Raw genomic sequence first — 144,179 nt, forward strand, 5'->3', positions numbered from 1 at the left:
TGAATTTTCGAACTATACTTTCATAATATTTTACTGCTGTGAATTAGTGCTCAGGTTGCATTGTGTATGTTGTTTCATCTCTTCAATAATGAGCATAGGTTCTGTGGTAGATGAAAATGTATAATTTACATTGACATTGTGAATGTTATTGTTTTGATTCTAATAAAGTGCTACAACCAGCATTTATTGTATCATTTGAAGTTTTAAGAATTTGTAATGCATTCAAACAAAAAAGTCCTTGTACATGTAAAAGAAATTGTTCAGGCTCTGATATATAGGTCGTGGTTCTCAGCCATGGATGTTTTGGAGACCCCTTGTGGACTGGTGGAAGTGATGAGGGACCCCTTGCAGTGAGAAGTAAGGAGGGGGGGTGAGGGCTTATAAATTAGCACAACATGCAGCGTGAAAGAGGTGCCTTGCGTTTCTCCGTGGCAAAGAATGGTCAAACTAAAGTGCCACGCCAATTCAATCTCAACAGCTTGTCACTAAGTTGTGCGATCTGCCGCCACATTTCAGCTGTTTCGCGCTACGCTTTCTCTTCAAATATGCAAGCCTGGAAAAGCACATGTGGTAGAAAATTGCAGTAAAAGCTTTACAGCCATCTCATGGAAAGCATAAGTCAGCTCCGCCGCAATGCATAACCGTTATGCGGTGAAGCAAAACAAAAAATAGTGGGGGCCGCTGTCATTGGACATATTGTTTCTTCAAAAAAGGCGTATTTTCTTTTTTGTTCGAAGATGCGTTTCGCGGACCCCCAGAAATGGCTTCGCTGTACCCCCCCCCCCCCCCCCCGCTTTAGAACCACTGCATGCTATAGATAATGCTTGCGTTACCAGATGGGTTTAATGATTCTTACAAAACATCGTGCAAATAAGCGACAGGCAGTAAACGGAAACAGATCAACCGTGATCGAACATTGATGGGTTGATCATTTATCAATGGTCGCATAATTTGTAGATTTGGAATCAACTACAGGTACACGAGGTAGTAGGAGTGCACATGGCACCCACTTTTTTCAGTTTTTATTTATCTGCTGCACTCATGTTCGTGCTATATGTAATCCTGAATCACGAAAAAGTCAAGTTGTGTCCTGCCGTGACAAAAATATCCTAATTAAAATGACACCTTATTTTCTGAAGAACAGCTGTTTCACTGAGGCATACAATAATGCCTTTTTTTTTAATAGGTACTGCACAATCTCTTCAGGAGTAGTGCCAACTACACGCGGACGTTCGCAATACAGAGGCGCAACAGTATTATCTTTTCTATTTTAAGGGAGACATGTCACTCGCGAATTAATGGACATCGTGCTTAACCTTGGTGGACACCTTCGACATACATTTGAACGACGGCGTGATACGGAAGAGTAAGGGTTACTTAGTAAAAGGTAGCTAGTCTCCGAGTATAAAAGCAAATAAATACTGACTATGACTAATTCAGAAGCACTGTATGTCGTGCTTCAACGCGCGTAAGTGCTCATCACGCAAATATTCGTCTAACTGCTCAGAGGTGCCGCTGACCCTGCGTGCAGATCGCAACAGCACCTACACGCGCAATAAATGCACATGCTTGTATAGGTGTACGCTAAAATACCCTTGGAACTCTGACATCGACGTATGTAACAAAAATATGCGACATATGATGGTCTTCGAACAGCTGAGACGCACTGCCGACACTTGCAGCTCGCGGCAAAAATAACTAAAACTGCTCCAACAGCACACGCTCGTAGAATACACATACGTGAGTTTCGCTATCTAAAGGTACTTTTCACGCCGGTATGGGCAAATTTTTGGGCGAGCGAGACATCCACGATGTATGGTGAACACACAAAAAACACACGTTTATCATTTCTCTTGCGGCACGACAAACGACGAACAGAAGTCGGAGCTGAAGGTGCTAACGGTGGCCTTCGTGAGTTCATGGCGCCGCGCTAACTATTTACTAACCTAATCCACGCGCAAACACACGCCGATGATGCAAAAAAAAAAAAGAAGTAGCAAGCTCCGCCCTCTCGTTGCAAACCACTTGGTAAATATATAAGGCCGTGAAAAGTCAACGAAGCACGCGGCGGCTCTGTGGCGTAGTAGTTAGTGTCTGCTTTCGGTGCTTGTGGTCATGAGTTCGATTCCTGTGTCGTGTGCGATTTGTATGTGTTGTCATATGTGCGTGTTTACATTGATGTCCATGTTCTAATTACCCCTAGAGATAAGCATTGCAGAAATTATTCCGTGAAACGCTGTTCGAGTGCCAAAATTTTTCTTTTCCGCAGCCGCTTTGTGTGCCGTAGCTGCCGCCACGTCAAGTTGCGCCATCTATGGAGGATAAAAACAACTAACCGATACATAATGTATGACCTTCGAGATTCCGGGATTGTCGCTCGCTAAGCCTGCATCGTTGATTATTTGAGTATGGCTCTCGAAAACGGTGCCGAATCGACACGAATACCTTGCTGTCGAAGCTTCAGGACGTGAACCTAAAGCAAATAAAAGCATCAGTTCGGAGATAACGAGCGACAGAGCGCGCGACGACCACTTGATAGATTCGAGGTGGACGGCAATCGCTTTCAGCGGCGCGGCCATGTTTACCGGGCGTGCGTATGCGCAGTTCACACCCGGTATTCCGGTGCCGGACAGACTAAAATCCTCTAATGTATGCGTTTCGGTTGCGAGCGCTCTACGTGTTTTGGTTGCGTGAATGTGTGCGCGTATGAATGTGCCATTTTCTGTGCTCGATTAATTTTATTTCAAAGCTGTTTCAACGTGATAGCTTTACTCCCTCGGAGGAGTGCTTTCACTCTATCGCAGACGGAGTGCTGTACTCCATGAGGAGGCGTTGAATCACTCCCTGTCTACAGGGAGTTGTTTCACCCCGGAAAAGGGAGTGCCCAGCGGGACAAGCCAAAACTCTCACAAAGGGAGTGCCCCGATGCCCTTTCTTCTAAGAGTGTGTCCTTCCGCCGTCTTGTAGGATGGCATCATCTGTATAGACTTTGCAGATGTTAGCGCATGGTGCTTCGTTGATAGAGCGTTCTTCAATAATACCTGATGTATCGCTGCGCCGTAACTTGGTTGTCTTATTAGATATGATGGTGGTGAATTCCCAGGGAGGCATTGTATCGGACTGGTTGTCAATGCGAGACCGGCGTTGAAAGCGAGCATGCAACGCAGCAACAACCGGAACAAGTTGCTTTTTTATTTCACGCGCTTTTTCCTTTTGCCAAATCAGCTCTGCAGTTGTGTTAAGCTCGGCGTGCTCCTCGGGGTGATGCGGGGTAACGCTGTTATTGTGCGCATGGCATCACGGTTAATAGTCTCCAACTGCACCAGCTGTGCCAAAGTTAAACATTGAAATTGCGCCTAGTATACAATTCTTGGATGTAGAACTGTGCGTACGAGCTCCGGCTGCTTTTGATGCAATGCGGCGAATCAGATGAAGCGTTTTTGTGGAACTCTGCGTTACTCTGCGGAGCCAATGCTCACCACTGCCGGACCGGTGGATGTCAAGTCCGAGTATGCGGACCTCCGAAGCCCCAGGAATTGCCACTGTACGAAGTGTAAATGTAAAGGGGCACTGCGTGATCTTTCTGCGTCCTGCCTTGTTAGCCACGACAACATAGCTTGATTTTTTGGCGGAAATGTCGAGCCCTGCGTTCCGAGTGTAGTTCTCAATTACATCAAGGACTTGCTGAAGCTGTTGAGCTTGTCTTGAGACGTCTTTACGCACTGACCACAAAGTCACATCATGAGCATATATTAGAAAGTTCACGTCAGGAATCCGGTGTAGTTGCCAAGCTAGAGGTATTAGCGCAACGTTGAACAGAAGAGGAGCCAAAACGGAGCCTTGTGGGACACCTATAAGGTTGCTTCAATTCGCGGTTACTGTGCTGATTCAGATTGTTGCTTCACGTCGCGTTTACTGTGTTCATTCAGATTGTGAATCAGCTGTGGCACATACCTACATAACATGAACTGCGGTCTGTAGCTATGCGCCACACGTGACTGAGAGAAATGGTTTCAAGACGTACGCGACATGCGTTTTCGTTATTCATATCATGACCAGTGAATCGTGTTCGTCATACACTGATCCCCTGCTATGCCAATTCTGGTATATTACAAGTTATTGAGACGACCAGGAGAGCGCCCAGACGTAGGCGGCTAGATAGATAGATAGATAGATAGATAGATAGATAGATAGATAGATAGATAGATAGATAGATAGATAGATAGATAGATAGATAGATAGATAGATAGATAGATAGATAGATAGATAGATAGATAGATAGATAGATAGATAGATAGATAGATAGATAGAAACGGTCAAAGTGCCTGACGTTCGCTCAGAAATGCTTCGTATTTAAAAATAGTCTGCTGAAATTCGAACATTGGAGCCCATTTCGGGCAGCTTCACCCGCCAGCATGGCACAGTGTTTAATGGAACGAGATGCAACGCCCAGCAATCTTGGTCTTGTGGTGAAGGTAAGCGATACAGATGCAGCAGGTTGGTGACCACTTCGCTTATACCCGTTTCACATAGCTTGTAGGGCTGCTTTAGAATCTGTAGATATCATCCATGTATGCTGTTGAAATATAAACATAAGAGCCTCATTAATGCCGTATAACTGAGCTGACATAGACGACGAAAACGAGAATTTTTTTCCTGTGGAGGGCACAAAAATTCCGCACGATGATCGATGTTGAGTTGCACAGCCATCTGTGAATATGTGCGTTTCGGATGCGCATTCTTCGTGCACATTTCTTTTTTTTTATTTGCGACATAGATTTGCCCTTAAGGCATAATATTTGTTTTGTATATTTGTGTTAAATGTGCGCCGTTAGGCCGGTGTTGTGTATGAAGTGAAGAAGTGCCTTGTGGAATGTGTTGTCATGTATCCATCGGTCATAACTGTTTGTGTCACTGTTGCGAAGACCAACTTGCAGGAGATGACGGGAGCGTTCCGACTGTAATCCTTGGCATGTCCATATAAGGTGGTATGCATCTGCTTGTATCACCGGAACAGAACAGTACGGGCATGTAGAACCAACTGGTAAATGCGACCAGTTTCATGTTGAAATAACAGCCGGTGTAAGGGCCACCCCTGCCCGAAGCCTCCTAAGCACAACTTCCTCCGCCCTAGTAAAGTGAAGGGGGAGAGAGCAGACACACGGTGGGATAAGAGCGCGTGTATCCTGCCGGAGAACATTTTTACGGGCACGGAGTGTATTTAGGGGTTGAGGCGGAAGGGGAATAGATGGGAGGTCTGTATTAGGAGGGCAGTGTGCCTGTTGGTCAGCAGCAATATTGTGAGGGTTCGCAGCATGGCCTTGAATCCAGTGTACCCTGATGCAAGTGGCTGTATTGCGGTTCATATTATGTATCGCCTCGCAGATTTCCATCACCTTGTGAACTTTCTTGAGTTCCTGGATAGCCGCTAAAGAATCGGTGAATACGTCAAGTTGCCTAATTGTAGACAGCTTAGAGGTGACGTCCCGCACTGCGTCATGAATGGCTTGAAGTTTCATTACAAGAGGACTGGCTTCCGTAGATAGATAATGCTGGTGACCACTGATGAAATTATGCGTGGTGCTTAGGAATGATGTCCTTCCGCCGTCTTGTAGGATGGCAGCATCTGTATAGACTTTGCAGATGTTAGCGCATGGTGCATCGATGATAGAGCGTTCGTCAATAATGCCTGATGTATCGCTACGCCGTAACTTGGTTGTTTTATTAGATGTGATGGTGGTGAATTCCCAGGGAGGCAGTGTATCGGACTGATTGTCAATACGAGACCCGCGTTGAAAGTGAGCATGCAATGCAGCAACAACCGGAGCAAGTTGCTTTTAATTTCACGCGCTTTTTCCCTTTGCGAAATTAGCTCTGCAATGGTGTTAAGCTGGGCGTGCTCCACTAAAGAGATTGTATCGGGGTGATGCGGGGTAACGCTGTTATTGTGCGCATGGCATCACGGTTAATAGTCTCCAACTGTGCCAGCTGTGCCAAAGTTAAACGTTGAAATTGCGCCTGGTATACAATTCTTGGATGTAGAACTGTGCGTACGAGCCGTCGAGCTACATCAGTACGAGCTCCAGCTGCTTTTGATGCAATTCGGCGAATCAGATGAAGCGCTTTTGTGGAACTCTGCCTGACTTTTCGGAGCCAGTGCGCACCACTGCGGGACCGGTGAATGTCAAGACCCAGTATGCGGACTTCCGAAGCCTCAGGAATTGTCACTGTACCAAGTGTAAACGTAAAGGGGCACTGCGTGATCTTTCTGCGTCCTGCCTTGTTAGCCACCACAACATAGCTTGATTTCTGAGCGGAAATGTCCAACCCTGCGTTCCGAGTGTAGTTATCAAGTACATCAAGGGCTTGCTGAAGCTGTTGAGCTTGTCTTGAGACGTCTTTATGCAAACCACAAAGTCACATCATCAGCATATATTACAAACTTCACGTCTGGAATCCGGTGTAGTTGCCAAGCTAGAGGTATTGCCCAACGTTGAACAGAAGAGGAGCCAAAACGGAACCTTGTGGGACACCTCTGTTGGACGTGAAGCAACCTTCTGGCTTTCCATCTGCTCTTATAGCAAATGTGCGGTTGTGAAGAAAAGAGTAAATAAATCTTACGACCCGCGGCGGAAGTCCCAGCTCGATGAGGTTGGAAATAATGACTTCATGGTCTATATTGTCATAAGCTTTCGTTATGTCGATGGCTACAACCGTGCGTACTGCGTGGCTGTGTGGTGAAACCTGTAAAATGTCGCCTGACAAGATAGAAAGTCCATCTTCAGTTCCCAAATGAGAACGGAATCCAATTTGAGCCGGATGGTATTTATTCTCTCGTTCAAGCCACCAGGAAATACGTGTGGAGAGCATCTTTTCAGCGAGCTTGCAGACGGTCGCAGTCAGTGAAATAGGGCGTAAAGCTTGTAGGTTATTTGGAGACTTTCCTGGTTTTGGAATCGGGACAACAACTGAGTGTTTCCAATCAGATGGGACGTCCCCAGTCTCCCATACTTTATTAAGAGCCTGTAGAAGTGCGCCAAGAGCTTCACCTTCCATGTTCTTGAAAACTTCGTAAGGAATACCGTCGGGACCAGGTGTTGTTCCTTTGTGCGAAGTTTCAATCGCTGCTATTAGGTCAGCCATGCTGAAAGGACTGGATATATGATCAGACTTGTCGATTTCGGAGCAGTTTATAGATGATGCGCTGTCATACTTCGGGAAGAATGCTCTTGCAGCCTGTTCTACAAATTCTTGTGGCGTACTTTGCATCGCTAACCGAACGCTTGCTGCAGGGTCAGGTTGCTTGGGACCAGGTTCCATCGACCGGAACGTACGCCACAGTGCTCTGTTTCCCATACCAGATCCAAGTTTCTCACACCACTCATGCCACCGTCGTCGCGAAAGCTGCGTTTCGTGCCGACGCGCCTTTGCTGCTATATGGTTAGCACGAGCACGGCTACCTGGTACATCTGGATTCCTCGACGCATACACTTCTGCCTGACGTCGCTTTGCCCAAAGTTGCAAAAGAGTGAGGTCCGGTTGGGGTTGTCCTTCGTCAACGGTAGTCATGATTGTGTTACTGCGGAGCAGTTCTTGTAAAGCGGGAAGAATTTTCGAGGGCTCTGTGGGTACTTTATCAATCGATGATTCCCGAAATTTATCCCAATGCGTGATTGCTACACGTCGTCGAATTTTCTTTATGCATCTTCTTTGTAAACCAATTATGATTGGCATATGGTCACTGCCCCATGTATCCGGCTCCAAGCGCCACTGCGGCGTCCCAGGACCCAACCACCACGTGAGATCTGGAGCGTTCGTTCTAGATACTGTGCGCACAGAACAGGTAGACACAGCGTGATAGTTCAACCGTGTAAACGTAGCGTCAGTCATTATGTTTTTTACTTGGCATCCTCTTCGAGAGTTGTACTTGTATCCCCAATCTGTATGTGGAGCATTGAAATCTCCACTTACGAGAATAGGAATGCCCGGGTACTTGGAACGTAGGTGTGCTATCCATCCCAAGTTCAAACGTGTGCGCTGTGGTCTGGCATAGAAAGACACTAGAATGACAGGAGTCTTCAATGGTCGTGTCAGGACACCGACAACTTCTTCATTATCGCTACACCATGGTTCCATAATAATCACTGTATGAGGAATATGCGATGACACATATACTGCGGCTTTTCCCGGGGCTGAAGCCATTGTCGTTGCACGTCTATCTCTAATAGACGGGCAATGATAACCATTAAAGTTATGTAGGGAGCAGAGCTTATTATGCTCTTGAATAAGCAGTGCCCATACATGTAGCTTGTTGTATTGAAGCCTGGTTTGAATTTCTCCTAACTTGGAGCTTAAGCCTCGACAATTCCACTGTAGAATTCCATCCTGTGTCAGCTGCTGCAGAGAGTTAGCCATGATGCAGGCAATCCTGTATGAGTAACGTTAGTTGAGCAAGTTGATCTAAAACTGCTGTCCAAACAGCTTGGTTGACCTGTTGTGCCGGGCGGGTTGCTGGCGTAACTGGGGAATTCGCACCCAGGGATTCGTTGCGTGTAGGTCCTGTTTTCTGACGCCGTAGAATTACTAATTCTTTATGTTTGCGTAGTCTCTCTATCTCTCTGGCCAGTGCGTCAATCCGAGCGTCAATGTCATCATGGCCATCATCCGATTCAAGCGATGGTGCAGCTAACTTTTGCTGCTTAGTCTGGGACTGTTTGCCACGTTTAAGCACAGAAGAGTACAGTTGTGTCTCTGGGCCTTGTGTATCTTCTGCCGTGAGCACCTCCGGCTCTTCAGCAAGAACTTCAAAGCGATTGTTAGTTCTTATTATATTGTTTTTCGGTATAGCCTTTCGTAGTCTCGCTGTGGCCTTCTGTTTAGTCGGACAGTTTATGCTTGTCATGTCGTGCTCATCAGGTTTACATAGGCCACATCGATATCGTGGTTCGCCCTCTGGTGTGAGCCTTTCTGGGTCAATAGTACGCTGTGGGCAACATGCCTGCATGTGCCCACGTTGAAAGCAACGGTAACAGAAAATTGCCCGAGGGAGATAGGGTTTAGTAAACCTAGTAAACACCCGTAGTAGTAAAATTTGTCCGGGATACAGTGGGGGCCCTGTACCGTTACTAAGCAAGTGCGACTTTTGCCCATGAATCTGGCCGCGAGAACCCTGTGCGTGCACATTTCCAACGCTACCCGAATCGTTGCTGCTTGCGCCATTTTTTTCGCACTGATTACAGGAATATATGGCACGATTTCTAGTGGTTACGGTGTCCAGAGTCAATTGTTCCATGGCGTAATATGAGACACCTGAGCAAGGATCGAATACGTGTACATGGGCTTCCGACGGCTTGTCTGAAATTATATGTTGCACTGCCTTTCGAAGGCCAAGATATATTCGGGGGTTGCTGCGTGCTGACAATCCTTTAACATTCATCATCGCAAAGTGCGGTCCCGCTACGTCTGAAAATGTTTGACCAAAATCGTATCCTCATATTTCTTTTACACAAAAATACTGCACAAAATAGCGTCGATCTACACAAAAGCCCGCAGCATTGCTCCCCAACGTTTCTTGAAAACAGGCCAACTAATTGGAATTTCTACATTTCTCGGATATATCCGTAACGTTTCAGGAAGAAAAGGCGACACTATGCTCTTCAGTTGCGATAACCGTGGAGAATAGAAGCAACGAGATAGTGTGCGTGTACTTATATTAATTTTCGTACCTATTGATCCTATTTTGCTTTTGTGTACAGGGGTAGTCTCCACACTCTTAACATTGCCGGCTGGCGACGAGAAATTGACGACAACTTCTTTTCCATAACGCGTTAGCGTAGAATGAAAGCGTTCCACTTTCGCCCAAACGGTCGATGGAGCGTTGCAAGGGACAAGAAGGTTGTGGCCTTGCAATTGAAGTGCTCTGGCGGTGTTCAATTCATGTACGCGGCTGCGAAATATTACAGCTACGCGTTGCAAAAAGCAAGTTCTATGCTTCCAAGAAAAAAATAGCGCCCTGAAACTCATCGGCGCCTTACAATGCTGCTGTTATGAGGAGCACTTGTTCTCTCTACGTCCCTTTCTGGTGCCTCCGTTTTTTACGCGATTGTCATTTTTAGGAGTCCAGCAGTGCTCCTGACATCGCACCTTCCTGATGCATGTTACAAGAGCATATAAAACCATTCAGAATGAAAGAACAACACGTAAAACATTGGAGGGATCTCTTGAAATCTGCTGTGCTTTTTTTCATTTCACAGAAACATGCTGTACGTAAATGGCAGTTAGGCATGAATGGTAGTCAGGTTGTAATATGCTTGGATATTACGTTTATATCAGCAACAGTGATTAGAAAGCTGCGTATGCACCACCGTAGTCTTTATTATATCCGAGGCTTAGCAAGCATAAAGCGTCACGGTTCTTTGCTTCGTTTCCGCGAAACTCACTCCACGCTAATGGAGACCCTGCAAGAACCACGAGAAGCCACCTATTCATCACCAGTACTATGAAAACGCGATAACGGTTACGTCACAACCGCGGATGGAATACGCCTCAGTGATTCGCATTATAGATGTCGTTGTTTATGCAGGGAATAATGGTAATCAAAGCACTAAATGATGTGGTGCGCCAGCCGGAATACAGGAGGGATTAATTATGTAATTTTAACTTCTCTGAACTATAGGTTTCGCCGTTATTGAGGATGCTGCACTGACGTTAATGGAATATGTTCCACCACCAGCAGTCACTCAAACAAACATCGCGGTACCTCGGTATTTCCTAAGAACAGTTGCGGAAAAACTCTAAACCATTCGTCAAAAAGATTTTGTTTCGAGGCAGTGGGGCATCTTGGTAAATCATCAGTCATCGTCTGAATCATCAGTCACCTTGATGATTCAGACTCTAACAAACTATTTTCATGTCGTTTCGCAGTGCAGTTGTGCTTTCCAAACGCTGCGTCGTCTGTTCAAAGTATTCCTGCCACGATGCCACCCATACAATAAACTGATCAGCTTTTCTATGTCTTCAGGCAGCTTTCACTGTTATCTTTGGGGACAATGTAAAAAAAAAATCAGGTCTGTGGGCTTGGATGCAGAGAGTGCGAACTTGCTAACAGTACATAGTTGCGGCGTGCGTTCTTCTCCAAGCGCATAGAATGATAAAACATGTGTTAGAAACGCTTCCGCCAAACTCGAGTCATAGATTGCATGCGTTAAAGGCTTAAATAAACATTTCTCTAATTTTGCTTTAATACCAGGACACCGTGGATGTTCTGAAAATATTTCATGATCAGCAAAACGAAAAGGTATCAATGGTTGCACGCATATCCCCGTAATCAGAAAAATGTTCCCCTTTTTAAAAATGGCACGCTTGAAGTGCCTATTTGCAACAGCGAAAACATCGGTTAGTGTTTGTTCTTAACAATACGCTGGGTTTCAAAGCGTTATAGTGTTTGCGTGAAGCCCGACGTGCCGGACGCAGATGTTGGCTATGAAAAGAATTGTCATACGAATAGCAGGGACACTTTTGAACTAAAGCAATGGTATCTTTGTCATCTGGTTAGAGGTGAAAAATGTCCATCCAAATTCAAGTGCACAGTAGCTTTTTCTGTTACAATTCAACGTCCACACAATTACAGCTTACAATATGACTCAGATAATGGTTTTAGCCTACAATTGTCCCAGAAATCTCAATTGGTTGTTAGATGCGAAGAATTTCTTGCGAACCAAAGTCACTTTTACCTTTTTAACGCGAAAGTGTTTTATGCCGGGGTCTACCAAGACTTCAGTGACGTATTTCCGTCACGGAAATGACGTCAAAAAATTTACACGATCAGCTGGCTAAGAAAAAAAAGTTCCGCCAACGAGCATCGAACCCACGCCCACTCGGTCCGCATCAACAGATGCCGGGCATGCTATCCACTGCGCCACTGTCACAGACTCTAGAGGCTTTACAAACGCGTCTTTTATATGTACCACTCTCCCGGTCGGCGGGGTGGTGTTGCCCTCTGGGAGCGGTAAGGTAAAGGAATTCGTCATTACTGTGGCCTCCGCCATAGGTGTGCGCACAGTGGGGGCAGGGGGGCGGCCGCCCCTCCTAATCACTTAAGAGGGGGGCGCAAAATCTGCCCCGTACATTGACCCTTCGAGTCACCTAGGAGGGGGGGGGGGCAAAATCTGCCCCATAAACTGACTTAATAGGGTGGGGGGGCGCTGCGATGAACCTTTGTCCCCCTAATGGGGAACCCTGCGCACGCCTATGGCCTCCGCGATTAGCACCTGCAACGCGTTACACGTCCGTCCCATTCGGCGCGTTTTCAATAGAAGTTCAATTTTGTTAATGCCCTAACACACCGCGAGGTGGCGATCTTAGCCCAAGCGTCGTAAAAGCGTCGGCCTCGCTCATACCATCACGTTAATCCAAACCAAAAAAATTGGCCGCGTATCTGTGTGCTTCGCCGCAAATGTCGTCGAAAGACGACAGTCGTCTGCCGGCCGTACCACATGAGTCCTCCTCCTCTATGTTGAATCGCCGCATCTAGCTCATAGCGCCGCATTTGCAGCGCAGTACAAAAAAAAAAAAAAACACTAGCATTTTCCGCGCAGCCTAAGATACTTATGTATTGATGTTACGCCTCAGATATGCATAACATTTGTTTTTTTATCGAGAATGTTCACAAGTATGAACGGCGGTACCAGTTCAAGATGGCCGGGCGTTCCGCAAGTGGTTAAACATTAGCCGGGTGCACGGTGGAAGGAAAGAACAGAGGAGGGGCCCTGACGTCACTCTCGGTGAAGCCGGAAGTCGGCCATATTGACCGGGCAAATCCTCCTCTCTTGTTAACGTGCGAACAGCGCAGTGGAAGGCACGTCGCCCTATGCCACTCGAAAAGCACGTGGGCCGCGCGGCGCGCGCGCGGGAGCTATCCGAAACCAACGGCACCGATTTCAACACGCTGTACCGCCGCGATACGTTTAGCGAAATCTCTTCGTCCGAATATTCTACCCTTGCACAGCCAGCAGTTTACAATAAACACCGCATGTTACGTCTTGAGTTTTTTATTTCAATAGCTTTTGTGTGAAAATAAAGGATTTTTTCGGTCACGTTTTTCGGACTGTGACGTCCCAGGCGCCGCAATTTGAACAGGTTCTTTCAGATCGCTTTCTTTTTACGCTTATCTATGGACTTTATGGGGCTTTCAGCCTGGCTGTGAGCTAGACACGGCGATACAAAAACATGTGCGCGTTCTCTCTGCAATTAACCCGGAGGCCCGTAGCCGTGCTTTGCCACAGTAAAATCGGCGTCGCGAAGGAGCATGTGTGACACCCCTTGAGTTCGCGCCGGCCTCGCTTATTCGCTCACTCTTTCCCCGAAGCGTGCTGGTTCCTACGGAGGTCACAAAGACGAGGATCCCGATAGGACGAAAGCCGGGAAAGCCAGTCGAAGAAATGCGTGGGAGAATGTCTCTGGGATGGTTCATGCGTGGACACGGCCGCCATTGATGGCACACCTGTGCAGAGTTCGTGTGATCAATGTCATAGGCGGCGAGTTTTCATTTTACCGGAGGGGGCGGGGGCCCGACTTGCTCTTCCACATTTCTCCCTCCCTTCCTCCCTCCCTCCCTTCCTCCCTCCCGCCCTCGCTCTCTCTCTCTCTCTCTCTCTCTCTCTCTCTATATATATATATATATATATATATATATGAGAGAGAGAGATGGAGTCCAACTTCTAAATTAAAGAATTTAATAGAACTTTAGTCTCTTAGGTGCCAACACCGTGATATCATTATGAAGATCTGTTAAGTGAGAGACTCCAGATTTAGTTTTAATTTACACAAGGACATCGATCCACCTCGTAACTCTTGGCTCAAAGCGAAAAAGGCCGCATAGGCTGCTACTCGTCAACTGCATCGCATAAGATCGATTCCCACAATGCGCAGAATCTGCCAAATTTTTTTGTTTATTAACAGGCTTTCCTTTGTTAAAACATGCACCAGACAGGAAAGAGGCTAACGCTGGCACGGGAAGCTTTAATTATGTCAGTGAATTCAATTCAAGATAGCCGTAATTCTCAGGTGGTAGCAAATACCATTTGCTACTACTACACCTTGTGCGAAGCTGCGGTTACGAATTTTTCCGCTAAAGGTTGTTTTCTGGACGAGCAATGCAGTTGCTAATTGGTGGCCGAACTTGTAGTAAAACACTTTACTGATAAATAAAAAATGCGTATCATCTTTTCTCGGCACTTTTATAGGCAGGCATGTCAAAGGGTACCCAATTGTAGACAACCAAGAAATTACCCGTTTTTTTATGGCGAGTAAGTTTGTGCGAAAGCATTCACTGACTGTGTCGGGATTGCTTTGTACTCTCAGTAGCGCTTTTGTTTTCTCAAAACCAGTCTCTACGCGTGGTTCAAGACCTTTAGAGAGCAGCTCATAGGCGTGCATTCCTGCGTTCAGTGGCGTCGCCGTTGGCGTCGGCGGCGTAACCGATAGCCCGAATGAGGACGAAAGAGAGAGAACGCGGAGTCTGTCGATATCGCGAGCCACAGGCCTCTAACCTCGCTTTCTTCCTCCGTCATGCGCGCTGGCCCCTTGGTCGGAGCTCGTGCGCATGCAGGACTGGCACGTGCACTGCGGCTGGCTTCGCTTGTCGTAACGGGGCTGTCGGCGTTTCGCTTGGTTCGCGCCGCCTGCAATGCACAGAGTAGTGTGCGTAGCACTAGAGCTTGAGCGCTGGCAGTTTCTGTGGCAATATGTAACGAATGTTACATTGCTACAACTGCGGATAGTCAAAACTTCAAACACAGTTGGCGTTGCCCGAACACAAAGCTGCGCTCAGAATTCGCATTAGGCAGTATCGTAATCGTCGGTGAATTTTTTAACGTGTCATAGCTTAAGCAGTCGCTTCAGTTGTTTATCAACGTATTCTGCATGCACGTACAGATCCGTTTGAGGGGCATTTTCCACTGAATGTTTGACTTGTCACTGGTTCATGAGCCGAACGTTAAAAGCCTGAAATAAAAAAGAAGCGGGCATGAACCTGTCAAATAGCTTAGTCAAGAGTTCGACGAAAGTTCGTCTAGTCAGGCATTGGATGAGAAGATTCACAGTCACTAATCAAGTCGGGTGAGATGATCTGACGTTTCGGAACCGCATACGGGTTCCTTGTTTACTTGGTCAGTGACCATGAATCTTCTTTGTCGAACAGCTGCCAGACAGGACGGCCACAGTGTGTTGTCAATGGGCGGGGACCTAAGACAAACTCTTAGAAAATATCCTGGGCCGACGCCAGCCAGAAGGCGCTCTGCCCCCCATGAGGCAGTCCGGGGGGGGGGGGGGGCAAGCCTCCCAGCCCCCCCGTACTCTCCGCCTATGATCAGTGTTGTCATTTCGCTCGCCCTGTATGCGGCAGCACTAACGTATTAAAGTAAGTATACAAGGTACTTCTGAGTTTATAATGAGTAATGGACTACAATGCACATTATTGAAACGAGAGAAATTCAGGGAGGGGGGAGAGGGGGCAGCCGGAGTGAGCCGGGGACAGCCGCGACGCAGAAGCAGACGATGCCGTCGTCGTCTGCTAGCATCGTCTGTTATGCGGAAGGCCACAAGTTTTTTCGAGAAATGCTCGCCCGGTCACAACAGTGCCCTTAAACAAACACAGCACTCCTCCTCTCTTAAAGAAAGCAGGTTGTGATTGTATATGTCGGATGATTTCGGATAGTTTGAGCGGCATGACTTCTGCTATAATTGGCACTATCCCTCGAGGCTCCACTGCGAGCATTGCGTGGTCACAGCCACAATGCTCCGTTGTTGTGTGCTAGGGTGCAAGTCGCGCAGGTCCCGAGGTGTACCAGCTACCTACCACTTGTAAGTAAACATACTTGTTCGGTGGAAGCGTTAGAGCACAGGCCAAAGTTGAATTTACGCGCGTTCACATAGTGGCTATTGTTATGTAGATTTAAAACACAAAATATTACAATTACGCTGTATGTGTCCATTACTCTCCAATACATGTGGTGCAATTGTCCATTATCAGGTTTCCCAAAGACACCGTTCGTCGAAGAAAGTGGATACAAGCAATTTTGCCCACGAATATTTACTGGAAACCTGCAAAGGAGACTGTTTGTTCCAAGCATTTTCTAGAGGAGCATTTTGATCGCACGTCCGCGTTCAAAGTCCACCTACGAGATCACGCATATCCTACTCTTTTGGTGAGAATGAATACACTTTGGAACCTATTTCCCTTCCCCTTATAGCATGGTTCTCGATATATGTTTTTCTCTATCTTGTAAGCAATCTTGATACTTGTATGTCACCAGCGTTGTAGTGGCAAATGATATTAAGGAAGAATTGACTTACAATAAATATTGCAATGCAAAATAAATAAATAAACAAATAAATAAATGAATTATTATCCACCCGTTCATATCTATTCAGCCTTCCTTGTTTTGACATCATTGAACAAATTATATTTTCCTGTTGAAATATAACAGCACACATATATTCATACCTGTTCGTACTCTGTGCATGAATTGGTGGGGCGAGAAAAAACTTAAAGTTCGTAGCTTCCACTGCATCCAGAAATTTAGATGTAAATGCGGTCATCAAAAGAAAAAGTTTTGCAAGTGCCTCGTGTATTATGTATGCACGCTTAATTTACATTTATATGAAGTGATGCAGCCATTGCGTCACAGCGATGTTTTTCCTTGTACTATGTTTTGCGTCCAGCTTGTAACATTTGCAATACTACAAGTTTTTAATCCCCCAGCTACCTCATCCTGTACATCAAGGTGATAGCGCACCCGATGCTGCAAGCACACATTCCCCCTCTTCATCCCGTCAGCTCATACAAGGTTGTGCTGAAGGCTTGGTGTTGCTTGCACAGGTAAACATTTCACTTGATCATCATAATACGCTTACTGGCAAAGTGATACTTTACTTAAAACATCCACTTGACAATAAAATATTGTACTCGCACTTGGTGCATAAGACTATAATGTGTCTTTGTACAATGCAATGTGGATAAATCAATACGCAAAAACTATGCGAATGAGTGCCGTTATAACACACTCATCCCTCTAGTATCTACGTCTTACTTCATCTGTGTTGCTCTGTACAGTTTGTCATGAAGCCGTTTTTCACTGGAAGTGCCACATTACTATCAGGTTGCCGCAAGTTCTCATTAAGGCCCCCAAGCCAGCCTCTCCACACCTGGTTCGCCTGACTTAGCCGCAGGCCTCTACGGGCATTCCACATTCCAACAGGTGCACATTACTTTTCCCCTGTTGCCTTTTTTTATTCAGCATATTAGCTCACTACTTGCTGAAGTGCAAACAGCTGATTAGCACAGGTATTCTTGGTTTCAGGAAGCCATGGATATAGAGCATGAAAGTGCGGATCCAATCAGCTTATTTTATTTATTTATTTATTTATTTATTTATTTATTTATTTATTTATTTATTTATTTATTTATTTAAAAATACCGTACAGGCCTCTGTTGAGGCATTGTGTAAGGGGGCAGTACAAAAAAGTGAACTTCCATAGTACTTACATAACACAAAACTTATGAACAGCGGCCATGCAGATCACATATTAAGAAGTGCCGTACAAATAATTAATTAGATAATCAGCAATGCTAACAAAAAATCAACAACACTAGTAAAGATAAAACATATAATAAGGAAATATTCATCTAGTCAAGCACAATTGAAATCTTACAGTACTAGGCTTCGAATAGAAAAAAAGAAATAGAGAACAAAAATGCGACACTAAGGTGCTGTACAATAGGAAATTGCAAAAAAAGTCACAACACAGAGAGCACACTACGATAATGGCAAACATGCCTACACCGCATTGGCCAGACAATAGGTCGGAGGATTGGTGGAGTGAGCTGGTCCCAGTTCTCTCCAATCTAAGCGCCAGTCAAATCATCGAGTGTACACTTGTACAGGTGAAAATTCACCTCTGTTTTACTCATCTAACGCACTTGTCCTCTGTTATAAATAAAGTGATGTTACAGTTGATGTTAAAGTAAAAATGTCTAACACGTGCTTATTCTAAACGTCTCCCATGGATATTTGTGAGGAGATTGAAGCGCAGGCCAGCATCATTACACCAGGTCCATCCGGCCAAGCTGCTGGTCTTCGATGGGAGTTAGCACAAGAGCAGGTAAAAACACACCTCCACTGACATAAATGTTTAATAATACACCCAGCAATATCTTCTAGATAAGGGGGGCTAGTACATGCACCATTTCTCATCAGGACATTGCAACCACATAACTAAAGGGAAAGGCCTTATTAGGAACCTAATAAGCACTCTCCTCTTAGTTATGTGGTCGCAATGTCCTGATGAAAAGCGGTGCATGTACTAGCCCCCCTTAATTCTTCCAGAAATAGTACAGTTTAATAATTTGGAAGTTTTACTGTCCTGTTCTGGCTTGGCCGTAATCACAATAGAAATGAAGGCTCCAGAAATGTGTAGCAGACACATGGGTCACTTGAATTGAAGTAGAGCAAATACCTATTAAAATAGGTATGATTGATCTTATTTTTGCGAAACTGAGTAAATCTAGCATGTTCAAGTGGGCATATAAACATATAAACAGGCATTCAGCATATAAACAAGCGTTCAGAGCTATATGAAATCTATGATTGCTTTCTGCCTCTGTTTTGCTCGCACTTCAGTATTTTACAAGAACTAAATACAATAAATGGAGCATTCATCTTAATTCCATAATGTTTTCTCAGGTTAAGAGACGTTGAAATGTTGTAATTTAATGTTTACAAAATACGTCAGTGCACTCTTCGTACCAAGGTACTACTTTGAGGCATGCATGGTATTACCTCGAGGTGTGTGGTCTGGTTTACGACTAGTGTTTTGCAATTATTGGGCAAATAGTAGTAATTCTGCCATTTGTAATGTGATGTGTTAGCTCTGAGCATTGTTTAGAATATACTGGCATGTATAATTAGTGCATGTACAGTGAACTATCTAGCTCAGTCCCAGACACTTGTGAGTTAGTCAAAATACTATTAAGAGTGCTGCATTGGCTCTTAAAACTGCAATCACCTGTGAATGTTATTAGCATTGTGAGAATTGAAAATAACCATTTTTTTATTGCGATAGTATCATCTGCTTGCACAGGAATCAGAAAGGCGAGAGGGCACGCTGGCACCATTTAAAACACCAAGAAAAAGAAAGCAGGTAAAGGTAAAGAAGATCGACAAATGCAAGCTATCAGACCAAAGCCATGCACAAGAATACACCTAGAATAGCACAACCTCTCCCGATATGCAGTTCAGTATATAGTAAAATAACAAGAAAAGTCTGTTAAAGTCATAGTTTGATCAAAGCAATGCATGCAAACTACACATACTGTGTTTATCTGCATGATGTACCAATGAATTTATGACTGCAATATTAAATGATTAATGACCTGTGCTCCCAGTTATAGAAAATGGTTGGCTAATATCAGTAAGGTCTTCTTTGAGCTGACCAAAATATGTTAGTAGGAGGCTGTCGTACATTTGAAAGTTTTAAGTACCATAAGTACGAATCTGTACAGAAGGAGCAAAAATAAGGAACAATTACGGCTCAATGTCCATCCCATGGGTTATTCAAATTGTTATTAGCAGTGCTTCAGCCTTTCACAAGTGTAACAACATACTACCTCACAAGTTCGTGTTTTGTTCCATATGGGTTTGCATTGCAGGCTGACACCCCTGAGACGGCTTTTTTGAAAGCCCGCGCAGCAAGGCTTGCCTCAGAGACCGTATATATACGCGCACACATACAAAGGCACGCATGAACATACATGAAGTATGGTTGAATTCCACCCCCCCCCCCCCGAAAAAAATTTCTCGCTACGCCCCTGGTCACCATCGTGCTAACAGCTTTGTCAGCTTATGAATACGCAAGCGTGTAAATAATGGCTGAAATGCACCACAGGTGGCTAAGAAGGCATGGAGGAATTGTTGAAATGGTGATTAAGGACAGTAGAATGAACCACACGTTGTGCGAAAAGACCGTACCGGCATTAAATGAGGTGCACCTGGTGACTTGGTACAGGTGTGTGACATTTTAACGCGTTATGCTACAATTCCGTGAGCATTGCAAGGAGCGAGCATCTTAAGTGAAGAAGAAAAGGTACTTCACTGCGCACAAACAAGTTGTTACTGTAACGGAACATGAAACACTAGACTAGATTACAGTCTTGAATAACCTCAATGCGCACAAACAAGTTGTTACTGTAACGGATGAAACACTAGACTAGAATACAGTCTTGAATAACCTAAATGCGCACAAACAAGTTGTTAATGTAACGGAACATGAAACACTAGACTAGATTACAGTCTTGCATAACCTCAATGCGCACAAACAAGTTGTTACTGTAACGGAACATGAAACACTAGACTAGATTACAGTCTTGAATAACCTCAATGTGCACAAACAAGTTGTTACTGTAACGGAACATGAAACACTAGACTAGACTACAGTCTCGAATAACCTCAATGCGCACAAACAAGTTGTTACTGTAACGGAACATGAAACATAGACTAGATTACAGTCTTGAATAACCTCAATGCGCACAAGCAAGTTGTTACTGTAACGGAACATGAAACAGTAGACTAGATTACAGTCTTGAATAACCTCAATGCGCACAAACAAGTTGTTACTGTAACGGAACATGAAACACTAGACTAGATTACAGTCTTGAATAACCTCAATGCGCACAAACAAGTTGTTACTGTAACGGAACATGAAACGCTAGACTAGATTACAGTCTTGAATAACCTCATTGCGCACAAACAAGTTGTTACTGTAACGGAAAATGAAACACTAGACTAGATTACAGTCTTGAATAACCTCAATGCGCACAAACAAGTTGTTATTGTAACGGAACATGAAACACTAGACTAGACTACAGTCTTGAATAACCTCAATGCGCACAAACAAGTTGTTACTGTAACGGAACATGAAACACTAGACTAGATTACAGTCTTGAATAACCTCAATGCGCATAAACAAGTTGTTACTGTAACGGAACATGAAACACTAGACTAGACTACAGTCTTGAATAACCTCAATGCGCACAAACAAGTTGTTACTGCAACGGAACATGAAACACTAGACTAGATTACAGTCTTGAATAACCTCAATGCGCACAAACAAGTTGTTACTGTAACGGAACAAGAAACACTAGACTAGATTACAGACTTGAACAACCTCAATGCGCACAAACAAGTTGTTACTGTAACGGAACACGAAACACTAGACTAGATTACAGTCTTGAATAACCTCAATGCGCACAAACAAGTTGTTACTGTAACGGAACATGAAACACTAGACTAGATTACAGTCTTGAATAACCTCAATGTGCACAAACAACCTCAATGCGCACAAACAACCTCAATGCGCACAAACAAGTTGTTACTGTAACAGAACATGAAACACTACACTAGATTACAGTCTTGAATAACCTCAATGCGCACAAACAAGTTGTTACTGTAACGGAACACGAAACACTAGACTAGATTACAGTCTTGAATAACCTCAATGCGCACAAACAAGTTGTTACTGTAACGGAACATGAAACACTAGACTAGATTACAGTCTTGAATAACCTCAATGTGCACAAACAACCTCAATGCGCACAAACAACCTCAATGCGCACAAACAAGTTGTTACTGTAACAGAACATGAAACACTACACTAGATTACAGTCTTGAATAACCTCAATGCGCACAAACAAGTTGTTACTGTAATGGAAGATGAAACACTAGACTAGATTACAGACTTGAATAACCTCAATGCGCACAAACAACCTCAATGCGCACAAACAAGTTGTTACTGTAACGGAACATGAAACACTACACTAGATTACAGTCTTGAATAGCCTCAATGCGCACAAACAACCTCAATGCGCACAAACAAGTTGTTACTGTAACGGGACATGAAACACTAGGCTAGATCACAGACTTGAATAATCTCAATGCGCACAAACAACCTCAATGCGCACAAACAAGTTGTTACTGTAACGGAACATGAAACACTACACTAGATTACAGTCTTGAATAACCTCAATGCGCACAAACAAGTTGTTACTGTAACGGAACATGAAACACTAGACTAGATTACAGTCTTGAATAATCTCAATGCGAACAAACAAGTTGTTACTGTAACGGAACATGAAACACCAGACTAGATTACAGTCTTGAATAACCTCAATGCGCACAAACAAGTTGTTACTGTAACGGAACATGAAAGACTAGACTAGATTACAGACTTGAATAACCACAATGCACACAAACAAGTTGTTACTGTAACGGAACATGAAACACTAGACTAGATTACAGTCTTGAATAACCTCAATGCGCACAAACAACCTCAATGCGCACAAACAAGTTGTTACTGTAACGGAACATGAAACACTAGACTAGATTACAGTCTTGAATAACCTCAATGCGCACAAACAAGTTGTTACTGTAACGGAACATGAAACACTACACTAGATTACAGTCTTGAATAACCTCAATGCGCACAAACAAGTTGTTACTGTAACGGAACATGAAACACTAGACTAGATTAGTCTTGAATAACCTCAATGCGCACAAACAACCTCAATGCGCACAAAGAAGTTGTTACTGTAACGGAACATGAAACACTAGACTAGATTACAGACTTGAATAACCACAATGCGCACAAACAAGTTGTTACTGTAAGGGAACATGAAACACTAGACTACATTACAGTCTTGAATAACCTCAATGCGCGCAAAGAACCTCAATGCACACAAGCAAGTTGTTACTGTAAGGGAACATGAAACACTAGACTACATTACGGTCTTTTATAACCTCAATGCGCACAAACAACCTCAATGCACACAAGCAAGTTGTTACTGTAACGGAACATGAAACACTAGACTAGATTACAGTCTTGATTAAGGTCCTGGGGGTCCTGGGGTCCTGGGGGCCGTAAATGCATCGTCCGCTGTCATAAACAGGAACACTGCACAACTGTCACTGAACACTGCAAACTGATGAACACTTCGATGAACGCTGCAAATCCTTCATCAGTTGCAGAGTACGTATATGCACGCTCGTTTCACGCTTTGTAGTTCAACTCCTGGTTACAAAAACCACCGAGAGAACACCGCGCAACTAACAATTCGGCACAAAACAATTGCGAAGCTTGCCACTAAGCCGCGTGAGGCTTGAAACAACGAAACTGGATTATTCTCAAGGCTAATCTGGTTGTTTCTAGGCCTTTGCTAGGTGATGAAGATTCTTTCTAGGTTACCGGGTTGCTTCTAGGTTGTGCCTAGGCCTTTGCTAGGTGATGCAGGTTGTTTCTAGGTCGTTGCTAGGCTGTTTCTACGTTGATTCTCAGCGTAGAGAGATTCGAGGTAAACCTCAGACAGTCACAGACACGACACTGATGTATAAATTCCAGAGATAGAAACTAGCACCGAAACCGTGCATTCGCACGTCCCATAGATCTACGGGCACGTCGTCGTCCACATAGGGCTTCCATCGCTAGCGGTCTTCTCGCAGCCGCCATTGCCTTTCCCGTTGCCCAGTGTACGTACTCAGGGTCTTCGTCTCGCCGCCGTCGCTTCGCAGCCATTTGTTGGGCTAACTGTTGCCTTCTTCATTTTTAGTGGACCAGTGGTGAGTAGTGCGGTTTGCCCAATTTCTGTGGCAGATACCCGTTTACGGTGATGAAGTGGTGAGTAGTAGAATTTGCCCAATTTCTGTGGCACGTACTGGCTTATGGTGATGATAGCTTCTTGTTCGCCGGACAAGAAACGATTTGCTAAACAGCTTTGCTGATAAAATGGATATTGTTGAACGCCTGCACTACGATACGGTTAAGTACGAGGCCCACGGAACCGCACACGCCGCCGCTGAACCCATGCCGCACCGCACGACATAAACCATAAAACGCCGCCATTGTGCCCTGTGGGTATGGCCGCCATGACCTCATTTCCTCCACATTTTTCTGCCAGCGCGCCGGCTGGGCATGCCCTCTCCTCTGCTCTTTCCTTCCTCCGTGGCCGTGCGGCTGAATCGGGTGACAGACAGACAAACAGAAAGACAGACAGACCAGAATTTCTGCGTTGAAGTTGTGGGGGAGCACGTGCGCCCATTTCCTTTCCTTAAGGCTGGCGCGATAGCGAACTGACGGCGGGAGCCGGGGGACCACTAGGAGAGGAGCACCGTCGCCCTTTCCGGACAACCCCTTCTTTCCCGCCACTCCGCGCGCCAATCCTCGCATCCCGGCTCGCGGGAAAGGGAACTCGCCCTGCGAGGGAATCAACCCTCGCGGTGAGGAAGGACACGGGAGGTGAACAAAACTGCCGACCAGGCAGAGAGACGGTATCTCGTGCCCTGCTGACCTGCGAAGTAACACCTCACCGCCCCAAGTTCCGCGAGCCGAACATCGACCGAAGGTGTAAGCCATACCCTTTGTTTTCTACTAGAGCGGACTATCCCTCTACGTGACATTTACGCGTTATTGCTAGCGTAGCAATAAAGTGTTGTTTGTTGTGCTAGCCTGTTGCCTTATTCGCCCGAACCCGTCGTAGCTGCGATGACGCGCGCTACGGGAAGGGGACGTTGACACGGTACGACTATTTGCGGCTGGGACCGGAGCTAGGCTTCTGCACCAGCCGTGCATAGAGTGGACCCCGTCATCTGGCGCCCAACGTTAACGAATTTGGCAAAGCGGCTAGTTTTGTGGACGCGCGCGACTACCGACGCTCCGTAAACGTAGGACAACGGGCATGTCTGAATTCCAGGATTTGTTCATGTTGTCTGATGTCGCGTCGCAGAATGTCGATCCTGCCGCCACATGAATGCCGCCACATGTTGCTTCGGCACAAGCCGCAGATGTGGTCGCGTCTTCGGGCAATAGTGTGCCCTCGAGCGAGGTACTCTTGCAGAATGCGCTGTCAGTTATGCAGAGCTTAGCCAGCGCATTGCAAAACACAGCGAAGCCTCCTTCGCAAAGTGCGGGACCACGTGTCAAGGTAGACATGCCTACCTACAGTGGCTACCACGACTGCAGGAGCGCAAATGAGTATCTCGACCGATTGCTCTACTATCAGCAAGCAATGGGGCTTCCCGACTCCGAACTTCTCGCGCGTGTGGTCCCGGTGTCGCTGACAGAGCAAGCGGCCCGATGGTTCCGACTGACCGGATATCACGCCCGCACGGTAGAAGAGTTCCGCGAGAGCTTCCGCGACGAATTCCTTCCGGCGAATTACGAGTGGCGTTTGAGGAGGGAGTTGGAGCTACGCACCCAGCATCCGGACGAATCCTTGCTGGAGTACGTACGGGCGATGGACGAACTTTATTGCCTCGCTAACCCTCTCGCCACCAACGCGGAGAAAGTCGAGCGCGTTACACGGCAAGTGCACCCGACTTTTGCGGCGCACTTCAGGGGATGCAAGTTCGCAGACCTAGAAGAGCTCGCCGCCGAGGCGAAGCGCATACAAGGGGACATCCTCGCGGCGCGAGCGTATCGCCCGCCTCCACCCGCAGCGCAGTCACTCGAGCCTCGCTGCGCGTGGAACGGTGGCGCGGTCAGTTAAGAGGCGTTTAGGAACCCGTCAGCATCGTTCGCTGATGAGCACGTACCGCGCGGTTGGGAACTGTCAGACCGCGCTTTGGACCCCTACGCTTACGCGCTTCGTACGGCCCGTGCTGCGCCTGCACGTGACGTTCCGCGGCAGGAGCACGTGGTTGAGACGAGCCCAGACGAGCGGCGCAACGCGGAGCGAGGCCCGCCGGATCGCGGCGACGAGCGCCCGGGCCGGCGTGGTTTCCGCGGTCCTTGCTACCGGTGCGGCGCACCGGGGCACATCGCCCGCGAATGCGGCCGCACGCCGGATCAGGAGCGAACACGCGGTTCGGGAAACGGACGACGCCGCCGGTGAACCACGTCGGGCACCGCGCGGCTATCAGTAGTCCTACCGATGTGCTCGGATCACTAGCACCTACAGTCTGTCGCGCAGGTGATGCCGTAGACTCGCCTGCACCGTTAATCGAGTTAACGATAGCTCGAAAGAAGTTTGTAGCACTTTTGGATACTGGGGCAAGCGCTTCATTATTTGGGGACGAGGTGTTGCACCATCTCTGAGAAAACAATATCCGCTTGAGACAAAGCAACACCACGTTCCGCCTTGCTTCGGGCACAGCGCAATCGAGCGGTGCGGCTAGATTTGTGATCCGCTGGGAAAGACGCGTGAGGCGACAACGCTTTGTTCATCTTCCCGGTTTGTCAATGCCTCTAATCCTGGGTCGAGACTTTCTCGCCAAGTCAGGGATTGTCATTGACATTGCAAAAGGGGGTTACCGAGAGCGCGACGGAGACGCGCTAAAGCTTTTCTCGAAAGCACCCGCATTGACAACAGCATGCCAATCGCAGGGAGCAGCGCGAGTGAGAGAGGAGGGAAGCGCGCGGAGTAAGCGAGTAACCCCGCCAGAACAATGTGCCGCGGTACAGGGAAGATCAGTGCACCCGCTTTTGGCAGAAGCACACAGCATGCCAGAAAGGGAAAAGGTGCAGCTGTCGTCGCTGTTGTACGAGTACGACGCGATTTTCACTGACCGCCCGGGCTGCACTACGCTGGTCAAGCACACAATTGATACGGGTGACGCACGACCTTGGAAATGCAATCCCCGACTGATTAGCTTGGCCAAGCGGAAGGCACTTGACGCCGCCTTGGACGAACTCATCGACACAGGCGTGGTCGAAAGGTCGAACAGCCCATGGGGTTTCCCGGTTGTTCTAGTTCCAAAGGAGGATGATACATATCGCCTTTGTGTAGACTACCGCAGGCTGAATGAGGTTACGAAGAAGGACGAATACCCTCTTCCATCCATTTCGTCGTTAGTTTCCAACCTAGGCGGGGTGAAGTACTTTACGACACTCGATGCTAGTCGTGGATATTTTCAGGTCGACATGGACGAGCGGGACAGAGAGAAGTCAGCTTTCACATGCCACAGGGGACTTTTCCAATTCAGGAGAATGTCTTTTGGCTTCGTGGGAGCTCCCGCTACTTATCAGAGGCTAATGGACCAAGTTCTGGGAAATGCAAAGTGGCAGCACGCCCTCGCATATCTAGACGACATAGTGGTTTACTCGAAAACGTTCGATGAGCACTTGCGCCACTTAAGAGACGTCCTAGATAGGCTGAGGTCTGCGGGCATCACTCTGAACCCGAACAAAGCTCAGATAGCGGCGACCCGAATAACATTGTTGGGATTCACGCTTGACGAGGGTCGCATTTTGCCGAATAAGGGTAAGCTTGAAGCGATAGTCAGCTATCCGTTGCCGAAAGAGATCGGCGAGCTGAGGCGCTTTCTGGGGATGGCGAACTTCTATCGCCAATTGATTGCAGACTGCGCGGCAATGCAGGCGCCTTTGACAAAGCTCTTGAGGAAAGGCGAGCGTTGGGCTTGGGGTCAAGAGCAGGAGGCCGCACTGCGTCGCCTCACTAAGTTGCTGGCTAACACGGCTGAGCTGCAGCTACCCGATTTGAACAGGGAGTTTGTGGTTCAAACAGAGGCAAGCGACCTGGGGTTAGGAGCAATTTTGCTTCAGGAGCATGGAGGTGCCCTCCGACCGATTGCGTTCGCGAGCCGTTCGTTAACGCCGGAGGAGAGGAACTACTCGGTAACAGAGAAAGAGTGTCTCGCGATAGTTTTCGCTCTCCGTAAGTTTGACTATTACATCGACGGAGTGGCGTTTGTTATTGAGACGGACCACATGGCGCTCACGTGATTGAGGCGCTTGACCGAACCAAGTGGCCGTCTGGCTCGTTGGGCATTGCTTCTGCAGCGTTACGACTTCACCGTACACTACCGCAAGGGCAAGAACAATGCCGCGGCCGACGCACTATCGCGTGCTCCAGTCCGTCACGAGACTGACCCGGAACGGACTGAGAGCGAGACACTCGAGGTAGCGCTAACGGAAACAGTAGAACAAACGTCACTTCAAGGCACAAGCGTGAACCACGTAGAGGCTGTTGTTAGCGCGGGGATTGTTTTCAGCAGAAGGGAGCTGTTAGAAGCTCAGCAGAAAGATCCGTTTTGTCGAAAGGTGTTCGACGGGCTCTGGGAGCCGGGTGGCGAGGCCACCGCGCACACGGGGGCAGCTGGTATTGCTGTCGGTGCTGAGCGCTCGGCAACAGCTGGTAATGCTGTGAGCGCGCTGGATTCTTATCTGCTGGATTCTGATGGCGTCCTGCTGAGGTACATCCCATCCGACGATGACACAAGTGAGTCATTCAAGGTCGTTATTCCGCGCAAGTTGAGAGGAGCACTGCTTCGCTACTTTCATGACTCATGCATTGCTGGGCATGCGAGCGGCCCTAAGACTTATGCTAAGTTGTGTCGCCTCGCTACCTGGCCAGGCATGAAGCGGGATGTGATTCGTTACGCCCGTTCATGCCACGTGTGCCAAAGCGTCAATCCCCGAGGCGGACGACCGCCCGGCCTCATGCAGCCGATCAACAGCCAGACCCCCTGGAAAATCGCGGCATGTGACGTAATGGGACCGTACCCCACAACTCCTAGCAGAAACAAATTCTTGCTGGTGGTCACGGATCACTTCACTAAGTGGGTAGAACTTTTCCCCCTTAGAAAGCTGACGGCTCGAGTGATCTTGGATAAGTTGATGGAGGTTTTCACCAGGTTTGGTTTCCCTGAGCAGTTGATAACAGACAACGCGTCTTATTTTACTGCGAAGGTGTTTGTTGACACGTGCGCCGCGCTTGGCATTAAGCACAAGAAAACAACCACCTACCATGCTCAGTCGAACCCCACGGAACGAGTCAATCGCAACATCAAGCACATGCTTGTCGCGTTCTCTGAAAGGCACAAGGACTGGGATACCTACCTTCCAGAGATCGGGTTTGCGTTGCGATCGACTGTGAACCGCTCGACTGGGTATGCGCCTTCTTTTCTAAACCTGGGGAGAGAACTGCCGAATCCGATGGAGGCTGTACTCGCAGATCGCAGTGGAGTGCCAGTGGCGTCATCAGCACGAGCTGAATACGCAGCGCAGTTGCGCGAGAAGCTAGCGGAAGTTTTACGTAAAGCACGCAGTAATCTCGGCACTGCTAGGGCACAACAGAAGGCGCATTACGACAGCTCGCATCGGAACGTACACTACGAAGTGGGCGATCTGGTGCTGCGACGCCATCATGTTCTTAGCGACGCTAGCAAACAGTTTGCAGCCTCGCTGGCACCGAAATGGTCCGGGCCGTACAGAGTGCGAGAGAAGCTTTCCTCGCTTGTTTATCGGCTCGCGAACATGAAAGGCAAACCGAGCGGCGGACCAGTGCACGTATGCGACTTGAAACGCTACGTGTCACGGGAGGAGCATGGGGACGACTATCAGTCCCCCTCCGAGTCGCAGGCGGCGGCTGAGAACGCTCGAAACCGAGTGAAGAGCCCTGAGCCGCGGTACTTTTTGCGAAACAGGCGGAGACAACTCTGCATGTTGGATAAGCAAAAGGGAAATAGGTGCCGCCGGGATGGCTCGGAGAGGAGACCGCCTCCTTACGGCGAGCCCACACCCACATTCCATCGTCGTTGTTGCAGCCCCACCAACACCGGCAAACATCGCCATGGACGCCTGACTGGAGGTCGACTGGTACATTCCACCGCCACTTCCACGCTACCCCATCACTCCACCGCCCGGCCTCCACACAAGAGGCCCGAAGACCAATGCCAACCCAACTGGGAGAGCCAGCTGCCTCGGGGCCCCAGTCACCGGGACGTGCCAGGGTTGTGTGGACACCCCGATGGCCTATGCTCCCTCAAGGCCATGGCGCAGCATGCCGAAAACCCCGAGCCTCGCCAGACCGGAGGAGCCCGAACCATGCTGGAGAGGCCGCCTGGAAGGAAACACTTCGCGGACTCGCTCCTTTCAGTCGCCACCCATGACCATAGAGGCGGGGCTCAAGGAGGCGCGGTCCGGACCACGGGGCTGCAGGTGCAGGCCAGAACTACTGCAGCAGTGACGGCGGAGGCGACGACTGGGGAAGCCATGACGCAAGTGGGCACGACAGCGAAGACCGCAACGAGGCCGGTGGTGGCTACTTCGGAGGCAGCGGCGACGCCAGTGGGGTCACCGGCGACACCCACGGCAGAGGGCCGACCGCAGGAGGGCACGGACCTGGACCGATCCATCCTAGCCTTCTCGATGAGGAATAACAAAATATTACCTCATGGTTCAGTCTCTGTCGTCCGAGGGCTTTCTTAAGGGGAGGATGTGGGGGAGCACGTGCGCCCATTTCCTTTCCTTAAGGCTGGCGCGATAGCGAACTGACGGCGGGAGCCGGGGGACCACTAGGAGAGGAGCACCGTCGCCCTTTCCGGACAACCCCTTCTTTCCCGCCACTCCGCGCGCCAATCCTCGCTTCCCGGCTCGCGGGAAAGGGAACTCGCCCTGCGAGGGAATCAACCCTCGCGGTGGGGAAGGACACGGGAGGTGAACAAAACTGCCGACCAGGCAGAGAGACGGTCTCTCGTGCCCTGCTGACCTGCGAAGTAACACCTCACCGCCCCGAGACCCGCCAGCCGATCATCGACCGAAGGTGTAAGCGTTACCCTTTGTTTTCTACGAGAGCGGACTATCCCTCTACGCGACATTTACGCGTTATTGCTACCGTAGGAATAAAGTGTTGTTTGTTGTTCTAGCCTGTTGCATTATTCGCCCGAACCCGTCGTAGCTGCGATGACGCGCGCTACGGGAAGGGGACGTTGACACGGTGCGACTATTTGCGGCTGGGACCGGAGCTAGGCTTCTGCACCAGCCGTACATAGAGCGGACCCCCTCAAAGTTCGCCAAGAAAGACTATCGCCATTAAAATAGCTCTGCGACGCGCGCCTTCCTCACATGGCTGTAACAGCGCGTTCCCCGCTCACGCGCTCGCCCCGAGAAAAATCGCGGCCGGGCTATCGGGGAGGCACGACGCGCTTTGCGTTTCCCTCTAGTCCAGCCATGGTGTTCAATCCCATTTTAACATGCGTCTATCTATCTATCTATCTATCTATCTATCTATCTATCTATCTATCTATCTATCTATCTATCTATCTATCTATCTATCTATCTATCTATCTATCTATCTATCTATCTATCTATCTATCTATCTATCTATAGCAAGGGAGGGTAGACGTGAGAGACGTGACGGCAGCCAACGTGGCCGTGTCGTTCTCGCTGCTTTACTAGAAGGCCATGGTAGAAGCAGAGCGGCAGCGGCTGCCGGCGTCCAAACCGCCAGGAGCGTGAGCTCGTTCTCTACTGCTCACGCCTCGAGCTCTGAGCATCAGGTGCGCAAGAGGCGCGGCGCGTAAGTGGTAAAACGATGATGATGATTGTGAGAGATGATGATGCTGCTACAGATTAATCCCCCCCGCAGAAATGAAGCCGAAATGAAAAACGATGGGGGCGGGTATACAAGAAGGTTCGTGACGCGAGACAAAGTGTCACTGGGCAGTCCAGATCGTCAACGTGAGATGACCATCGGAGACCAGTGGGTCTCTGGCGGGCGGCTCTGGGAGTTGCGTAGCGGGCGGGGGTTGCGACGAATGGACGCTGTAGGCAGGAGCAAGAGCGCCCGACTCTCTGCATGTTGGAACCAATCCCAGAAAGTCGGGTGGGCACGAGGAGAGGCGTTGCACAGGCAACAACAATGCCGGTGACTGCTGGGCGCACTCCGCGCACGTTGTCTGCGGCGCGAGACGAAATACCGGCGGGTACGGTGGCCGGCCGACGTGGCAGGCGTCATATGTGTGGCTTGCTATGCCATTGGCGAACCAGCAGGCATGTCGTCCTCAGGCGCTTCCGTCATAGTAGCAGCGTCCTGCAAGTGCGGCCGAAGTTGGTAAGGGGCACGAACTTCTGCTGCGGTAGACGTCAAGGGCGACGCTGGTCACTGCTGGCAAGAGGCGCACAGCTTAGAGGTCGGTGAAAGGTCGTGCTCGGGTACCGTCGACGGCGGAACCTCCGCGAGCGAGGGGCGAACAGCGGGCGAGAGGTTGTCCGTGTCAGCTTCCAGGTCGGGCGGCAAGGTAGCCAGCGTGGAAGCCAAGGTCATGGACGTGTCGTCAGCCGGCGAGGACAGGGACGACGGGCGGATGGCGGGCATGCCTGATGGACCGTCGGCCGAGGGCGTTGAAGAAACGCACCTCGTGGCGGACTGGTCGATGGCAGCAGCAACGTCGTCGGGCGCGGGAACCTCGGGCGCGGGATCCTGAACATCGTCGGGCAGGTCGTCCGGCGCGGGAACCACTGCGCTGGTGGCCGGACGAGAGGTGGAAAGAGACGTAGCCGGGGAAGGTAGGTCGCGGTCATGGGCAGGGTTGCCACTGACTTTCCAGTCAATGTCGCCAAACGACGAGCAAAAGTCGGCAAAAGTAGTGGGTTCCTCGCAAGTGCACTTGAATCTTGAATTGGTTGCCAAGGAAGCCCATAAGCGCATGATCCATTTCCTCGTGGTCTCAGTAAAGTTACATTGATTTATAGCGTAGTGGGTTCCTCGCAATTGCACTTGTATTGGTTGCCAAGGAAGCCCATAAGCGCATGATCCATTTCCTCGGGGTCTCAGTAAAGTTTCCCCCCCTCCACCGTCTCTCTCCCACGTCAACGTATGTTATACAGCATGACGGGAGAGGGAAATAGCGACAGGGCGTCACCCAATGCAAATTACATAACTGGTGGGTCGTTTAAAGCTTCCAACCCATTACAAAGGGCTGAGCCATAATTCTTGATAGCAGACGACGGCTTGGCAGAGGCGCAGCATGTGACTGGTTGGGAAGCGGTACTCTCTACATCAGGTCATCTTATGACGTTGACAAAACACTTCTTTCATCGCGCGCTCCTGTCGTGTTCGTCATATCTTCCCCCTCGCGCATAAAATAAATTTTTATCTCGCCGCCAAAAACGTGCAAGAGCTTCTTGTGAGCTTTCTTAGCGCTGGCCCCTGCTGCGCATCGCGAAAACAACATGGCGTCGTAAACTGTATGTGTCGGTGCCGATTATCGCAAACGCTTCTCGCTTGAGTTCCTTCAGCGTTCGACTGTATGTGCTGTGAATACCGCTGCTTTTTCGGTGCGCGCAAGCCCTGTGAAGACCGATGGCAGTGTCTCTTGGTGTGCGGTGAAGCGTAGCGAAGCCCGTGCCTCGGTGTGTTTATGAAGCGGCCACTGGCGCCTGTGTACCGACCGTAACTAGCACTCGAGGTGCCTACGATGCGTGTTTGACTGTCGGTAACAGTTCGTTTGCTTCGCTTTCCAGTGTCTGTGTAAGGTGCATTGCGGCATTTCGAATTCACAGTATTTTGGCACGTTAGTTGAGTGACTCCGTGCTCATACGGTAACGCTTGAATTACGCTCTGTATTTGGTTCTTGCTTCGCCACTGGATTTTCTTGTGAGCAGTCCAGGCAAGTGCAGTGTTCATGAGTGAAACGATGCGGCGTTGTGAACAGTGGTGCCGTGTTGACATTTCCAAGAATTGTGAAGAGGCTGTGCCCGTGTGACAGAAGATCAAAAGTGTTGATAACGGTGTTTCGCCCTACGGAGTTGCGATGGTGCTTTACGGGGGCTTTAAGGATTTGGCGCTGGGCTTGACGTTTTCATTTTTAACTCGTTGCTTCTCCTTCTTGTGATAACTGTAATCCAAACGTCATAATGTGTCGAACCGAAGTTGCGCACCGAGACATTCTGCTGTAAGTGTGGCTGCTTTGGCAATGGCGGTAAATCGGGCTAGTTGGTTGCTCATGATCAAGGCGTACTACATATCTCATGATGCGCGTCCCTACATATCAGATGGCCTTTCATGTCGCTCTGTCGGACGTGGTTATGACGCTCGTAGACAAAACATCAACTGCGTGTCGCTTTCGTTGCTCCATGTAATCTGCCCCGTTGTTTTACGAAGCGGCTGCGGCGGGGCCAGCTCCAGCGCCGTGCGCGCGTCGCTTTTTACACCAGTCAATCAGCCTAACTAAGCATCGTAGTACCTAGTGAAGCCAAGCATATATGATTAAGTTTCTTGACCCAGCTCGTCTTTGTCGCTTTAAGCCGTGTGAAGCTTAGATGTGCGTACTTAAGCCAAAGTGTAGCCGGAACTGATTAAACCTAGTTAAGCATGGTATCTCATAATAAAGCCAACCATAAGTAAGTTCATTTAAGCAAATCCTAACTAAGCTTAGCCCAGCTTGCCGTTTTCATGTTAGGCCAAGTTGACCTTACATGAGCGCAGTTGAGTCGAGGAAAGTATAGCCAAATCTAATTAAGCATAGTTTATCATGGTTTCACCCGATATAGCCAAGCATATTAAGCATAAACAAGGCAAGCCTACTTGTGACCAATTAAGCCAAGTCGAATTCCCCATCAGCCCAATGAAGCCAAGCTCAGGAGGATTACCCTTGACCAAGCGGAGACTACTTAGGATCATTAAAGCCTAATTAGCGTTAATTATGACACTATTTAAGCTTATATCAAACCAAGCACACCCTAGATACTCGAGTTTCACGTGGCCTATTTCCTCAACGTTAATTAAACTAATTAACCTAATTAAGCGGTGTCAGGCTCCGCAATGCGTCTTCTTTCCTCCAAGGGTATGTATGGCGCCATTACTAATGAAGAACCACTACTGACGCCACTTTCATAGTCTACTACTTCAAAACTGTAATACAGACGATCTTAAGAGCTATTTGCAGCGCGTGTCAATGAAGGTTATCGTCTGCGCTCGTCGCCACCAGTGATCACGAAGATAGGGCGTCGGGCTAAGCGTGCGAAAAATGACCACACAGTTCAATAAAAAAAATTGTTACGTCATATGCGGCTGAAGGCTTCAAAATATACCTCTAATTTGTGGCTGGGAAACCCCGTCGTTCATGGGTGAAATTATCAGTCGGAACAATCTGAGACCTAAAGCGCTATCGATATACGCGCTAGCGCCCGACGGACAGCTTTTTTTGTCGATGGAAGCTGTCGCAAAAGGTGCACGCGCAGTCAGGATTTAGATGCCGTCGCCTGATGGCGCATTATTTGTTATGTTTTTGATTTTCGTAACCTAACCAAATGCATATTTTCAGGCAAAAAAGGTATACAGTATACTGACGGATCGAAACGGGACACTTTAGGGCTAAGTATCCAAGATACCTTCATTTCCACCGTCTTCAGTTCGGGTTATATCGGTGTAAATTCAACTCGAACTGGTATATGAGCAAAAAATCATCCTGAAGGACCACATTCATTGCGACGTGACGTGGTTATCTCAAGCAGTAGCGAATACCAGTCATTATACCGGAAAATTTGGTGTCTTGTTTGAATCTGGTGAGCACGGTACAGTTTTGCAGCCTCTTTGTGCTGCTTAAATTTACGTGATTAATTTATATGAAACACCTTCTCTGCCGAGAGTATCCTATGCGGCAAAAAAGTTTCAATACCATGCTGTTAGGCGTAATTAGAGAAATTATGTCACATGATACGAGTGTCGCGGGTGAGCTTCGTTCGATCTCACACAACACTGGGAAACGTAATTGTACCTTCTCCTAATTAACAGTACTTAGGATTAACTGAGTTTTATTAGCTTCAGCTTGGTCAGCGGTAATGCTCTTGAGCTTGACTGCAAGGGACTCACAGGGAATCAGCTTCGATTGCGTGAAAATTATACGATTAATTTGATTTGCTTAATTAAAGCTAATTACGCTCTGATTTAATTTGGAAGTGCCATGCTCAACTATGCCTAATGAGATTCATATGTACATTCCTTGACACCGCTTAATTAGGGTAATTAGTTTAATTAACGTTGAGGAAATAGGCCACGTGAAACTCGTGTATCTATAGGGGGTGCTTGCTTTGTTATAGGCCTATTTGATATAAACCCGTATTGATATAATCCCGTAGGTCGCGGCGGCCGCAGTTCGATGCCCGTGTGCTTCTATTTAAATTTTATAACACCACGTGGTCGAAAGGTCTGAAGCCCTCTACTACGGTCTCTATCATTATCATATATTGGTTCTGTGGGACGTTCAACGCAACAATTATTATTAGCCCTTGGGAGTGCCGCCTGTATCGTGTTCCTATACTTATTCGCTGTGTTTGATGCAGAACCACTTTTCTATTTACTTAGTTATATTTGCTTTTATTTTTAGTCCTCGCTAAATATATTTACTGTTACTAATCACCATGTAATCGGAGCTGAAGTGGCATTATAGTGTGAATAGCGGCGGTGTCCTGCGGCACTTTATGCAACTATATAACACTTCCGACGTTTTCTGGGCTGCAGATGTTCTCTCATAAAAGAAAAAAAATGTTAAAAGATCGCGCATTACTGAGTACGTCGCTAACAGACGCTTTACGCCAGCAAATCAGTAGAATATAAAAGTAATTGCAGTTTTATGTCCTCTACGGAAACACGATGCGTCGCAAAGAATGACGCTACCAATTTCTCGCTGATGTACACCTGTCCGGTGATCGGGTAGTGCGAAAAACGTGATACGTTTACGGGCAAGGTAGAACTTAACAACGGTGTTTGCACCATTGTGCGGAGGCTTCTTATTGACGTCCTTGTAATTAGACGGCATCCCGCTAGCTGGTCGGCAAGCACAGCATCGACTCCAGCCAATTAAAAAACGGCAAGCAAAAACCGGTATCAGCGAAGTGTATAAAGAGCTGTCATGATATGCAGTTAAAGCAATCCCAATAATTAATTTCGGAACGAAAGTAAGGCACCTTTAGCAAGAAACAAAAAAATTTTGAGGTACTAAGAGACATTTCATTGAAATCAAACAAAAATGGTCGCAGTTAATAAACTTTCTAGCGAACATTTTTTTGCATCGGTGTTTGGTGCTACATTACCGTATATACAGATATACAATGACAAATTTCCGAATGTATTGAAGAATCTTAAGATACAATTGGAATGTATCGTATGGGATACAATCGGCGTTGTGGTATCTTGTATCTTTATCTCAAGTACTTCTTGCCCGAGTATCTTGTATCGTATCGCGATACAATTTCAAAGTATCTTTGCCCAGCCCTGTCTAAAGAAAACGACGTTTGATGTGCTGCCTCGAGACCCCTTGCGGAAGTAAACGCGGACAATCCAGGTTTTTAACCGTTTGGTGTACTTCTTGCTTGTAACAATATCATCCGCAAACAAATGGTCTTACAGAGCGTTTTCACCGAACTTTGACCGACATGATCTCCATGTATGTAAAACCAGATCACAAGAACTGGGACAATGTACTTCCTTCCGCCCCGTTTGCCTATAATACTGCCGTACAACCCACGACTAATTAGACTTATATTTCCTCGTGTATGGCCGTGCACCGGCTTTTGTTCTACACGCCACATTCTTGTCCGCGCCCTCTGTTTCATCTACGTCCCTGCCAGAAGATTTCGCTGCTCGCGTCATAACTCCAGTGGACGTTCATCTCGAAGTGTAGGGTGGAACATACGCCTGTTTTCCCACAACATACAGTCGCGGTAGGAGTTCGCCTGGAAGGGTATAATGCTGATAAAGCAAAAGTTTTTCACGGATCCACAACCTTCGCATTCGAAAATTTTGGGTTGCGATCCCACCGGAACATAGGGTGATCTTCTTTCCGCTTTCATTACACTGATGTCAGTTACGGCATTATTCCTAAACTACAGTTAAAGACAAAAATTAATGGCCCCTATGCCCTCCGTGGCATAATGGGCTGCTTTAATAATTGACTTACGTCTAACAAAAAAAAAAAAAAAAAAACAAGCCCCTCGAAAAATGTGCCTTCTACCGTGAAGAAAATAGGGGATCGTGCGAGTCAGAACAACAATATTTGCAGATGTTCTAGGCCTCGATCATAGAAAAGAAACAATGGCGTACATTGACAACGCCGCAGTCGCACAAACACACACACGTGTGTATATATATATATATATATATATATATATATATATATATATATATATATATATATATATATATATATATATATATATATATATATATATATATATATATATGCGAGGATGAAGTTCAATGGATCCGGTGGGAAATGCAGTCGAGAAAGGAAGACAAAACGTACGAAACAAACTTTACTAACGTTTCGGCAGGAGGGCCTGCCTTCGTCAGAGTGACGAAGGCAGGCCCTCCTGCCGAAACGTTAGTAAAGTTTGTTTCGTACGTTTTGTCTTCCTTTCTCGACTATATATATATATATATATATATGCTGCAGAAGAAGGCCGCAGCAGCTATTGTGCTATTGCGTCGCACTTGAATTTCACACATGAGTGTTTTGTTCATATGCATCAACCGTCTCCACCTTCTAGGAAATACCATAAACAGCAGAGACTAAAGCTTCCTGCTATAGAATATTATGCATGTCCCCTTTCATTTAAAATTCTTTACTCTTCTTAAGAATTTGTTTACGGCAGGGCTAATACCTGCTGGAGCCAGGTCTAATTCTAGCGCTATTACATAGAACTTAAGGGTAAAAGTACCACTTTACAAAAACGCACTGCGCCAAGGACTCGAGGCAACTCTGAGGTGTTCAACGCCAAGCGTTGCCGCGCCTCTCTGCCTCACACACTGGCAATCATTGCCATAGACGTGGTACAAAGAGGTAGTATCCTTCGTAAACCCGATATAGGGCAACTCGGAAACGATAACGTACAGCAGGCGCGTTGAACGCGGATAGACAATAAAATAAAGCACATTTGCTTTTTTCGTTATGATAGATTTCTTGCCCGTTGGTATTCAACATGAACTTGGCCGCACAAAATCGCGTCGTTAATTTCTAAATGCTAATGCTCTGAACATTTTCCCCGTAGGTCAGAACCTCAAGAAACAAAAGGAGCCTTCACACTTTTTTTGTAAGCTGTGATTTGCACCGTATGTGAGTCTCCTTAAAATACACATGAGCTGTGCTTCAAGGTCATTATACTCTCGTCGGAGACCCTTGGTAACCGAATCATGAGTTAAAACATCTCTTTAAAGAGAGTGACACACGCGGCAATTGAGAACGCACTGATAAAAGAAACTCGCCGCGGGGGTCTTGTAGTTATGGTGCTCGATTGCTGACCCGCTGCTTGCGAGATGCAATCCCTGCCACGGCGGCAACATTTCAATGTAGGCGAAATGCTAGAGGCCGGTGTACTTAGATTTAGGCGCTCGTTAAGGAACCACAGATGGTCAAATATTTCGGAGCCCTCCACTATGGAGTCCCTCACAAACATATAGTTGTTTTGGGACGTAAAACGCAACAATTATTATATATATGGTTATCACCTTGAAAAATAAAGCATACTCTTTCTTTTTTCATCGAGTGTACATAACGCATCACCACGGTTTTGCCCGCATATTTGGCTCGCTTCGACTCATAATTTATTATTGGTAGAATATCAGAGAAAAAAATTCCATCTTGCCTCATGGAAACCCTAGGTCTTCATGCTGGAAAGTAATTACGCGAGCTATAACGGCATCCGCAGCATAAATGCTGCGGTTGTATTATGCCTACTGAGTGAAACGTTCTTCTTGTCATTCCTGCAATTCTGTACGCTTTCATATGTTCATATGGAAATACACAAGTATATTAAAAAACATCAATCTTTATGTATTGCACGCATTCCGCAAAACAAGTTACGGAAATTTTGGAATGGCGCACAGAACGTCTCAGTAAGAATCGTAGATGTAGCTTTACAGGCAGAACTGTTATAGCTCCTAGCAGAGCATTTGAACGCATTGCGAGGCATTGGGAATGTTCCGCAGTTTACATGTCCTTGCAATGAGGGCTTTGACGGCACACTGCAGTATTCTAAGCCCACTAAGTGGAGACTGGCTGCGTTAACGCTGGCGTCTTTTCACACTATAAATTGCTGTTATACGCTAGAATATGGTTGCGTGGAATTGTGTTACGAACTCCTGCCTGCATACGAATGTGCACAGCACGCATGACAATCACCAATTACCACAGATCTTTTTTGTTTGCTGTTCTTGAGCACTGTCCAAATGACGTCATTCTCAGTTCTTAGATTAGATTCCTTGTCTAATGCTGCCCTCACTTGCTGTGCAAACAGCGTTCTTCAACTTTAACAGCCTCGGCTTGTTGATGTCCCAGCTTCACCGTTACACCGTTTGTGCTCTGTATATTATGCTCGGCAGTCACCGCAAGCCGTCACGTGTGTGGCCTTGACGATATTAACGCCTCTTCCCGACAGCGACTACATAATGTCGCCATTAGTTGACGTACTGTTGGCCCAAAATGTTTCTGCGCCGAATACCATAGTGACAGCTGTCGACAACTGCGTACAGCTCCTCAACTTCAGTAACTCGACACAAGATCTCTCGCAAGGCATTTCATTGGTGGAAGTATCAGCGCTTCATGCCTGTGACATCGTGGCATCAGACGCTGAAGATTGCTCGTCCTTGTTTGAAGCCATCTCAGCAAGCATACCCCCATCGAAATCGCGAAAATGATTGTCCCTGATCTTCTGCCCTGGCAAGCTGCGCAACTCCCCTACGTTTTAACGACCTATATGGATATCTTCGACTTCGATGACCGCAATTTATCTCAAACGACATTCGTAAGTTATCGAATACATGCCTGCGATCCTAGTCGTGTCAGAACCCTTAAAGAGTACCAAGGCTTCGCCACAATTACCTCGGGTACGAAAAGGTAGCCGTCAAAAAACAACTCGAAAAGACAGCTCGCCACTATGAGTGGGCCATAGTAGGCCTAAAGTCACTGGAATGGCAAAAGTACCGCGTTAGTTTTCTCTTCTCCACCGCGCCCTTTCGGCGGCTTCGCCACATAAAAGGTCCAGCTCGCTCGCCTCTATAGTGTCTCCCGGCCGCTGACGCACGGCGGTTTGAAGGGGGCTTGTTTCTATTGGCCTCGAGGCCCACCACTGGAAACGCCGGCGCCACCGTCGGCGTGACGTGCTTGGCAGGATCACGTGGTCTCAGCGGCCGCGTCGGCTGCTTGTGGCCCACTGCCGCGTGCTTTGAAAACGAGTTTCAAGTCCCACATGCGCTGCGGTCTGCTCAAATTCGGAAGTTTTCTCTCATTTTCTACTCAATTGAAACCATTGTAATAGAGTGGCTGCCTCCGAAGGCGACGAACATGGGGCTCTACCACTCGGTGCCGCAGTGCCGCGCTTACGCAAAGGAGCCCAGTGTCAGCCTGCACTGGTAACCGCGGGACAAGAAACAGCGTGAAGCATGGGTTGTAAAGCTAAGAGCCGGCAAGTAGCCATCCGCTACGAGTCTTGTGTGCAACAAGCACTTCCGCGACGAAGACTTTTGTTACTGTGTCGGGCCTGCGATGTTCGGTGAGTAGCAGACAGCGCGCACTGCGATGATGGCTCGCGCGCGCTTCCCGCCGGCAAATGATGCTTATCTGCCACAGGATGGTAAAAGCGCTACCTTTTACCAAGTGCGATACCATCTCAGAACCCTCCAATGCGACCTCTTGATCGTCGGCCCCGTGCTCAGCGTCCACAAAATCGGCTGCAGATGCGCAAGTCATTGTTCGGATACGTTAAATTAAAAAACGCACAGGGTCCCTTATGCATTCGTTAAAGATGACTAGAAGGCGAAAGCCATCTTCTTCTTGTCAGTGAATGTACTAATTCTCCCGCGCCCCCCTCCAAAAGCGTTCTGCACCTAACGCGGTTTTGCACGGCCTCCGTGACCGATTACGGAGGCAATGCAAAGCGACCATGACGTGTGAATACGTCATCTAGTGACGTCACATTATGTGACGTCATAATGACGTTACATATTTTGCCGATCTGTGACGTCGCATTTTTCGCATCACTCGAGTTGACGCCGCCGACGCGGCACGCCGACGGGCAACCTTCCCATTTGATGAGGCATGCATTGTTTCATAAGCTACATAAATTTTGCATTGCCTCCGTGATCGGCCCACCGGCCAACCCCATGTATTTTTCTGGAGCCTCATTTATTTACGTGGGAAAGATGCCACCCTGTTGGCATTAGACACGACACTGCTGCCAAAATTGCTGGGGTACACGCCAAATAATTACTATCCTGTTTTGCGGCTGCTGGTTGCTGCAATACCTTCTATTTTATTCACCGCTATTTCAAGTTCATGCGGGTCCTAGTTCACAGCCGACGTTTGCAGAACAAGTCCGGCAAACGTTACTGTATTTTATTTCTTTTCCTAGGCGTTGCATGCTACTACATGCTCGGTCTCGTAGACTGGTTCTTCTTCCACCAGCAATCTCGAAGTGGTGAAGCTTAGGTCTATGAATTTGTTGATGACAGAGAGCGGCAAGTTCTCTGGAATGCAAACGGAACGGTAATTAAGGAGCATGAAAAAAAGGCGTCGCATTTGCTCACGTTTTGTGTGAGCATGAAACGAAACGAATGCGCTGAATAAAGAAACAGAAGCAGCGGCATTTGCCCGCTGAGAAGAACGATCAATACGCAGTGCGAGACAACTTGTCAAATGACATTGAAATGTACCCAAATTTAGACCGAAAAAGAAAAAAAAAACACTGAATCGTCGGGACAGCAGATCACAAAGTTGCCATGCGCACCGAAGCCGCAGTTGTAAGGAAATTGTTTTTGAACTGCTCTGGCAGCGTCCGCGCAACAGTAGTTGTTTGTTTACTCACAAATTCTCATATCTTGCGGCCTAAAGTTCACAGCGCGGTGCCAAAACGCGCTCGTAGCAAAAGCGAAACCATCAGTACGAACATACATGCAGACGCTCATACATGCAGAGGCACCGTCAGTAGTCGCGAACCCGTGCGATCGCTGGCTTGAGGCTTCTTTCTGTTATGCTCCGTTTGGTTATACAGGCAGTCTACTCTAACGAGATATTTCACATAGTTTGCAAGAAGCCGGTTCAGGGGTCTCCAACGCGGTGACCGCGTGAAGCGCGTGCTCGGTTTTCTGCGAAGAGACAGCGACTGTAGACTATCTTGTGCTTTCAGTTCGTCGAAAATGGTTATTTTGACAGTAAATAACACTGTTCCTTTCGAAAGTACTCACAGAAGTGCCTTGGAGGGCTTCCGCGAGGTGTTTTTGTAGAGCGCCGACAGCAAAACCTATGGGGAGCGCGCCGGCGGTATCCTGCCTAGCACGCAATCGAGGCGCGTCCGACAGAGGGCGACTCCGTAACTCCTCGAGGCCAATTGGCCGCGAGATCGAGCAGAGTCGCCGCCTAGCGGCTTCTGGGTGAACCGCGCCTAGTGTGGATTGCTCCGCGCGTCGTCTGCTAGCCCCGTTGTGTTTGCATGTGCGCGTACGTCATGCAGATCCTCAAATGACGGTGTGTTCCGTTGCATTAGTGCAACTTTAATCGCTCGTACGTATGCCTAACACGATGTAAAGAAGCATTAGGCCTTGATCGGCTGCATATGTACTGTAATAAGATCAGAGAGTGCACTTGTCGAGAGTGCTGTGTGTGGTCCTTTGTACCCTCCGTTTACGAGAGTCATATCAGTGTAGGTGTCGCTCTGGGGTTCAAGCGCATTGCAAAGTGCATTCGGCATTGCCTGAAAGATGAGAAGTATTAAATCTCATGTGAATATAGCTTTTTAGTGGCGCGGCGGTAAAAAAAGGCTCGCATGTACTCGAGCGTTGTGATTAGGTGTTGTTTATACGTTACGCAACGAGCTTTAGTTGTGTACGGTCCTGGTCTCACTAAAGAGAAATATTTCTGTTAAGTCACGTCTGACACTTCGGTACTTAAACTGTCCCCAAAAAAGAACAGGAAATGAAATGGCACGGAAATCGCAAAACTGAGTTGCCTTGCGCAATTTTAACTTGTGGCGAAATTTGTAGAAAAACACCCCTGTACTTAGATTAGGGTGCGCGTTAAAGAGCTCTGATGGTCAAAATTAATCGAAACGGCGTAGTTTACAATAATGTCGTATTTCACGCGAAGCCACATCTTTTTTTCTTTACATTATCTTGAGCGTTTGTGTTGCGTTGTTTAGAATGACAGAAGGCAGCGGGCATTATTCGTATGAAAAAGCGTATTTTGGTCCCGTGAAATAACAGGAACTTTGTTTCATTACTGTCGTGCAAGCAATCAATCGAAGAAATTTCCGTGCAGTACAGTTACCTTTGTGTACTGTTACTGGAATAAAAACAAGCGTGTGCGTGTTAAACGTCTCCGTCGCGCTAAAGCGCTGTCAGTCACGTAGCTTTCCTCAGTGAACCTATAAACTGTCCTACATTTCATGGAGAACTGAATAAGAAATGCTAATGAATATTTGAGCACGCAGTGCACAAAGTGCTATTTCAACTCATCGTGCAGGAATACGGGCTTTCTTTTTGTTGAGGGGCATCCAAATGAACAAGAAGAAAATACTTAATTATGTCGCGCGCTACCGCAGTGCGTAGTAGGTGGAGCACAAGCTAAACATGTACAAATAAAACAACAAGAAAACGTCACCCATTGCGAAAACGCTGACTGTCGCCGAAGGCAAGCAACCCATTCGTTGGCAGAATGCGCTTCTCTCACTAGCAATTGTAACGTTCGGCGCGCTTTGTACATTAATTCGGGAATGAAGATCGCACATATTACCACAAAGCTGCAGTCCACGCATTTTGTTTGCCGGAAATCGGCTCTCATCGCTCACAACGAAGTGCTGTTGTGCACGTTTGTATACGCGCCGACAACCGCCTATCCACACTAGCGCGGCGACGGTGCTGCCACCTGTAGCCCGATCTCGCGGCGAATAGCCTCAGAAAAGCGTGCAGGAACATTACGACACCTCGTATCGTTTTGACACTTCATGGCAAGTCTACCGAGGCATCGAAGAAGGCCAGGGTTCTGCGCTTTTGGGTGCAGCAACCGGCGGGAAACAGGCAAAGCCCTCTTTGCTATACGCAGCAGGAAAAAAGATGGGAAGCGACGGGCTGTGTGGCTGCACAGAATATGGCACGAAAAACTTGTTCCCACGACGGATACCCACATTTGAGAGGCAAATGTTTTACTGAGAATTCGCAAATGTTATTTGGGGGAATGTTTGCCTCTCCGCTGCACTGGTGCAGCTTACTTTGTACTATGCCTTCTTTTATTCCCACATAAGCTATTGCCTGCTAGTCTGGGGCAATACAACGTTGTCAAACATACTAAAACTACAAGCCCTGCGAAAGAAAATGCTCAGCGCAATTCTGAATGGGTCCTATGATTCACCCACTAAGCATATCGTCCTACAATATAATATTGTACCTGTAAACAAATTATTTGACTACAGATTTGCATGTTTTTATAAAACAAGAACAAGAACAAATGATTCCTTTTTTTCTAAAATTGTTCCACTTGCGTTTCGCCACTCATCATATGACACCAGAGTACAGAGTAGTTACGTATTACCAAAGTGTATCACAAATTATGTTTTTTCTGCGTTGAGTTACACTGTGCCAAGTTCTTGAATACCTCATTTTATGACTGCCTAAATACTATGTCTCGTTCTGCCATTCGCAAGAGCATTATTCGGCAATCTGTGCCACCGTAATATCAAATGTTTTCATGTCTTCATACATTGTATCAATTTATGTTATTGTTTTACACTCACAGTACTGTTGCCAATTATGACGCATAGGTCTTTTTGTCTATATTATTTTTTTATTTAGTTGTTTATGAGATTTTTTTGCACATGCACGGATACTTACACGAACTCTCTGTACAGTGGTTGTTTCTGCTTTGTGCCTACTGCTGACGTGTAAGGATGGCCAGGCTCGTCAAGTGGCGTAAAATTCGCTGCTTTTTTTCTAGCAATCCCTAGTTTGTATGTACAAACTGAAATAAAGATTTGATTCTATTTGATTTGTTTCGCGTGGTTGCCGCAAAAGGTTCATGCACAATAAGTTTGCCAGGCAGCTCTTAATTATGTTTGGCGCAAAATTGACGCCTTTGAGCTCACATATAACGATCAGTGCGCAATGAAAACTGACTCCTACAGATTGGGATTGCGTGACGTGACTATATGACGAAAGTAAATATCAGGTGGTAACATGAAAATAATGGCACGTATGTCATGTAAGGCATGATTTAGATGCCAAGCCCATGGTGCACTCACATAATGCACCAAGATTGGTAGCACGTCACGTGACTGTATATTTGTGCGGTTTTTGTCAATACGGCATTTCCGACGCATTGTGGGAATCAATCTAAATGCGAAGCAGCCAGCAAAGAGCTGCATATATCGCCTTGTTCGTCTTTGAGGCAGATGAAGTCATTCATGTCATGACATCTAGCTCATTATATATCGCATGTTTATCCTGCATGCATGCATGTAGAATCTGGTATATACAACGCATGACCTATACTTTATGTTCGTCACACATCCATGTCATGCCATACCAAATTTGATATACATCCAGTTAACAAAACGACCGGAAGCGTAATGTAAGGACAGTGTAATGTAAACCATGCTGTACATGTCATGCATATCGTGACTTTCACGTTACCACCTGCCATTCATGTTCGTCATATAGTCACTTCACGCTATACCAATTTTGGTGTATATCAAGCTATTGAACCGGCCGTAAGCGCACCATGGGCGTGGCAAGTAAGTAACGCTGTACATGTCATGCAAATCATGATTTTCATGTTACCATTGTCACTAACGTTCGTAATACAGAAATATCTCGTCATATAAATCTTGGTATACAGTAAAACCTCGGTGATACGAATCTCGCGGGGTTACCGAAATATTCGGATTATCCGAAATTCGTATCACCAGAAAACATGGAAAATTAGTATGCGACAAAAGAAAGTTGGCATACGTTTTGATTTAATGTTTTTCAGGGCCGCAGCGACATCATGAACAGCTCCGAATGAATGCCAGTAAAGATTTTAGACGTCAATGATCATACTGGTACTCGTAAATATACGGCGCATGGGCGCGTGCACAATTAAATGAACCAGATGTGTTGTGCCCCGTGACCGCTAGTAGCCCCTTCCTAATCTTACTACGCTTTTCTGTATGACAAAAGAGTACTGCGGCAAAAGTGACTTAAACGACAGATAGAGACCAAGTTCCTTCGCCAAGACCGTCCGCTTCGTCTCTCCGGGTCTTCGTCCACCTTTAATGGCACATCATGACGGACCCGTAGCCCAAGTTTCAGTCTTGTTTCATAGAACGTCTGATTGCGGGTACATGGCTGGCATCGACGTGGCAGGCACGTGTTAACACAGTACAAAGACGCTACTGCCTAGAGCATAGGAGCGTGCGTAAACCTGTCGGAAAAGAAAGCCCGACGTGAACGTCATCTGTAATCTGAACGCGAAGGCACCTAAAGGCCTCCAAGATTCGCGCGCACTATCTGGGAGGCCACAAGGCACCGTTGATGGTCGCGTAGCGCGCATACCCACGCCCGCGCTTGAGAGCCACGTTTTCCGCGACAAACGCGGGCAGCACCTGTTCGTACCTGTGCGCTAGCGTACGTTCGTATCAAACGTCGCGGGCTGCAAATCGGTTCGCAACAACCATACTGCAATACATTGCAGGCTAATATACCTTGCCCGGACCACAGAAATATTCTTATCACACGGAAATTTGTACGAGCCGTGATCGTATCACCAAGGTTTTACTGTATATGTATTTCATTAAACGACCGCGAGCGACCCGAGACCATATTGTTACGGATGATATGGGTTTATTTACAATGAGGTCAATGAAGCGGCAGGCAAAAGACAAGGGACGATCCGATGATGCCGAGCACCAAATCTCTCGCGCCCGTTCTTCTTCTTTGTTCTTCTTTCGCGCTCTTCCAGCGTCGCGTTACATTTTCCTCGTGGCCAGACGAAGCTCACCGAGCAAGTCAGAGGGCTCGCTGAGTGCAGGGCTTCAGTCGTGCAACATGGACAAGTTGCGTCTTGCGTGAACGGCGGTTGCCAGCTGTCACTTTTGCGATGACGTAGGTGACGTCGCTCAAACCTTTAACGACGACGAATGGACCGGTGTACTTAGAAAGAAGCTTTTGGCTAAGTCCCTGCTTTCTTAGTGGTGTCCACAACCATACGAGATCACCTGTTGCAAAGGTGACTGGCAAATGTCTTGCGTCGTAACGGGCCTTAGCACGGGAATGGGACGAGAGAGTTCTGAGCCGGGCCAGTCGACGGGCTTCTTCAGCACGACACAAGGTCTGCGCGACACTTGCGTTTTCGTTGGTCGAGAAAGGAAGCACGGTGTCGAGGAAACTTTGAGGATGGCGAGCGTAGAGCAGAAAGGAAGGTGTATAACCTGTTACTTCGTGTTTGGTGGTGTTAAAGGCATACGTTATGAAAGGTAGTACGGCATCCCAGTTCTTATGATCCGCTGAGACATACATTGAAAGCATGTTTATGATGGTACGATTGGTACGCTCAGTTAGCCCGTTGGTTTGCGGGTGGTAAGGCGTGGAATGCCGATAATGGGACCCACAGAGCCGTAGTAGTTCTTCGACAACGTCAGCGGTGAACTGCCGGCCACGATCACTTATACCACACGGGGAGCTCCGTGACGGAGGTTAATCGAATGCAGTAGGAACCAGGACACATCAGATGAGGTGGCTGAAGCAAGTGCCATCGTCTCAGATAATCCACGCAGACGATAATCCACGCAGACGATTATCTCAGATAATCCACGCAGACGATAATCCAGCGGCGTCCGGTGGAAGACTTCGGGAAAGGGCCGAGCAAATCTATTCCGACTTTTTCAAAAGGCGAAGTCGGTGGCGTAACTTGTTGCAGTGTACCTGCAGGAAGAGCAGTCGGTTGCTTGTGGCGTTGGCATACATCACAACTGGCGATGTAGTGCTTCGTCGTCTTCCACAGTCGAGGCCAGTAGAACCGCTGTCGGATGCGATGAAGCGTCCGAGCAAATCCAAGGTGCCCAGACGTAATGTCGTCGTGCATTGCTCGGAACACCGCAAGGCGCAAGCGTTCTGGGACGACTAGAAGCAGTGGGGCACCATTGCTTGAGTAATTCTTGCGGTACAAAACACCGTCACGAATCACAAATTGCGTTGAGTGTCGACATCTGTTGGTCGCATCAATAATTGGTCTCAGTGATGGGTCGCGCAGCTGCTCCTGACTGAAGATGTCCATACTCGGAAAGTCCAAGGAGACCGTCGCAAGGTAATTGTCGAAATCGTCGTCATCGGTGCTTGTAGTTGGAGATGGTAGACGAGATAAGCAATCGGCGTCGGCGTGGCATCGCCCACTCTTGTAGGCAACAGAAAAGTTATATTCCTGAAGCCGCAAGGACCAACGAGCCAACCGGCCCGCTGGGTCACGTAATCCGACAAGCCAACATAGGGAATGATGGTCGGTTACGATCTTGAAATGTCGGCCGTACAAATAAGGTCTGAACTTGTGTATGGCGAAAACAACCGCGAGGAACTCCAGTTCTGTTACAGTATAATTGCTTTCAGCCTTTGTCAGAGCACGACTTGCATACGAAACGACGTGTTGGCGTCCGTCATGAAACTGGACGAGGACGGCACCAACGCCCACGCCACTTGCATCGGTATGCAGTTCTGTGAGTGCCTCCGGGTCGAAATGATGCAGAAGGGGCCCAGAAGTGAGCAAAAACTTCAACTGTTCGAAAGCAGCCTCATGCTCAGAGGTCCACCGGTAGGGGGTGTCCTTTCGAAGCAAGTTTGTCAGTGGATGAGCTAGCTGGGCGAAGTTTTTAATAAACCGGCGAAAATAAGAACAAAGGCCCAGGAAGCTACGAAGGTCCTTCACCGTCTTTGGTGGCTTGAAGTTGCGGACTGCAGTGATCTTGTTGGGATCTGGTCGTATGCCGTCCTGGTCGACTAGATATCCAAGAACAACGGCTTGGCGCTCACCGAAGTGGCACTTCTTGGAGTTTAAAATAAGACCAGCTTGTTTGATACAACTGAGAACAACGCTGAGCCACTGGTTATGCTCGTGGAAAGTCCTGCCGAAAATAATGACGTCATCGAGATAACACATACAAATCTCCCATTTAAGACCACGAAGTATGGAGTCCATGAATCGCTCGAAGGTTGCTGGAGCGTTACATAAGCCAAACGGCATAACGTTAAACTCAAATAAGCCGTCGGGCGTAACGAAAGCAGTCTTTTCTCTGTCAGACGGATGCATTGGTATCTGCCAGTACCCAGACCTGAGGTCGACGGATGAAAAGTACGAGGCGGAGTGCAGGCAATCAACAGCATCGTCGATGCGTGGTAAAGGATACACGTCTTTCTTCGTGACGGCGTTAAGGCGGCGGTAGTCGACACAAAATCTCCATGAGTTGTCTTTATTTTTGACGAGTATAACCGGAGCTGCCCAGGGGCTGCATGACTCCTGAATAACGCCCTTCTGCAGCATGTCGTTGACCTGTTCGGCGATCACTTTCCTTTCCGAAGGGGATACGCGGTAAGGCTTCTGGTGTATCGGTGTAGCATAACCCGTGTTGATACGGTGGTGCATACGGCAGTTTGGCAGCGTAGAACAATGATCGCTTTGAGCAAAATCAAAGACTGGCGCGTACCTGGCGAGTACCTCTAGAAGAACATCCAGCTCAGTAGAAGACAGCGACTTTTTTATCATGCGCCGCAAGTCGGCTGAGTAGTCAGGAGTGGGTGGACGGATGTCTCGGGACCCTTCAACCGTCCGGACGTTAATTGTGGTCATCTCCTCAAACGTTCCCAATTTGAATCCGGCTGGCAGACAGACAGACTCTGCAGAAGCGTTGACTGTCCACAAGAGAGCACGTCCGTCAATAACTTGAATAAACGACCGAGAGACCAGCACATTCTTCTTAAGTGCGTTGGTATGATCTGGTTCCACTAGGCCGCTGAAGGATCCCAACAGGACACGAGAAGAGCACACGGGAATAAACATGGCTGAATGACCAGGGATCAACGCATCTTCTAACAACGAGAGAACGTCGGCGGGTTGAGCCCGAAAATCGTCAATTACGGCAGTTGGCAACGTGCTTTGGAGAATATTTCCCCAGTCCCACAGTCAAGTGTAGCGCCACAATTCTCGCAGGAGCTCTATTCCCTAAGATAACACTATGAGTTGCTTGCGCCAATACAATGAATTCTGCTCTAAAACTTTGTCCTCCAATCGTTACTAAAGCCGAACAAACACCAACGGAGCGCAACATTTCTCCTCCAACTCCACGAAAAGTTCCATTGCGATCCCACGCAAAGATAACCTTATCTCCTAAAAAGTGATTTTTAAAATGAAGGCTCATCACCGAAATAGTCGCACCAGTATCTACAAGAGCTACAGTGTTTACACCGTCTATACAGACACGCACTTTGTTCTTCAACATCACAGCAGAAGGAGGAATTGGCGAATCGGACCGTCCCGAGACCGCACCTCCATCGGTCACACCAGCTAGTTTCCCAGCTGGGGAGGAGGAGGCGACCGACGACGCGGGGACGGCGAACGGCGTGGTCGTCTCGAAGGCGGCGTAAGGCTTCGCTCGGATGCTGGGGACTCGTCACGCAATCTGTTAGGCCACTGCAGTCGTAGAGGGCTAACGATAGATGGAGATGTCGAGGTTTCGTGTACACGAGCCGGGTATGCCGAGAAACGTGGTGCTCGCGGCTGGCGGCGACAGAAGCGCGAGATATGCCGTCGGAGGTCGCACGTGTAGCATATTGGCACGTCACGGTTCAAATTAGTGGTAGCAGAGGCTCGCGGAGTTGGGTGGTACTCCGCAGGCGCACGTCGTGACGTCTCGTAGTAGTCTACAGGAGGACGTTGCGGTGTCGGGGGATATTCCGCAGCAGCACGACGGGGTGGTGACATCCGGCGGCGACCGTGAATTGTCGGGAGCGATCGGAAGCTCGTGCTGGAGTGCGCCTCTTCAGATTGTGGTCGATACTCGATGCGACGCTCTCGCTTCCAGAAGGATGGTGGTTCGGGAAACTCGTGGAATGCGCATTGATAGCTAGCCTCTGCTCCCTGAAGCCGGGCTAGCTCTTCTTGAACTACTCGACGCACGATCAGAGGGAGGTCTTCGCAGGCGGCGACGTCCATACTTGCAACCGTAGGGACATTGTCCAAGCGCCCGAACTTCGGCAAAATTCGTCGGATCTTCAGCGCCTCGAATGCCCGACATTGCTGCCTAAACTCGGAAGGTGTGTGCAGGTTTTCCCTTGTAATTAAAAAGCTATAAACATCTTCAGCGATGCCCTTTAACAGATGTCCGACCTTGTCTTCGTCGGACATGTTCGTGTTCACAATGCCGCAAAGCTTCAGTACTTCCTCAGTGTACGTCGTACACGTTTCGCCGGGCAGTTGTGCTCTACGTGCGAGTGTCTGTTCAGCCTTCTTTTTCTTGGAACTTGTGTCCCCAAAGCAGGCCTTCAGTTCCTCAACAAAGGTCGGCCAAGTGGTCATCACGTGTTCATGGTTCTCAAACCAAAGCAGGGCGGTCCCGGCGAGAAAGAATGCCACGTTCACGAGCTTCGCCGACGTACTCCATTCGTGATAGCGGCTCACTCTTTCGTAGTGCTTTAACCAATCGTCCACGTCTTCATCGGTCCTACCTGAGAATATGCGTGGCTCAGGTGCCCAGTAGCTAGGTTGTCTCGGTCGGTGGCTGTTTTGCTCCGTGACACCGGTTGTTGCGTGGGCGTTGCCGGCCGACGTGCCTTCGCGGGCATCGGTCATGTCGGTGTGTTCCGGAGGTAGTCCAGCTAGGCGTCGGCTTCTTCGAAGGTCGTCTGCGACAGTGTTGTCCAGGGCGTCGGCTACCCCGCACCAGTCCACCAAAACTGTTACGGATGATATGGGTTTATTTACAATGAGGTCAATGAAGCGGCAGGCAAAAGACAAGGGACGATCCGATGATGCCGAGCACCAAATCCCTCGCGCCCGTTCTTCTTTGTTCTTCTTTCGCGCTCTTCCAGCGTCGCGTTACAATATCATGTAAATCACGTTTTACGTGGTATGCCTGCCATGATTTGCACGTTATGACCAGTAACTTATGTTCGTCATGCACTCTTGTCACGCGATATCAATTTTGGTGTGTATCGAGCTAGCCAAGCGGCCGCGAGCACAGCATGAGCATGGCATGTAAATGATGCCATACATGGCGTACACATCATTATTTTCATGTTTTCATTATTTCATTTCATTTCATTATTTTCAATTTGGCATACATCCTATTAACGAAACGGCGAGGAGAGCCCACAGTCATGGACGGATAGATAGATAGATAGATAGATAGATAGATAGATAGATAGATAGATAGATAGATACTACGTTGAAATTCGCAGAAGTTCGCTAAGAAATCATTTAATAAATGCATGATTTACATGCCAAGCCCAAGGTGCACTCGCGGCCGGTTCGCTGGCTTGATATGCACGAAAATCGGTATTGCGTGACGTGACTGTATGACGAATATAAATAGCAGGTGGTAACATGAAAATAATGGCACGCATGTCATGTAAGGCATGATTTACATGCCATGCTCATGGTGCACCTGGGGCCGGTTCGCTGGCTTGATATGCACCAAGATTGGTAGCGCGTGACGTGACTATAATTGTGCCCATTGTGTCAATCCGGCATTTCCGACGCATTGTGGGAATCAATCCAAATGCGAAGCAGCCAGCAAAGAGCTGCATATATCGCCTTGTTCGTCTTTGAGGCAGATGAAGTCATTCATGTCATGACATCTAGCTCATTATATATCGCATGTTTGTCATACATGCATGCATGTAGAATCTGGTATATACAACGCATGACCTGTAATTTATGTTTTTCACGCACCCATGTCACGCCATACCAAATATGACACGTCATTATTTTCATGTTACCACCTGTAGTTTATATTCGCCATACAGTCATGTTATGCCATACCAAATTTGGTATACATCCTATTAACGAAACAGCGAGGAGAGCGCACAGTCGTGGACGGATAGATAGATAGATAGATAGATAGATAGATAGATAGATAGATAGATAGATAGATAGATAGATAGATAGATAGATAGATAGATAGATACTACGTTCAAACTCGCAGAAGTTCGCTAAGAAATGCTTCGCATTTATTAAATGCCGACAGCCGAGCGCGTAAATGTCGCGCAGTTCGCATTTTTTTACCGCGTTAGTACGAGTGCGCGGCTGTGTAGGCAAGTGAAAACTGCCGCTATTTCATTCCTAATCAGTTAGATAACTACGGTATGCTTCATTCGGGGCTGCAAAAGCGCACGCAATGCGTAAAACATGTGTTTCTCCGCGTGATGTCAACACCGCGCCGCCGCAGCTTCGGCCGCTGGACCAAATATGCCGGCGGGGAGGATGGTCGCGGCACTTGTCCCGTTCCAGTGATTTTAAGTAGGCCTTGAGGCGCTCCACGTTGTCTATGTCGCGCCCTCGACGGCGCATGTCCGAAGATGGTCCGATGGGAGCGATCAGGTATTAGACCGGGGATGTGTGCTCGACGACCCGGTAGGAGGCTTCGTATAGGGCTGACGCGCTGGAGTTTTGAGTAGTGTGGCGGAGCCTGGTGGCGTGCGCCGAAGTTGCTTGGGTAGTCAAAAATGGACGCCGACCGGCGAGTTACGCAGTTCTCAGTTGCTTTGAGCGTTTTACTTAATTTTGCGCCTAGTTTTCAGGCTCAAAAAGTGATTAAAACGTACGCAGGAACTTGTCCGCTATGCCTGCAGAGTCTGACATGTTTGACGAGCGATCCCTGCTTCAACAAACCGTGCCGAAAGCAGGTCGTCCGGGCGACGGCTCTGAGCAGCGCGCGGTCCTGAAGCGCGGTCGCCGCCGTTATTGTTGCGTGGTTAATTGCCTCGAACATGGGGGTAAGGATCCTAATGTGCGGTTTTACTGGTTCCCCTGAAAGCCGTACGAAGTGGAGCGACGGAACCGCTGGATACGTGCCGTCCGACGCGTGAAGTGAGTACGCGAGCAAAACGTGGTTTGCAACGTAACGTGCTGATTACTTTTTGTACGCGCGTGCACGCGTTTATATATGTATATATTCCCCGTGTGCAGTCCAGACGGCACGCCGTGGCTGCCGACGGCGATCTCGAGGATAGCCGGCATTTCGTGCGAAACGAGAAAAACGATGCCATGAGTCACCCTGCATATGCGCCTACGATTTGACCGGCAGCTTACAGCCGGCTGCTTCCAGCGGCCGGCTGTAAACATTGCGCCATCGCACCTGACCGCCATCGCACGCTGACAGAATTTGACGAATTCCCTGGAAGCAAATGTTGAAAATTACGACCGTGCATGGGGAAAAAGTGTGTTTGCGACTGAATGCGGCAGAAAACGGCACACGGCGCGAATGCGCTCATTCGGGCCGCCGACGGCTAGCCTTCGGTACTGGACCTTTCTTGATTCCTTTTCGTCGTGTAATGCAAATCGTTTCGGCTTTCTTAACAGCAATCTTTTCGTTTATGCACTGTCGTTAAACGCGCGGGCATGCCTCGTAAAACTTAACTCGAGTTCAACGTCGTATGAGATTCGCTGCACTTGCGAGTTGCAGCGCGCCGAAATGGTTCCTTCAATCTCCTGCACGTCGTAAACATACTTGACGTTGACGAGCTTCTTGCGTTTACGCAGATTGCTTGGCCTGAAGAACTCAGCCACGCCAGAAATTGGCCGAGATCCAAAGCGCAGCACAATCGATAGCGGCGGCTCCATTGCGCATCTGAGCTCAGTGCTGCATGCGGCCGCCAGTCTGACTACTCGAAACCAAAGAACTTATCGTAGGGGGCGCTTTTTAGCACCGTTTTCGCAGCGCCGCCTGGGCAGCCAGTCAGGCCTATTTCGGCAGTAGTTTTGAAGAGAGGCCAGTTGCAGTGATAGGAACCGAGAGCCACACGAGCGCTCCAGGGAAGAACGCGGACTCGGAAGTGGTGGTGCGAACGCGAATGCTCTTCTGCCGCTCTTGTTCGTGCGTTGTAAAGGTCTTTGCAAGCTCACGAAACTCTTCAGCAAGCCTGGCTGTATCAGAAACAGGCGCACATTCAGATCGATCCGGCTTGTAAGGTAGTATCGGGTCAATGGTGTGCGACGGGTGCTCCCGTACTGAAGAAGGGTGAAAAACCAGTAGTGCTCCGAGAGGCGGTATTATAGGCATAAGTGACGAAGGGCAGAATGACATCCCAATTTGTGTGATCGGCGGCGACGTACATTGAGAGTATGTCACCGAGCGGTCGGGTAAAGCGTTCGGTTAGGCCATTCATCTGCGGGTGGTAAGCAGTTGTTTTGCGCTGAACAGGATGGCACTCATTGAGAATGGCTTCGACGACATCCTACAAGAAGACACGGCGTCGATCGCTGAGAAGTTCCTGGGGTGGACCATGACGCAGCATGAATCGGTGTAGCACGAAGGAGGCAACATCGCGCGCTGTAGCCGCTGGGAGGGCGTCGATTTCGGCGTATCGCGTTAGATGGTCAGCAGCGACGATTGCCCAGCGGTCACCAGGCGACGTCAGAGGAAGTGGTCCATACAAATCGATGCCCACGCGCTTAAACGGACGGTTAGGGCAAGGTAATGGTTGTACACCGACTGGTGACACATGCCTTGAAGGATTTCGGCGTTGGCAAACGAGGCAGGAGCGGACGAACGGAAGTATCGTTGTGGATTGCGGTGGTAAGTTTTGGATTCCCCAGAGTGCGCGCATTGCGGATCAGAGTGGAAGGACTCGCATATTTCAGACCGCAGACTTCGGGGTATCACAAGTAACCACCGATGGCCGTCGGCGTTCGGATTGCGTCGGTGCAGTAGGTCGTCACGAATGGCAACATGGCTGGATTGACGACGCAACGCGCAAGTGGTTGGTGTTGCCGACGGATCATCTGTCCGAGGGTCGAATAACGTCGCTTCGAAGCATATCGAAACCACGGACTGAATTGCTTTCTGTACGATACGTCACGCGGTGTTATTTTTCCCGCGTTGTAAAGAAAGCCCGCGAAATTTAAAAAGAGGCCACGTGACAGACCGCGAGCGCACTGCTATAGTACTGCTCTCAAACGTGCAACCGGTGAACGAGGTCGCCTGCGGCTGCCACGGGGAAGCAACAGGGTGCTTTGAAAGTGGCCGATGTTTGGGCGTCCGTCTTTCGTTCAATGACGGTGCAAATGCACGCTGCTGGCCGAGCGCTGCCGAGATAAGCGTCCGAGACGGATAAATAAAACAATAAAATAGTTTTATTGTCTCTTTTGAACTTGAGATGCGTAAAAGAAGGCGACGACGTGAAGCTAGTCACGGGTGGCGGTGGGTAGGCGAACGGCATAAGGAGACTTCTTTTTTTCAGTGATCGGTCCTCGTAAAACTAAGCCGCGATTACAAAACATGTTCAAGGAGGTCGCCATCTGCTCCAATACAACTTTGGCATCTATCAGGTTTTCCGTGACGTTCTTGACCATGGTTTAGGAAATGGAGATGCAAACTTGTATTATTTTTTTTAGGTTACCTGGTGTTGTGGTTGGTGCCTGCTATACCTGACTCTTGACAAACCCCTAAAGGAAAAAAAAATCAAGGGGGTTTGAATCTGGAGACCTTGCTGGCCAAGCAATGGGCCCGTGCCGCCCTATCCACTGCTGCGGGAAAACTTCATCCAGTCAATTGTACGCTTTGCTGCTTCCGTGCGCAGGAGCTCCATCATGCTGATACCAGATATCATTAAAGGGACACTAAAGGCAAATAACAATTTATGCCAGAGTGAAAGCTCAATGTATCACAACGTCTAAAACGGCAATATTATCAACAGCAGCGCCCTACTTACCTAGAAATTAAGCTAAATGTATCACACGATGAGCGCCACGAGCGGCACATTTTCAAAATGATCCTCATGAGGTATGAGAGTCTGCCTACAATTAATCACTAGTAATCAAACTAGCAGCAAAAAAAAGAACCTTCCGTGCATCAAGAGACGTAATAAATGCTGTTTGTTCGTTTCTGTTTGATTCATGGAAAAAAGAACCCCTTTGGCGTTGCCATGGGGAACGGCACGCGTGGTTCAAAGGTTCTGTTTTCGCCGAACTGCGCTTCGCCCGGCGCCCTGCTTCGGTCACGCGGTCGCATCTCAGTGGTAGTTTCGGTATCGCGTACTGCCGCGTGTGTTTCGCGCGCTTGTGAAAGTCGCTCTGACAGAAAGTTCAACAAAATGCCACATTCATTTGGTGTTGACGGATGCCTGAATGGCGCACGTGCCGCCAGTGCAAGCCGCCGTGCAGTAAAGGCGGGCGACGTTGGGCACGGCAGCAGTGACGTGTGAAAGACTGATTTCAGGCGGATGATTTGAAGTGCGCTAACGCGATGCGTACCGTTAAAACGTGATTTTATTTAAAAATAAGCACTTCCTTGGCATAAAAGTAGCACCATGAGGTTTCTCGACCGCTATTTCAACAATCAACGTCGACTTATTTATTTTCCTTTAGTGTCCCTTTAATCCTAGCCAGTGGAACTTGGCACAGAATATTTTGAAGTGGTTCATCCAAGATATCGTTGACATATCGTTCGCCTGTAAGTGTGATGTCAAAGAAGACAGGTCCGATCATTGTAGCACCGTAAATGCCACACCACACATTGAAATACCACTGATATTGGTGACGCGCCTGCCAAACCCAGTGAGGGTTCTTGTCACTCCAATAGTGAGCGTTTTGGATGTTCACTGAGCATTGCGCGAGAATTAGCTTCGTTGGTCCAAAGTACCTTGTTAACGAAGCCCGGGTCTTCTTCTGTCTTGATTAGGATCCAGTTTGCAAAGTCTGTGCGATTCTGGAAGTCGCGAGGCTCCAATGCTTGGTGCAGCTGCACGTGGTAGGGATGAAGTTGTCTCTTCTTTAGTAGTGTTACGCTGAAGCGACAACGGAGTCAAAGGAAGAGGAGAACGAAGTGTCTTTGAAGCAACTCGGTGTCGGCGCGGCAACCCTTCGTCCCTTTCATCTATTCGTTCGTAAATAACACACCCCATCGTAACAGTTTTTGTGGAAGGTGCTGGTACGATAACGGCGCCCCCGACGAACGGCGACGCACCGACCGCTGAGGCGCAATACGTGGAGCTTCGCCGAAGTCGACGAATTGCTGGCCTGCCACCCGCGATGGCCTCTGACGGCAACAACGACAACCTGCCACCTGCTTCCAGTATTCCATGGCAGCCCTACATCGAGCCCCGAACCTTCGCCGGACAACCTGGAGAGGATGTCGACGCGTGGCTCAGCTTCTATCAACGGGCGAGTCGGTTTAATGGCTGGAATGCTACCAGCCAGTTGAACAATGTAGGCCTCTTCCTTAAGGGAACAGCATCTGTATTGTTTGAAAACCATGAAGAAAGCTTGACGACGTGGCAGACGTTCGTAGATGAAATTAGAACGTGCTTCGGAGATCCCGCTGCTAAAAAGAAGCGCGCCGAGCAAACTCTCATGGAGCGAGCTCAAGTTCCCGGGGAAACCTGTACGACGTATATCGAGGAAGTGCTCAAGTTGTGCAAGACCTCTGGACCCTCGGATGACAGAAGAGGACAAAGTTGGTCATCTTCTAAAAGGGATCGCGGAGGACGTATACCAGTTCCTCATAGCAAAAGACAGTCTGGAGTCTGTAAGTGACGTCATTATGCACTGCCGTACATTTGAAGCTCTGAAAGCTCGACGAATTACACCAAAGTTCGGACGCCTGGCCAACGTAACTAATGTCGCCAGTGTCGACGTGCTTCCAGCCCCATTCGACCTTGCGTCGGTGATTCGGCAAGTAGTGCGCAAGAGCTCGACCGACGTGAGGCGGCTTTTCTCCCGACTCCTAAGGCCCGAGAGCCCTGTCCTCCCTGTGACTTTGGCGCGACGTCCACCAACGCCGCCTCCTTTGATGCCTACAGCTTCGCGCCTCGTCCTAGAGTGCCAAGCTCTTCTACGATGCGCGTCCGAGTTACCAGTCGTAAGATAGTTACGCACGCAGACCACCTGCAGTTTCTCAGGAGTGGGACGGCCGGGCCATTCATCTTTCTACTGAAAATATCAATGCGTCCCGTGAGCGCCCCATATGCTTCAAATGCGGCGTCCGCGGCCATGTCGCCCGATTTTGTCCTCATCGCCGTCGCACGTCAGCACCGTGCTATGAACGACCGCGTACTTTCTATCGGCGCAGCAGTCAGGACGTTGACAGGACACACTGGCCCTCTGACTCTGACAGCAGGACAAACCATCGGGTGAATTACGGCAGCGACTCGCCGGCTTCTGTGCGGAGCTTGACGCCGCCGTCTTCGCGCCACCGAAGGCCCCATCTCCTCGATGACGCCTCACGTCACCGCCACCGGGAAACTAGGTGGCGCGACCGATGGAGGTGACGTCGCCAGTCATCTTCAGGTACACACCCCTATGCCTCCGCCAGTCACCATGTGTCATAACAAGATTTGTGTTTCTGTAGACAATGTTACTACGCTGGCTTTAATGGACACGGGAGCGAATGTCTCCGTTATCAGCATGGACTTCAAAACCCAATTAGGCCGTAAGGTGGTGTTTCGGTGGGATAACGATAACACATTTCGTGCTGTGAGTGGAGAATTGCTCCGACCCCTTGGTGTGTACATCGCGAACGTTCTTTTCTCTGATAACGTGTATCAAGCCGAATTCGCAGTGCTCGCTAAATCCACGCATAATGTCATTCTTGGACTAGATTTCCTACAACAGTGTGGTGCTACTCTTGACTGCGGTACTGGCGATCTCTTCCTCTCTCCTCTTGCCGACCAACCTGCTACCTGTTCGCGCACCCTCGCCGTCCTTGAAGATTCCTTCTTACCGGCACGTTCTTTTTCCAGCGTCCAAGTTACTGTTGGTGGTGTCGACACCGAAGCGTTTGATGCTATTGTTGAGCCCGTGCCTTCGTTCATTGCAAAGAAAGGTGTACTTGTCCCTCGTTGTATTATTCTGTAGACTGTGGAACAAGTGCGTTGTGGGTGTCAAATTTATCAAACCAGTCTGTTGTGCTACCCAGCGGTATGCGACTTGCCTCGTTTGAAGCGGATACCAGCCTCAGCATAGACGCCTTAAGTAATGACGCCTCGCTCGAAGGCCGAGCTCATGAAACCGGCCCTGGTGTCCCTGAAGACTCGTCACCGTTTCTGAATATGGTCAACAAGGCACTGCCCTCCGAGAAGCGTCAAGCCCTGGTCAGCGTCCATAGCAAGCATGCTTTATTGTTTGATTTTACCCAGGACGCTACCAAAGTTCGTGTTCCAAATACGCGGGCTCGCCACAGGATCGACACGGGGTCCGCGCATCCCATAAGGCAGAAACCATACCGCGTGTCCGCATCTGAACGCAAGGTGATCGCTGAACAGGTGGACGACATGCTGGCCAAGGGCGTCATCCAAGATTCTGCTAGCCCATGGGCTGCGCCGGTCATCCTCGTGAAAAAGAAAGACGGGTCCTGGAGGTTTTGCGTAGACTACCGGCGCCTCAATTCTGTGGCGAAAAAGGATGTGTATCCACTTGCCCGTATAGACGACGTTATCGACTGTCTTCATTCCGCATTCTACTTCTCATCTATGGACCTCCGATCGGGTTATTGGCAGATACCCATGCATTCCGTCGACAAAGAGAAAACCGCTTTCGTCACACCCGACGGCTTGTTTGAATTCAATGTCATGCCGTTTGGTTTGTGCAACGCTCCTGCGAAATTTGAAAGGTTTATGGACACGGTACTACGCGGCCTGAAATGGAGATTGGTTTATGTTACCTTGACGACATCGTCATTTTTCGTCGCACTTTTGCCGAACACAATAATCGACTTTGCGTCGTTTTGACGTGCCTTGAACAAGCTGCCATTACCCTGAACTCGAAGAAATGTCACTTCGGCCAACGAGAAGCGCTTGTACTTGGACATCTCGTGGACAAGCATAGTGTGCGTCCAGACCCTCAGAAGGTTGCTGCAGTTAGCAGTTTTCAACAACCGCAATCACAATACGAACTAAGGAGTTTCTTGGGTCTTTGCTCCTACTTTCGACGGTTTGTGCCGAAGTTCACTGCTACTGCCTACCCTTTGACTTCATTGCTGTGCAAGGATAAGCCTTTCATCTGGACAGCGGATTGTGATTCTTCGTTTCGGCAACTTAAGTTCCTTCTCTCTTCTGGGCCCATACTGCGCCATTTTGACCCTCCGGCCACAACAGAAGTGCACACCGACGCGAATGAAATAGGTCTCGGCGCTGTTCTCATCCAGCGCTTCGATGACGCCGAGCATGCCGTTGCCTACGCCAGTCGTTCATTGAGCAAGGCCGAGAAGAATTACACCGTGACTGAACAAGAGTGCCTCGCTGTGGTTTTCGCTGTCCATAAGTTCCGCCCATATCTCTACGGGCGGCGCTTTTCGATCATTACTGACCATCATTCCCTATGTTGGTTGGTTGGTCCCCGTGATCCATCTGGCCGCCTTGCGCGATGGGCGCTACGTTTGCAGGAATTTGACTTTGAAATCCGTTACAAGAGTGGCCACCACCATGCTGACGCTGACTGTCTCTCGAGGCTCCCTCTACCAACAACTGCATGTGACGCTGACAATTTTGACGATTTTCTAGCTGCCATCGACGATACTGCTTTTCCCGATCTCGCCACCTTCCGGAAGGAACAGCGTAACGACTGCAGCTTGGATGCTCTCTTCGATTCAGCCACTCAGCCGATAGGTAAAAATGGCTTTGTTATCCTAGATGGCTTGCTCTACAAAAGAATTACATTGCTGATGGTGCCCGCCTTCTTTTAGTGGTCCCTGAGAATTTGAGAACGCACGTGCTTCATGCTTTGCACGATGACGCATCTGCTGGGCACATGGGTTTCGACAAAACGTACCACCGCATACTGTGTCGATTCTACTGGCCTAGTATGCGACGCAGTACAGAAAAGTATGTGGCCAGTTGTGATAACTGTCAGCGATTTAAGCGACCAAATACTGCTCCGGTCGGTCTCCTTCGCCCTGTGACACCACCCTAATCGCCTTTCGAAATGGTTGGAGTGGATCTTCTGGGCCCATTTTCCATGTTCGTCAAACAACAACCGTTGGGTTATGGAATGCGTTGACTATCTGACACGTTATGCGGAGACCACGGCTATCAATGTATTGAGTTTCCTCCTGTGTTCGGTTATACTGCGCCATGGACCACCTCGTATTATTGTGAGCGATCGTGGTCGCCAGTTCGTGGCCGATGTAGTAGAAGAGCTCTTGCGTCTCTGTGCTTGTCAGCTTCGCCACGCTTCCCCGTATCACCCGCAGACAAACGGTCTCGTCGAGCGCACCAACAGGACATTGACCAAGATGCTTTCGATGTACGTCGATTCCAGGCACAAAAATTGGGATGACATATTACCCTTTATCACCTACGCCTACAACACGGCAAAGCATGAAACCTCTGGCTACAGTCCATTCTATCTTCTTTATGTTAGACCACCCCGCAGCTTCCTTGACACCATTCTACCTTTAAACGCTCATGCGGACTCTTCTATTGCCCAGACTCTCTGCCGTGCAGAATAAGCATGTCGCATAGCTCAGCTCCGTACGTTGGCGTCCCTATAACGAGCCTATAAGCGGCGGAGCTACGCAGCTTCACGCCAGCCGTTAGACGGCAGCACGTCACTCCCTGTTTCCAAGAGAACGCGCGTACTAGTTATCTACTGCAGTACCCTTTTCTGGTCCACGATACATCTACTTGTCTTTGTCAGACTATGTGGCTGCGGCAGTGGCTTCCGCTGGCTCGCAGTGCGGCTTTAAATCCGTCTTTATCATCTGCGATTGGACAGTTCGAAATCATCGATTGGTAGCTGTCATGACCATATATGGTCAGGATTGCCGGCATGGCAAGACGACGCGGCATGAGCGGCGACGCATGTGGAATTCGCTGGGATCGTCTGCCGGGAACTCACTCTGTTTGGCGGCTGCTTGGTAAGAACGCCTTCATTAGGTTCTTTTTTCCTTTCATTACTTTGCAATGTATTTGTCGCTACAGTTTTAAGTTGACATTTGACGCACTTTGTGTTTTAGCGCCGAAAGCTTCTTTGTGCTTCACGCTTCGCGTATGATGCTCGTGAACTGCTTTGCATTAAGAAATAGCAACTTGAAATGCTGCGCAGCACGTTAGCGAAGAAATCGTTTCTTGGCGCCAAAAATGAGTCGCCGCTTGCGTCGTAAGGTTTTCTTTGTGCATACAATGCCGTTACACGCAGTTCTAATTCACTGCATGGGTGTGCAAATGTGTGAAAGAGTGCGGTTATGCTTAGAATCGTTATTTGTGGTATTCGCAGTGTGCTTGACGCCTATGTTAAGAGCCGAATTAGAGAGAACTTGAGAAATGAGAACTGTGTTCGTTGGCCGTGGCTACGACGTAATATTCTCGTTAAATACTGCCTCAGTAGTTCATGCAACGAAGGTTGCTTTGTGTTCACTGCGGCAACTGCTTGAGACTGTTTTTCGCGAAAGGGCGCTGAGAAGTGCGTCGGAGACAATTTGCGCGAAGGCCAGAGAAAATACGGTAAACTTTTTTTCTCTGTTTCCAGGTCATGCCGTCCGGAGTCAAGTACTACGGCAGCTACTGCTGCGCTGCGTGGCGCAACAACAACGGCAGGATAGGGAGAGAGCGTGGTACTAAGTGGTTCAGGATTCCGCGAGACGACAGGTAGCCCTTTGCACCTTTCCAAGATGTAATTTTGAAGTTGTGGTTGTCATTAGCTAACTATCAAAGTATGTCCGTATCTTTCGCACTATTTTGCCGTTCAGCTAGTTAGTGTTTGGATGGTCATACATATTCTTCATTCGCTTAAATCGAGTGGCCCCTTTTCTCTCTGAAGTCCCCTTTTCCTCTGTGATGCTAATGCTGTCTTCTGCACATTTATTGTATTGTAGGAATTTTCTAAATATCGCCTATTTATTCCTACTGTGCAATTTCTCAACATGTGGCAGCTGTCTTGCATTGTGCAGTGCACTCATCTTTTGTATGTGCTTAGTGAGAATGTGACTTGAAATAAATGTTTCGTCTCTCCCAACGATTGTCATGTCTGCATAAACAATGGCAGTGTGTGCTCGCCGCTCTGGCGGTGTGGCTTACACGAAGCTACTTATGCATGCAAGTAACGCGTTAAAAGAAAAATAAATAAATAAATAAATATATATATATATATATATATATTTATTTATTTATTTATTTCACACGAACACACGAACAGAAGTGGTCTCGGGGGCCGTGTAATTTTACCTATAGCTAAATAATGGCCTCTGAGATTCACATTTTTAATTTTTTTTTGCGATTTCTGATCTCTGAGGCGGCTGTTAGGATTCCCCACATCCGTTTGGTGCGCTGCGAACCCAAATCAGCCGCAGGGGCCTACGGGAGTGTCCTCTCTTTACCTTTTTTTATATTACTCTATGGTTCTGTCGCGTTTCGCCCTTTCTGCATGAATCAGAATCAAACTGCTGTTTTTTTTCTTCGCAGTCATGACCGCTTTATCACCGCGGTAGCGCTCGGCCAGCAGCGTGTATTTGCACCGTCACTGAACGAAAGACGGACGCCCAAACATCGGCCACTTTCAAAGCACCCTATCGCTTCCCCGTGGCAGCCGCAGGCGACCTCGTTCACCGGTTGCACGCTTGAGAGCAGCACTATAGCAGTGCGCTCGCGGTCCGCCACGTGGCCCCTTTTCAAATTTCGCGGGCTCTCTTTACAACGCGGAAAAAATAACACCGTGAGACGTATAGTGCAGAAAACAATTCAGTCCGCGGTTTCTAAAACTGCTCTACAGTTCAGTGTTGATATTTGGGGTTTCCAGCCAATAATTAAAAAGTTAAGTAATTAATATAATTAACTAATTAGTTTAGGGGAAAATGAAAAATAGCCTGAGTATCTATAGGCTAGTGCGAGTAGTATACGTTTGGTTCAATTCGCCTATGAAGTGCCTTTCATTTTCAAAGTCTTGGCTCAAGTTATCTGGGAAACCTTTAGTATATATATATATATATATATATATATATATATATATATATATATATATATATATATATATATATATATATATATATATATATATAAAGTTTTCGTGTTGCACGTCCTCTACTTCGCAAAGCATTGATTCGACTGGATCCAAGGACACTTCCTATATATATATATATATATAGGAAGTGTATATATATATATAATATATATATATATATATATATATATATATATATATATATATATATATATATATATATATATATTATATATATATATATATATATATTATATATATATATATATATATATATATATATATATATATATATATATATATATATATATATATATATATATATATATATATATATATATAATGCATGGTTGCCAGGTTTCGATACTTTGCGCCAGTTTGGTTACTTCTTCACGCCGGTGCTGTGTCATCTTGATTGCGTCTCTTTAATGTTTGCCAAATTTTAGATATGTGATAACATTGCAGACACCGGTGTCCGAGTATGTGGTGTGCAAGCTTGACGGTCATTGCGCGTTTAGAGTTTCCTACATGCAGTGCACAAACAAATGCTCAGAACACAGGACTAGGAAACACTGTCGCCCGTGGATGTAGCTTGCCCTACCTCGTCTCCCTTAATTGAAGAAACGAAAATAAAAGGGGAGTTGCCGGTTCCACGTAGCTATACCGGGCCCAATGCAAATAAATCTAAAGAAATGAGTGAAAATATCTGAAAGGTTTTTCTTTTTTTAAAACAATCGTGAAAAATAATAATGAAACGTAAGTAAACGTGACTTTTCCCACCACCTCTTGGTGAACTACACTCTTGAACTACACTCCGAAGAAAAGAACAGAATCCGGGGAGCTCCGCCCTTCGTGTTGAGTGTGCTCTCTACTCAACATGAGAATATAGGATGTCCAAGAAACTGCTTCTGTGAAATTTTATGATTAAGTGCGTGCTGCGACTAGCCAATACTAACTATACGCGTTTCGTCATCTCACAAGAAATGATTGCAAGGGAAATAGCTACAATTTGTGCTCGTATTCCGGCAATCGTGACTTTATGTGTCCTAACAACGTATTCATTTTGGTCGTCGTCAAAAGGCGGTTTCTTGTGGTTCTCTCGGGGAAAAGTCACGCAAGATGCGCGACGAGTGACATTTTGGTGACCGCGCGAGGAGCTTCGTCCCTGCACGCAATATACCTAAAATGAGCAAGTGATGTTCATCCAAATCTCGTCAGTTCTATTCTTGAAGTACGGCTTAAACTTGATTTTTTTGAAGTGATGACCGCGCTCAAATTAGTTCGATAAATGGGGAGCTTAGGAAATCGAGATATCTGTAAACCACATAGTCTTCCTCTGGCAGTATTAACAGGGGCAGTAAAGCACCGCCGCCCCTACCGCAATCTCGTAGGTATAAGAGCACAGCTGACTGTTGATTCCACTGTTTCCTACATGGGCGCGTCATACAGCCTCATAAAAATAAACCTGCAGCCAGACTAGGGTGGCAGGCTACAGATTTTAACCCACAGGATTAGAGCGTACACTCGAAGAAAAACCCGCCTGTGTCAAAATGAGAAAGAAATGAGCCCGTTTTTACTCATTTATTTAAGGAAAACTTCATTAAATTGGGTTCCGAGCCATGTTAGTTTGGATAATTCGGGTATGACAACATTGAACCTTATTCACACCTGCCGGGGAATTGAAGTTTCTTCGTTACATCGGGAACTTTGTAAAAGCGGGTTTTGTTCGATGGTGTTTTAAATCTATTCATACTATACCTATTTACATTTTTTTCCAAAAGGCCACTACATTCATGAAAACATCGTAGTTTTTAGAGACGCGCCGCTACTTTTCCCTACATTTAATGCTCTTCGCTCAATTTGGCTACTTTATCGCTAGTTATCCCGATTTTCTAGCTACTTTTTGTTTTTCGACCTGGCCACCCTGCTCCGGTTAACTGTGACCGCTTATCATTTCAGGGTTAAATAAGAGTCTTTTACTTAAATCAGCGCAACTCAGTGAACGAATGTCTATGCAACCATAGAAAGGAACCGCAATCGTTGGGACTCATTCGCAAAAGTGCACGTTGTCTAAGTAGCATTTCAGTCGTGCAGAAATTTTGCATTTCGCTCTTAATTCTAGTGACACGGCGTTGCTGCGTAACACGTTTCCTCAGAAGAAGGCTCTCATAATTGTCCTCTCCAGCAGATCTCCTCAAACATTAGTTCTATCAGGATATATTAGGTGGCCGCAATTGCCATGAATATTTTATACAATTACTGGAAATCAGTCTTAGTACGACTTTCGGGTAAGAAATCTTCTTGTAAAAATCTCGCATATTTACGGTAACATCACTTCATGACTTCAGTTCCGTGAGATCCGGAAGTCATTTAGAAAATATTATTTATTACTGTAGATATAAATTATATAGAATACTGCAGGAAAGTTGAAACTGGCTACATTTCACTACGCGCACGTGTGCTCCTATTTTTCCTCACGTGTCCTGAGCTCCATTGACATCATCGGTCGAGTAAAATCCATTCCAAATGTTATAATTTTGTTATTCCCATGACACACTAATTGATCAAAATATGTTGAAAACGATGATACAATAAAATTTACATCGCGTACGTCCAATTTTCTTACGTGCTATACTTCTCATACTTGCAACATGCTCGCCCGCTAAATGTGCCCACTTACTATTTCACAGTTTCGCCGCAACGGCGGAGCAATGAATGCGATAGCAACAAATTGGAATCTAACGCGAAGAATGGAAATCAGCTCGAAATTACCAGCGCGTCGCTCGAGCCCAAAGGACGCACGAAAAGAACGCGCAAAGGACGAACGGGAACTATCATACGTCACTGCTCGATACTTGAAGCGCACTGCAAAAACATAAATCAGGACGCACGAAACAAGCGAACAGGTACACACACGATGAGCGCGAACTAAATGTCGGAGTTGTTACTTATTTCTGTTTGAACAGCGCGCTCCTTTCGCAAACGCGGCCGCTGCAGCGAGCGAAAGACCTTCGTTGCGCTCCTCGCGCCATCTCGCTGGCAATGAAGAAACGCTTATATGCGCCTGCCGTGTCTGAGTCCGGCCAGAGGTAAAGGGTGTGTATATAACGCTCGCCGTTAGCTCCCTAGAGGATCGGCGTTTCGTGGCCTAGTGGCTAGCGCCATCGGCTGTGGAACGCGAGTTCCTTGGTTGGATTCCGCGCTTCGGAAGCACTGACACAGGCTTTAGCTGTGTCATAGACATAATAATCGAGTTCATCTTCTGGTAGTGTGCGCTGTAGCGAAGACTACGTAATTGTCTTTACTCGTCAGGTAGCTTTGTCCAGCTTTGAACCAGACGTTCCACTAAACAGACATTGTTACGCCTTTAACGAGTATACTTATAAGATTTCTTTGCAAGGAAAACAATTGTGTACACGGATTGCTGAACCAAATTATACGTCATGCATGTAAATAATGCTAGGACGTACTGCTGGCGAGGGAAATTATGAGGTGTTGTCTTGAACGCAAGGCAGTGACAAGAACAATGCGCGTAATGTAAAATGTCCGTAGGTAGCATCCTGATACATGAGGATGCTACCTACGGGCCTTTTACATTACGCGCATTGTTCTTGTCACTGCCTTGCGTTCAAGACAACACCTCATAATTTGCGTTCAAGACAACACCTCATAATCAGGTACTGAGGTCGCATCCTCATGCATCAGGATGCATCAGGATGCTACCTGATGCTACTTACGCGACGTGAAGATTTCCGAATGAGCCTCTAATGCATTTCTTCGTTTTCAGCGTTGGATAGACGCTCATTCAATAGCTACGCACGCAGACAGAATAAATAAGTCAGAGTCGGGAAAAAAAACAAGATGTTTATATGTTGCACAGAGATACACAGAATAATATAAGAAATGTCGAGGAAAAAAGCAACTAGCAGACATATATATGGAACGATCAGTGGTTACTGCACAATATAAGTAGCGAGAAATTCATAATAGATATAACACTTAGAACAGTGCGCATTCCAATTCGCTAACAGCAAAAAAGCACACGCTTGACAGTGGCTAACTATAGCAAATGTTCAAAAGTTAACAACAGCTGGCATACGGATGACAGGGAAACGTTCACAGGTCCCAAGAGCCAAGAAGCCGAGCGGTCTCGCAGATTTCAGGCGAGTTTTTTTGCGTGTGATGGGATTGCAGAGCGGTTTTTCCCGGAGGCCTAGTTTTGCAGGGAACTCTCAAGTAGGTTGATCTGTACCGGATACTTTGTTGCAGACGCTGGTTAGACGTCTCTTCCTCAACTAGCAGTTCCGTACCTCGCGCCCACGAAGGCTGTACTTACCGCTGGACGCGTTACTGCTCAGAAAAAGCACGAGCAAAAACAGACACCGGCATAACACAACTTCAAAAAATATTTTTTCCTTAAAATAAAAAGTAATTTGATCATACTTTCTCAGTCATTAGACGAATAATGTTGTTACTAAACACGTTATTTAGCATAATTTTACTAGGAAAACCTCAATGTTATGTTTACGACTTAACATGTGCGAAAATGAACATTTTCCAACTTCGTCGCCAGCTGTGCGCGCCATTTCACGTCATATAAGTCTGAAAAATTTTTTTGGATAGAGTAAAGCTTCCTAGCAGCTAGTTAGTTAAACTATTACATTTAAATGAATGTTGCCTTTCTATGAAAAAATCCCCAATATGGGCAATATTGTCCATATTTAAGGCCGCATAAAAAACCCACGGAAGCGTAAACGATCGTGAAACCTATTTTAGGTGAAAAGCCTACGGTCGTTCTGTAGGGAAACTTCAGTCCTGGCTTCAGTCCTGGTAGAAAGAAGAGGGTTTTTGAAAATGCGTTTTACGAGCGATAGTTTTGGAGGTTTCCGAAAAACTTCACATGTGGTTTGCGGTACTGAAAAATATTTTCGCCAGAAATATTTCGGCGCTCCTCTTCCTGCTTTGCATAGAGAGCATTCGGATCGCAGATGGTCGAGTGGCAAGGCCGGGACAGTTGGCGTGGAATGACCAATATACCAAATGGTTATGGTGGGACAAGAGCGCATGACGAAGTTAAGTGGCAGGGCGTAAGGCGCAAATCGTAACATGTATGCCATGTACGGCTTGATTCACATTACACGGTGTTGGGACTCTTGGGGCCGTTTCAATAAATGGATATATACCAAAATTGGCATCGTATGAAATTACAGGTGGAACATGAATTTTATTACATGTAAGTCATGTACGGCATGATTCACATGCCACCGCGTGGTGCGCTCGTGTCATGAACGCCTTGATTTGCTTGACAACAAACAATGCGGTGCGTGCAGCTCCACGCTGACTACTTCGCATTACATCGATTGCCAGAATACCTGAGATCTGCTGTATTTTCATGTGAAGTTCTGCACTTTAGCTGCAGATTATTACAGTGAGCTTCACTGCGTAATGTGCCATACATTTGCGCTTTGTAATGACAACGCAATGTGCACGTAAAACTATTAAAAGAGCTCTCACTATTTTTGCTTCTGTACTCGCTTATTGTGATTACATGACATCTTTTTTCTCTTTTCTATTTCACTGAACAAATCTGTGCAGTAATCTTGCATTGTGGAAATATTTCAGGTAACATGGGTGTTTAGATGTTGGATATTCCTTCGTTGTATTATAAATTCTAGATGTAAAGACACTCAAATGAAATGAAGCTTCTCTGACAATTTTTTTACACACTCTGTCGAAGCTCTGGGCTGTATTTTACTTTATAATTCTGGAAAAAAAAGTTTGATTTCAGTGAAGATGGAACTTCCGTTGTCGGGTTTTAAGCATGTGAATTAACTTTATACATACTTCATGCTTGTTTTTTACATGTACATTGGTGGTCAAAATTTCTCAGGCCACGCTGGCATAGGATTACTTCGGATAGCGGCCTGCGAAATTTTGACTTCCCTCGTACCTCAAGAAGTTACATGTGTTTTTGACATATACTTAATGTTGAAGATACAGAAACGCGTTTCTTTTTTACGTCGGTGTAGCATTACGATTACGAATAATGTGTGAGAAATGGTCCTGCGTGGCAGCTCATGTTCCGTAGCAGCTGCTGTTTCATTTATTTATTGCGGAGCTCTTCCTAACAATATGAACGACCTTCACGTGTTATGTATTCTACCTCATCATAGGTCTGATGTTTTCCGACTGCGGAAAAGTGGTTGGCAGCATTTTATCTGCAGGTTTTTTCCTAATGTGAGGAGGCGATAAATATGACTCTTATAAGCCAAGAAGACTACGCAGAGCGGTGTATTAAAGCTGCTGAAAAAATATAAAGCTTTATGCTTCCTGACAAGACAAATATCGTACGAATATGAATTCGTTCTCGCTCGCAGATCGCCTGCGCTGACACGATATCATGCAGCTATATTTTGCTTTTAGGAATGGGTGACCATCCGATTATTTTGAGAAATCTTTTTTTTTTGGTGTCGTAAAAAATCTTTATTGCGTAGAGGCCGCATTCACAGGGCATGCTCTCATGGCATTTTGCTGTACTGTAACAGAGAGGCGATGCCGCCACAATGCGCAAAATTCTCTCCATAAGCGAACGGCCTGTGGTACAACATATATGGATCGGAAATGACTTTATTTGTTCTATTTGACTTAAGTGGTTATAAGCAGACTTCATGAATCAAAATATGAGATTAGGCGATGTTAGCAGTTTTTTGCATCACATACAAGTTAGTGAGTAAGCATAGTCGGGAAGGAAGGAAAACAGGGGAGATGGAAAGACAGGGATGGTAGGTAGTGTAACATAACCGGTATGCTCCGCTGCAAAGGCGAAAGCGATGGGGGAGTTTGAAAGTTAGAATCGTACGAAAGAGAGAGAGATATAGAGAGGGGTATCATACGCGCAAACACACACACGCACACATCACCACCAGTGTACAGCCGCTCACGAAAGGAAAGTCAAGGAAAAAAGCTTGCGATAGTACTCTAATTATCCCTGAGACCTAGATCTCATGGTATGAATTTGCTCTTATGGTACGGCACTCTGCTGAAAAACACGCGCTCTGCATTCGCCATGCAGAGCATGGGACACGGTTGCGGTAAACTTGAGTAACTAAGTTCACAATCAGCCGAGTACAAGGAAATGCTGAAGTGACGCACTGCATGGCCCGTCGACTTCTTTTGTTCCGTTCAAGGCTTCCCGAGAACGCGTCTTTAAATCTCCCCCACCTTGTTCCCATGCGTAGGGTAGCAAACCGGTGTTCCTAAACTGGTTAACCTCGCTGTCTTTCCTTCTCTATACTTGTTCTCTCTTCCCGAGAACACGTACAGTTTAAGTACCTAACATTTCTTCGTCTTTACAAAGTAAAAATGAAAAATGCCACGTTTTAGGTAACATGACTTCTTCACTTGCCGCCTATCTCGTTGTGGAAACAGGCAGACAGACGTCGATGCCGTGAGACCACAAATTATATATTTTGTCATAAGCCGTTAAGCAGACGCGAAGAAGAACAGGCGCAGCCTGGTCGGATTCTTGAGGGATGCACTAGCGCGCTACACGGGCCCCTTCTAGAGAAGAAGCGGCGTGTATATTACAGTGTTTGTTGATGAATACCACAGTATTGTATAGGCGCACCATTTGAGCTCTTTATTTCTCATTTTATTTTTTCATGTTTATCGGTTACGCCACGGACGGCGACAGCGACGCCGCTCAACACAGGAGTGGGCGCCTAAGCTGCGCTCTAAAATAAAGACAAAGAAAACATCGAAGAAAGGAAGAAAAAGATACAAAAACGCGGATGGAAACATCGCGTTGTCTAGCGGCAGGATACCGCACCACCTGGTCAAGCCGCGCATGCCCATTAGCTAAGCCACGCCCCCTGACGAAGACATCGTGCGCGACCTCCACTCTATAATACATGTCCTCGCTGCGTACTGTATTGGTCAGTGGCACCAGTAGCTTGAATTCTCTATATTAAAGACGAACTGACCGCGAGTAATATCTGCATTTCAATTTCAATTTCAATTTCAATTTATCTCCATAAGAATGGAGGAAGGCCCGAACAAAAAGTGGCACTTCCCACTTGACGAAGATTCGGGCCCCCTGTAGAAGGCATACAAGACATATAATACACACATGTACATACAGCGTATTCAATATCACAGGAAGTACAGAGAATTTGCATGTAGAAGTCAGACATTCCTTACATACACCAAGAAAGAAAAATACAAGTATAGCTTTCAAACATGACAAAAGAATTGATGAAATTTTACCTCATATCACTTGAAGTTATCTGTTTGTGTTACATCAGTGGGTCATAAAGGTTTGACGTCATCACCTTATCACAAACCAATTGCGAAGATCCTTTTTTGTGATGTCAGTAATATCAATCCCTTGTTGAAAGAACATATTTAGCAATACAGGAAGCGTATATCGAACGCTTTGCTCACCGTGTCTGTTTCTTGAAAATGGTACTCGCCAGAATTCATTGTTACGCGTAGCATACAGGGGTGTTCTGGTTTTTAATTCTGCTAGGGCAAGTAATATTTGTTTATTATTTTTTAAACACTGTTTGTATCTTGTACAAAGGGTGTGCGAGTAAAGGTTCGGCATGGAGATAAAATTGAACTGAATGAACAGTTCCTTTGTATGCGCATCGTATGGTACACCAGCTATTTGTCGAACAGCCTTTTTCTGAAGTGTATGCAGGTGATTTAAATTAGATGATGTGGTTGTGGCCTAGACTAGGAAGCAGTAGTTTAAGTTGGACATAAATAATGCATTGTAAATTTTAATTTTTATATTTGACGGTAGTAGTGTACAGTGGCGTAGCCAGGAATTTTGTTCGGGGGGGGGGGGGGGGGGCTCACGTTGCAGCGCGACCTCCTCAATAAAATTTTTGAACGACTAAGTATATGAATAACATTTATTTATTTATTTATTTATTTATTTATTTATTATATACTCAAAGATCCCGTGTGGGACTTTATCATGAGGGGTGGGCGTCATAAAATGGCGGTATCGATGAAGGTGTATGCTAGGATGTGGTTGAGTCTGCTTCCTGGATGGCATTTTTGAAGCGCGCAAAATTGCGGATGACTGCTGCTTCGTTCGGATGGTCATTCCAGTGTCGGGCGGTGCGCAAAAAGAAGGGCTGCTGAAATGAGGTGGTGTGGGCACGTGGCGGAATCACAGCATTTAGATGACTTGTGCGATGGCCTCGATGGACCGGCTGGATGAGGTGGTTGTCACGCCGGGTTGAATAAAAGAATCTGTGAAAAAGGCAGAGACGTGCAATACGACGACGAAGAGCGAGGGTAGAAAGATTTAACTGGAATTTGAGGGCGGAGACGCTCGAGTAGCGGGAATAATCTGATACAATGAATCTGGTTGCTCGGTTCTGTACTGACTCAAGTATTTCGATATGATTAGTTTGGAGGGGGTCAAAGACAGCAGATACATACTCAAGTTTTGGTCTGACAATGGTTTTATAAGCGAGTAGTTTAACGGAAGGTGGTGCCATGGAAATGTTATGGTGTATGTACCCGAGAGCGCGGTTAGCGGAGTGAATTATGTGATTTATATGGTCGCCCCAAGAGAGGTCACTCGAAAGATGGACACCCAGGTATTTAATCGAGTCAGTAGCAGCTATATGACACTTGATTGTGTAAGTAGCCGGCGTGTGGCTTGGGCGACGATGGAAAAAAGTTTTGTTCGCATAGGGACATCAACCAGGTGGTACACCACTGCTGAATGCGTGAGAGGTCATGCTGTAGAGATGATACATCGGTGGGGTTATTTATAGGGCGGTAGAGGACACAATCATCAGCAAAAAGACGGATGTTAGATTCAACGGAAAGCGGAATATCGTTAATGTATATTAGGAATAAAAGAGGCCCTATAGGATGGTACCTTGGGGCACGCCGGACAAGACATGCGAGAGGTCGGAGGAGTGATTAACATGCACGGATTGTTTACGGTTTGTTAGGAATCCTTTAATCCAGTTAAAAACCTGCCGATGAAGGTTTAGACGCGAAGTTCTTAGAAGGAGACGGGAGTGGGGTACCTTATCGAAGGCTTTTTCAAAATCTAAGAACAGTGTGTCGGGATGTTACGGTCCATATGAAGGTGAATGTCGTGCAGGAATAATGTTAGTTGGGTCTCGCATGAGTGATCTTTACGAAAGCCATGTTGGTTTGGGTGAAAGAAGTTTACGGATGATAAAAATGTAGCAATATGAGAAAAGATGACGTGTTCCATGATCTTTGAACAAACGCTAGTGAGCGAGATTGGTCAGTAGTAACCTGCATATGAGCGGTCAGCTCTCTTGAAGACCGGAATGACCTTCCCAACTCTCAAGTCTAATGAGACTTCACCTGTGTCGAGTGACTGCTGAAAAAGAATTGACAATATGGAACTGCATACATGTTTAGTATTTTTCAGAATTTTTGGCGTTTATGCCCTCTATACCGCATGACGAAGAGTTCTTTAATTGGTTAATAATTTTTACAATTCCCTCTGAATTGAATTCAATCTTAGGCGTTGGCGGAAATGCAAAATGCGGAAAATCAGGAAGTTCGTTGTTAGGTTCGTTAGTAAAGACGGAACACAATGCAGAGTTGACGGATGGAACGTCGCAATCGGCAACGGGGGATCCAGAAGTGTCACAAAGAGAGACTGTGGTTTTGTCGTCATTTTCCAAAAGCGGCGTGGGTATGTACATGCATTACCATGTACATACATTGTCACTGGTATTACCATTAATATGTATTACCAGTGACAATTTGTATTAGATGCTGCAAATAACTTCTTGAATGCTGCCCTCTGTTAAGAACGAGTAAGAAATGTGCTTTGTTTTTCGTAAAAATATTACGTTGGCATGCCCGCAAAATCTTTCCAGGAATAACTGTCATCAATCTTTTCAATATTTTGTGTGTGTGTGTGTGTGTGTGTGTAACAGGTACGGCAAATATCACATAAACTTCGGAACTGAATCAGTTTTGAACTGAAGAAGCGCCTGATAACAAAAAAATGAGGTCCACGAAATAACCAGGACGAGATGAAACATTTTAATGCAAATTGTTTACGCAAAATGTTCATCTTTTTGCACAAATGATGCGGCCAGGGAAAAGCAAGAATGGGAAAGTACACCTCGAATACGGGCAAAACATGTCACCGGAAGCAGTGCGCAGTATGCTTACGCAAAACTTCACAAATGTGCATTTAAATATGCAATCAATAAACGGAACTAAGCAATGATCACTATACATAATGCCCAACTGATGTGTCCTTGGGCCAAGCTGCTGTCTCGGACGCACCATGTGGACAGAACTATAAAGGAAGAGCGCAGAAATAACGAAAGAAACTATTTCAAAACTGTTTAAAAGTGCGAACCACTATTGTGCACTCGATATAAAAGGAAGGTTGCCGCCTCTAGTTCGAAAAGCAATGAAGAACAAAAACGACAAGTGAAAGTAACAAACAATGCTGCTAGTACGGCTTCCCAATAGTTGAATTTGTTTGGTAACGCCGCGTATGCCAACCTCTCAGTGAACAAGGTGAAGCTGTCGATTGGCTGGTAATGTCCACCTGATGCTCGTATTCTTATGTTTATATTAGGTCACAGTGTTAACTGCTAAAAGGTACAAAATCCTCACGGCTTTAAAAGGTGGTGAACAATAATATTGCGTCAGAATTACGGGCTCATTGACCTGAACTCTGGAACAGCAGTGTCTTTTCCTTTCATTTGCGCTGATTTTTGTCCTGCTCGGTATCAAAGGACAACGTTGACCCGGCGAGGAAGCTTAGTGAAACGGTGATGTCGACACTTCTGTGGGCGTACAGAAGTGCCTGGCCAACCATGCGTTCCTCAGACATCGTGAAGCGTAAGTAGTTCTTAAGTAACCTCATGCTTGAAAACGTTCTCTCTGCGCTGGCAGTGGTCACTGGAAAGGTGAGTAGAATCCGGAGTAGCTTGTACACATTCGCATAGAACCTGCTGTCGCAATGAGAGAGGGTATCGGTTCCTGTACTGGGGTAATGGTTTGCTGCTTTGTTCGCCCACTTTGTCCACCATAGTCGCAGTTCTCCAAAACCAGCCCTCGTTTCGACGTCATGCGCAAAAACGGTCAGGAGATTTTCTGCTCCTTTCTCCCGATCATCTTGCATTGGTGGTATTGCGGATGGTACAATTAATGAGAAGTCCTTTAGAAGTTCTCTGCGCTTTTCGAACCGTTGGTTTAACTGGGCTAGTACGTGGTCTATGAGTGGAATGAACAGGGTTCTGCGAAAATATTCTTCCGCGCTTTCGAATGCATTGCTCCCAAGGTTTTGCTTCCGGACACCGGCTCGACGGCTGGTGATCTCCACATTCAGTTTTTCTGCTAATGCCTGCACTTGTGCAAATATTTTTGAGAAAGAAGCATTCGTGTTCTTGCGGTCACTTTCAATTGTCGGCTGTATCACTTCTATGTCGTCAATGGCAGCGCTCATGTCGATACTCCTCGTCTGCAGCTTCTTTGACAGTGGCAAAGTAAGTGCTAACACCTGCTCCGCCACATGCAGGCTTACAAGGAACGCTGGTGAAAAGAGTGCCAACATTAGACTGTTTGCCTGCACTGGACTTTCGCCATTTCCGTTAAACTTAATCTCCTCTAGTGCTGCGATCAACGGCTCAAGGAGGCTCACGAATGAAAGCACTGCATCGTGCTTCTCGGCCCAGCGTGTTTCGCATAGTCCCAAAAGGCGCTGCCTTGTAGACTCAGGACAGCTCAGACTTATCATTTTTGGCAAAACGTGTGAGCGGCTAGAAGATTTACGGAAAAAGACTGACGTCACCTTCAGAGTCCCAAAACAGTTTCGAATGTCTATGATGGAGCATGCCGCACACACAACTAGATTATGGCAGTGACACGCGCAGTGAGTACATAGAGTGCGGCTGGATATTTCTCACGGACAGCAGCTTGAACACCATTCGTTTTGTCGGCCATCGAACTTGCACCATCGTAGCCTTGACCACGGAGATGCTGCATGTTAATTCCCATTTCTATAAGGAGCCTTATGATGGTGTCGGCGAGGGCCCGGCCATTTGGTCGTGAACTGGCACAAAGCCTAAGAACACTTCTTCGATTCCGTTCGCATCCTTATTAAGGTACCTTGCAGCTGCTCGATACCAGCAACATCCGTCGTTTCATCAGCAAGTACAGAGAAGCAGCCTGCAGCGTTTACTTTTGCTACTAGGCTTTCCTTGATGATTGCAGCAGAGATTTCTATAATGTGGTTTTGTACATCTGGACTAAAAATATGAGGCCTTATTTGGGCAACTTTCCAAATGCTTTTCTAGATCTGTGTCGCCACAATCTGCGCGCATGCGAAGCAGCTCTCTCAAGTGGAATGTATTTGTAGAGGAGGCTGTGCTTGAATCCAAGGGACCACTGTCTCTGTGTCCACGGAGAGCCACACCTTGCCGCCCGCAAAAGAGAACTGTCTCAACAATAGGCTGTAACTTCCTTCGGGTCTCTCTTATTTGAATTTGCCTGCCATGGTCCAGCTGATCAACAACACTGGGCACATATCCTGAGAAGGTTTGAGGAAAACTATCGGCTACCAGATGAGCGTCAGTGTGATATTTAGTGATTTCATGTGCACCGAAGACTTCGAGGACGTGCTTCCACTTTTGAAATGGCTTGGATACGAGGGCCTTAGTGCGCGCATGTTGGCCCTTGCCAATCTCACTTCTGCTAAAAAGGACACACACTCGGCGAAACGCACCCTCTTGAAGCGCTGAGTAGCTAATCCATCGGTACCTGTCCAGCCAAGCCACGTAAACCTTCGTTTCTGATAAAAATCGTTCATAGACTTAAACATATAGCATGGCGGAGGAATCCAAGGAAAAGCTAGCAGTTGATGTTTTGTGTCATCATCCACATTTGAGCCATCTGTGTAGAGCCCGATATCAAACTTGCTTTTGCTAACATTTTGAGGGTCAGAAAAAGATAAATAACTTAAATAAATGATAATCAGGCTGAAGCCCAATAAATCCCACCACCCGGGTGACGCCGCTGGTTGGTGGTGTATGCGAGCACGAAAAATTTCAGGGGGGGCTGAAGCTCCATAAGGCCCCCCCCCCCCTGGCTATACCCCTGGTAGTGTACGTAGTTTTGCCATGACACCAACGCATTTCGAAAGCTGCTTGGTTACATGATTAACAAATGTGTCCCAGAGCATATGCTTATGGAAGTATACACCCAATGTTTTTATGCACTCGACAACCTCAATAGCTGACTGGCCAAGAATGATTTCATGTGTCATTTCACGTCGAGATTGCTTTGGTGAAAAAAGCACTGCTTTTGTTTTAGTGACATTAATATGCAAAGAATTAAGATAACTCCATGTGCTTAACCTTTTGAGGCAGTTATTAACATCTGACTGGAGAGTTTCGAGCTCTGTATTACTGAACAGAAGAATTACATCATCTGCATGTATAACGTATTTTGGTTGGGTGCTAACTTTAACAATATCGTTTACGTATAGATTAAACCGGAGTGGCCCTAGAATACTCCCCTGAGGTACTCCTGTGCTCGTAGTTTAAGTATAGATTAAACAGGAGTCACACTAGTCACAACCGCCACTGCAAAACAGGTGTCATCTACTCTCAATCCCACAGATACAGAAGAATCTGCTCTAAAATTACACAATTTGACACCCACGCACAGGAACTGAGAGCAACATTCTTGCGTCAAAGTACCCAGAAAAAATCGTTGACAATGCATTTGAGCGCACTCGCTTTCTGGACCGAGGGTTCAAAATGGAAGAAAAAAGCACCGCACGTCCACTAATGTGGATCATGACGAGTGGTGAAGCACTGGGTATTGTACCGCTATGTCACCATACGTCCCCCGCGCGTTGCCACAGCGAATGCAAATTGAGTGACTTAAAGTGTATATATACACAAATATATTTATTTGGTTCCTCTTTAATGGTCTTCAATTTTAATAATTTTGTTATAATTCGTACATCGTCTTGTGTTCTGGATTCCGTTTTCCCTTCATTACAACTGCTTCGCGGTGCGTGAAATCGAGAGGCAATGGTTAAACTGCCAGTCCTTCAGAACTGTGATCGCCAGATTTGTTGATTTCGAGAACGTAGTGCCTTTAATTATTATTCCATTTCATTTTATTAAGATATTTCATAGGTGTGTCGAGTGCTGCATATGACTTTTATTTGAGACTTTATAATCGTAATCGTAATCGCAACATACACACATGTGTCACATATGTTTCGTCGGGTATAAACATCGGGTATGTGCTGTGAGCACGAACACAACACAAAGGAAAATCCTAGACCCTAAGGTGCTTCGCCTCTAAAATGCGGAGATATAGATAGAACGTCAGGGGCAAATGTAATCCTCACGTACTCTGCCGCAGCTCCTCGGCTCAACTCTATATTAAGCCGCCACTTCAACATTCTTAAACAGAGTAGTCGACTGCATTTCAAACCCCGCCCAAGGTGGTTTACCGAAGAAATAAAATCATGAGAGGCTTGCTGGTCCGGGCGAAAACAAGCAATCCCGACCACTATCAGGGTGTACGCCATGCCGAAACCTGGTTGCAGGGTGTGCAAACACATGGTGACCACAAATACGGCCGAAGCCGCCTATTCCGACTTCAAATATAATATTAAAGACGACCTTAATTTAGACTCGGCCGTTGTGGTATACAAAATTCGCTGTGAAGTGTGCAAGAGGAATATATTGGACAGACAGAAACCGAGTTCCGTTTAAGTTTCAACAACCACAGGGCAGACGTCCCCAACTGTCTGGTCTCCAGCCTCCTTCTTGCCTACCTTACATTGAAGTCGCCCAGTCAGTACAGTATGCTGTATTATATCTTGTTTATTGCTCATTCCACATCGTCATAGAAGCGTTCGACTAAATGGTCATCATGGCTCGATGTAGGCGTGTAGGCCTGTACCACTTTAATCTTGTACCTCTTACGAAGTTTATTTAGAATACTTTCCGCCCTCTCACTAATGCTATAGTATTCCTTTGTGTTGCCAGCTTTATTTTTATGAATAAGGAATCCAACCCCGAGTTCTCTTCTGTAAAGAAAGCAACGATAGCATAGGATGTGCTCGTTCTTAGCTGTGTTAGGCGTCACCTGTCCTCCTAATTCACAAAGCCCAATTATATCACTTTTAACACCCTGTAGCTCATGGAATCGCGGTGCTAGACTCGTCTCTCTCTCTCTCTCTCTCTCACACACACACACACACACACACACACACACACACACACACACACACACACACACACACACACACACACACACACACACACACACACACACACACACACACACACACACACACACAAACACACACACACACACACACACACACACACGCACGCACGCACACGCACGTACACACACACACACACAAACAAACAGACGTGGTTTTCCTACGTATGTAAATTCGAGTGAAACAAGAGCGACGACTTGAAATCCATCAGTGGGTCGACAGAAAGCCGCAGTCTTCGAAGATTATCTCACTGAAGTCGGGTACGATCGTTACAAATAAAGGGAAAGCGAATATGCAGCCCTCAGAAGGACGACAAGATAACGAAATTAGCGATGTTCGAAGAATCGCTCGCTTGCCTCACAGAACCGAGACCATCGCATCGCTTTCAAGACAGCCCGACTGATTCTATAACGTCACCACTTCCTTCGCGGCGCATCTCGCTCCTCAGACGGAATCCGGAAAAGTGCCCCGCCATCACGTGCACGTGTGCTGCACTAGACATCGCAAACACAAGACCACTAAAACCGCGCCGTAAAAGCGGAAAAAAAGAGGCGCGAAACGTGGCGAAAACGTGTGCCGCTCGCTGTTTGGGACCGTGATGGCAGACGAGCAACAAACAAGAGAAAAAGCGCGTGATAGTTGTTACATATGCGCGCAATATCCCAGCTAATTCTCTAGTGCCGCCATCTATGCGCCGCCTTCAACTGAAGGACAGCAACTAGCGCCACCTATGTTACGCGTCTCTAACCTTGATCTGGAGAATAAACAGTTCTACTTCTGCTCTCGACTGGGCTGGTCCCGTATCCTTCGCGGCCCAACAACAACGCAACATAACATGGTGTCAGAGTGATCGCAACCACCCCGCAACTATGGCCAGCGCGTTCCTGCAACCACCGGCACATTTCGAGCCAGGTGACAACCCGCAGCAAGCCTGGGACGACTGGAAAGAAGCGTACAACATCTACGAGCACGCTTGTGAGTACGCCACCAAGCCTACGCCTACGCGTACGGCCCTACTTCTCCATGTTCTCGGGCCCCACGGCCGCCGCGTCGCCCAGACATTTCCCCCTCCACCTCCAACCACCGACGGCGAGCAGCCGACGGATCCAGTTACGTACCTCCTGGAACAGTTCGACGCCCTCTACAGACCATACAAAAACGTAATACAGGCGCCTGCTGTGTTCAACACGATGAAGCAAAAAGAAAACCAGACATTCGACGAGTTTGTAACAGACCTTCGGAAGCAAGCAGAAAAATGCGACTTTGGGGAGAAAAAAGACCGACTTATTGGCGACCGCATCGTCGTAGGAATCAGAGATGCAGCATTAAGAGAGCGCCTTTTTCGCGAACGGGACCTCACACTCGTCCAAATCATAACAACGTGCAAGGCAGCGGAAATATCCAAGAAGCACGTAAAAGAGCTCCAGGAGCCGAATTTCGAAGTGCAAGCCCTACAGAAGCCGAAACAATGGAACTCACAAAAACCAGCAACAATGGAGAACCGGCAACAGAAACCACAGCTGAAGCTGCAACAAAAGTGTTCACGCTGTGGAACAACGCACAGACCACGCGAATGCCCTGCCTACGGTTGCAACTGTTACCACTGTGGCAAGTTCGGGCATTTCGCCAGCCTGTGTAGGCAAGGCCAACGAGGCAGCAGTACCTCCCGCCAGCGAATAGGTCTCCTCGAAGATCCGCAGCAACAGGATCAGCAGCAAGAATTTTTCTTGGAGAGTCTCGACCTCCACAACATCAACTGCAACTCGGAGTGGACAGAAACGGTCAACGTAAATGGCCACAACGTCAGCTTCAAGCTAGACACCGGCTCCGACGTAAACATAATGCCAAGAAACCAGTTCAGCGCATGGCCATCGCAGCCTGCATTCAAGCCAACAGCAGCACGAGTGACAACTTATACGGGACAGCAACTTCCCATCGACGCTGAATGCGAGCTGCGCTGTTCAACTAAAGAAAAAGAGTGCACCCTGAAGTTTCTCGTCGTCAGCCAACCGCTGAAGCCGATTCTGGGCGCCAACGCATGCCAAGCCCTGAATCTGGTCACGAGAAGGCAACCGCAGCAAACAACTGTAGCTGCGTGCACAGCAACGCAACGACTTGAAAACGTGCTCAGCGACTTTCCTGATGTATTTGAAGGCATCGGAAAACTACCTGGAGTCTATTACATACGACTGAAGGAAGGAGTAACTCCCACGGTGTCAGCTCCACGCCGTGTACCCAGCGCATTAGAGCACAAAGTCAAAGAAGAACTGCAACGAATGCAACAAAATGGAATCATCGCCGAAATCACAGAGCCTTCGGAGTGGGTCCATCCGATTGTTATCATCACCAAAAAAGACGGCAGCGTCCGACTGTGCTTAGATCCCCGGAACTTAAATAAGGCCATCAAAAGACAACACTACCCGGTACCTGTGGCGGAGGAACTCTTCGCAAACTTGAGCGGTGCAAATGTATTCTCCGTCCTTGACGCAAGAAGTGCTTTCTACCAACTGGTCTTGGATGAAGCAAGTTCACGTTTGTGTACGTTCACGACGCCCTGGGGAAGGTATCGATTTCTTCGTGTTCCATTTGGCCTCGCAACAGCCCCCGAGCTCTACCAGCAAGCTATTGACAGGGTCTTCGAACGGCAACTTACCGTCAAGCCCTACTTCGACGACGCTCTGGTCGCGTCACGAAACCTTGAAGAGCATGACAAAGACCTCAGGAATGTTCTCACAGTAGCACGCGCCAACAACCTAAAACTCAACAAGGCCAAGCTCCAGCTGGGTTTGACGGCGATTACGTACTTGGGCCGCCAACTCTCACCTCAAGGGATAGCTCCAGACCCAGATAAAGTGAAAGCCATCAGAGCCATAACGATGCCATCAGGCAAGCAATTGACAGCAGCAGACACACTGTCACGTGCACCAGACTCATCTAGCCAGATGCAAACAGCGGATCATGATCAAGGACTTCTCGTATCAACGTTGATCCAAGCAACTCCAGCAAGACTTCATCAAATTGCAAAGTCAACTGCGCAAGATCCGACCCTACAAAAAGCGGCAACCCTTCCAAGCACACTACAACCGAGCTTTCCAATCGCAACTCACCACACGCTTCTCCACGAAAGGCAAAAGCAGCAACACAAACACGGGGACTGCCACACAAGAAATCTCTCGGCACTAATTCCTGATCAGCCTGTGTGGCTCCAGCTGAATCAAAAATGGGAAAAAGCCACCGTGGTGAACGTCGGTCCAGAACCTCGAAGATACGCCGTAAAGACAGACACCGGAGGCATCTTCTTCAGAAATCGCGTCCACCTGCGACCAAGAAACACACAGCATACTGTTGCAGAGGCTTCGCCAGAGGACTACGACATTGCTGAGCCGAGCCCACCAATTCCATCACAGCAAGTTGAGGAACGGCCTCGCCCACCTCAAACCACCCGCTCCGGAAGAAGGATCAAGCCTCCTGCACGCTATCCCAGCTTAAGAAGCGACTTCACTTAAAACTGAAAAGTTGGTTTACAAAAAAAAAGGGGGGGGGGGCGTGTTACATATGCGCGCAATATCCCAGCTAATTCTCTAGTGCCGCCATCTATGCGCCGCCTTCAACTAAAGGACAGCAACTAGCGCCACCTATGTTACGCGTCTCTAACCTTGATCTGGAGAATAAACAGTTCTACTTCTGCTCTCGACTGGGCTGGTCCCGTATCCTTCGCGGCCCAACAACAACGCAACATAACAATAGTGTTGTGTCCAATGAGAGCACCGAGCTTGAAGGGAAAGCACAGGAGATGAGGACAGGAGCAGTACACAAGAGATCGCGTTATTTTCCTTCATTCGGGGACTATCGGAGTGCAATTCGCAGCGCCGACATCGGTGGGGCACGCGGCGAATGATTTTAGGGGGCGTTCGCCCGGAAGCGTAGAAAGCAAAGGGCACTATTCCCACAACATGTTGCGATGGGCGTTGGCATCGAAGCGTAGGATGCAAAAGGCGCGTATTTTACCACAACTAGTGGTGGTGGGCCTTCACCTGGAAGCCTATGATGCAAAGAGCGGATGTTTTCTCACAATATATACTAGCGGTGGGAGTTTGCTTTGAAGACTAGTTTTCACAGTGCGCGTGCTTTTCTACAACATATAGTTGCGCCAGCGTTCACATCGAAAATTGCATGCAAAGAACGCGTGGTTTATATTAACATAAAATTACGGTGGGCGTTCAGCTCGAGCGCAGGATGCAAAGGGCGCGCCTTTTTCCGCAACATGTAGTTGCGGTGGGCGCTCGCCTGGAAGTGTATGATGAAAAGGGCGCCTGTTCTCCCAGAACATATAGTCGCAGGGGGCGTTCACCTCGAAGCGTTGAATGCAAAGGGTGCGTGTTTTCCCGCAATATATAGTTGCGTTGGGAGCTCACGCCGAAGCGTAGGATGGAAAGGGCTCGTGTTTTCCCGCAATATACAGTTCCGGTAGGCGTAGGCTTCGAAGGAGAAATGCTGATAACGCAAAAGTCACAAACGACTTTCGCGAATCCAGAGCCTTGGCATTCGAAAATTGGGGGTTCGAAGCCCACCTGCACATAAGGTGCTTTTCATCTACTTTAATTCCATTGGTGTTAATTTATGGCATTGTTACTACACTACAGTTAAAGACAATAATAAAGGCCCCTATGCCCTCCCTGCTGTAATGGTCTGCTTTATTAACTGACTACTGTCGAACAAAAAAAAAACGAGCCCCTCAAAAAATGTGTCTGCTTCGGTGCAGACAATAGGCAACCTTGTGAATCAAAGCAACTATATTGCCGACATTTTCTAGGCCTCTAACATAGAAAAGGAATAATGGCGTACTTTTGCGACATCGCACTCGCGCAAAACACGTACACTATACTATACATATATATATATATATATATATATATATATATATATATATATATATATATATATATATATATATATATATATATATATATCTGCTCACTTTTACTGTTTCTGGCGGTTCGTAAGCAATAGAAGTGCAGGCTCAAAAAAAGTAAAAATATATTTCCACGTCATTTACTTGAATAAATGTATTGTTATACGTGTGTTTTATATCTATATATCTATGCTGCGAAAGTGGGCCGCAGCAGATATTGTTCTATTGCCTCCCACTTGAATTTCACACATGAGTTATTTGTTCATATGGATAACCCGTCTCCACCTTCTAGGAAATACCATAAACAGTGGAGGCTAAAGCTTCCTGCTATAGAATATTATGCATGTCGTCTTTCATTTAAAATTCTTTACTCTTCTTAAGGATTTGTTTACCGAAGAGCTAACACCTGCTGGAGCCAGGTCTATTTCTAGGGCTATTACATAGAACTATAAACAAGGGTAAAAATACCGCTTTACAAAAACGCACTGCGCCAAGGACTCGAGGTGGCGGAGGTGTTCGCATCCCCACAGCACTGAGGCGTTCAACGCCAGGCGTCGACGCGCCTCTCTGCCTCAACACTGGTAATCATTGCCATAGATGTGGTACCAGGAGGTAGTATCCTTCGTAAACCCGATATAGGGCAGCTCGGAAACGATAACGTCACAGCAGGCGCATTGAACGCGGATAGACAATAAAATAAAGCACATTTGTTTTTTTTTTCGTTATGATAGGTTCCTTGCCCGTATGCTTTTAACATGAACTTGGCGGCACAAAATCGCGTCGTTAATTTGTAAATGCTAATGCTCTGAACGTTTTCCCCGTAGGTCAGAACTTTAAGAAACAAAAGGAGCCTTTCACACTTTTTTGTAAGCCATGATTTTCACCTTATATGAGTCTCCTAAAATACACATGAACTGTGCATCAAGATCATTATACTCTCGTCGGAGAGTCGTGGTGACCGAATCAAGAGTTAAAACATCTCTTTAAGGAGAGTGACAACCGCGGCAATTGAGAACGCACCGATAAAAGAAACTCGCCGCGGGGGTCTTGTAGCTATGGTGCTCCATTGCTGACCCGCTGCTTGCGAGGTGCAATCCCTGTCACGGCGGCAACATTTCAATGTAGGCCAAACGCTAGAGGCCGGTGTACTTAGATTTACGCGCTCGTTAACGAACCACTGATGGCCAAATATTTCGGAGCCCTCCACTATGGCGTCCCTCACAAACGTATCGTAGTTTTGGGACGTAAAACGCAACAATTATTATATATATGGTAATCACCTTGAAAAATAAAGCATACTCTTTCCTTTTTCATCGAGTGTATACAAAGCATCATCACGGTTTTCCCCGGATATTTGGCTCGCTTCGACTCATAATTAATTATTCGTAGAATATGAGAGAAAGAAATTCCATCGTGCCTTATGAAAGTCCTAGGTCTTCATGCTGAAAAGTAATTACGGGAGCTATTACGGCATCCGCAGCATAAATGCTGCGGTTGCATTATGCCTACTGAATGAAACGTTCTTCTTGGCATTCCTGCAATTCTGTACGCTTCCATATGTTCATATGGAAATAGACGACAAGCATATTAAAAAACATCAAATTTTACGTATTGCACGCATTCCGCAAAACAAGTTACGAAAATTTTGGAATGGCGCACGGAACGTCTGAGTAAGAATCGTAGATGTAGCTTTACAGGCAGAACTGTTATAGCTCGTACCAGTGCATTTGAACGCATTGCGAGGCATTGGGAATGTTTCGCAGTGTACATGTCCTTGCAATGAGGGCTTTGACGGCACAGTGCCGTATTCTGAGCCCACTAAGTGTAGACTGGTTGCGTTAACGCTGGCGTCTTGTCACACTATAATTTGCTGTTATACGCTAGGATATTCCCAAGTAGCACACAACGTAAGACCGATATCGGTTTTACGGCGGCTATGCGAGGCCGAATCTCTGCCCAGTGTTGCCGGCATTGAGCTATTATCGAAAATTAGGTTTTCACCGGCAATATTGGGCCTGGAAGTTTCACTGGAAGTTACACTGGAAGTTACACTGGAAGTTGTAAAGGAGTACGTCTACTTAGGACAGGTAGTAACCGCGGAGCCGAACCATGAGAGTGAAATAACTAGAAGAATAGGATGGGATGGGGCTCATTCGGCAAGCATTATCAAATCATGAATGGTAGTATACCACTATCTCTCAAGAGGAAGGCATGTATCAGCTGCATCTTACCGGTACTTACCTACGGAGCAGAAACCTAGAGACTTACAAAGAGGGTTCAACTTAAATTGAGGACGACGCAGCGAGCGATGGAAAGGAAAATGATAGGTGTAACCTTAAGAGAGGAAGAGGGCAGAGTGGGTCAGGGAATAAATGGGGGTTAGGGATATCATAGTTGAAATTAAGAAGAAGAAACGGACATGGGTCGGGCACGTAGCACGTCGGCAGGATAACCGGTGGTCATTAAGGGTAACTGACTGGATTCCAAGAGATGGCAAACACGTGAGGGGGAGACAGAAGATTAGGTGGGTAGATGAGATTAAGAAGTTTGTAGGTATAACGTGGCAGCAGAAAACACAGGACCGGGTTGATTGGCGGAACATGGGAGACGCCTTTGCCCTGCAGTGGGCGTAGACAGGCTGATGATGATGATGATTGGGCCTGGTTTGCCGCAGTCCCGCCGAGATTGGCTGACCCAATGGCTTTCATCGGCAAACATAGGACCAGTCTTGCCGGTCTTCAGCCTATGTCGGCTGAGCCGTTGGCTTTCACCGGCTAATACTGGGCCATTTTTGCCGTTATTCAGCCGATGTTTGCTTTCAGCGGCTGATATTGGGTCTATTTTGCCGTCCTTAAGACAATGCAGAGCTCAGGGACTGTCTTTTGTCGGGATTAGACGACCCTTTTTGCCGCCCGTTTGCGCTCGCCCTCATCATTAAGATCCGATCGAGATAAGCATTACCGCAATTACATTAATTTATTGTATGTATCAATGAAACGTCGCGCGTGCTACGTACGCATTTCATTGCCGGAACATCACGCGTGGGCGCTTCTGAGTAGTTTTGTTTATGTGCTTTTTTTTTCCTAAACACAGGATACAATTGTAATGCAATAGTGCATCAGACGCTTGAATGTTTGTCGCCTAAGCTGCAGAAAGTCGCTACATGGATCGGTGTACTAGCACAAATAAGAAAGTGCATGTATCTTATCGTGCATGTATCGTATCATTGCCGCATGTACGATTAGGGGCGCGATGTATCGCCGACTGAATAGCTGGCATTCTCTTGTTAGTTTCTGCTATGACAATGACTAACAGTTATCACTAGCACAGTCACTTTTCTACCGAAAAAGGTTTTCTTCAGAAGAATGACTGACTCACATTATATGGCCACTTCGTTGACCAGTTGTTCAACGCTATCGAAATGTTGAAACTTTATAACTCATGCCATTACTTTCATTAGCCGAATTCAAAGTACTTCTCTGTCGTAAATACTTTTACCACTGGTCTGCCAACTTCACTAATGTATACAGCATCAGAATTTACCCAATCAGTGCCGCACGAATGCTTTTAGCGGAAGAAGTTTTATGTGAATGCTGATTCTGTGCACAAATCGAACCTGACATCACATTTATAGCGCTATACCCTTTAAATCCTTTTAGCCGCTGACTGTTTCGCGAGTGCTACTAAACAACATGGAGAGTCTCCTATCTGTGCGTGTACACTTATTTGCACGCGCGCTTTTTGTGGTCAAGCGTAGCAAGAACATTTCTGTCAGTGATGTAACATAATTTTACTTTGTGAAAGTAGTAAAAAAAGCGACAAGGCTGAGCTAGTTGGTTCATTACTTGAAAAAAATAGGTATGGCAGAAAAAAGACCAGGCGAAGTGAAGACACGTTTTTTCGTTTGAATGCTTCCAAACCAACTAGCCCACTGACAATCTTTAACGAAATGACAAACACGTGTTTGTCAGTTCGTATTGGCACTTCGTCGCCGTCCGTTTTGTGCCATACCTATCTTTCTCGAGTTAAAATCTCGTTCAACGATTGCTTCCCACGTGCTTTTAGAAAAAGTAGCATTAAAATTAATATTGCACTTGAAATATTATAAAAAAAATGCGGCTCGAACGTGGTGTACGCAAGGATTCAATATAGCGACACGTTGCAACAAGCGATGCATTGAAAATTCGAGGAACGCATATCTGAAACGGCATGCCCAGAGACGACATGCTGGGGGGGGGGGGGGGGGGGGGCGCACATCATTGTTGGAGGCTGAGCCGTGCTTTCAAGAAGCGAGAATTTGCATTTTTTTCTTCAAATTTTACCTCCCCCCCGCTTCCCCTTGTTCAGCGTCATTGTCACGAAACTCGCTTGGCCAGGCACGGTAGGGTAGCTGTCCCGACGGAGGGATAATCGTTGCTGCGGCAGCAGGTTTTTTCGCTCCGGCCAGCAGAATTTTTCAAGAAGTGTCGGTGTGTGGACAAGTGTGGTGGAAAGTCAAAATCGTGTGCGAGATGGATACACTGCAGGATTCCGGCACTGTTTCAGCAGAGATGACCGCAGCGAGCAACGAGTGGCCCCGTGCTTCCATATTGGACTCGCTCGCCTCATATAAGGCCACGTGTTGACTGCTGTTACGTGTCATCAAATTTTCGTTCTGTCTTATCACGCATTAGCTATTGACCATTGTTTTTTGTGTATTCTGTTACTATGGTGCGCTTGCATTTTTTGTTCGCTTGTGTTTTTAGCGATCCAACGAGCACACATGAGTGGCTTTCATGCACAATTCCTTTCTGTTACAATCTTACCTTGAGATTAGGAGTCCGTGCGTTCGTGTCTACCTTGTTTAGATGTAGAGTTTATGGGATGTTGTGGGACCACTCGCAATGTTTTTCGCGTCGCCTGTAGCAGTTTATTCATGTTTTTGGTCCATTAGTTATCAGTGAAAAAATGTAATGTTCGCTTAAAGGATAGCTGTAATTTAATTGTCATAACGTTTGCGAACCAAATCAAGCTTACTCTTTGGTGAATGTGATAAACATCAGAAGAAGGGGGTGCTTCTCTGCTAGTAATTAGCTCACGCGTACACATACTCTTCTAGTCTGATTGGCACTCTTACTCTTGCTTTTTCGCCGGACCGCCTAACATTATCTTTGTTTTCATCGGGCCCGTCTTTAATCCTACTTTAACGCTCCTTTCCTTTACATCTCCAGAATGTTTTTGTCGATTTTTCACATTTATCACCGAAAAGCGCGATATCGTCCGCAGAACGCACGTAGCTAAGATATTCTCCGTTAATCATTATTCCTATGTTTTCCCGTTCTAGTTCTTTAAATATTTATGGTGAATGTGCCGTGAACAACATTGAAGAGATTGTCAACTCTTCGCCTCACCCTATTCTCAATCAGGATTTTCCTGCTTTTTTTGAGGAATACGGTCTTTGTGGTTCTAGAGGTTGGCTATGGTATCTACAGATGTTTATTATTCCTTTATGGCGTAATTATTCAGGAACTCCAGGAGTGTGTTCATTTCTGTGAATAAATTTGTGTTTATCACCTTCTAATGTGTTACTCCTTCATTACCCTGACACATGCGTAGTTGGTGGAGCAGGCATTTCATCCTTTTAGTTGTGTTGAACACAATATTGACTTTCCTTCTCGTCCTTGCACGGTTCCACAGAATTCTGGGTCTCTATGGCACACTAAGACCCCAGTGGAGTGGTCGTTGTTACTAAGAAGTATTTTTTCAATACGGCGCCTATGGTAGTCGATGAATGCCATTGGGCCGCGAATAGACTATTTTAGCACTGGTGACTTACAGTAAAGTAACTACAGCAATACTGAACTACCGCGGTCAGCACGCAGCCCTCTTACTTTATAACACGTGTATGAGCCTTTCTGATCAAGTTACTGTACACGTGGAGCTACTGCCCCCGGTGTCCCTATATAAACTAGCTACGTGCAGGCCACGACGGTACAGTATTACCGTATTTAACCACCACCGCTAAACCACCACCGCTAAAACACCATAATAACGGGTGCAAACGGTCACGCCGGTGGCTACTCGACGTCGGCGGGGCCGACACCAAGCCATCATCGGCTCGGTCACATAGGTCCAACGACGGCTTGCCGTCATCGGCTGAATAACGGCAGGCCCGTCTCGGACCGACGCTGGCTGGGCCACACCGGCACAAACTCGGCAAGCCCGCATCGGCCTAAGGCCGGCTAGCCGACATCGGGCCAATGAGGGTGAAAGTAGCGCGAGCGTGGTTTGCCGATGTGGGACCAATATTGCTGCCGTCATTTGCCGACGTTGGGCCGAGATCGGTCCAATGGGCCAGGGTTGTTGCGAGGAATTCTGTTCCGAAGACCTGCCGTCATAAGAATGTGCGCAGCACGCATGACCATCACCAATCACCAAATATCTTTTTTTGTTTGCTGTTCTTGCGCAGTGCCCAAATGACGTCGTTCTCAGTTCTTAGGTTGGATTCCTTCTCCAATGGCGCCCATATACTGTGCAAATGGCGTTCTTCAACTCCAACTGCCTCGGCTTGTTGATGTCCAAGCTTCACCGTTATACCGTTTGTGCTCTGTAGATTATGCTGGGCAGTCACCGCAAGCCGTCACGTGTGTGGCCTTGACGATATTAACACCTCTTCCCGACAGCGACTACATAGTGTCGCCTGAAGTTAACGTACTGTTGGCCCAAAATGTTTCTGCGGCGCATACCAGTGACAGTTGTCAACAACTGCGTACAGCTCCCGCTCCGCAACTTGAGCAGCTCAACCCAAGTTTTCTCGCAAGGCATTTCATTGATGGAAGTATCAGCGCTTCATGCCTATGACATCGTGCATTAGACGCTGGCGATTGCTCGTCCTTAGTTGAAGGCATCTCAGCAAGTATACCCCCCATCGAAATCGCGGTAATAATTGTCGCTGATCTTCTGCCCTGTCAAGCTTCGCAACTCCCCTACGTTCTAACGACCTATATGGATATCTTCGACTTCGATGACCGCCCTTTATGTCCAACGTCATTCATAAGTTATCGAAAACATACCTTGACTGTCTTGATGGCGCAAGACACTTCTCATCCATAGACGCTCGGTCGGGTTCCTGGCAGATTTCTGTTGACGACTTAGGATGAGAAAAGAGTGCCTTTGTCATACCGGACGGCCTCTATCAGTTCAAGGTTATGCTTTGTAGGCTGTGCAACAACCCGGCAACATTCCAACGTATCATGGACTGTCTCCTTCGTGGCTATAAACGGCCCATCTGTATCCTACGATGTCATCCTCTGTACCGCAATGTTTTGAAGTGGTCTAAACCGTTTATCACCCATTTTAGCTGTTTTTCGTCGAGCGTGACTCTAGCTAAACTCCAAAAAGTTGAATTTAGGCTGGCAAAAAATCACTGTTCTTGGTCATCTTGTAAGTGCCGCTGTTGTGCAACCTGACCCTGTCAAGATTAGAGATGTCAGAAACTTCCCTGTGCCCTTTTCTACTAAATATGTTAAGAGTTTTGTTGGTTTGTGCTCGTCCTTCCGACGTTTTAAATGAAATTTCGCTACCATTGACCGAACGCTCACCGACCTTCTTAACAAGGACGTGCACTTCTGGTGGGGAAAGCTCCAAGCGGCTTCGTTCGCGGCGATGATCAGCTTTCTCACTTCATCCCCTATACTGCCTACCATAAGCTGTTTATTGGACGACACTCAGCGACGATGCGCAATGCGACACTCAAGGCAAAAGCACTGTCTCTTAACGCTAGCGACGTTCAGCAGAGGACGACCCACTAGAAGCCGCTAGAGAGCGCAACCGATAAACAGTACCAAGGCTTCGCCACAATTACCCGGGGTATGAAAAGGGAGCCGTCCTGTGACATAACAGCTCGCCACTGTGGGTGGGTCATAGTAGGCCATGAGGCGCTCCACGCTGACAATGTCGCGCCCTCGACGGCGCATGTCCGAAGATGGTTCGATGGGTTCGATCAAGTAGTTGACCGGGGATGTGCGTTCCACGACACGGTAGGGGCCTTCGTATTTGGGCAGTAGTTTGGAAGAGAGGCCAGTTGCAGTGGTCGGGACCGAGAGCCACACGAGCGCTCCAGGAGGAACGTGGACTCAGAAGTGGTGGTGTCACCGCGAATGCTCTTCTGCCGCTCTTGTTCGTGCGTTGTAAAGGTCTTCGCAAGCTCGTGACATTCTTCAGCAAGCCTGGCTGTGTCCGAAATAGGCGCACATTCAGATTGATCTGGCTTGTAGGGAAGGATGGTGTCGATTCTGTGCGACGGGTGCCTGCCGTACAATAAGAAAAATGGTGAAAAACCAGTAGTGCTCTGAGAGGCGGTATTGTAGGCGTACGTGACGAAGGGCAGAATGGCATCCCAATTTGTGTGGTCGGCGGCGACGTACATCGAGAGCATGTCCCCGAGCGTGCGGTTAAAGCGCTCGGTTACGCCATTGGTCTGCGGGTGGCAAGCAGTAGTTTTGCGGTGAAGAGCATGTCACTCTTTGAGAATGGCTTCCACGACTTCCGACAAGAAGACACGGCCTCGATCCCTGAGCAGCTCCTGGGGCGGACCGTGACGCAGCATGAATCGTTGGAGCAGGAAGGAGGCCACATCGCGCGCTGTAGCCCCAGGGAGGGCGGCAGTTTCGGCGTATCGCGTGAGGTGGTCTACAGCGACGATGACCCAGCGGTTACCAGCGGATGTCATAGGAAGTGGGCCATACAGATCGATGCCAACGCGCCCAAACGGTCGGTCAGGGCAAGGTAGAGGGTGCAGACCTGTCGGCGACAGGTGCGTTGAAGTTTTGCGGCGCTGACAGTCGATGCAGGAGCGAACGAACTTCTGCACGTAGCGGTACATGCCTCGCCAAAAGTACCGTTGGCGAATGCGGTGGTAGGTTTTCGATACGCCAGAGTGTGCACACTGCGGATCAGAGTGGAACGACTCGCATATGTCAGAACGCAGACTGCGGGGTATTACTAGTAGCCACCGGCGGCCGTCGCCGTTGTAATTGCTTCGATGGAGCAGGTCGTCGCGAACGGCAAAATGGTGGGCTTGACGACGCAACGCGCGAGTAGATGGTGTGGCTGACGGATCAGTCAGTAAGTCTATCAGTGAGGCAATCCATTGGTCCTTGCGGTGTTCGGTAGCAATGGTGTGAATGTCGATGGAAGAAACGGCAAAGTGAGACACTGAGGTGTGGGCATTTTCGTCAGGCAAGGGAGAGCGCGACAGGGCGTCGGCGTCAGCATGCTGACGTCCGTTGCGGTACAGCACGCGGATGTCGTAGTCTCGCAGGCGAAGTGCCCTACGGGCGAGACGGCCTGAGGGATCCTTCAACGACGACAACCAGCACAGTGCATGATGGTCGGTGACAACATCGAATAGGCGACCATACAAATAAGGCCGAAACTTCGCAAGGGCCCAGATGATTGCCAGGTATTCTTTCTCCGTGCCGGTGTAGTTGGTCTCGGCTTTAGTAAGCGTACGGCTTGCATATGCCACGACATATTCTGGGAACCCAGGTTTGCACTGCGCAAGGACAGCGCCGAGGCCAACACCGCTGGCGTCCGTGTGTACCTCTGTAGGGGCCGTTGGGTCGTAGTGGCGTAGTATGGGAGGAGACGTCAACAAACGACGGAGCTTTGCGAAAGTGTCGTCGCACTGTGACGACCACGAATTGAGGGGCCCGTTGCTGCCAAGGAGCTTCGTCAGCGGCGATATGATAGTCGCAAAGTTTCGGATAAAGCGCCGAAACTAGGAGCATAATGCTACGAAACTGCGCAGTTCCTTGACGGACGTAGGCTTGGGGAACTCTGTCACGGCCCGAAGCTTGGCTGGATCAGGGAGAATTCCGTCCTTGGACACGACGTATCCTAGTATCGTCAGCTGCCGTGCTGCAAATCGGCACTTCTTTAGATTCAGTTGTAGCCCGGCCTCGCTCAAACGCGTCAAAACATGCCGCAGGCGTTGAAGATGCGTGGAGAAGTCCGGGGCGAAAACGACGACGCAGTCGAGGTAGCACAGGCACGTGTGCCATTTCAAGTTGCGCAGAACGGTATCCATCATGCGCTCAAAGGTCGCGGGCGCACTGCACAGCCCAAACGGCATGACGTTAAACTCGTACAAGCCGTCGGGTGTGACACACGCTGTCTTCGGTCGAGCGTCATCAGCCATGGGGACTTGCCAGTACCCTGAGCGCAAATCGAGCGATGAAAAAAATTCTGCTCCTTGCAGGCTGTCAATGGCGTCGTCTATTCGAGGTAGGGGATAAACGTCCTTACGGGTAATCTTATTGAGTCGTCGGTAGTCCACACAGAACCGCACAGAGCCGTTCTTCTTCGCAACGAGAACGACAGGAGAAGCCCACGGGCTGTTGGAGGGTCGAATAACATCGCGGCGAAGAATGTCTTCGACTTGCTCGTTAATTACACGACGCTCTGCTGGCGATACGCGATATGGACGTTGCCGCAGTGGTGGTTGGGTGCCAGTGTCGATGTGATGCGTGACAGCAGACGTGCGGCCGAGAGAAGTTTGCGCGACATCGAACGAAGAACGAAATTCTTCCAACAGGCATAGAAGCTGGGAGCGCTCGACCGATGTAAGGTTGTCAGCAATCGAGGAACCAAATACATCAGCGGGTGACGAATCAGATGTGGAAACAGCACTGAGCGCACGGGAGCTGGCGCAGTGCGTGTCACCCGGTGCGTCCATAACTTGTGCGTCTTCGAGGGCTTCCGCTCTGCCGAGACATTCCCCTCGCACCAATGTAACAATGCACGGGGATGGGTTCGTAACAAAAATATCGGTGTCACCCTGAGTGACTTGCACGGTCGCAAATGGCACCAGCAAGCCTTTCCTGTTGAAAACGCGGTCAGATGGAGAAAGGAGTGCAACGGTGTCAGCGAGACCGGTGCGATAGACTGACACAGCCGTTGACGAGTTTGCAGCAAGTGTGGTGTTATCTTTGACGAGTACCTTGGTCGCAGCCGGTAGACTGTCCGCCGGCGTCAAATCTGGGAATGGTGAGAGCTCTATTTCGGCTGGTGCGCACCGAATTACGGCGTCGTGACGTATCCCAGGATCCATCCCAGGATGACGTCGTGGGAGCATGAACAAATTATGATGAATTCGACGGCGTACAGAGCGTCCTGAATCATGACACGGGCGGTGCACACCGCTGTCGGGTGAATACTTTGGGCGCTGGCTGTACGGAGGGAGAGCCCGGAAATTGGCGTCGTCACTTTTCGTAGTAGTTGGCTAAATTTAGCGTCCATAACGCATACAGCAGCTCCAGTGTCTACAAGGGCCGATGTGCGCACACCATCTACAAACACGTCTACTACGTTTGATGGGCTTTGCTGAGGGCTTTGGCAGTTCGATAGCGTCGCAGCCCTTGCCTCTTGGACTGCGACGACTAGTTTTCCTGTTCTCGTGCGACCGGACGAGGCCGCATCGGCGACAGTGATCGGCGTCGTGGGGACGGTGAACGGCGGGTAGATGAAGCTGGGCGTGGCGTCGGCGACATAGGCGGCGGCGGGTCGTAATACGGGCGGCTGGACTGGTTGGTGACGGTTGATCCGACTCGAGGCGGCTGGACGCGGTTGCAATAGCGGGCGACGTGACCGGCCCAACCGCACGCAAAGCAGACGGGGCGGTTGTCGGCAGTGCGCCATCGGCTTGCCGGGCTAGGTCCCATCCATGTCGCAGGACGCGAGGGACGGGGCGGCGGCTGATACGACTGCATGGTGGTCTGCAGTCGAGGCGTATGAATGACGTCGGCGTACGCAGCCGGCACACTCGCTTCGAAGGCCTGAGGCCTGGCGACGGCCCCGGCGTGAGTTAGCGGGGGCACCACAGGGAGCGCTGGGGGCGGCCTGGCTACAACTTGCGCGTAACTGAGAGGCGCAGGCGCTGGAGGGGGCTGATGGTATTCCGGCATGACCTGCGCGATTATCTGCTCGATTGCCCGGCGTAGGGGAGGCAGCAGTGTGGTCGACGGCTGCTCAACATGCTGTGGGTGAGCGAAGGCCAGTAGAGAAATCTGGCCGGCAATTTCCTCGCGCACGAAGGACTTGATCTCGGCGAGTAAGATGCAGTTGTCCGACGTGGCCGACAAGCCAGCGACATCGGCGTCGCGTGATGAAGCTCGACGCGTCATCAGCCGCTGCCGGCGCAGCTCCTCGTAGCTTTGGCACAGTGTGATGACCTCTGCCACAGTGCGAGGGTTTTTGGCGAGCAGCATGGTGAAGCCATCGTCGTCGATGCCTTTCATAACGTTCCGGATCTTGTCGGACTCAGACATTGTCGCATTGGCTTTCTTGCATAAGTCGAGCACGTCTTCAATGTAGCTCGTGAAAAACTCGCCGGCCTGCTGGGCTCGTTCCCGTAAACGCTGTTCGGCTTGCAGCTTGCGAACGGCAGGGCGGCCAAACACGTCGGTGATGGCGGTCTTGAAAGCCGACCACGTAGCGAAATCGGATGCGTGGTTGTTGTACCATAGGCCGGCCACACCCGCGAGGTAGAAAACGAGGTTGCTCAGTTCGCCTGCCTCGTCCCATTTATTGGGGACGCTCACACGCTCGTAGATCGCGAGCCAGTCCTCGACGTCGGTGCCATCCGCGCCGGTGAAGACAGGAGGGTCGCGGATGCGGGGGACACCTGGACATGGCGTCGGTGCAAGAGGAGGCGTTTGCTGGGCGGCGTCTTGAGTCATGGTAGCAGGCACGGTACGGGATGGAAGCTCCAAGGGCATCGAATGCGGACCGTAGTTGTTGAAAGGGCACAGCACTCTCCACCAAATTGTCAAGACGTTTATTAGCGGGCACTCGGCGACGGCGACAGTCAAATGCGGGGCCGACTCTCTGCACGAGGAGCATGCTCTCAGAGAAGAGGCGACCCACTAGAAGGCGCTCGAGAGGACGACCCATTACCGACTACGAACGCTTCGCTACAGCAGAAATATTGGTCTGTCTTTCTGTCTGTCTATCTTTCTGTTTGTCGGCACGTCACTCGATTCAGCCACCCGGCCGAAGTTGAACCACTTGCCCAAGGGCCAGCTATCTTGAATGGCAGACTACGTTCATACTTGTGCACACTGTTGATCAAAAAGCAAACATTACGCATATCTGAGGCGCAACATCACTAGGTAAGTATTAGGCTGTGTGTTCCTATAATAGAAATATATAAATACGTAATTCTAGTGACCCTAGTTTCTTAAGCTGCGCTGAAAAAGCGACTGCGCTGAAACTTGCCTTCCTCCGTGCCTTCTGCACGAGCTCACTGTTGTGTTTCGGTTTCGGTTCAATATTTCACTGTACGAATGCCATGGGGCGCCGCTCTGGCATTCATGCTTTACCCAGGCGACGTGTAAATAAAAGAGTGTGCGGAGAGTACTCGTTGAGTGCGGACGTTTCTTCTGCTTCGATGCTTCGCGCCAAACCGCGTGTTCGGGCTGGCTGGCGTCCCCGCCGATCGCGTTGGTCACCGCCGGTCTTCGCCTGTTGCTGCGCCGGGACTACCAGCCCGCAGCACAGCACTCATGTTTCCCGACGTATTGCCAGATGGCGTCCATATCTCACGCAGCGACTCTTCTATCGCCTTTAGACGACATTTGCTGCGAAGCCCGCAGATACGCGGCAAATTTTTTTGGCGAGCAACATGGTGAAGGCATCGTCGTCAATGCCCTTCATAATGTTCTGCGTCTTGTTGGACAATGTGCCATTGGCTTTCTTACACAAGTAGAGGACCTCTTCGATATAACTAGTGAAAGATTCACCGGTCTGCTGAGCTCGTTCGCGTAGGCGCTCTTTTGCTTGCAGCTTACGAACTGCACAGCGGCCAAAAACGTTGATGACGGTGGTCTTGAAATCTGACCAAGTCGCCAAATCGGACGCGTGGTTGCTGTACCACAAGCTTGCTACTCCCGCGAGGTAGAATACCAAGTTGCTCAACTTGCCTGCTTCGTCCCATTTGTGGGGTACGCTCACGCGCTCGTAAATTGCGACACGTGTTATACACGTGTTATTGCTACGCCAGCCGCCTCGCTCCCCTTCTGATCGGAACTATTGGATCATGAAGCGCAAGTGTCGTGCGTTGGCCTACGCTATCGCAAATTTTAGCCCCTACTTGTATGGCCGCGAATTCTCAGTTATTACTGACCATTATGATCTCTGTTGGATTTCATCACTCAAGGACCCAACTGGTCGCCTAGGTCGCTGGGCTCTACGGCTCCAGGAGTATTCCTTCGTTGTAATCTACAAATCCGGCGGGCTGCATCATGGCGACGATTGTCTCTCGGGCCATGCGGCATGATTGTATGCGGCACAGCAGCATCTTGGGCAGGCAGAACATCAACTAATGGAGACACTATGTAGTCGCTGTCGGGAAGAGGTGGCGATGTCGTCAAGGCCACACACGTGGAAACTTGTGGTGACAGCCGAACATAATCTACACAGGACAAACGGTGTGACTTTGAAACTGGTACATCAGCAGGCCGAAGGAGTTCAAGTTGAAGAACGGCGGTTGCACAGTCAATGAGGGCGGTATCTGAGAAGAAATGTACATAATCTCAGGATGTCGTCATTATGGCACTGTTCAAGAACAGCAAGCAAAACAGATATGTGGTGATTTGCAATCGCGACTCGAGCTGTGCGCATTCTTATGATGGCAGAACTTCGTAACACAATTCCTTGAACAATTTTCTAGCATTTCTCAGCAAATATAGTGTGACCATTCTACACTGTGCTGCCAAAGCCCTCATTGCATGGACATGTATACTGCGGAAAGCTCCCAACGTCTGGAAGTGCGTTGAAAGGCACTTGTAGGCGCTATAAGATTTCTGCATGTTAGGGTGTATCTACAATTCCTACTGAGACGTTCCTTACGACATTGCGAAAATTCCATAGCTCCTTTTGAGGAATGCATGCAATTCGTAAGAATTCATATGTTTCTCATAAACTTGTCGCATATTGCTATATGAACATGTGTAAGCATAAAGAATTACAGGAATGCCAAAAAGAACGTTTCATTCAGTAAGCATAATACAACCACCGCATTTATGTTGCGGATGCCGTAATAGCTCGCGTAAGTACTTTCCAGCCGGAAGAGGTAGGTCGTTTATAATCCGATATGATTTTTTTTCTCTCTTATTCTACCATTTACAAACGATGAGTCGAAGCGAGCCAACTATTCGGGGAAAACCGTGATGATGCGTTATCATACACTCGATGAAAAAAGAAAGAGTATGCGTTAATTTTCAAGGTGTTAAGCATAGTAACTGTCAGCGTTTTACGTCCTAAAACCACGATATCTTTATGAGGAACGGTGTAGTAGAGAGCTCCGAAAAAATTGACCATCTGTGGTGCTTTAACGCACGCCGAAATATAAGCACACCGGTCTCTAGCGTTTGACGTGCATCGAAATATAGCCGTGCGGCAGAGATTGGACCTCGCAACCTGCAGGTCAGCAAGCGAGCACCATAACTACAAGAATACCGCGGCGAGTTTCTTTTCTCGCTGCGTTCTGCTTGCCATGTATGTGAGTCTCTTTAAGGAGGTATTTTACCTATTAATTCGGGTTCCACGACTCTGCGACGAGATTACAGTGATCTCGATGTAGCGTTCATATGCCTTTTTAAAGACAATTATGCACGTTGCAAGTCATGATTTACAAAAAGAAGTTTGAAAGGTTGGTTGTTTTCTTAAATTGTAGTTCCCACATATGGGCAAAGTATTCAGTGCAATGCCGTTCAGAAAATAACGACGCGATTTCCTGATCCCAAGTAAATTTTCAAAACATACGAGAACAAAATTTCAGATAAGAAAAAAAGCAAATATGTTTTGTTTTATTATCTGTCCGCGTTCAACGCGCCTGCTCTACGTTATCGCTTGCTGGCAGCACTGTATCGGGTTTACAAAGGATGCCGCCTTCTGGAACCACGTCTACGGCACTGTTTGTCAGTTTATGAGACAGAGAGTAGCGGCAACACCTGGCGGGGGATGCGAACGTCTCCGCCACCTCGCGTGCTTGGCGCAGTCCTTCTTTGTAAAGCGGTATTTTTACCCCTGCTTAAAGTTCTATGTAATAGCGCTGGCTACAGCAGGTGCAAGCGATTTCGTAAACACATCTTTAGGAAGACTTAAAAAGTTTTGCATGAAAGTGGAGATGCATATTGTTCAGGAGGAAGAATGCTTAACCTCCACTGTTTATGGTATTTCCTAGAAGGTGAAAGCGGATGGTTGATTTGAGCAAAATACCCATTGTTGAAATTCATAAAAGCTGTAAGACTACAAAACGATATCTGCTGCGGCCTACTTTCGCAACATAGAATATGTAGATAGCATGAGATACAGGCACAAGTAAAAGCAATTCATTTATTCAACGAAACATCGTTGAAGTGTATCTTTATGTTTTTTTTTGTGCTTGCAATTCCCATTAGATATTAGCACTAGGAACATTAAAACTAATTATATATATATATATATATATATATATATATATATATATATATATATATATATAATGCATGGTTGCCAGGTTTAAATACTTTGCGCCACTTTGGTTACTTCTTCACGCCGGTGCCGCGTCCTCTTGATTGCGGCCCTTTAATTTTTGCCAAATTTTAGATATGTGATAACATTGCAAACACCGGTGTCCGAGTATGTGGTGTCAAAGCTTGACGGTCATTGCGCGTTTAGAGCTTCCAGCACTCAGTGCACAAACAAGTGCTCAGAAGACAGGACTAGGAAACACTGTTGCCCGTGGATGTTGCTCGCGCTTCCTCCTCACCTATAATTGAAGAAGCGAAAATTAAAGGGGAGTTGCCGGTTGCACGTACCTATACCTTGCCGAATGCGAATAAATCTTAAGAAATGAGTGAAAATATCTGAAAGGTGTTTTTTTAAAACCAATCGTGAAAAATAAAAATGAAACGTAAGTAAACCTGACTTTTCCCACCACCTCTTGGTGAACTACACTCTTGAACTACACTCCGAAGAAAACAACAGAATCCGGGGAGCTCCGCCCTTCGTGTTGAGGGTGCTCGCTACTCAACATGAGAATATAGGATGTCCAAGAAACTGCTTCTGTGAAATTTTATGATTAAGTGCGTGCTGCGACTAGCCAATACTAACTATACGCATTTCGTCATCTCACAAGAAATGATTGCAAGGGAAATCGCTACAATTTGATCTCGTATTCCGGCAATAGTGACTTTATGTGTCCTAACAACGTATTCATTTTGGTCGTCGCCAAAAGGCGATTTCTTGTGGTTCTCCCGGGCAAAGTCACGCAAGACGCGCGACGAGTGTCATTTCTGTGACAGCGCGAGGAGCTTCTTCCCTCCATGCAATATATCTGAAACGAGCAAGTGATGTTCATTTAAATCTAGTCAGTTCTATTCTTGAAGTGCGGCTTAAACTCGATTTCTTGAAGTGATGACCGCGCTGAAATTAGTTCGATAAATCGGGAACCTCGTAAATCGAGACATCTGTAAACCACATAGTCTTCCTCTGGAAGTATTTACAGGGGCAGTAAAGCACCGCCGCCCCTATCGCAATCTCGTAGGTATAAAAGCACTGGTGACTGTTGATTCCACTGTTTCCTACATGGGCGCGTCATACAGCCTCATAAAAATAAACCTGCAGCCAGACTAGGCTGGCAGGCTACACATTTTATCTCACAGGATTAGAGCGTACACTCGAAGAAAAACCCGCCCGTGTCAAAATTAGAAAGAAATCACCTCGGTTTTACTCATTTATTTAAAGGGGCCATGACACGGTCACCCAACAATTTCTGGTTTTCAACGAAAACGTGAAGTAGAGGGTCTGTCATGCCTATACAAATATAAAAAGTGGGCCGCAAAAGAATATTTCAGTGCAAAAGAAGCCATAGAAGTCGCCGGTTGCAAACCCCGCCCACCGCTTGTAACCACCATTTTGCCATGGCGCGTATGACGTCATGCGCAGCAACGAGCGGAGCCGTCGTCGTCTACCAAAGTTCGAGCCGCTGCAAATCGTTCAATTTCAGTGCCAAGCTGAAAATCTAAGATATCTCGAGTTCAGGCGCAGCTGGCCACGGAACAATATCGTTCGCCGGAATCCAGACACTCGCACAGCTAGCTGCTTCTTACGTCACGGCTCGCGAGAGATCCAGTGTTGCCCGACTCTCAGGCCACTCCTGTGTTTACAAAAATATTCAGTTTTAAAATACGTGCTCGAACAAATGCTCTAAAAGTTTGCCAGCTTACTTGTGAATGCACAAGGATTAACAAACAACACAAATTATGATCGAAAATTGGGTGTCATGGCCCCTTTAAGGAAAACTTCATTAAATCGGGTTCCGAGCAATGTTAGTTTGGATAATTCTGGTATGACAACATTGAACCTTATTCACACCTGCCGGGGAATAGAACTTTCTTCGTCAAATCGGGAACTTTGTAAAAGCGGGTTTTGTTAGATGGTGTTTTAACTCTATTCATGCTATACCTATTTACATTTTTTTCCAAAAGGCCACTAAATTCATGAAAACATCGTAGTTTTAAAGACGCGCCGCTACTTTTCGCTACATTTAATGCTATTCGCTCAATTTGGCTACTTTTTCGCCAGTTATCCCGATTTTCTAGCTTTTTGTTTTTCGACCTGGCCACCCTGCTCCGGTTAACTGTGACCGCTTATCATTTCAGGGTTAAATAAGAGACTTTTACTTAAATCAGCGCAACTCAGTGAACGAATGTCTATGCAACCATAGAAAGGAACCGCAATCGTTGGGACTCATTCGCAAAAATGCACGTTCTCTAAGTAGCATTTCAGTCATGCAGAATTTTTGCATTTCGCTCTTAATTCTAGTGACACGCGTTGCTGCGTAACACGTTGCCTGAGAAGAAGGCTCCCATAATTGTCCTCTCCAGCAGATCACCTAGAAGATTATTTCCATCAGGATCTATTACGCGGCCACAATCGCTATGAATGTTTTATACAATTACTGGAATTAAGTCTTACTACGAATTTCGGGTACGAAAGCTTCTTGTAAAAATCTCGTATATTTACGGTAACATCACTTCATCACTTCAGCTCCGTGAGGTCAGGAAGTCATTTAGAAAATATGAATTTATTACTGAAAATATAAAATATATAGAATACTGCAGAAAATTTGAAACTGGCAAGATTTTAATACGCGCACGTGTGCTCCTAATTTTCATCCCTTGTCTGGAGCTCCATCGACATAATCGGTCGAGTAAAATCCACTCCAAATGTACGTCCAATTTTCTTGCGTGCTATACTTGTCATACTTGCAACATCCTCGCCCGCTAAATGTGCCGACTTACTATTTCAGAAACAAATAAAAAAGAATCGCGTTATGCCCAGCAGACTTACAGGTATTAACTGTGTCATAGACAAAGTAATCAAGTTGATCTTCTGTTAGTGTGCGCTGTAGCGAAGACTTCGTAATTGTCTTTACCTGTCAGGTAGCTTTGTCCAGCTTTCAACAAGACGTTCCACTAAAAAGACATACTTACGCCTTAAACGACTACTTATCAGATTTATTTGCAAGGAAAACTATTGTGTACATGGATTGCTGAACCTAATGATACGTGATGCATGTAAATAATGCTAGGATGTACTGCTGGCGAGGCAAATTATGAGGTGTTGTCTTGAACGCAAGACAGTGACAAGAACAATGAGCGAAGTGTAAAATTTCCGTTGGACTATAGGATGCTACCTGATGCTACTTGCGCGACGTGAAGGTTTCCGAATGAGCCTCTAAAGCATTTCTTTGTTTTCAGCGTTGCATAGACACTCATTCACTCGCTACGCACGCAGAAAGAGTAAATAGGTCGCAGTCGGTAAAAAAATACAAGATGTTTACATGTTGCACAGCGATGCACAGAATAATAAAAAATATCGTAGAAAAAAGCAACTAGCAGAACTATATATGGAATGATCAGTGGTTATTGCAATTCGGGAACAGAAAAAATTCGGCAGATCCAACGCACCGTGGGAGTCGATGTTATGAGAAGCATGCGGCGGGAAGCTGACTGTGGCGTAATTTTTTATATCCATATCAAATTTTATATATGACCATATCACGTCATATACGCCTGAAACTATTTTTTTTTGGCTGCAGTAAAGCTTCCTAGCGGTCAGTTCATTTAAACTATTAGATTTCACTGAATGTTGCCTTTCTATGAAAAAATCCCCAATGTGGGCCATATTGTCCATATTTAAGGCCGCATAAAAAACCCACGGAAGCGTAAGCGATGGTGAACCCTATTTTAGGTGAAAAGCCTACGGTCGTTCTGTAGGGAAACTTCAGCCCTGGCCCAAAGTAGAAAGAAGAGGGTTTTTGAAAATGCGTTTTACGAGCGATAGTTTGGAGCTTTTCAAAAACTTCACATGCAGTTTGCAGCACTGATGCATTTTTTCGCCAGAAATATTTCGTCGGTACACTTCTTGCATTGCATAGAGAGCATCATGATTGCAGATGGTCGAGCGGCAAAGCTGGGACAGTTGGCATGGAATGACCAATTACCAAAATGGTAATGGCGGAACAAGAGCGCATGACGAAGTTAAGTGGCAGGGCGTAAGGCGTAAATCGTGACATGTATACCATGTACGGCTTAATTCGCATCACACGGCCTTGGGACTCTTGGGGTCGTTTCATTAAACGGATATATACCAAAATTGGTATGGTATGGAATGACTGCATGATGAACAAAAAAAAAACAGGTGGAATAAGAATTTTATTATATGTAACTCATGTACGACATGATTCACATGCCACCGCGTGGTGCGCTCGTGTCATGAATGCCTTGATTTGCCTGACAACAAACAATGCGGTGCGTGCAGCTCCACGCTGACTTCTTCGCATTACATCGATTGCCACAATACCTGAGGTCTGCTGTATTTTCATGTGAAGTTCTGCACTTTAGCTGCAGATTATTAGAGTGAGTGTCACTGTGTAATGTGCAATACGTTTGCACTATGTAATGTCAACCAAACGTGCTCGTAAGAGTATCAAATTAGCTCTCACTATGTTTGCTTCTGTACTCGCTTATTGTGATTACATCAAATCTTTTTTCTCTTTTCTATTTCAGTGAACAAATCTGTGCAGTAATCTTGCATTGTGGAAATATTACAGTCAACATGGGTGTTTAGAATTTGTATATTTCTTCGTTGTATTATAAATTCCAGATGTAAAGATACTCAAATGAAATCAACCTTCTCTGACAATTTTTTTACACACTCTGCCGAAGCTCTGCGGTGTATTTTACTTTATAATTCTTTGGAAATGAACTTTGAATTCACTGAAGATGGAACTTGCGCTGTCGGTTTTTAAGCATGTGAATTAACTTTACACATTCTTCATGCTTGTTTTTTTACATGTACATTGGTGGTCAATATTTCTCAGGCCACGCTGGCATAGGATTACTTCGGATAGCGGCCTGCGAAATTTTCACTTCCCTCGTACCTCAAGAAGATACATATGTGTTTTTTACATATACATAATGTTGAAGATACAGAAACGCGTTTCGCAGATCGCCTGCGCTCTGACGATATCATGCAGCTATATTTTTTTTAGGAATGGGGGACAATTCGATTATTCTGAGAAATCTTCGTTTTTTTGGTGACGTAAAGGAATATTTATTGCGTATAGGCCGCATTCACAGGGCATGCTCTCATGGCATTTCGCCATCCCGTAACAGAGAGGCGATGTCCCCACAATGCGCAAAACTCTCCATATGCGAACGGCCTGTGGTACAACATATATGGATCGGAAACGATTTTATTTGTTCTATTTCACTTAGGTGCTTATAAGCAGACTTCATGAATCAAAATATGAGATTAGGCGATTTTAGCAGTTTTTGTTGCATCACATAAGACAAGTTAGTGAGTAAGCATAGTCGAGAAGGAAGGAAAACAGGGGAGATGGAAAGACAGGGATGGTAGGCAGTGTAGCGTAACCGGTATGCTACGCTGCAAAGGCGAAACCGATGGGGCAGTTTGAAAGTTAGAATCGTACGAAAGAGAGAGAGAAATAGAGACGGGTATCATACGCGCAAACACACGCACGCACACATCACTATCAGTGTACAGCTGCTCGCGAAAGGAAAGTCAAGGAAAAAAGTTTGCGATAATACTCCAGGTACCCATGATACCTAGATCTTAGTCAGTAGACAGTAAAGTGACTACTGTCTAAAAACAAAAAAAAAGCGAGCCCCTCAAAAAATGTTTAGCTATAAAATAGACTACAAATCTTCCCGAAAAAAATTGTGAAATTAGAGAAAATATTTGTCGCATGTTTGACCTTATTTTTCATACTGATGCGGTCCAAGTAAAAATCCTCGTCATGCGGCATTTGATAGTATACTACACCGTTGAGTAATTAATAAAGTCTAAGCAAATCATTTTTTCTTTTAAGGAAGAAAATAATTTTTGAATTTGGCCCTCCGAACGCGTCCTGGATTTCATTTTGTTGGTGCTTCGCCGCAAAGCACGTGGTAGCCCTTGCAGCTGACACTCGTCACAGGCAGCGGCAAGATGCGAGATATATGTCAGTGACTCGTGAGTGGTCGAAAGTCTTATGGCGTTGATGTCAGGGCGACGAGTAATGAATTCGTGTTACAATATGAGCTCGCTAGCCGGGCCCACTGGGAAGTATGGCCGCCCCAGAGCAGCCTAGGGCGTCGTTGGCACAATGTGCTAGAGGGCTGTCTGCACAACAAGACAAATAAGTGTATACAGTGTGCATTATTTCTTTCAATATGCCTATGCTAGCTGTGCAATTTCACAATTTTTTAGGGAAGATTTCAAGTCTATTTTACCCTTAGGCATTTTTGTATTAAAATACACATTCCTGAAAGTTATACTAATATTAAGATTGGTTAGGGAGAGTTCCAGATAGCTCAAGAAAAAATCGCGAACTTCGAAAGTTTTCGCAGTTTTTGAAGATACGTAGCTGGTAGTGAAACACACAAATTTCGGAATTAATGAATGGGACAACTAAACAGAACCTCTGCGATGGCGCAAGCGTGGTTTCGAAGCTCAGTACACAGAAATAGATTTTATACACATTTTCCAATAAGGCACAGTTTAACAAATACAAGCGAAATTCGAGGAGGCGCCATGAAAGTGAAAATTTTTTTCGAGCAAAATTATTTTGCCACAATACTCTATGTAGCACAGGAAACAGGCACAAATTTTATCAGCAAAATCTGCGATGTGCGAGCGACACGTCTGAGACACTTGGCATGGAATGACCCATATATATATATATATATATATATATATATATATATATATATATATATATATATATATATATATATATATATATATATATATACACACATATATGCTCCTTTTACCGTTTCTGACGGTTCCTAAGCAATAGCACTGCAGGCGCGAAAACTCGTAAAAATATATTCACACGACATTTAGTTCAATAAATGTATTGTTTGTACGTTTGCTTGTACCTTAAGATATCTATCTATTCTATGCTGCGAAAATGGGCCGCAGCAGATTTGTTGTAATATCTCGCACTTGAATTTCGCACATGAGTTATTTGTTCATCTGCCTAACCCGTCTGCACCTCCTAGGAAATACCATAAACAGTTCGCCTCGAAGGGTATAATACTGATAAAGCAAAAGTTAGAAACACTTTTTCACGAATCCACAACCTTCGCATTCGAAGATTTTGGGTTCGGATCCCACCGGAACATAGGGTGATCTTTCTTCCGCTTTCATTCCACTGATATCATTTACGGCATTACTCCTAAACTACAGTTAAAGACAAGAATTCATGGCCTCTATGCCCTCCGTGGCATATTCGCGTGCTTTAAAAATTGAGTTACGTCAAACAAACAAAAAAAAAAAACAAGCCCCTCGAAAAATGTGCCTTCTACCCTGAAGAAAATAGGGAATCGTGTGAACAAGAACAGCAATATTTGCAGATGTTCTAGGCCTCGATCATAGAAAAGAAACAATGGCGTACATTTGCAACGCCGACGTCGCACAAACACACACACATCTATATATATTTATACCCTGCAAAAGTAGGCCGCAGCAGATATTGTTCTATTGCCTCGCACTTGAATTTCACACATGAGTTATTTGTTCATATGGATAACCCGTCTCCACGTTCTAGGAAATACCATAAACCGTGGAGGCTAAAGCTTCTTGCTATAGAATAATATGCATGTCCCCTTTCATTTAAAATTCTTTACTCTTCTTAAGAATTTACTTGCGGAAGAGCTGATACCTGCTGGAGCCAGGTCTATTTCTAGCGCTATTACATAGAACTATAAACAAGGGTAAAAATACCGCATTAGAAAAACGCACTGCGCCAAGGACTCGAGGTGGCGGAGGTGTTCGCATCCCCCAACACTGAGGCGTTGAACGCCAAGCGTTGCCGCGCCTCTCTGCTTCCCAAACTGGCAATCATTGCCATAGATGTGGTACCAGGTGGTGGTATCCTTCGTAAACCCGATATAGGGCAGCTCGGAAACGATAACGTACAGCAGGCGCGTTGAACGCAGAGAGACAATAAAATAATTAGGGGTGTGCGAATATTCGAGTTTTGAATTCGGATCGAATAGTACCCAATCGAATAATTCGACTCGACTTTTGAATATCTAGTATTCGAAGTTTCGAGTAATTCGGCAGGACGAATATCTAAACTCGACAAAGGCCAATGGCGCCACTTGTTTAGTGTGGGGTGGCAAAAGCTAACGCTAACGTCGTTGCAGTAGGCCTTGCGTTAAAACTTTCACTGACATCTTTGTTCAAAAGCGATCGCATCCTGATCTTAAAAGAGATCATGTCGTTTCTGCACGTAGAGAAACACATGAGATAACTGTCAAGCCATTCACAACTTCGTTTCCGAAAGGAAGGCACAGACTTTTGCGTAGTTCGGTTGCCTATGCCGCAGGCTCCGTAAAACGACCTGACTTATAGGCCTGAAAACGCTGTCATTGCCTTCACATGTAAAAATTGTGTCACGCATGGCAGTCGCCAGTGCCGCAGCGAACCACTCGTTCAGAAACTTCTATCGTGTCGGCACCCAGTGAAAACGCTGCTGTGAACGGGCGCCCGACACTTGTTGGGCCCGGAGCACCTACACTCTAAGAAAAAAGAGAGTCAAAAGAGGGTCATGGAACCGTGACTCTCCTCGGGTGTCCATCTGACCCCTTTTGGAAGGTACAGGCAGAAAAAAAGAGTTCGCATTTGGGAAGGAGTCACTGGACCCTCCTGAAGCGCGTTTCAATTGGCTTCGCCGCCGTATACGCCATACATATCGCACGCTCGCCCTTTGGCGCCGCTGTGGCGCATTGCTCGGCGACGCAGACGGGGTTGGCGCCGGGGTGGCGCGCCGCTCTCCTCTCTCAGTCGTCTCAGTCTCCTGGTCCTGGTCTATTGGAATGCGTTGCGTGGATGAGGTGGTTGCGCGTCTTCGGTGGTATTGAAGCCGGCTCCGTGCACGAAGTGACGCTTGGAGGGCGGAATATTCATGGAGCTGTGGATACGGACAACGGGCGCCAGTTAACGGTGAGTGTACTGCCTTCGTAGGCACTAATTATACAGCTTTAGCTGGGCGTCTGCAGCAGCTCTGCGGAAGTTATCTGCCAGCCATTTCCAACAGCAGCCTGTGTCCGCGGGGCTGTTGCGGATGGCCAACTATAGCTGTCAGTTAACGAGTTGCCACCGTTATGCGCGTTGCTGTACAAGCTCCCATAAAGTGAGCGATGCAAACAATAATCGAGGGTCATTTCTTGCTGATAGCACGTCGTGTCTGCACTACTGAAGGTGCAAGATGTCGTTTTGAGATGCCCTTTAGTCTACTTCATAATAACATTTCCATCGACCTTGAGTGTGCGGCGTGCTTCCACGCGTGGGAACGTGAAAAAAAGAAGCCTGTGTACAGAACGCTCAGACGCACTATATGTAATGGTTTTTGTTGGCTGAAAGACGGTAGTTTGAGGTGCAGATATAGTACGGTGGCTTCCAGAATGTACGCGGTAGTCATTCAAGTTGGACACGCCTCGCCGGTGAAAGTGAAAAAGCTCTAGACTTTTGACGGCGCGCGTTGTTGCGGCCGCCGGCGTGCACTCTTTTCCCTCGTTTCTCTTTGCTGTTTTCGTGGTTTGCATACAGTGCGATGACGTTGGGCGCTATAACAGAATCGAGTGAGTGTACGTGATTGTGGGAGTTATGTACGCTAATTCTAGCATATCACATGTCTGATCTCGACGTAGACGGCGTACGCACGCGCTGGGTGTCGTTCGGGCCCTAGAAGTCGCATCTGTTTATCTGAGTATTTAAGGATGGGTTACGTTTGTAAAACGTGCGGTCAATAACCGCTCACGGCATGCCCCTGGCTGCCGGAGGATGTGCTTTGTTGTTTTGTTGTTAGCCTTTATAATGTCTGTGTGAACCACTTGTTGTGTAGGTTGTGCAAACCTTTACTGCAATTTCATTTTCTCATCATAATATCACGTTCTGCTTTTCAGATACCGTTTTTCATGGTGCTCACGCTGGACAGGAGCGACAACCTAGCAAGCCACAAGTCTGATACTTCCAGCCGTCACCACTTTTTGATTTATTCTTAATCACAAGGAATAAATATGGAAACATGATGGCGATTTCTGCTGTTCATTTAGCACCATATGACACTGTGCACATCACAGTCACACATTTTAGTTGGCTATACTCATAGAAGCATGTAAATGAGGAATACCCAAACTTCTTAATTGGAAATCACAGACCATCTTTTCGCGCTTTGTATATAACTTTGTTGGAAAATATGTGTTGTTTTGACGAGTTCTTTAAAATAATGCTAAAACTGAACTATTGTTTATTTACAGTCGCTGGGCAGAACGGCAAGTATTATTGGACTTGCTTAAAATGAATACTCCACTATTTTCAACAGTAGTCGCGCAAAAGTAGAGCAAGGATCGAATGAGTAGCTTAAAATACTTGTGGAGTCGCTTGATGCTTCGGTGTGGGTTCCTTGACCCCCCTAGGAGCGTTACCGGCAAGAGTAGTCTGACTCCCTATGAGTGATAACGTGATCCTCCCGATGAGAGTCTTTGCACTCTTCCTAGAGGGTCAGGGGACTCTCCTAGAGCGAGCCGACCCTGACCCACCAAGAGAGTCACCGTGACTATTTAAAGAGAGTCCTATACGTGGCAAGTCAGAACTCTCCGAAAAGAGTCACGCATACTCTTTTTTTTCTTAGGGTGTATGGCGATGACGCACAACATTAACCGTTGTCAGATGAGCCGTATTGCGCGACCCTGGGGAAAAAAACTAGGCACTGTACCCCCCTCTGTTAGTCGTTAGGAGGTTTGGAATGGAGCTATTGACTGGAATGGTAGCTCTTCTATCAACATGCAGCGCGCCTACAAAAGCTGAAACAAAAGCCACTCTCGAACAAATGCGTAATAAAGCTGTCGGCACGACGTAGCGTCCCTGATTTTTCCTTTATCTTGCAGTAAGTGGTCGTACACGTTTTGTGTACACATATTATTCGACATTCGATTCGATATTGTCAGGTTGTCGTGACGTTGACGAAGGCAGCAATCAGCACGTCCGAGATAAAACTCTTTATTTGGCCTAACTTGTGGCCGTGAAACTGAAAGCAATACACTGATAGCGGCGAACAGAGCGTCGACCGTCGATCAACTGACAAGCGCTGAAGCGCGTCGGTATTTAAATATGTGCCGTCGAATATTCCAGCGTTATCGCTGGTTGTTGCGCAGGTTCCAGAATAAGCTGGAGTGTTCGCGTCGTGATCGCAATCTTAGCGAAACGATCTACAGTAATCGCGAGGCTTCTCGAACAACAAGGCGCGGTTTGCGCTGAGCGTTCCTGACAGTCTTTGTGAGCAGAAACCGAATACAGGGAAAGTGATAATAAGAAACACACGTGGCAATATTCGATACCTTTGGCCATAATTCGACACTATTCGATTCGAATTCGATTCTAGGTCAAATTTCACTATTCGGGCGCCCCTAAAAATAATGCACATTTGATTTTTTCTTTATGATAAATTCCATGCCCGTATGTTTTCAACATGTACTTGGCGGCACAAAATCGCGTCGTTAATTTGTAAGTGCTAATGCTCTGAATATTTTTCCCGTAGATCAGAACTTTAAGAAACAAAACGAGCCTTTCACACTTTTTTGTAAGTCAAGTGTCGGTTCGTCAGTCGCAGCGTCAAGGTGTTAGGTCACGTTGTCAGTAAACATGGCATTCAGCTCGATCCCGACAAGGTTGCCGCAGTACTGCACTTTCCTACACCAAACACACCTAAACATGTTCGCAGCCTTTCGCAGCTTCCTCGGCTTAGCGTCGTAGTTCCGCCGCTTTGTGTGCAGCTCCTCTTCATCAACTTCTGACCACGAGCACACCCTTTGTCTAGTCGGATGTATGTGAAGTCGCTTTTCACACTCTCAAGCGACGCCTCACATCGGGGCTGGTGGTTCACCATTTCGACCCAGCAGTGTCTACTATCCTATACACTGACGCAAGTGGACATAGTATCGGTGCGGTCCTGCTGCAGCAGAACCATGCTTCCGAAGAACAAGTCGTGGCCTATGCGAGTGGTACTCTTTCTCCTGCGGAATTAAGTTACAGGATCACCGAACAAGAATGCCTTGCCATCGTGTGGTCCGTGCAAAAGTTTCGCCCTTATTTATACGGCCGGCATTTCACAATCGACGCTGACCGTCATGCTCTGTGTTGGTTATCGTCCCTCAAGAATTTGTCGTGACGCATTGACCGTTGGGTGCTGCGTTTGCAGGAGTATGACTACAGCGTCACATATAGGTTGGGTCGGCAACACAAAGATGCCGACGCTTTCTTGCGCTGCCCGCTCTCGCCAAGCGCCCAAGTGCCGTCTTCTATCTCTTCGTCACCGACCAGCCAAGTGACCAAGCAGACGGCCGTCCTCAAGAGTCCATTGCCTCGGTAGACCTTCTTTCATCTTCAGATCTCACCTACATACTGCCGCACAATCATAGATCGGCTCACTGGCTTACCCCGACCTCCCAAGAGTCGCTTAAGACGCCAGCATGCATGTTTCGAACTTCGAGATGGAACATTATGTCGGCAAATTCACCATCCTCTCGGTAAGCAATGGGTTCCGGTCGTCCCTCGCTAACTTCTCCTCCAGGTTTTACAAGCCTTTCACGACGACGCGGCAGCTAGCCACATAGGTTTCCACAAGACGACCGCATCAAAAGCGGGTGTTTTTGGCCTGGTCTCTCCACTAGTGTGGCCAAGTACGTCGGTTCCTGCGTGTCATGCCAGCACCGAAAACGTGGCACATCTCTTTCCGCTGGCCCTTTACTACATCTGCCGTGCCTGTCCGCTCACTTTGAATTTGTGGGCATAAACTTATACGGACCCCCTTCTGCTCACGCTTGACGGTCATCACTGGATATTACTGCCGCGGACCACCTAATTCGCTCCGCGCAGACGGCAGTTCTTCCCTCTGCTGCTGCCTCTGAAGTCGCCGATCTTGTCCTGCGCGCCATTATTTTGCGCCACAGCGCCACTCGTTTTCGCCTTAGAGACTGTGGCATGAAATTTCCCATGTCCTTCCCGAATTCCTCCAAGCCTCTAACACCATCCATAAGACCACATCAACCCCGAATCATAAGCCCCGGATGCGCAATGATACCGAACGGCACGTCGCCAGCTGCACCCAGTGCCAGCGTTACAAGCGACCTGCTGACGCGCCGTCTGATCATCTTCAGCCAGTTTCGCCTCCTAGCAACCCCTTTGAACTAGTTGGAATGGATCTTCTGTGCCCCTTTCCGCGATCCACAGACGTCAATCGTTGGGTCGTCGTTTGCGTAGACTCTCTAACCCGTTATTGTGAGACGGCTGCACTGCCGTCGGTCACAGCAAGAGACGTTTCCATCTTCTTTTCATTCATGTTATCCTCAGACATGGACCTCCTGGCATGGTAATCAGCGACCGTGGGTGGAAATTTACCGCGGATTGTGTCGAAGAAGCCGTTCGTCTCTTCTTATCTAGCTTCCGCCATTCTACGTCACACCATCTATAGACTAATGTTCTAGTGGAACGCACGAACCGAACGCTTGCGAACATGCTGTCCATGTATACATTGACTCCGCGCATAGGAACTGGGACACTATTTTGCCTTTCATCACCTATGCTTTCAACACCGCAAGACACGAGACCACAGGTTACTCAACTTTCTTCCTCCTTTATGCTCGTCCAGCACGCTACAATTTCGACAGCATGCTTCTCTACTCCGCTCATGACAGTCAGTCGATCAACGAGATTCTCTGTAGAGCAGAAGTAGCGCGACGCCTCGCTCGGCTACGCACCGTCGCTTCGCAGGACTGGTCAAAGATCCGCTATGACCATCGTCACGGACATGTTTACTTCGATCCTGGAGATCATGTGTGGCTCTACACGCCTTTACGGAAGCGTGGCCTGTGCCAGAAGTTTCTCTCTCACTATGCCGGGCCCTATGTCACCCTTGAACGCCTCAGTGAGATCAACTATCGCATAGCGCGGCGAGCGACATGCGCTCGGCTCACAAGCACTGGACAGCGCTCGGCCAAAACAGAAGTGGCGCATGTCGCTCGCATGAAGCTCTGCAATCCACAAACCACTGACTGACTCGCCCAGCGGGCTTCGTCTGCCAACGGGGAAATGTCACGACGCATACCGCGCGAATAAACATGCAGACGAAAAGTGGAATAAGAAAACGACGTTTGGTGTGCTGCCTCAAGACTCCTTGCGGAAGTAAACGCCAACAATCCAGGTTTTCAACCGTTTGGTGTACTTCTTGCTTGTAACAATATAATCCGCAAACAAATGGTCTTACAGAGCGTTTTCACCGAACTTTGTCCGACATGATCTCCATGTATGTTCAACCAGATCACAAAAACTGGGATAATGTACTTCCTTTCGCCGCGTTTGCCTATAATACTGCCGTACAACGCACGACTAATTAGACCTATCTTTCCTCGTGTATGGCCGTGCACCGGCTTTTGTTCTACATAACACATTCTTGTCCACGCCCTCTGTTTCATCTACGTCCCTGCCAGAAGATTTCGCTGCTCGCGTCACCCGCTGCAGTGATAAGTGTATGGTGAAAAGGGCGCAGCATACAGTTGCGGCGGCCGTTCACCTCTAAGCATAGTATGGAAATGGCTCGTCTTTTCCAACAACATATAACTCCAGTGGACGTTCATCTTGAAGTGTAGGGTGGAACAGGCGCGTGTTTTCCCACTACATACAGTCGCGGTGGGAGTTCGCCTCGAAGGGTATAATACTGATAAAGCAAAAGTTAGAAACACTTTTTCGCGAATCGCCCGCCTTCGCATTCGAAAATTTTGGGTTGGGATCCCACCGGAACATAGGGTGATCTTTCGTCTACTTTCATTCCACTGATATTATTTACGGCATTATTCCTAAACTACGGTTAATGACAAGAATTCATGGCCTCTATGCCCTCCGTGAGATACTGGCCTGCTTTAATAATTGACTTACGTCTAACAAAAAAAAAACAAGCCCCTCGAAAAATGTGCCTTCTACCGCGAAGAAAATAGGGAATCGTGTGAGCAAGAACAGCAATGTTTGCAGATGTTCTAGGCCTCGATCATAGAAAAGAAACAATGGCGTACATTTGCAACGCCGCATTCGCATAAACACACACACATCTATATATATATATATATATATATATATATATATATATATATATGCTGCAAAAGTAGGCCGCAGCAGATATTGTTCTATTGCCTCGCACTTGAATTTCACACATGAGGTATTTGTTCATGTGGATAACCCGTCTCCACCTTCTAGGAAATACCATAAATAGTGGAGGCTAAAGCTTCCTGCTATCGAATGTTATGCATGTCGCCTTTCATTAAAAATTTTCTACTCTTCTTAAGGATTTGTTTACGGCAGGGCTAATACATGCTGGAGCCAGGTCTATTTCTAGCGCTATTACATAGAACTTAAAACAAGGGTAAAAATACCGCTTTACAAAAACGCACTGCGCCAAGGACTCGATGTGGCGGAGATGTTCGCATCCCCCAACACTGAGGCGTTCAACGCCAGGCGTGGCCGCGGCTCTCTGCCTCACACACTGGCAATCATTGCCATAGACGTGGTACCAGGAGGTGGTATCCTTCGTAAACCCGATATAGGGCAGCTCGGAAACGATAACGTACAGCAGGCGCGTTCAACGCGGATAGACAATAAAATAAAGCACATTTGCTTTTTTAGTTATGACAGATTCCATGCCCGTATGTTTTCAACATGAAATTGGCGGCACAAAATCGCGTCGTAAATTTGTAAATGCTAATGCTCTGAACAGTTTTCCTGTAGGTCAGAACTTTAAGAAACAAAAGGAGCCTTCCACACTTTTTTTGTAAGCCATGATTTGCACCGTATATGAGTCTCCCTAAAATACACATGAGCTGTGCTTCAAGATCACTATACTCACGTCGGAGAGTCGTGGTGACCGAATCAAGAGTTAAAACATCTTTTTAAAGAGAGTCACACACGCGGCAATTGAGAACGCACCGATAAAAGAAACTCGCCGCGGGGGTCTTGTAGCTATGGTGCTCCATTGCTGACCCGCTGCTTGCGAGGTGCAATCCCTGTCACGGCGGCAACATTTCAGTGTAGGCGAAACGCTAGAGGCCGGTGTACTTAGATTTACGCGCTCGTTAACGAACCACTGATGGTCAAATATTTCGAAGCCCTCCACTATAGCGTGTCTCTCACAAACATATCGTAGTTTTGGGACGTAAAACGCAACAATTATTATGTATCCTTATCACCTTGAAAAATAAAGCATACCCTTTCTTTTTCCTCGAGTGTATATAATCATCATGACGGTTTTCTCCGCATATTTGGCTCGCTTCGACTCATAATTTAATATTGGTAGAATATGAGAGAAAAAAAATCCATTGCGCCTTATGAATGTCCTAGGTCTTCATGCTGAAAAGTAATTACGGGAGCTATTACGGCATCCGCAGCATAAATGCTGCGGTTGTATTATGCCTACTGAACGAAACGTTCTCCTTGCCATTCCTGCAATTCTGTAGGCTTCCATATGTTAATATGGAAATACACCACAAGTATATTAAAAAACATAAATTTTTACGTATTGCACGCATTCCGCAAAACAAGTTACGGCAATTTTGGAATGGCGCACGGAACGTCTCACTAAGAATCGTAGATGTAGCTTTACAGGCAGAACTGTTATAGCTCGTACCAGTGCATTTGAACGCATTGCGAGGCATTGGGAATGTTTCGCAGTTTACATGTCCTTGCAATGAGGGCTTTAATGGCACAGTGCCGTATTCTGAGCCCACTAAGTGGAGACCATGATTGAGTTAACGCTGGCGTCTTGTCACACTATAATTTGCTGTTATACGCTAGGATATTGTTGCCAGGAATTGTGTTACGAAGTCCTGCCGTCATAAGAATGTGCACAGCACGCATGACCATCACCAATCATCAAATATATTTTTTTGTTTGCTGTTCTTGCGCAGTGCCCAAATGACGTCATTCGCAGTTCTTAGAAAGTATTCCTTGTTTAATTCCGCCCATATACTGTGCAGTTTAGAGCTTCCAGTTTTATTGCCAGTTTAGAGCTTCCAGCATGCAGTGGTCAAGCAAGTGCTCAGAACACAGGACTAGGAAACACTGTCGTCCGTGGATGTATCTTGCCCTCCCTCCTCACCCTTAATTAAGAATCGGAAATGAACGGGGAGTTGCCGGTTACACGTAGCTATACCAGACCCAATGGAAATAAATCGAAAGAAATTAGTGAAAATATCTGAAACAAGTTTCTTTTTTAAACCAATCGTGAAAAATAAAAAGGAAACGTAAGGAAAGCTGACTTTGCCCACCACCTGTTGGTGAAAGACACTCTTGAACTACACTCTGAGGAAAACAACAGAATCCGGGGAGCTCCGCCCTTCGTGTTGAGGGTGCTCTCTACTCAACATAAGAATATGGGAAGTCCAAGAAACTACTTCTGTCAATTCTTATGATTAAGTGTGGACGGCGACTAACCAATACTAGCTATACGCATTTCGTCGTCTCATAAGAAATGATTGCAAAAGAGATCGCTACAATTTGTGCTCGTATTCCGGCAATCGTGACTTTATCTGTCCTAACAGCGTATTCTTTTTTATCGTCGTCAAAAGGCGATTTCTTGTGGTTCTCTCGGGAAAAGTCACCCAAGATGCGCGGCGAGTGTCATTTTTGTGACAGCGCGATGCGCTTCGTCACTCCACGCAATATACCTAAAATGAGCAAGTGATGTCCATTCAAATCTCGTCAGTTCTATTCTTGAAGTACGGCATAAACTCGTTCTTGAAGTGATGACCGCGCTCAAATTAGTTCGATAAATCGGGAACTTCTTAAATCGAGATAACTTTAAACCACATAGCCTTCCTCTGGCAGTATTTACAGGGTCAGTAAAGCACCGCCGCCTCTATCGCAACCTCGTAGGTATAAGAGCACTGCTGACTGTTGATTCCACTGTTTCCTACATGGGCGGGTCATACAGCTTCATAAAAATAAACGTGCAGCCAGACTAGGGTGGCAGGCTACAGATTTTAACTCACAGGAATAGAGCATACACTCGAAGAAAAACCCGCCTGTGTCAAAATGAGAAAGAAATCAGCCCGTTTTTACTCATTTATTTAAGGAAAACTTCATTAAATTAGGTTCCGAGGCTTGTTAGTTTCGTTAATTCGGGTATGGCAACAATGAACCTTATTCACACCTGCCGGGGAATTCAAGTTTATTCGTTACATCGGGAACTTTGTAAAAACGGGTTTTGTTAGATGGTATTTTATCTGTATTCATACCATTCTTATTTACATTTTTTTTTCCGAAAGGCCACTGCATTCATGAAAACGTCGTAGTTTTTAGAGACGCGCCGCTACTTTTCGCTACATTTAATGCTATTCGCTTAATTTGGCTACTTTTTCGCCAGTTATCCCGATTTTCTGGCTACGTTTTGTTTTTCGACCTGGCCACCCTGCTCCGGTGAACTGTGCCCGCTTATCATTGCAGGGTTAAATCAGAGACTTTTACTTAAAGCAGTGCAACTGAGTGAACGAATGTCTATGCAACCATAGAAACGAACCGCAATCGTTGGTACTCAATCGCAAAAGTGCACGTTGTCTAAGTAGCATTTCAGTCGTGCAGAAATTTTGCATTTCGCTCTTAATTCTAGTGACACGGCGTTGCTGCGTAACACGTTGCCTGAGAAGAAGGCTCTCATAATTGTCCTCTCCAGCAGATCTCCTCAAACATTAGTTCCATCAGGATCTATTACGCGGCCGCAATCGCCATGGATGTTTTATACAATTACTGGAAATAAGTCTTATTACGACTTTCGGGTACGAAAGCTTCTTGTAAAAATCTCGCATATTTACGGTAACATCACTTGATCACTTCAGCTCCGTGAGATCAGGAAGTTATTAAAAAATATTTCTTATTACTGTAGACATAAAATATATGGAATACTGCAGGAACTTTGAAACTGGCTAGATTTTAATACGTGCACTTCTGCTCCTATTTTTCATTCCTTGTCCGGAGCTCCATCGACATAATCGGTCGAGTAAAATCCACTCCAAATGTTATAATTTTCTTATTCCCATGACACACTAATTGATCAAAATATGTTGAAAAGGATGATACAATAAAATTTACATCGCGTACGTCCAATTTTCTTACGTGCCATGCTTCTCATGCTTGCAACATCCTCGCCCGCTAAATGTGCACACTTACTATTTCAGAAACACATAAAAAAGAATCGCGTTACGCCCAGCAGGCTTACAGGCTTTAGCTGTGTCATAGACAAAGTAATCGAGTTTACCTTCTGTTAGTGGGCGCTGTAGCGAAGACTACGTACTTGTCTTTACCCGTGAGGTAGCTTTGTCCAGCTTTCAACGAGACGTTCCACTAAAAAGACATAGTTACGTCTTAAACGACTACTTATAAGATTTGTTTCCAAGGCAAACTATTGTGTACACGGATTGGTGAATATAATGATACGTGATGCATGTAAATAATGCTAGGATGTACTGCTGGCGAGGTGTTGTCTTGAACGCAAGACAGCGACAAGGACAATGCGCGAAGTGTAAAATATCCATCCATATCCATATCCATATCAATCAGGTCCTGAGGTAGCATCCTGATGCATGAGGATGCTGCCTGATGCTACTTACGCGACGTGAAGATTTCTGAATGAGTCTCTAATGCATTTATTCGTTTTCAGCGTTGCATAGACACTCATTCACTCGCCATGCCCGCAGACAGAGTAAATAAGTGAGAGTCGGGAAAAAAAACAAGATGTTTATAGGTTGTAAAGCGATACACAGAATAATATAAAAACAGACGAAGAGAAAAGCAACTAGCAGACATATATTTGAAACGATCAGTGGGGTTACTGCACAATACAAGTAGCGAGAAATTATTAATTGATGTAAAACTTAGAACAGTGCGCATTCCAATTAGCTAACAGCAAGAAAGCACACCCTTGACAGTGGCTAACTATAACAAATGTTCAAAAGCTGGCATACGGATACAGGAAAACGTTCATAGGTCCCAAGAGCCAAGAAGCCGAGCAGCCTCGCAGATTTCTGGCGAGTCTTTTTGCGTCGGATGGGATTGCAGAGCGGTTTTTCCGGGAGGCCTAGTTTTGCAGGGAAATCTCAAGTAGGTTGATCTGTACCGTATACTTTGTTGCAGACGCTGGTTAGACGTCTCTTCCTCAACTAGCAGTTCCGAACGTGGCGCGCACGAAGGCTGTACTTACCGCTGGACGCGTTACTGCTCAGACAAAGCACGAGCAAGAACAGACACCGGCATAACAAAACTTTAAAAATATTTTTTTCCTTAAAACAAAAAGTAATTTGATCAAACTTTCTCAGTCGTTAGACAGCTAATGTTTCTACTAAACACGTTATTTAGCATAATTTTACTAGGAAAACCTCAATGTTAAGTCTGCGACTTAAAATGTGCGAAAATGAACTTTTTTCAACTTTGTCGCCAGCTGTACGCACCATTTCACGTGATATACGTGTCATACTATTTTGAAATGCGAAGCATTTCTTATCGAACCTTTGGCAATTTGAGCGTTTCTATCTATCTATCTATCTATCTATCTATCTATCTATCTATCTATCTATCTATCTATCTATCTATCTATCTATCTATCTATCTATCTATCTATCTATCTATCTATCTATCTATCTATCTATCTATCTATAACAAAACTTCAAAAATATTTTTTTCCTTAAAACAAAAAGTAATTTGATCAAACCTTCTCAGTCATTAGACAGCTAATGTTGCTACTAAACACGTTATTTAGCATAATTTTACTAGGCTGGACTATCTATCTATCTATCTATCTATCTATCCGCCTACGTCTGGGTGCTCTCATGATCGCCTCCTTAACTTGGCGTAGACCAAAATTGGCATGGGAGGGTAAGAGGATTAGACGAATATGATTATCAGGTCATGACATGAATAACGTGAAAATCCTCTCACGTATGTCGGCAAACCCTTTCTACTAGACACGTGTGGCACATACCCGTTTACCACGGGCAGCGGTGTATGGGTATGCGCCACAGCTGATTGACAGTTTATATCTACCCAGGAACGGCGGGAACAGACATTGGTAACTTCAATGATAATTAATAAATATTAGGATCCCAGTTGTAATCGAACCCAAGCATTCTGCGTGGCAATCAGGTATTCTACCACTGAGCCACTGAGCCAGGTCTATGAACTGGTTTGGAAAACAGCCTACTCAGGCGTAATATCGGTGCAACGTCAACTGTGGTTGTGGTGTTTGCTATCTAATTTTACAAGAAAGCAATAAACACTACATGATACTCCTACGATCTGTACTGCTACGATACAGGCGTCATATCAGATTGACGTCTGTGGTTCCAGTGTTGGCTTCGCTTTTATGTCAGTCTAATCAACATTACATTTCTATTCCTATGATTCAGCAAGCTATATTGAAGCATTGCTGGGCCCCGGAGGCATATATTAACGAAAGTTACGTATGATATCCACATCACCGCACCGTAAAGTGCACTTCGTCCGCCAGAACGACGCAGTGTCCTCTTCATTTCTTACGAGGCTGGGCGATCGCCTCATGCTGACGGAGGATGCTGCCAGATTGATTCACAGCCGGTTTGTAGACTAGGCTACGTAGGCCACATACGCCCAGGTAGTCTACGAATACGGCAAGCGCCATTCACTGATGATGGTCTATACGTAGCACTATCCAGGCCTACCAGATTCGACAGCCTATACCTCACCAAAGCGAAGGGTTTCTTCAGGTTCCGACATGTCGCCGGCTTTATCGGTAGACGATTTGTCGACGAAATAACCGAGGCATCCACGAATTCCAACAGCTCTACTATGCCACATACTTCACTACACATAGACCCCTCGTCACCGCGATCATGACCGGTTCCTATAACAAGTCATGACTAGCTGCTGGTGCTCACTGGTCGCGGTGATGATGACCTTGTTCAAGAAATGTCAAGAACGTCTTCCACACATGCACACGGGTTCGTGAAACGTGCGTGCGTTCTCCATGATAAGGGACCAGTATAAGCACTACATATCAGCTCATCACTACTGGCTTTGGTAATACCCACGTCGCCGTTGGCAGCGTTACCCAACTATAGACAACTGGCTATATAACACATATGCGACTCTTCAACATATATGTGGGCGTATGAAAATTAAACAAATCTTTATCGTCATTTTGTAACGTGTCGCTCAGTAAAAAAATTACGCCACAGTAACCTTCCCGCCGCATGCTTCGCATAACATCGACTCCCACGGTACGTGGGATCTGCCGATTTTTTTTTTTTTTGCTACAGTAAAGCTTCCTGGCGGTCAGGTATTTCTAGCATTTACATTTCACTGAATGTTGTCTTTCTACGAAAAAATCCCCAATATGGGCCATATTGTCTATATTTAAGGCCGCATAAAAAACTCACGGAATCGTAAACGTTCGGGAAACTTATTTTTGGTGAAAAGCCTGCGGTCGTTCTATAGGGAAACTTCTGTCCTGGCCCAACTTAGAAAGAAGAGGTTTTTTGAAAATGCGTTTTTCGAGCGAAAGTTTGTCGCTTTCCAAAAAACTTCAAATGCGGTTTGCGGCACTGAAAAATTTTTTCGCCAAAAATATTTCGGCGGTACATTTCTTGCGTTGCATGGAGAGCAATGGGATCGCAGATGGACGAGCGGCAAGGCTGGGAGAGTATGCGTGGAATGACCAATATACCAAAATGGTAATGGCGGGACAAGAGCGCATGACGAAGTTAAGTGGCTGGGCGTAAGGCGCAAATCGTAACATGTATGCCATGTACGGCTTGATTCGCATTACACGGTCTTTGGACTCCTGGGGCCGTTTCATTAAACGGATATATACCAAAAGTGGTATTGTATGGAACGACGGCATGATGAAGTAAAATTACAGGTGGAACATGAATTTTGTTGCATGTAAGTCATGTACGGCATGATTCACATGCCACCGCGTGGTGCGCTCGTGTCATGAATGCCTTGATTTGCCTGACAACAAACAATGCCGTGCGTCCAGCTCCACGCTGACTACTTCGCATTACATCGATTGCCACAATACCTGAGGTCTGCTGTATTTTCATGTGAAGTTCTGCACTTTAGCTGCAGATTATTACAGTGAGCTTCACTGTGTAATGTGCAATACATTTGCGCTATGTAATGGTTACGTAACGTGCTCGTAAGACTATTAAAAGAGCTCAAACTATTTTGCCTTCTGTACTCGCGTAGCGTGATTACATGACATCTTTTTTCTCTTTTCTATTTCAGTGAACAAATCTGTGCAGTAATCTTGCATTGTGGAAATATTACAAGTAAAATGGGTGTTTAGATGTTGGATATTCCTTCCTTGTATATTATAAATTCTAGATGTAAATATGCTCAAATGAAATAAAGCTTCTCTGACAATTTTTCTACACTCTGTCGAAGCTCTGGGTTGTATTTTGCTTTATAATTCTTGGAAAATAATGTTTGATTTCAGCGAAGATGGAACTTGCGTTGTCGGTTTTTAAGCATGTAAATTAACTTTATACATCCTTCATGCTTGTTTTTTTACATGTACATGGGTGGTCAACATTTCTTAGGTCACGCTGCCATAGGATTACTGCGGATAGCGGCCTGCGAAATTTTTTACTTCCCCCGCACCTCAAGAAGATACATGTGTTTGTTACGTATACATAAAGGTGAACTTACAGAAACGCGTTTCTTTTTTACGTCGGTGTAGCATTACGATTACGAATAATGTGTGAGAAATGGTCCTACGTGGCAGGTAATGTTCCGTAGCAGCTGCTGTTTCATTTCTTTATTGCGGAGCTCTTCCTAACAATATGAACGGGCTTTTCGTGCTATGTATTCTACATCATCATAGCTCTGATGTTTTCCGACTGCGGAAAAGTGGTTGGCAACATTTCACCTGCAGGTTTTTTCCTAATGTGAGGAGGCGATAAATATGACTCTTATAAGTTCAAGAAGACTACGCAGGGCGGTGTAATAAAGCTGCCGAAAAAATATAAAGCGTTATACTTCCTGACAAGAGAAATATTGTACGAATATTAATTCATTCTCGCTCGCAGATCGCCTGCGCTGGGACGATATCATTCAGCTATCTTTTTTTTAGGAATGGGGGACCGTCCGATTATTCTGAGAAATCTTCGTTTTTTTAGAGTCGCAAAGGAACCTTTAATGCGTATAGGCCGCATTCACAGGGCATGCTCTCATGGCATTTTGCCGTCCCGTAACAGAGAGGCGATGTCACCACAATGCGCAAAATTCTCTCCATAAGCAAACGGCCTGTGGTACAACATATATGGATCGGAAACGATTTTATTTGTTCTATTTCACTTAAGTGCTTATAAGCAGACTTCATGAATCAAAATATGAGGTTAGGCGATTTTAGCAGTTTTTGCATTGTCGAGAAGGAAGGAATACAGGGGACATGGAAAGACAGGGATGGTAGGCACTGTAGCATAACCGGTATGCTACGCTGCAAAGGCGAAAGCGATGGGGCAGTTTGAAAGTTAGAATCGTATGAAAGAGAGAAATAGAGACGGGTATCATACGCGCAAACACACACACGCACACATCACTATCAGTGTACAGCGGCTCGCGAAAGAAAAGTCAAGGAAAAAAGTTTGCGTTACTACTCTAGTTACCCCTGATACCTAGATCTTATGATATGAATTCGCTCTTACGGCACGGCACTCTGCTGAAAAACACGCGCTCTGCATACGCCATGCAGAGCAAGGGACACTGTTTCGCTAAACTTGAGTAACTAAGTTCACAATCAGCCGAGTACAAGGAGATGCTGAGTGACGCACTGCATGGCGCGTCGTCTCCATTTGTTCCGTTCAAGGCTTCCCGAGAACGTATCTTTAAATCTCCCCCACCCTGTTCCCATGTGTAGGGTAGCAAAGCGGTTTTCCTAAACTGGTTAACCTCCCTGTCTTTCCTTCTCTAATACTTCTTGTCTCTTCCTGAGAACGCGTACAGTTTAAGTACTTAACATTTCTTCGTCCTTACAAAGTAAAAATGAAAACTGTCACGTTTCAGGTAACATGACTTCTTCACTTGCCGCCTATCTCGTTGTGGAAACAGGCAGACAGACGTCGATGCCGTGAGACCACAATTTATATATTTTGTCAGAAGCCGTTAAGCAGACGCGAAGAAGAACAGGCGCAGCCTGGTCGGATTCTTGTGGGATGCACAAGCGCGCTACACGGCCCCCGTCTAGCGAGGAAGCCGCGTGTATATTACAGTGTTTGTTGATGAATACCACAGTATTGTATAAGCGCACCATTTGAGCTGTTTATTTCTCATTTTATTTTTTCATGTTTATCGGTTACGCCCTGGACGGCGACTGCGACGCCTAAGCTTCGCTCTGAAATAAAGAGAGACAAAGAAAACATCGAAGTAAGGAAAAAAAACATGGCTGATCCCTACGTCATAGGAATCGGTATAACACGAAAGTGAAACGTGTCTTCGCAGAAGTAGTGCTTATTGTGCAGTGATATATGAGAGCTTGTACAATGTCTATTCGTGTTTGGCATCTACAGCACCGTTTTCACGTGGGTGCAGCCATGTTTACGGCATGTCTCTATCGCGACGACTAACGCGCATGATCATGATTAAACCATTGTGGTATCTGACGTTTTGAATATATAGTAGGACACAGCAAATCGTGAATCCCGCGTAAGGATGATATCAACAAGCTCATAATCAACATTGGTACCCGGTATGCACTTCTTCAAAGCGTCGTCAATTAAGGAGAGAAACGGCACGGTGCGCGCTTTCTATCAATGGGTGACCGACGCCTGCGCTCATGCATACACTACGACACACTGCGCTTCAGCAACACGGGAGGTAGAGGTTCGTAGCCTGAGCCGTAAACGCGTGCGTCCCGCTGCGTTCTGTCTCGCAGGCGCTAGTCTCGCCCCACCGAGGCACGATATTCGCCCGTCGAAATCGCGTCCTGTCTGCAACGCGTATTGCAGCAGTTTTGTTAGTCCGTACTTTCGCAATCGAAGCAGTCGGCGGCGGAGAAATCCCTTTGGTGCATGTGGAAGCTGCACTACTCCGATGAGCCGACGCACGCTAACGCGAAGCGAAAGGCAAAGAAAGAACGTAACCAGCGTAACTGCGTCAAGGGTGCCTCGGCAACGCCAGCGCGGCCAGTGTACCTCACTGGTATCGAGACGCTGTAACCATGACCTCCGATATCGCGCGCAATCTTGGAGGAAGCGCTAGTAAGTGTCGATCGTGAGCATTACTTCTTTTCACCTCTCACAGGGGCACAGCACCGCTCCGCGCTGCCTACCTACACCGCCAACAGAGAGCACCGTGCGAAAGAGAATGTGTGAAAGATATAAAGCGCATTCGCGCGATGTCTAGCATCTGGCGAGTTAGCTTTGTCGGTAGGGCATCGGGTGCTTGCCGTCGCGGCCGCAAGATCGTGGGTTCGATTGCCAGCGGTGGATCTTTTTCTTCGTTTTTTTCTTTCTCGCCCGTTGGCAGTCCTTTTTATCAACGTCATATCCGTGACGGATGTACTTGGTGGACCCCGGCATAAAACACTTTCGTGTTAAAAAAATACAAAAAACGGATGCAAGCATCGCGTCGTCTAGCGGTCAGATACCGGACCTCCTGGTCAAGCCACGCATGCGCAGTAGCTAAGCCACGCCCCCTGTCGAAGACATTGTGCGCGACCTCCACTCTATAATACATAGCCTCGGTGCGTACTGTATTGGTCAGTGGCACCAGTATCTTCACTTCCCTATAATCAAGACCAACCGACCGCCAATATTATCTGCATTTCCACAATAGTCACCCCCGCCACTCCAAAACAGGTGTCATCTACTCTCAATCCCACAGATACAAAGAATCTGCTCTGAAATTACACAATTCGACACCGACGCACCGGAATTGACAGCAGCATTCTTGCGTCGAAAGTACCCAGAAAAAATCGTTGACAATGCAGTTGAGCGCGCTAGTTGTTTGGGCCGAGGGGTTCAAAATGGAAGAAACAAATCACCGCATCTCCACTAATGTGGATCATGACGAGTGGTGAAGCGCTGGGTATTGTACAGCTATGTCACCGTAGGTCACCCGCGCGTTGCCACAGCGAATGTAACTTGCGTGACGAAAATATTATATATACAGGTTCCTCGTTAATGGTCTTCAATTTTAATCATTTTGTTTTTATTCACACATCGCCCTGAGTTCTGGATTCCGTTTTCCCTTCATTACAACTGCTTTTCGGTGTATGAAATCGAGAGCCAATTGTCAAACTGTCAATCCTTCAGGACTGTGATAGCCATATTTGTTAATTTTGAGAACGTAGTCACTTTAATTATTATTCCATTTTATTTTATTAAGATATTTCATAGGTGTTTTCAGTGTTGCACATGACTTTTATCTGAGACTTTATATTCGTAATCCTAATCTCAACATACACACACGTGTCACATATGTTTAGTCGGGTATAAATATCTTGTATATGCCGTGAGCACGAACACCATACAAACGACAAGCCTAGACCGTAAGGTGCTTGGCCTCTAAAGTACGGAGATAGAGATAGAACGTCAGGGGCAAATGTAATCCTCACGTACTCCGCCGCAGCCCCTCGGGTCAACTCTATATTAAGCCGCCACTCGGTAAACCCCACCCAATGTGGTTTAACGAAGAAATAAAAACCTGAGAGTCTTGCTGGTCAGGCCGAAAACACGAAAATCCGACCACTATCGGGGTGTAGGCCTTGCGGGAAACCTGGTTGCAGGGTGTGCAAACACATGGTGACCACAAATACGGGCGAAGCCTCCTATTCGGACTTTGAGCATAAAATTAAAGACGACCTTAATTTTGACTCGGCCGTTGTGGTATACAGAATTCGCTGTGTGGTGTGCAAGCAGGAATATATTGGACAGACAGAAACCACGCTCCGCTTAAGTTTCAACAACCACAGGGCAGACGTGAAATTCCTCCCTAATTTGCCGTTCTCCAAACCCATTAACCTACCTGGTCACTCGTTCGAACACACAAGTGTTATACTTCTACAATCCGGGTTTCAGAACACAAGAGAGCGCGAACAGCGGGACTCATATTTCACAAAGAAATTCAAATCACTCTCCCACAGAATCAGTGAGAGCCCTGGGTGATTGACGCGCCTCCGTGACCAGTAGTAGCACACAGAAAGGGAATTAATTATTTCATCTATTTAAACACACGTGAGTTCAGACGCACAGGACGCTAAATAAACGACCAGAGCGCGTAAAAATAGACTCAGTCGGTGCTACATGCATGGCTCGTGCTCTTTCTTTGTTTTCGTTTCTTTTTTTTACTTTTAGCCTATGCTTCGTGGGCAATGTTTCCCAAAGCTGGAGCGGGTCGTATGTATCTCTGCTCGTGTGTGTACGGCCCGGCACCGCGGCCTAACCACTGCACCATATGAACTTGGACTCCTTATGTATGGAGTATGTGTAGAAGCGGCAATTCTCTTTGCTCCTTTCCCTCGGTCGCTTGCTCAGACCGCCCTTCTTATCTACGCAACGAAAAGACAGGGATAACCCGCCCGCCTCGCCCACCTCCGGCGGCTCTCTGTCTTTCCTCCCGCTGTTCTTTCCCGCCCTCGTTTTGCAGCCGCTGACGAATGGCCTTGCAAAGGAATTGTCGCCGTTGCTTCCTTCCTAATTTTTCTCTCTCTCTTTTCTTTGTCTTCTTTTTTGCAAATCTCGTTCGGCCCCAAACTGGGCGGGCGGCCATTGTGCCATTGGTTGTGCCATATCATTACAATTACGTCTTCCGAAAGAGGCTGGACCGCCAGCTGAAACTGTTAGGATAGAATTAATATTTGTTTTTTTCCCTATATTGTACTGCGAAGTGTGTCACAATTTATTTTTACGGTAGAAAGGAGTTCTTTTTGTCCATTGTATATATATATTGCGTATTTGCGACAAGCAGCAATTGTTTTACCACCAGAAACATACACGTTTCCTTCGAACTGTCAACAACGTCATTTCGGAAAGACACCTTAGATATTTTTCTGCATTAATGCCACCACTCGACTACTTCTATATAAAGCTGCTGAGGTACCGCTCAAATTTACGGTTTGAGCTTTCGTTGAGACATAGGTCAGCTTGAGGTCGCCATGTTTGCATACAAGAATTGCTGTGCCTTTGTTTTGTTGGCTGCTTGTATATTGGTGATGTAAGTATTTTTATGAGCACTTGATAACATTTTTAACAAATGCTGCTGATTTATATGAAGCTTTCAGATGTTTAATAAAGGGAAGAAGCTCGGTCGGCTCGGCGGCAGTTTCGCTTGGAACTGCGTGACCATGCCGCCGTCGGCCTTCGGCCAATAACGGCATTGCACCTAAAATGAGTACGGTATACTAAGGCAGCATAATATAGAACCCGACTCGCTAGCGAATATACAAACAAAAAAACAAGGTGAGAGCTTGCGGTTTCTCAACTGCTTGTCGAACGTCGCGGGTGCTAATTATAGGCCTACGTACTTGACCGGATAAGATGAGCTCCTTTGCAATGAAGACGAGGCACGCCAAACTACAAGCTCCCAAAATAGGGCAGATTCTCAGCGTGAAAGTTAAACAGAAGAGTGCCTATAACGGAACCCATTTTCTTTGTTCTCCGTTTGTGGGCATGCATCGTCAGTAGCACAGCGACAGTGTCATTCATTAGCGTTTTTCGGCCTAGCGCCAAAGGTCCGCGCCTGTGTCGCTTGGAACTGCGTGACCGTGCCGCCTTTCGCCTTCTGCCTATAAGCGCATTGCCACTGAAACATCTTCGCGACAAGGTATTCGAAGCCGCATAGCAATGATACAAAGGCGAGCATCTAATCACTCGGCTATCGAGGTACACTAGCAGAGCATAGCATAGCCTTGTAGAGCATAATGTAGCAAGGTAGTGAGAAAGGGAAGTGAGAATAGGAGATACGAGGGTGCGTAGCGAGGAGAAGGCGGAGGAGAGAGAGTAAAGCATAGCCTTTTATACTGTCGTATAGCAAGGGAGTGGGAAAGGGAATTGGGGGTGAAGAGGAGGGAAAGAAGGAGGGGAGACGGTGAAGCACAGTACAGCCATGTCTAGTGCAGATAGTATTGGAAGGGGTGGGAATGGAAAGTGATGGTGAGGAGGAGGGTAACTCCACCACATCCGCAATTTCCTCAGTCTTCGCACCATTAGTGCGTGGCTGCCCCAATTTTTCTTTTATTGCGGGGATGCTGATACTCCGTGTCGACATTTATTGGGTGCAACATAATATTGTGAATGATGTTGCAGCTCATTGAAACGTGCCAGTCAACCATGTCACTCCAATCACTAACTGCCACCAGTGAATTAAGAAAAAGTATACATTTATTTTGCACCCAAAATCTGTTTTGAGGAGAAGGTTGCTGCGTTCATTCCTCTGAAGCAGCAGCCGCTGCTATATTAGGCTGCCTTCTAGGCAGCGTTGGTTTGGCCCTAACACGGGACTCGCGAGCGAGAACTGTCTCTCTACCGCGATAGAGTAGCACCAGCTCGTGTTATAACGAATAAAAGCACGGCCATATCTGTAAAGGGGTCAACCAGTTACCGATAAAAATTAGGGGTGCTGCGAAGGCCTGGAGAGACAGCGGTATTCGTCAGCAGAGGCCGACAATACTGCCTCACCGATTCGGCCGTCAGCGGCAGTCGACCGCTTTGCCAAATGGGTCATTCTGTGCGTCTGGGGAACCCTCCACCACCCTTCCCGTGTCGCCGACCGGCGGCTCGGCTTTGTTTGGCTTAGCACAAAAAGTGTTTCTTTCCCAACAAGGTTGCAAGTTGGGCAAATGGGAACAAGTCATTCATGGTAGTACTAAGCACGAACACGAGACGCAGGAAAGACGAAAGAACAAACACGCAGTGCTGTCTTGCGCTGCGAACAAAATCGCTGGGTCTCTGCTCTCTCGCTAGCAATGTGTCCCTTGTTCGCGCTTATTACCATTATGGGTTTTCTTTCCTCTTTGAAAACATATTAGCTCCTTTTAGACATAGAAAAGTAACGAGGCACTCAGTGCCTTTCAGAGTATTGCGATACATTCGATACATTTTAAAAGTGTTTCACTACTCAGATACAAACACGTTTTTGAAATAGATCTCGATACAGATATGCCGATACACAAAAGTGTGTATCTCGATAATGTCCAGCGCTGGGGCTATCTCGTGCACTTAATTTCGTTTCCAGCAGCGTCTTCTGTTTGTGTCACGCAGTCGTAAATGCATTTAGCGGCCAGATTCATAGCAATGTTACGCGATTGCCTCAAACAATCGCTCATAACAGACATACTTAAATAAACTAGCCCAGCTTCACCGACTTAACGTCGCGAAGGCTCATGACACAGTGAAGCCTTTTCCGTCAATTCTACTTGGGCCTCACTTTTAACTAAAGGTCTGATGCAAGCCGTTCACGTCTAAGCCTCAGCTTCTATCACTGGAAGCTCGGATCTGCTGCCTTCCGCCTGCGCTTTGCTCCGGCATGTCTTACGCGAGCTGCTGCATCAGAAGGACGTCATCGTTACCGTTCATGCGCCAATTCCAGTTGACGCTTCTTCCTGCGGAGAGCGCATGACTTCACCTACCGCGGAACATTCGAGAGAAACCACCGCGCTTCTTAATGAGATACGTTTGCCTCCTGGCCGTAAACAAATGCCGATTTCGCTCTTAGTGCATAAAATGCGGCCCGCGGGAAGTTCAGGCAACTTCCAGATAGCTTCTTCAGTTTTAGTGGACCGGAGGTGAGTAGTGGTGCTTGCCCGAATTCAGTGGCACATTCGCGCTAGGCTATAGCTATAGACACATTCTTCTTTTTTTTTGTTGTACCGCGGAGTTGAGCAGTGGGTCTTGCCCAAATCGTGTGGTACCACGGCCGATATATAAAAAAAAAGGTGCGGCCTGTTGCGTGGCGCCGAAACTCCGTCTCGGACCTGCTTCCCATCCCGCTTGCTGTGGTGCCCCTGCTAAGGTACAGCGGTTCACGGAGAAGCGCTTCCACAGTCGCGTTCGTACGCGTGACACCGACTGTGATCACGCCGTAAATAACGCGTTCTTTATTTGGACATTACAGGTTCAATATTGAAGTCGTGAGTAGGAGTGCCGATTACCCCATATATGAAGAGTTCGCCTATATAGGAGTGTCAATCTCTTCTAGAGTTGGCCTCAATACTCTCCATGAAGGTTGCCCACTTGACTCACCCGACATGAAAAAAGTTCTCGTTATTATGAATTATTCTGATTTGATTTACCCTTTCCTTCATGAAGAAGCAGGGAGTCATGCAGGCACTGAGGAGGGTGCACGAAGGACCCAGATGCCTTTACTCCTGAAATTTGACCTTTTCTCTATTCCTCTGTTCTCGGCAATCTGACTAGCGCGGGAGGTTGGGCAAGCTCGTAAAGATGCATTACCTGAAATCAGTAGCGCTTGAAGAAACGGAGGCAAAATAAAAGATACGCAGATATGACAAGCGCTCGTCCTGCTCAAATCTCCTCCCTTTGACTCCGTTCTTTTACGCGCTACTCATTTTAGCTCTTGCCAATGTTCCTAATTGGCAAGTCTCTCCCAACAGCTCCTTTCGCCCCCGCACTTGCACTGAAACTCACCTTGTTAACCCGCCAAGTGCACCCTCCTCCCCCCAATATAATGTTCTGGCTACGTGCCTGGACGTACGTTATTAAATCAGACATCAATGTTCGTCCGCTTATGGAAAATTTAAGACTTCCAGTGTCATTAAAAAAGGCTTGTCGTTTTTGAGGCATATTGGGAGTTAATAGCCCACCGGTATCATATAGGCCATTGACCGTCTTTGAAAGAGGAATCAAAACAAGCGGTTTGCTACTTGAGGACCTGCACTCGACTCTTTCTCGCAACTCATGTCAACAGGACAAAATACCTTCATTGTACACGAGCTGTTTCTTGCGCAAACTGGCCACTTCTGTTAAAAACGGCAGCTTTCTCTCCTCCTTGCGCTTTTTGTAATGCATGAAGAAAGACCTGAACGTCCTTGCTGTTTTCATAACTTAAGAGGCGTTCCTTCATTTCATCTCGATCGGCCTGCAATTTCTTCAATTGTTCTTCTTGACGAGCAACTTTCTTACTTTTTCAATCTGTTCACGGCTTTCTTAAATTCTTCAAGACATGCCCCAGATCTAATGTGGTTTGGCAGGCCTGATCTACAGGAAAAGAACGTTCTTTCAACTATTCTGAGCCAGACTGTGGAATTAGCACTTCGATCTCGTGTTTCAAAAGGTGCGAGGAATTTTTAATCTTTGGGCTTTCTCGCGAGCTTTCAGTCACCTGCCCCAGCTACTGCGGCAAGAGCTGGATTCCGACGGCGTTTTCTGGGAATGCACGTTCTTTTATTGCCTGTAGTGTCTATCACCGCGAGAGAATGTCGGGACCAAACTGGGAAGCAAAAGCCTCACCTTGATGTTCATTTTACAGTCATTCTCAGTAAAATGTAATGAAGATATCAGCGACCTTTCGCTTGGCTCCCACTTCCTTCCTTTCCCCGACGGTCCTTGGCGAGAAGTATTCTTCAGGCACGCTTCCCGACGCTGTAGATTCGTGATATTTCGCAGTAGCGTCTTTTTTTGGCGTTTGAGTTGCACAGCGGCATATAACAGCTTCGCGGCATCGCACCGATCGAAAAAAACCGTCTGCCACATGCACGCCCACCAAAGAACAGTACCCAAGCACACGAAACCCGAGGCAAGGATCACACACACACACACACACACACACACACACACACACACACACACACACACACACACACACACACACACACACACACACACACACACACACACACACACACACACACACACACACACACACACACACGCACACACACACACACACACACACACACACACACACGACAAAGCACAAGAAAAAGCACATGAATACGCATAAATCATGAAAAAAAAACACATTCTAGCAGGAACCAGCGTCTGCCATATGTAGCGGAACAGTGGCGTCCTCTCCAAAAACAGCGACCGTAACTGTCAACTCAGCTGAGACGCGCTCGCCATTATTAACGCCTACGCGATGCAACAGGACGCACCTTTTTTTTTCTTTTATGTAGCGGCTGTGGTAGTACATACACGCTAGGAGCTGCGAGCCTCTAGGAGATGTGGCTGGAACACCGCGACCATAAAAGGTTTGCTGTTTAAAATTTCTGTCATGAATCCTGTAAATGCTGTTAAAAATTCACGGCATGTATCCGCAAGTTTCAATTCGCTAGTTAGTTTTAATCCATTAGTTAGCCTCAATCCGATAGTTTCAATCGCTAGTATTTTAAATCAGTTAGTTAGTTTCGATCCGATAGTTAGTGCCCAAGCCACTGAAAATTTTGCTTCCGTGTTCTTAATGTTTATTCTCAATGTGACTGAACCTGTAACGTCTCATACTCTGGCCTTTCATTTGCGATATTCAACAGCGACGTTCCATAGGAGGATAACAGCTACGTTTCAAAGGCAGGTTCACGCCAATGTACACTTGATTTTTATCTTTTCGCGCTCACAAAGTCTTATCTCTGCTCGAAGACTAGAGCGGGTAAGTTGCGCTGTCCCCGAGAGATGGCGCCTTGCTGCGTCATCACGCCAAGCTTATTGTGTTTGAGCGAGACGAGAGTTGCAAGAGGTCAGCTCAAAACGGGCTCTTTCCAGCTTACTAAGCTTTCAGGCCTGTGTCGTGTCATGGCCGCATACGCTAGGCAAAGCCCAAAAGTTTATACCACTGACGGACAGTAAACAATGGCTTGTAGAAGGACCAGAGCACAGCATGATGTTATGTGCCCTTGCGAATATGGACAATGGTGATTTTAGGAGCGTGGTTATTATCATTTCCAACCAGTCTCCTTTGCCGGTCCCCATTTCATGCTAACATTTACTCTGCACTACGGGAGAGCCAGCCATTATTTCAATATATTCTCTCCTGTCATTTTACCTTTTCGACATGACAGCGCCTATCTATACAAAATAAGACCGATTGCTGCCGATATCTCTCGGTATCTCATCGAAAAAATGCAGGACATTTTGATAGGGATTCAAGGGCACCGTAATTCTGCCAGCGGGCTTCATAAAGGAAATAGCATGTCACTTTCTGTCATCACTTATAGGTCGGAGATTATGTGGTAACGCACTTTTTTCAATGAATGGGCATGACAGTGTAGCTCGGTACTTGCTGATTTACTTCCACATGTAAAACACTATTATTCCTACCCTGTCGAAGACCACTCCACTTGTCCAAATGTTCGCTCCAGTGACATTCGCGACAGAAAGATTTTTCGTCCCAGTACTGTGGGGTCTGAGGCGATAAACGCCGCCGCCCTCGGAACACACGGACACAGTTCACGCGGTCGGGCAACAAAACGTGGTGGTTTATTAAACACTACTTTACATTATGGCGAGCTCGCCGGCCGAATTTGTAAACACGTAACACGTAACAATGAGTACTGGGGAACAACAGGCACATTCAAGGCAATGTAAGACATACAATACAATATAACATAAGACATATATAAGACATACAATAAGCCAACATAATACAATACAAATGCGGTGGCGGCGCCGCAGATGCACGGCTCACCACAAGGGCCCGAGGGCAGCGAGCCAGGGTACCGTCCCCCGGACCCACCGCGACGAGACGCCCATCCGCGCGCGCAGCCACACCCCAAAAGAGAGACTCACTCCTGTTTCTATGCGCCGGCCTAAATTCGCGGCGGCGATGCCGGCGCCACCGCGCTAAACTCGGGTTACAGCGCCAGCGCATCACTGACCTTGGACGAACACCTCGGCTTACGCCGAGCACGTGCATTCCGAACACAGCGGCCGCGCCCAAGTTACGGCAGGCGCCTTTACAGGGGTGATATAGCACTCCCACAGTACCTAAGGTCCTTCCACATCTTTTATTCTTATTATCAGCATGTATGCGTCGGCAGAGGACAAAATCCCTGGTATCGTCTACCACCTATTTATTTCGGTGAAGAGCGACATTCATTACTATTCATTACTCTGAAGAGCTCTCGAAATCTAATGGCGAACCGCTGCGCCAACTTCGTGTGGCGCACTCCGCTGATAAAAGTTTGATGTCTATCTTCGTTATTTTTCAACATTAACATGGCTTACATTTACCATAGTAAGCGCATTTCCAATGAAGAAATCTTGAGAAATTGATATCATCATAACATCTTTTATTCGTCCTCCCGAATTACAGCTTTTCAATTCAGTTGTGGCAATGCGAATATTTTCACGCCTCTCAATGTATCTTAAGCAGCACGTGACAAAGTACCTGTGGCAATTCTCAACGCTAGAATTAACTGAGCACGTGAAGGTTGCTCAGCAAATTCGTCTGTGTGATCGCCTTATCAAGAGTACCGAACTAATATGCAAGAATGTGTTAAAAATAGGACCGCCCTCTTTATTACTCGTAACTATGTCCGTTATATAAGTATAAACCAAATTAGCCTTGACATCCCTCTCCAGAAACTGGATAAGCGCCGTACAATTAGATTGTTACGTCTTTTTCATCTACATGTGTACAGTGACAAGTCACGCTATCTTCCCCTTCAGCGAGCCAAAAACACGTCTAAAAGCCTCCATACTAGCCAGGCTTTAGTTCGGGTTTTTTTTGTAAAATAAAAGCGTATAATTGTTTTGCTTGCCCACGCGCCCTTGCCTCTTGGAACGGCTATCCGCTGGTATCGCCACTTGAATGAATCGAGAAGCTTTTTGTGAAAATGTGCGCTGACTGTATGGATAATAACCCCATAAATATGTGCTATAAATACCAGTTTTTTCTGTATTCACGCTTTGCGACTGCAGTAGCCTCCTAAGTGGCTGGCTTTTTCATTTCATTTATTTGCCGCATCTTTTCTACTGCATTGCTCATCTTTTTATTGTATCTTTGTATATTATGTCATGTACTTATGTCGGTTGCCTTACCTGTTTTTTCGCTGATAGTATTTGCCGCTTGTAAACCCCTTACTCAATGTTTTTAATGACCTACAAGGTCAAATGAATAAATAAATGAAGCCTATGAGCTGCACTCTAGAAATTGCGCCTCTTATAGGTACATTGTACCGGAAATGCTTACTTTGTAAACTTTTGTGACCCACGAATAGCTGTGCATTGGAAAAATCCTGAAACCGCCCAATGTATGCTGCAGCGCCACCGCGTACTGTGCGATATTACAAGCTAAAGAAATATTTGTCCACTGTCTCGTCTTGTTTATTGGGATCGACATTGACTCCAAATCAACTCTGGCTCAGCAGGCTATAATGACGATTAGTGCGTAAGAAACATATTTCTCAACGTGCATTTCTTTTTCAGGAGCGACATGGCATTTGCGCCGAGAGGGGTAAGTGTTGAATGGGTAACAACATCAAATTATAAATACTTTGGTACCCTTTATGCACAACGGAGCACCGCAACAATGGCTAGGCATGAGTTCTCGCGCCCTGTTGACAAGAGTTTAACAAACTCAGTATACTTGCGCTGCACCTAGGGGAAAAAATTCTTGATTGTCAATCAACTGCAAACTGTGTGCAACTCAGTAAATTATTGAGAAATGCTCAGAAGTGAAATACTGAGGGCTAAAAATTCTATTGCTGGCAGCCGAGACTTCAAAATCAATAAAAATAGTTACCGAATATTCTGTAACGCATGTTACAATGCCGTCAAGGAAAAAACAATTGAAGCGATTTCTTGGCATTATTTTTCGTCAACCGTTGGATTCTTAGGGAATAGCTTCAATAAGCAAGTTCCTTTTGACTGGCAGCGATCGTTCCCTATTCGCAAGTTTATTTCGTCTTTAGGAGCTCAAACAAGAAACGGTGCAACGAGGGAGCGAAAGGAACCTGGTAGTGAATACAGACTTGTGACACACGACATTATTTATTCGAAGGATTGGTGCTATTTAAAACAGCATGGTGAATGTGATAGGCCAAAGCAGACATGCATAGGTCACCGTTAGGCTTACTGAGGTACAAATTAGAGTTGAGTAGGTGAGGGGCAACACTTATTTTTTCCTGAGCTTATGAACTGCAGCTATGGAATCCCCCCTCCACCTTCCCCAAATATTAGTGTTGTTTCCCTCGGTTGCTTTTTCGTAAAACAATTGCGCTCACTTATCAGGGTGCAATAGCAAAGACGCAAGCGACTAAACGGTTTTTGCTTGTGCAAGGGGATCGGTGTGGCCGCAGACAACAATTCCCTGCAAAGCCGCACAATCTTATAGCGATGACAACATGAAAAACGCAATATTTACGCGTAAGATTAGAAGAAATGAAATATTTAGGGCATTTCTGTATTATATTGCTTTACTAGTGACCTACAGAGCTATATTGCTTATTGCCTACTAGTGCACTTTAGAAAAATAAAAATCACTCAGCACATATTCGTCCCTACATTCACCACGTTTAATCTTATGACATTTACTTCAATCACTCTTATAGCCTCATAAATCCTTGTGATTTTAGCTGTTTATTCAAAAGCTTGTGATATTACATTACTTCATCAGAGGCGTTGGTCTTAATGAGCGCCTGTTTTATTTGGTTCCGGGTCTTGTTTGGCTTCCACGTAGAGTCGGAATCGGATGACGTCATTTTTGGCAAATAGGTTATGTCGTACGGTGCCAATAACGTCTGCAGACCCATGCAGTCGTTTATGCTCGGGTGGATAGCGGAAACGTTTCTGCACGCACAAGCGCAAAATGCAGCTCGCCATACGTAGTGTGAACGTAGTTTGCAGTATTTCGCTCTTCAGCGAATCTTCAAACTTCGCCGTTATTGGAGCCACCGTAGTTCCTCAGCAGGTGTCGCGCTTTTAAGCTTTTAGTAAGCCGTGATTATTCGTTGTGACAGTTTTCTAATACAGGGGCATCGGTGAACAGATCTGGCCATGGTCAAAAAGACCGTAAAGTGTTCAGGGTGCGGGGTAGGTTGCAAGATGGAAGTTTGTGCGGACGAGAAGGCAGAAGAAGCTGACGCCAAGTGTAGACAATGCGAATTCGAGAAGACAATGGAAAATATGATGGCTGTCCAGAGTGGGCTCATGACGAGAATGTCAGAGCTGGAGAATGCGTTGGCGATAGAGCGAGAGAAGAAGAAGGCCGTGGAAGAAAGGCTCAGGTCTGCCGAGGAGGGCCTATCGAAGGTCGTCAAAGGGAACAAAGAAGACGCAGAAGACGGTGGAAGCATTAAGGCGACGACCACACGTGGGGAGTGGTGAAGGCAACATCACGCATGACAAAGGCATGTGCAGTGGTCACAGGGCTCAGCTTCCGAGAAGTAGTTTTAAGGGAGGGAGGGGACAAAGCGGCAGCGGTGACTCACGCTAGACACCCAGCCAGCAGCCAGGTGCAGGTTACAGAAGGTATGCCTGAACAGGTCATTACTGCCGGTTACTCAAATTTAGTCCGATGCGTAGAGGGAATCAAAGAAAGGGTGAAATGCGATAAGAGAGTTTCGATAGGGACGTTCCCCACGACATACGCTGGGGACAGTCATGAGGCAAGCGAGAGAAAAACTCGCAGCTAAAGCTCACAGACTTAACCTCGTCGTAATTGCGGGATGGCTAAATGACGTATTGAATAAAGAATCGTCAGGATTACCGACGACATTGCTGAAAGGGGTCGACATGCGCGCCGTGTCCTCCCGCCCACCCAGGGGCAAATTCTAGCATGCACGGTACCGGAAGTACCATTACGCAACGGCAACTTGCAAAGAGCGCTTGTCGACGCAAACAAAGATATATGGCTAATTAGTCGAGAGAAGGGTTTCGAGGTAGTGAATATAAACAGGGAGGTGCACAGGTGGAGCGGTTTCCAAAGAGACAGAATTCACTTCGATAAGAGGCTTGGTCATGAGGTGGGCTGCCGACTAGCAGGACGCGTAGTAGCTTTTATGGGGGGCACGCGGGCCCATTGGAGTCCGGGGTAGCTAGCAACAGGGAAAACAACCAGGACTCTTTCACGGGTATTATTGCAAAAAACAAGAAATAAGGTCAAACAAAAAGGGAGAAGGCGCCTGTTGCAATTAGTTACATAAATATGCAGGGTGGCAGAAAAAAAGCAAAATGGCTAGAGATTGAGGAGCAAATAAACCAAGAACAGATAGGCGTTGATGCGGTTTCAGAAACACACCCTAGAGATTTGGAAGAGCCACCAGATATTGAAAGTTATGTTTGGGAGGAAGGGTGCAACATGATCATATCAGAAAGGAAGGGGGGGGGGGGTGTAGGAATGCTAATTCACCGCGGTGTTAAATGGGTTAGAGTGAAACAGACGTGTTCAGAGCACCTCTATGTGTTTTGGGCCCAGTAGGTGGAAAGAAAACGTGGCTAGCGGTTGCCTATTTTTGGACAGGAAATAACTG

Source organism: Rhipicephalus sanguineus, chromosome 6 (assembly GCF_013339695.2).
Source record: "Rhipicephalus sanguineus isolate Rsan-2018 chromosome 6, BIME_Rsan_1.4, whole genome shotgun sequence".
Taxonomy (NCBI): Eukaryota; Metazoa; Arthropoda; class Arachnida; order Ixodida; family Ixodidae; genus Rhipicephalus; species Rhipicephalus sanguineus.